At 37.5% G+C, this 144,179-nt stretch overlaps 1 pseudogene; it reads left to right on the forward strand.

The window, feature by feature from the left end:
• Nucleotides 1-36,785: 36,785 nt before the first annotated feature.
• LOC117707347 (pancreatic progenitor cell differentiation and proliferation factor pseudogene) lies at nucleotides 36,786-89,532 on the forward strand (annotated as a pseudogene).
• Nucleotides 89,533-144,179: the final 54,647 nt, after the last annotated feature.

Here is a 144,179-nt window from a genome sequence, read left to right on the forward strand (position 1 = left end):
GCAGTTCCCTGAGCCCTGATGGGAGGGAGTGTGATAGACACACAACCCATTTAGGACTGAGTATTCTAAGGTCTCATACTTTCCACCTTGTCAAGTCGTTGGTCTTTATATTTGTTTCCATCTACTGCAGGAGGAAGCTTCTCTGATAATGGCTGAAAAAGGCACTGATATTGTCATTTTATTCTTGCTTTAGGAGAACAGTATTAATTGGTTTTTCCCTAGATCGATGGCATACCTAGTCTCAGATTCTTAACCAGGTAAACAGGGTCAAGTAGAGGTTTATGTCACAGAGTAGGTCTTAAATCTAATAGATAGTGCTTTGCTACCCCTACAACTTTTTTTTTTTTTTTTTTTTTTTTGCCACTATTGCAACAGTGTATCATGCAGGCAGGTCACCTTTGTAAATTGAAGTGCTTGTAGCTAAATGGGTTGGTATTATCTTTCTCCTCTGGTAATGAGAAGAATATCTTCCAGTATGAAACCTAGTCAGTAGTGGTGAAGGCTCTACATAGATTCCAGCTCAATTTCTCTATGTTCAATGAATTATGTAGGTTGCCTTCAGAAGAAGGCCCTTATTAGCAGTTAGCAGAAAGCAAAGGCAGCTGCGACCATAGTGTGGATGGTTTTGGGGTTTCCATGGGACTCTTTTGGAGAATAAAGGCCCTTATTAGCAGTTAGCAGAAAGCAAAGGCAGCTGTGACAATAGTGTGGATGGTTTTGGGGTTTCCATGGGACTCTTTTGGAGAATAACTTAATCATACTGGAGGTTTGACTTGGTAGTGGAAGATGTCTAACTGGTGTTTTCTCTCTCTCATTAATTGATCATTCCATTTAGATTTCTTTATATATGTATATATCTTAACAATTGTCTACAGAAGTAAGTTTCCTATGATCCCTCAGTGGTTCCTTAGTTTTAGCTGTCGCTCCCCAATTCCCTCCTTTACATCTTTCTTCCCTCCCCCTCCCTGTTTGAGCCTCTAACTCCAGTCGACATTCTTCATCCATTTATAGGTATTCTATTCCCCCTTCCTAGGGAGATTATAAAATGGTGTTGGATTTTGTCAAGGCCTCTCTGGCATCTAATGAAATGGCCATGCTATTTTTGTCTTTGCTATGGTTAGTGATCAATGTGGGAGGGCCCAGTCATCTATGGGTAGTGCCACAACCACAGTTCCCTTTGCTGTGTTTATATGGAGAATTATATTTATCAATTTACATGCACTGAAATATTCCTGCATCTCTGGAATGATGACTACTTGATGTAATCTTGTATTTGATTTACTAGTATTTTATTAAGAAATTTTGCATCTATGTTAATAAGGGAAATTGGACTGTAATTCTCTTTCTTTTTAAGTCTATCTAGTTCAGGAATCAAGGTAAACATGGTCTCATAAAAAGAGTTTGGCAAAGTTCCTTCCATTTCTATTTTGTGGAATAACTTTGAGGAGTATTGACACTAATATTTATTTGAAGGTATGGTAGAATTTTTTTGCTGAATCCACTTGGCATGGTGGCATGCAAGGAGACATGGTACTGAAGAGGGAGCTGAGAGTTCTACATGTGGATTCACAGGCAGCAGGAACATAGGGAAGGTACTACCTACAGTTGGCTTCACTAATTCCTTCATTCACTGACCACTAATTGAGAAAACGCCTTAAGGCTGGATCTTATGGAGGCATTTCTTCAACTGTGGCTGCTTTCTCTCTGACTAGCTTGTATCAGGTTGACACACACACACACACACACACACACACACACACACACAGCCAACAGAATGGATTTTTCTTTTGATGAGCAAGTAGAGGTTTTCCCTATCTCTTCTCATTAGTTTTGGTTTGAATTTTATATTTTGTTCTTGGATTTACCTGCTCTGAATATGTTTTTCTATTCTTTTACCCATTGGTGGTGTGTTTCTTTGATATGCAGAAAGACGGATCTTGTTCTCAAATTCAATCTGTTAGTCTGTTCCTTTAACTGGAGAATTGGGAGCAAGATGTTGAGAGGTATTTGTGAGCAGTATTTATTGATTCCTATTACTTTGTTGTTATGGTATGGGTTTTACTCTTTTGATTTGCTGGTCTGAGGTTATTTATTTCTTTTGTTTTCTTGAGTGTCATTTTAACTTCTTCAGATTGAAGTTTTCCTTTTAATGCCCTCTGTAAAGCTGGATTTGCAGAGACTGCTTACATTTATTTAGTTTCATCATAGAATGCCTTTTTTTTCTGTCTATTGTGATTGAAAGTTTGCTGGGGCTGAGTGAGGGGGGTCCATACCTTAAATCTTAGAACTCAGCTTGGTTTTGAGTGAGTTTCTGGACAGCTAGGGCTACACCCTGGAAAACACAAACGAACAAACAAACAGAACAGAACAAAGCAAAAGAAAAAAAATTACAAAACCCAAACCAGCCAAATAAAAAACTTTGCTGGGTTTAGCAGTCTGGACTGGCATCTGTGAGTTTGTAGAACATTTGTCCAGGCCCTTCTGGCTTTTAGAATCTCCATTGAGAAGTTGGGTGTTATTCTAACTGATCTATCTTTATATGTTACTTAGTCTTTTCCCTTGTAGTTTTTAATATTTTTCTTTGTTCTGTACATTTACTGTTTTAATTATTGTGTGTTATGAGAAATTTCTTTTATGGTCTAGTCTATTTGGTATTCCGTGTGCTTCTTGTACTTTGATAGGAATCTTTTTTTTTTTTTTTTTTTTTTTTTTGTAGTTAGAAAAACTTTCTTCTCTGATTTCATTGAAACTATTTTTTGTTTCTTTGATCTGGTTTCTTCTCTTTCCTTTACTGCTATTAATTCACACATTTTGTCTTTTCATTGTGTTCTAAATTTCCTGGATGTTTTGTGATTGGAATTTCTTTTTTACATTTAACATTCTTGGTATCCATTCCTTCTATCTTGTCTCAAATGCCTAAGATTCTCTTTCCTTGGCTTAGGGATTTATTGCTGTGACGAGACACCAAGATAAAGCAAACTTTTATAAAGGGACACATTTGATTGGGGCTTGCATAAGAATTCAGTGGTATAGGGCATTGTCCTCCTGGGGGGAGGTGGCATGCAGGCAGACATAGTACTGGAGAGGTAGCTGAGAGTTCTACTTCTGGGTCCACAGTTAGCAGGAAGAGAGAGTGACACTGGGTCTGGCTTGAGCATTTGAAACCCCAAAGCCCACCCCCAATGATACACTTCTTCCAACAAGGCTAGACTTCTTGATAGTGTCACTTTCTATCAGCCTATGGGAACTATTTTCATTCAATCCACCACACTCATCATTTACTTTGTTGGTAAGGCATACCTCTGAGGTTTTGGTTGACGTCCTAAATTTTTCATTTCCAATTTTCCTTTGGTTTGGGTTTTTTTTAGTGCTTCCATTTCTACTTTTATGTACTGAATTGTTTTCATCATTTCATTCTAATGGGTTCATGTTTTCATGTACTTTGTTATTGGACCTCTTAATATCTTCTTTAATGTCCTTGAACATTGTCTTAGGGTTACCATTGCTGTGATGAAACACCATGACCAAAGAAACTTGGGGAGGAAATCATTTATTGGGCTTACCCTTCCATACTGTAGCTCATCATTAAACGTAGCCAGGACAGGAACTCAAACAGGACAGAAACCTGAAGGCAGGAGCTGATGCAGAGGCCATGGAGGGGCACTGCTTATTTGCTTGTTCCCATGGCTTGTTCATTCTGTTTTCTTACAGAACCAGTGCAGAAATGGCACCATCCACAATGGACAAGACCATCCCCTATTGTTTGCTAGTTAAGAAAATGCCTTATAGGCTTACGCACTGCCCAGTCTTATGGAAGAATTTTTACTAAAATAGAGGTTACCTCCTCTCATCTGACTTTGGCTTGTGTCAAGTTGGCATAAAACTACCAAGCACAAGCTACTTTAAAGTCCTTGTTTTGAATTTCTGCTATATTGCATTTCTCAGGACCCATTATAGTAAAATGTCTGGGCTCTGGTGGAAGCATTTTTATGCAGATGTCTAGGCACTGGTATTTGAAATTATTATGACTGTAGGTGTTTATATCTGGTCTAGACTCTGTTGGGTACATTTTCTGTTCCTTGGTTTCTGTTGTACTCTCTGAATCTTGGGCCTTTGTCGTGGTTGTGGGTTGCTTGGAAGGGAGAGTATCTGAGTCCCTGCCTTGTATGTCCACTGGATGTCCAGGGTAGAATGTGTTTTTATGTTTTAGAACCTGATAAAGGGGAGCACGCTAGAAGGAGGGGCTGAAAGGGTCCACGGGACAAACCAAAGCTGGAAATAAGGGGTAGGAAGAGAGCGAAGATTGTCTTCTTGTGACAAAAATATTTTTGTTGTCTTTCCCCTAACTAAAAAGAAATGGGAAAATAATACATTAGTTTGCAAATCACTCCAAGGTGGGCAGCAGGTTGATTTGACCCATGCACCACATTGTAGAAATGATGCAGGTTTTGTTGCTGATGTACTATTTGGAAATTTGCCATCTTTATTTTCATTGTTTTTAGTCATGTGATTGCGTCTCACGTCATGTGAGAGCCACATACTCTGCAGAGGTTCCCTTCTTATACCTCACCCCCAACAATCTTTAAGTTGCTATAAATAAAGTAACCAAAAAGTGTCTCTTTGAGTACAAAGTCACCATCAATTTTTAAATCATGCACCCCTACACTAATGGATTCTTCACGAAATTTTACAGTGGTTCTTTGTTACTATTTTACAATTTCAATTTTTATTATGCAATTTTTAATCAGTGATACATCTCATCTCATTTTCTAGCTTATGTACTTTAGAAACCACTTCATATAAAAATTAAAAATAACAACTCATCAAATTTTCTCTCCATATGTAAAAGCGTCATTTGACTTCTTTGTCATTTCTCAGAGTATTGAGTTTTGAATTAGGTGAGGCCCTGACTGACTTGGCACCCTTGGATATATGGGAGTTTTAAAGAGAAATGAGGAGGTATACAAATCAATGAGCTAGACATGAGAAATCAACTCTTGTACTGAAATTTAAGGAAAAAATGGAGTTGCTTTGCCCTGGTATATAAAAAAACATAGATTATCATTAAAATATTTGAAAATTATTTTTCTACCTTTTGTGACCATTTCTAAGAGACAATATAAACAGCTCCTAACCGTGGAATTATGTATTAACAAATGGTTACATATAAGGATGAAACAAACTCATTGATGGAAAATAAAAAGTGAAACTTTCAAGACTTTATTGCTCAGGATAGATTATTGATGATGTTGTGAAGTATAATATTGTGAATAAAAGCTTCTGTGGACAGGATAGCAGTTATTAGTCAGGCTGTGCCTTTGTTCACCCACACAAGTGACTGTGGGAGGAGAATTCTCCTCCAAGCAGAATGAACATGGTTCAGATGGAATCTAAGCTTGATAAGGTTGCAAATGAAGAACTTCTTGTGATTTCTACAGATTTCCACATGCTGAGAAATCCATTTAAGCTTTTTGTCCCTGCATGAGGTTTTAAGCTGTAAAATGTTTGATGTATATACTATTTCAGATTATTTTAGTACAGCTATAGAAGTAGAAATTTAATCTTTCCTAGTTCTAAATAATTAAAACAGATAAAATACTTTTATGGATGGCCAGTATCAGGAAGCAATATTCTCCTTAATTAAGTGAACCAATGAAACCATATTATTCCATATTATTAAAACAACTTTAGACATGGTCAATTTTACACCAGAGAATATACTTATAGGACAAATCAATAAAACCATACTAGCTCAGCTAGATATGCTATAGACTGAATTGTGAACTCTACATTCTCCAAATTTACATGGTGAAGCCTGAGTATAATACAGTAGGTTTTGGAGATGAAGTCTTTGTGTTATAATTAGATTACATCATGAGGGTGGGGCCTCAAGAAAGGAGATACCAGAGCCTGTGCACACACCAGAACACACAAACACATCTCTAGTACTTCGCTTTAATGTGGTGAGTCAGTTCAAATGATTATTTTTCTACTATCGCTATAAAGTCATGTGCTCACTTGGATATTGGGACATATGATCCAGAATGAGTAATTAAGTTGGAATTACTATTTAGGTTTTATAACGTTAAAAGTTTTCTAGTTGAAAACAGTAGGTGTGAACTCAATTTTAAATTGAAACTGAAGACACAGAATCCAAGAAAGAAGTGAATGCTATGGCTTTAGAGCGATAAAGAAAGAAAAGAAAGAGCTGGAAGAGGCCATATTGAATTGTTTCATAGTGAGTTCACATTTGCAATCTATTGTGGTAGAGAAAAAATTGAAAAGATCTTTGCTATGTCAAAGTAACATTTCAAAAGAATTAAGTGGACAATGTTTTTACAGGTAAACAGTGACTTTGCTAATATATTTATTTCAACAGTCAAAAATCACTGCAATCAGTTAATAGGAACCATCACAAAATGTTTTACAAAATATTTTTTTAAAAAATTAATGAGTTTGAGCATGGTGGCTTATGTTTCTAATCTTAGCATCTGGGAAGGAAAGGCAGAAAAATCTCAGAGTTTGAAGCCAGCCTGGTCTGCATAGTAAGCTCCAGGACAAGCAGAACTTTATAGTGAGATCCTGTCTCAAAAAGATTTTTTTTTTTTTTTTAAATTGAGCTTAACTCTGGTTTACTTCAAAACGGCCTATGCAATTACATACAAAGTATCTTTTATGCAGAGAGGTGAATCTGTTAGAAAACTATGTAGAAAAACTAAAAGTATTTTTTATAAACTCATATACTTTTTAATTCTCAAAAACTTGTATTTAGAACACACATTTGGCACCAAATACCCATTTATTTCAAGATTCAGGTATTATATCTATATGAGTATATATTTATTTATGTCACGTTTTGTGGGTGTTGTGCTGGTGTTTATGTCTATGTACCACATGTGTGCAGTGCCTGAAGAAGCCAGAAGAGAGCCCTCTAGACCTGGAGTTACAGACAATAGTTACTGCATGGTTTCTTGGAACTGAACCTGAGTCTTCTGCAAGAAGAAGTGTCCTTGACAGTTGAATCATTTCTTCATATTTTTCATATACTTTTCAATTGGTTATATGATTTGATTAAATGGTTATATATATATATATTGGTTATTAAGAGAAAATGAATGCCCAGGACACATTTTATCTCTAAAAACATCCATGTTACTAAATTGGGACCTAAAATATTGTTTGGGCATGCATATTTTAATATCTTATGCATGGGTCAAACATGAACTTCAGAGGCTAAGGAGATGCTCTGTTGGTAAGGTGGTTGTTGTATGAGCGTTAGAACCTGACTTAGATCTCTAGCATTCATATAAGAAGCTGGGCTTGGAGGGGCACGCTGTAACCCTAGGAATGCGAAGGGCAGACAGGAGGATTCTAGGGCTTTCTGACCAGCCAGTTTAGACAAATGCAGCACTCCAGGTTCAGTGAGTTGCCACATGCAAAAAAAAAAAAAAAAAAAAAAAAGATAAGATGGCAGGTAATTGAAGAAGGCGCCTGCCATTGGCCTATGCCCTCTACAAATGGTCATCTGTGTGCTCACATCTGCACATGCTTGCACGCACGCAGCACACATCCCTGCATACACTCAGTTTAGAGCTGTTAAAATATTCACTGCGTATAGAATGGTTGAAGAAATAGAAGACATTAATATCACAACCTTACATTGTTCTTAACTGTTATTGGTTAAATCATAAAAGCATTTTATACAGGGTTACTTTATTATTAATCTAATCTGTGATTTTCCTAAATGAAAGGACTGTTTGACTAATGTTTTTGACTAAAAATCAAAGGCAAAATGAACATGAGCTTAATTAATTAATTAATTATTTTTAGCAACATACACTGCATACATATAAGTGATTTAAACTTCAAAAAAATAAAAAGAATTTTTGAAGTTTACCCGTAAAAATATGAAATTCCAGTTAAGAGAGAAACTTTCTGCAACACAATTCAATAATAAGCATGCTACGTAGATTCTGAGAATGAATCAGTATGCACAGTGGTTGCACAGGGAGGTTCTATTATGGAATTTAACAAGTACTCCAAAAAATCCTTGAAGGAAACCTTTTCCTCATAGTATTTTAGGGATTGATTGTTTTTCAATTCATGCAATTCTCCTTTGTTAATAATGCTAAGCTGACTCTGATTATTTAATTCACTTGAAAAGACTTGAATATATACATATGTTATTATATATGTATATTATATTACATAATATATATATATAATTTGAAGTGATGTGTTTTAACTTTGTTAAAACAAATTATTCTAAAGGATATGAGTCAATTTTGTTCATTCAGAGGCTAATTCTAAGGGAGAAATTACTTCTTTGTACTCCATTTAGCTATTTGGAAAAGACAAAACTATTAGGACAATCAGAAGTATAAAAATAAAATAAATTAAAAATAAAATAAATTAAATAAATAAAAGCATTAAAATGGTTTGTTATCTTTATATACATTTGGAATGCATTGGCAATCTGAATCAAGTTTTCAACTATGAAAATTGAGAAATTTAAAAATAGAAAATGAGTTTTCAGTTAAAATTTAGCACCCAAATTGAGAAGTGCTGTAATTGTAAAGTGAATATCACAGTTTTGTGATATTTGGGTAAATTGTAGGATGCAAAATGTCTCACTAATACTTTTTATTGAAGTGATAACAATCTATCTAGAAGTATTAATTTAGATAAAATGTTGTTAAAATTAACCTGTCCCATTTTTCCTTACATAATGTGTCTTTCTTGTAGGTGTAACATTACAGAGTAGTTTCTATAGATTTCTATATAGCAGAACTATTTTACAGTTAGCTACCATGCACAAATGTATTATGAAAAAAAAAAAAAAAACTAAGATTTTTGGGTCCCCAGAACAGAATCCTGTTCGTTTTCTCTTTCAGAAAAGGTTAAAAATTCTTCAAATCAAGATCTGTGTTTCCATTCTGTTTTCAGTTGCTAGCAAGTATTTTTAGGAAATTCAAAAATTTTAAATGAATGGAGTATATATTTACATATGGACATTCAGAGGTTTGAGAAGTATGAGTAAATAAGGCTTCAATTCTTTTCTTTCTATTGATATAAATATCTAGGGAAAATGTTTTGGCTGTGTTGTCCCTATGTCCCAGTTTGCTCAAGCCCTAATTGTTCACTGCACTCTTGAAAGAAGTCATATCTTTTGGCCTTATAGGTTTAGGGTATGTGTGCTGAATATGTAACAAGCAGCACTGGATAAATGATATGGATGGATGACTGCCAGTTACACAAACTGACTGCACACTGCACAGGGCATCAAGGTGCTGCATGTGGGGATAATGTGAACTACCAAGGGCACTGGACGAAGTTGTTGTTACCAGTGAAGACACACATGATCGGGTCATCTCGATACTTACTAAGGTTTCTAGGGAACTAAAACCCAGTGCTCAGTCATGAGCAGAAATGAGCCTGGTCTCATAAACAGGGCCTATATAGGTGACCAGAATGCAAAAGGAATTTCCAGTTAGGCCACTGTCTTCCAATGACACCAGGCATCCCAACAGCACATAATAGTAAATGTTAATTGAGGATAATGTACAACAATCCCTTCCCATAACAAATGTTCCAGTTGTGTATTGAAAAATCCCATGTTTGTGTCTAGGATTCCTAAACTCTGATGATTTCCTCTTGCTCAAAAATGGAGTCTTCACCCGTCTACACTTCTCTAATCTGTGAGGTGATCACACAGGTATGCACAGGTTTTGCAACATTAATACTCTTATAGTTAATAGACAAGAAATATAGCAAATTGAATATTCTTCTCTGACATCTTTGCCTTCTTATGATCATTCTTTCTTTTCCTAGCTCAAGCCAGTTCTCTTTTGTTAGACACTGAGCAGAAAAACAAAGGCACATATTCTCTATAACAACAATTCTGCTACTAAGACTCACTTGTACTCATAGTGCGTTGTGATTTAGAAGATCACCTGGATGCTCAACTCTCAGACTTCGAAACAGAGCTGTGGGTGACTCTCCAAAGATGAGAGACAGGTGTAATCAATACATTTCTTGGGGGAGGTATATTTGAGCAGACAAGATCCCATTCCAAACCTCCCATTAGGAAATCATGACAGGTTTAAAACCGGAGGAAACAAATATGGTATGATCTGCTGGGAATGTGTAAACAGATTCCTTTAGAAAGGTCTACAGTGGTAGCCATCAAGAAGTGAAAATCATGAGCTGCGGCTTCAGAAGGGAGTATAAAGTTTTGCAGTGAGGGAATAAGTCAGTCATGGTGGAGTAATGTTTAGTACATCCAGGCCCTGGGCTCATCACTGCTGTAAAGGAGGAAAGGAGGAAAAAAAGGTGGGAGGGAGGAAGGAAGAGAAGAAGGGAAGGAGAGTGGGAAGGAGGGATGGCTAGAAGTATTTTTGTAGGGGGGTCACTAAAACATACAGCATATTTTTATTTAATTGTTAACTGTCAATTCTGAAAGGTGACGAGTTTAGTGACTATCATAATTATAAAGATTCTTAAAAAGATACAATTGTTTCCATATTAGTATGAAAGTAACGATAGAAATTCTTAGAATATTTTGCTATAAGGTTAATCAGTAGGATATTATGATGTTACATCTTTTAAAGTGGCATTTATGTAGAATTTATATTTGTGCATGTTGGCAAACACCTAGAAACAGAAAAGGGGTTAAATTTTTATTAACATTTTAACCAAAGAAAGGAATAAAACCTTGGTAATCTAGAACACTTGACACTTGACAAATTCTTACCTGTGGGTAAATACAATTCTCTAGGAAGCTACTCCTGCTTGCCTGAGCTATGAGCTAGATAATGGTGTGATGTAGTACCTTAGCGTGCTTATAAGAAAGTATGTGGGAAGGGCTAGGAGGCCTTTTCAATTTAAGAATAGAAGTCTTATTTGTGATAGCCAGAAGCTCGAAACAACCCAGATGTCTCACGACAGAAGAATAGATACAGAAAATGCGGTTCATTTACGCAATGGAATACTACTCAGCTATTAAGAACAAAGACATCCTGAGTTTTGCAGGCAAATGGATGGAACTAGAAAATATTATCCTGAGTGAGGTAACTTAGACCCAAAAGGACATGCACGGTATGTACTCACTAATAAGTGGATATTACCCCCCCCCCCAAAAAGTACAAAATACCCAAGATACAGTCCACAGAACTCAAAAATGTCAACAAGCTGAAGGTCCCAAGTGAGGATGTTTCAATCCCACTTGGGAGAGAGAAGAAAGCAACCACAAGGAGGGAGAGAGGGAGGGATCTGGAAGGGAACGCGAACGGGAACGGGGTGGGGGTAAGGGGGAACAGGATCTCTATTGGGTGGGAGAAAAAGGACTGAAGCCCCGAGGGCCAGCAGAAAGAATGGAAACAGGCAACTTTAGGAGGTAGGAGGTAGGAGGGACCCTCCAGAATGTACCAGAGACCTGGGAGGTGAAATACTCTTAGGACTCAAAGGGAAGGACCCTAGATGAAATGCCCTACAGTGGGGAGAGGGAACTCCTAGAGCCCACCTCCAGCACAAAGACAGGGCATCAAGTGGGAGATGGAGTTCCTATCCCACAGTCAAAACTCTGACCCATAATTGTTCCTGTCTGAAAGAACTGCAGGGATGGAAATGGAGAAGAGCCCAAGGAAAAGAAGGTCCAGTGACAGGCCCAAATTGGGACCCAGCTCAAGGGGAGGACCCTCAAGGCCTGACACTATTAATGAGGCTATGGAGCACTCACAAAAAGAAACCTATCATGTCTGCCCTCCGAAAGACCCAACAAACAGCTGAAAGAGTCAGATGCAGATATTTGCACCCAAACAATGGACAGAAGCTGCTGACTCCTGAGGCTGAATTAGGGAAAAGCTGGAAGAAGCTGAGGAGAAGGGTGACCCTGTAGGAGGACCAGCAGTCTCAATGTGGACACCCGAGATCTCTCAGACATTGGACCACCAACCAGGCAGCATACACCAGCTGATATGAGGCCTTCAACACATATACAGCAGAGGATTGATGGGTCTGGGTTCAGTCAGACAAGATCTACCTAACCCTGAAGAAACTGGAGGCCCCAGGGAGTTTAAGGGTCTGGTGAGGTGGGGACATCCTCATAGAGACAGGGTTCAGGAAGGAGGTATGGGGTGTGGAACAGTCGGAGGGTAGACTAGGAGGGGAATAAAATCTGGAGTGTAAAAAAAAAAAAGAAAGAAAGAAATAGCTTACTTGTTTAAAGAATATGTGGTCTGGGAAGAAAAAGTTCATTTTAGAAAAGTAAAGAAAAGGACCACTCAGTCCTACAATGGAGAGATGGAACTGGAAGAGACCACCTCCAATAGATAGACATGGCCCCCAGTCATGGCAGGGGGCCACCCACCCATCTTCAAATTGTTTAACCCAGAATTGTTCCTGTCTAAAGGAAATGCAGGGACAAACATGGAGCAATAACGGAAAGAATGACCCAACTTGGGATCCATCCCATGCACACACAGCAAACCCTGATCCGTGCAGATAGGTGCCTGGCATGGCTGTCCTGTAAGAGGCTCTACCAGCAACTGACAGACAAATGCAGATACTTACAGCCAACCTTTGGATTGAGGTCGAGGACCATATGGAAGAGTTAGGGAAATGACTGAAGGAGTTTAGGGGGATTGCAACCCCATAGGAAGAACAACAGTCTCAACTAACCCAGACCCCTCAGAGCTCTTGGAGACTAAGTCAAAAACAAAGGAGCATACATGGGGCTAGTTTGCGGCCCAGGAACATATGTAGCAGAGGACTGCCTTGGATGGTCTCAGTACGAGAGGATATGCTTAACCCTGTGGAAACTTGATGCCCCAGGGAAGAGGGATGATGGTGGGGGTGAGTAGGTGAATGGGGGAGTACCCTCTCAGAGGCTGGGGTGGGATGGGGTGAAGAACCAGGGTAGAGGGAACAGGGAAGGGGGCAACTTTTGGAATATAAATAAATAAAATAATTTTGTAAAATAAAATAAAAAGGAGCACTGAAATAAGTTTGGAGAGAAAACCAAGATTTCCTTTGAAACATTTAGTTAATTATTTTTAAATAGGAGAATACCATTAGGAATACTGAATGTATTCACTTATTTTGTTCTATGGTACAAGTAGCATTATTTTCTGTATTCTCCAGGCAAAGACCTATAGTTAAGATGAGGCTGAGAAGCAGACTCACAACACTCTGGGGATTCATGTGATTATGGGGTGGGGGCAAGTTTTCTACATAAGTGAGAGAAGATTAATTTCCTCATTTAAGCACATCTAAAAGTAACTTGTACTTCAGACACCATACTGGATTGCATTATTAGAAATTTCTCTTTGAAGTAGATGTATCAACTGTTATTATTAACAAGTATGTATAAGAGTTATTCATCTTATTTATCTTTTAAATTAATTTTTTAAAATATTCATGCAAAATATTTCTATGTTCCCATTTCCAACTTCTCCCATATCTGATACACTTCTCTACCCACCTAATCTCATGCTCTTTCTCTTTCTTAAACAGACAGACAGACAGACAGACAGACAGACAGACAAAACAAAAGGAATCTATTAAAGCACATGGAGTCTGATTTGTATTGGCCAACTACTACCGAGCATGTGGCTAGCCCTGGAGTATGGTTGGTATACCCAGTGACACTCACAAATGAAGATTCTCACAGATTCTGTTTTATTAATTAAAGTCTCTCCACTCAAGTCATTAACTGTGAAGTTCAGCAGAACAGCAAGCTGCATGCTTATTTAGCAAATTAACTTATAAATATGTGGCAGAGGGTACTTCAGTTTCTAGACTGAAGCCAATAACTGCATATCAGTTATATTTTAAAAATTCTAATTCAGTTATTTACTTATTTTAGTTCAAGCTTTACTTAACTCTGAGATTAGAATGCATGGAATTTTCTTATTTTTCTTGTGCTTTCAATTCAAAGCACAATTTTTTTTTTTTTTTTGAGCTGAGGACGGAACCCAGGGCTTTGTGCTTGCTAGGCAAGTGCTCTAGCACTGAGCTAAATCCCCAACCCCACAACTTGCTTTTCTTAAGAATAGACTTACATAGTTTTCTCGATGTGGATACCTTTGGTTCATCTTGATGATGATGAGATTAGTCCAAATTGTCATAGTATGGTTACCTTGGCCAGCTGTCAGCCACATCATTGTATTAATAGAAATTAGTTGTTCAATAATTAAAAAGACGAATACAAGACTTTTGCTGAAAACAGGTAACCAAATTATAGGAAAAAATAGAGGAAGATACTGTTTAAGAAGCTAGAGGAATGAGTGGGCAGCTGGGAAAGGGGGAAGGCCCTAGATTATTGTCTTCCTGCTAGTCAAATAGAGACTTTAGTTTTTTATGAAACTTTGTCCTGAAAAGATAGTTTCTGTAATTCCACCTGACCTCAAGAGTCCATTTCAAGAATGGCACAGAGGCACTGAGATAATGACATGAGAAAAATTGAGCCAGTATTTCTGGTTTTTCAACACATTTACAATCCCTGGAAATTTCTTCTGCATCCCACTGTGCCTTCAAAGCAGGGGTTGAAGACTGTTTGATTTATAGTTAAGTTTCTGACTTCTCAGAGCCTTTAGACAAAGAATGAACTATTAGTTGAATTGAGAAGATTGTGTCAACCTCCATAATGACAGAACTTAGTGTGTGCTTTTCTTGCATTTTCCCATCTGTGCACGTTCACAAAGAGCTTTGAAAGGCTGTGCAAAATAATATTATTTTATGACCCCTCAGATGGGAACTTATTGGAAAACTCATAAGAAGATTTTCAAAACACTTTGCACTCTACATGTGAGAGTCAGTTGGTGTCTCTGAGGGTAGCAAATAAATCAACCGGATGCAGGAAATGTGAATGAAATTAAGTTCACTTGGTATTCTTTGATCTTCTCAGAATGATTTATCATTGCTTTGCGTTTTAATGTAGAGATTTGGAGAGAACACGGACAGGGAATGAGATTTTTTAAAAATCTCATTTAGGACCAACATATCTGAATCAATCATATGTGATAAAATACAACTTTATATTGATGGGATTTCTTCTTACTGACTGGCTGCTACAGTGTCGTCAGACATAGTCCCAATGAAATGCACATGGACGAGGAGACATTTTAGACACCTCTCTAACCAACTCGTTTGTTGGTTGTCAATAAAGGAAAGGAAAAAATGTAGGCCTCTTAAATTTTTTCATTTCAGCATCAGATTGTATGATCTTTCCTTGAGTAAATATTTTTTTCATAGTTCCTCTTATTATTTTCTCAGAAATATATCTTTTCAGGCATTTAAGACAGAAATATGAATCCGACAACCTTTAAACTTAGAGGGAGACAATTCACTGGCAAGATTATATTGTTTGTCTTTTTTACACAAATTAAATAAATTAATTGACTTTAAAGTCATGATATAAAGAGAAAACACAGTTCTCAACAACACACTTCGTTCTATCTATCAAATGCAGGAAACTCACATTAAGAAAGCAGCAAGCATCCAGCTTTCCTGCCTCTCAAAGACCTCTTTAAACAAATACTTCTGTCTTTATTTCTATGGTGGTCATCTAGACCTGATTTCCAGAATTTACTCACCTCGCACATTCTCTTTCACCTCCTCAGCTACTCTGACCTCCTGAGTCTTCTTTCTATTGTTGCCCTTATTGCCTGGGACACCTGCCCTAGTCTCATAGTGTGTGGAGTCTGCTCTGCTTACAGAGTTGTGTAGGTTCTTTCTCAGTTCCCTCTCAACAGACCCACAGGTAACTAGGTGCATTTCCTTAAGTCGTGGAAAAATCAAGTTGTCTTGCTCTCCTCTTGCAGCTACAGCCTTTGAATATAAACCCCTGAAGCTTCCTCTCTAGTGTGCATCTGAGCTGTCAGGTGTTTATTGAGTCGTCACTTCACACTAAATTCCCTGGTTTCGTTAAGTGAAGAAACACTTCCAAGTTGTGAATCTAAAGCTGAGCCTCAACAAAAGAAAGAATAAAAATATCAACCCTTAGAAATACAGAAAACTAGTTACAGCAGCAAAGTTCATTAAAACCCAACAGAGAGCCATGGGCAGGATACACTGGAAAAAAAGCACCATGGCTCTCTACTTGAGTGTGCAGATTGGGACAAGGACAAAATAGGAAGAAGAATGGCAAGCAGAAATTTTTACCTTGTACTTGGTTGTATTTTCTATATATGCAATCATGAAAACTATTGGATATCTAAAGACAGATTAAATAAAGCATAGGTTGCCTGGCAAGTCATCACCTGGCCTTTCTTTGCATTATTGCTTGTATCCAGTGCTATCCACTGTGTGCTACTCAATGGTGACAGTGGGGATGCTACAAGATATAGCAATGGCCCAATCAGAAAGACATGCTGCCCCGCTATTTGTAGCTGCTGTCCTGTATGAAGCAGCTTTAGGTTACAGTGGGATGTGAAGGTAATACATTTATGACCGTGACCACTGGAGTGAGAAGAGTGAACCAAAAAACCTTCAGCCCTTCCCTCCTCTACACAGATGATTCAAAGGTTCTAGACTGTTGAAGATTTAAACTCTTGATCCATTTACCCAGCCAGCCTCAGCAAGGCACTGACATTTGTTTCTCTAATGCAAAACTGTGTCAAAGCACCAAATGTGGCCTGCCATCTAGTTTTTACCACATCCTTGCAACACAGGCCATTTGATTGTTTATAGTTTATCTATTCCTTCTTTTTAAATGGAAGAATTGAATAGTTGCAGCTGAATCTGAATAGACCACAAAGAAAAAAAGTTCTCTCACCCTTTTCTTGAATAAAGGTTTGTCTCCATAGTGTGGCATCACTGGTCAGTTGATATTATTAATCTGTGGAACTTAGACCTTTCTTAGACTCCCACTATTTACAATTTGCATATGTAGTACATTTATGAAAAAGGAAATAAAGCAACAAAGAAGATAGGGCGGGAGGAAAGACAGAAGAGGACCTCAGTAAAAGTGGATGATCCAGGGAAGGGATCTGAGTGGGTTTCCGTGAAGGGTTTATTGAGAAAGACCCTTGGCAATTCTAGGGAGCAGAGAGAGATAGTCAGAGGCCTTAATGAATGGCAATTTAGGGTTTAGTTTCCACTGCTATGGCTACTGCATGATGTGATAAATTTAAAGTGGCATCATTGAGATTGTTGTGACAGGGAAGGTATTGTCACTGGGCTTAGTCTTGCTAACTCCTTCCAGTGTTGGCTGTGCTCTTGTAATAACATATGATCTTCACACTTCACATCCACTTGATGAGGGTCATCCTCATGCATTCTTTGTATGTTGTCATTTTTATAGTATTTCTCCTGTCAAGAACCCATTTGACTAGCCAAGCATTCTTGAGGCAACATTTTTTCATCCACATCTGTGCATCCTGCACAGCTGTACCGAGCTGTGCTGGTCAACCTTCATTGCTGATTTGATTGGGTTTAAACTTAGCATGGAAACAAACCTATAGTTACTTCAGAGAGGCCTAGCTGAAGGAGGACCACCCTAAATGTAGACAGCACCATTGATATGTTGGTGCATAAAGGAAGAAAAAGAGAAATTGAGCAAAGAACAAGTACTTATCTGTCTTTGTTTCCAGTATGCAGACAAAGGTGACCACGAGCCTCGCATGCCTGTTGCTATGGCTCTCTCCCTTGGTGGGCTGGATCTTCAAACTGTGAACCAAAGTGTCCTTCCTACCTTTTGCCACTGTCTTATTTAGGGTTTTATTGCTAGGAAGAGACACCATGACCATGCAACTTTTATAAAGGACAACATTTAATTAGGGCTGGCTTACAGTTCAGAGGCTTAGTCCATTATGGCAGAAAGCATGGTGGGTATGTGGGCAGACATTGCCCTGGAGAGGTACCTGAAAGTTCTACATCTGGATCCACAGGCAGCAGGAAGAGAAAGCAACAGTGAGTCTGACTTGGGCTTTTGAAACCCAAAAGCCCACTCCAGTGACACACTTTCCAACAAGGCCACACCTCCCAAATAGCACCACTCCTTATCCTATTCTTAGTCTATGGAGGGTCATGTTCATTTGAAATACCACAGTCACTTGCCCCCCCCCCCCCCTTATAAACAATAAAAGTAACTGACAGGATAAATGAAAAAAGTTCTGTGTTTGAGAAATGTTTTGTTTGTTTGTTTGTTTTTTGTTTTGTTTGTTTGTTTGTTTGTTTTTGTACTGCTGTTACTCAGGGTTATGGGATAGGCAGGAGACCAAGAAGCATCCACAGCCCAGTTTTGACTTGTCTTCAAATACCAAGGGAATCAGCCTTTAATCAAGCTCATGCATTTGGGTTCATTGTAGAGATTACTCTCCAGTATGACCAAACTGTGAGCTGATGGCGAGAGAGGCATGGGTGGCTGATGAAAGGTACCTGTACTATCTTATCTGCTCATTTTGCTGTTTTTTTTTTGGGGGGGGGTTTCATACTTTTGTATCCTGGTCCAGGTTTAAAACTCGAATTTGATGAATTGTGTGTGCTCTTCATACTTTATTGGTTTGGCAGAGCTAAGCACTTAGGAGAGAGTTCTGCTGCTCACTCTTTTGACATATTAAGGTCACATTTTTCATTTTCACCAAGATCTAGAGTTAGGCCAAGAGTTATCCTTTCAAGATGATGTAACATTCTCTGCTGTAGATGGCTTTCTCTTGCTAGCGAATCCTGGAATGTCTACATATAATGATCATCTCTTCAAGAATTTCCTGTAATCTCACTGGGTGACTTCCCACTGTAGATAGCTGAAATACTATCTTCTGTCAGGTACTCTGGCTAAGTAGCAAAGCAGCTTCCATTATATTCTAGTGAGGCTACAGAGCTATTTTCTTCTCTGAGCATACTTGAAAGCAGTAGACCCTATAATTAATATCCCTTGAGCCTGTTTTTCTCATAACATTTTAATTTTAATTTTGGTTGGGTATAACAGTCTGGATTGGCAGTTGTAATCTTTCAGTAGAGGATTTTTGGGCCATAAAAGTTTTCATCCACAAGGCTAAATGTCTCAGAGTCTGGATCTGATGCTGGAGATCTGGAAGATTTTTGTGGAGCTGTGGCTGTTTAATCTATACTGAAATCCCAACAAAGTAACTTCTAATACAGGCAAAAAGACTATGAAACAAGATAGATGAACGTGTTCCCCTCATAGAACCTCCAAAAACTGTGATTTTGCTAGCTCTAGGTAACTGGCTAGGTATTCAATATTACACATTGAGTGTGTTTTGAGTATAATTAGAGAGTTATTGATTACTGCCAAGGCATAACTACCACGGCTGTACTCTTAGGGTTATCATGCCATGCTAGAGAATATTACAGAATCACAACCAATAAAAATGAAGATTAAAAAAAAGTTTCCATTCAACTGTGACTCAGATCAGTCTATTTTTGTTATAAAGCAATAGGCCTGCCTGTCTATGATGGCTTCACATATAGTGAGCTAGACCTGCCTGAACCAAATAGCAATGAAGAAAATTCCCTCTTAGACATGACCAAAGGTCAATCTGATAGGAGCATCTTTACTTGATGTTCTTCCCATATTTTAAGTTGACAACAAAGATTAATCATCACATGGGTCTTTTGGTGTGAGTTCTTAGCAAAACAAGTTAAATTCCAAGGTGAAATATTGATTTGAGTATCTTTGGGATGTCTCAAGAGAATGGAGGAGACCAGGCTGGTGGGCAGGTGCTATGGTAGAGTGTCTTAAAATATCCAGTCTAATCTAGGCCAAGACCAACTATGTGGAGTGGTTGTGTTCTATGGTTCCAGATGGAGGGATATCATGGAATGATATACCATAGTGATGGGTAGACTGGAGTTAGAGAGAAATGACATCAGAGGAACTATGTGGAGTGGAATAAAAAACTATGTGGGGTAGTCTGAGAATTTACCAAGGATGAGAAAACTCACTGTACCCAGAAGCACTGCATGGAGTGATGTTTCATAGAATGAGAGACAAGTGGAACAGAACAAGGTCTCAGCACTCCACCCACCCCCAAAGTAAAGGTTGGGTGTGTAGTGACTTATCCCTTATTCTGTACTAGGTGTCTGGGCTCTCGGTCTCAGAACACTTGACACCTTCTATTTCACCGAGAAGGTGAGTCATTCTGAGGCAGGATAAAAGTGTGGAGTTGTGAGAAGGGAGAAGATTTCCTCATCCAGAAATCCAGGTGAAGCCTCTTGCCAACAGAAAAACAATCTCAGCACAAACAACAGATACTGAAGACCTTTCTTCCTTCCCAGATAAAAACTTGCAATATTCTAAGACTCTCTCAACCATACAATAACATCCATTACTCAGAAGATGCATGGACTATAAACTGCTTGTAAACTAATGGCTTCTGGGTTTATCTTCATGTTTGTAACTAAAAAGAAAAGAAGAACCTGAGGCCAGATCTGCTTTAGCTCTTCTTTGAAGATGGTTTTTTTTTTTTTTTTTTTTTTTTTTTTTTTTTTTTTTTTTGTATCTAAAGATTAAGGATGACTTTAGACTGTACAAAGAGCACACAAACCCAGGTTCCTGCAGTCTTTAAGCTGAAGTAGAGCCCCGAGGAAGGGGCTTAGTCTGCCACAGCCCATGTATTGACTTCTCCTACATTTTGGTTGTCATTGGCTTGCTCCCTGTAACTCCTACCCCATCATGTAGGTGCTAGTGACTGATGAGGTCATCTAGAAGTGACTAGCAGTTTCCAGCACTTGTTGTACTTGTTCAACATGTGCTGAATGTGCCCAAGAAACTGACTGCCTATCTGCCTTTATAACATTATTCCAATGCACTGGGGTGATGTTGTTTTCTTCTTGGACTTTGACTCTAACTGAGCATGCTCAGAAGAATGTGCATTAAATCCTGCGTAGGAATATCTCCCACATAGAAATGTAGATAGGCTTCCCTAGTAAATTCCGTACCCTTTATTTGGCTTTGGAAATGATGCCCTTGCTCTCTTTTCCTGTTGCAGGTAATAAATATTTCTCTACTATTTTATGTCTTAGCTGAGTTTATTTTTTGCTTTGTACTTATCAAGATATGAGATCACTGTGGAGCTTATTTGGATATACCATGAAATTATAATTCCATCCAAGACATCTCTTGGTCCACCCTATAATCTTACTTACTGAAAGACAGAGGAAAAAAAAAAAACAGGAAAACAAAAGACTCTGTAGCAATATTTTGAATCAGTCATCACTTGAAAGCCACTGAAATGACATATGGATAACGTTAAGACAGTTAGTTACAACCCCTTCTTCAGGAGCTCATGCTCACACTTGAATATGTCTTGCTTGCCCTCACTCTGCGTTGGGAAGCACAAGCCCACACTTGGGTTTGTTGTTTCTTCCCTTGGTTTACATTAAGAAACATATGCCCACACTATTGGAGTATCCTTAATAAAACTCCAACCATGCTTTAAACAGGTTATGTCCTAAATTTTTCTCTGCAATGAAAACACAAACACAGGTTAGGAATGAGTCTAAAAGAGTAAGTGAACTCATTTTTCTTCTGAGGATGGCAGTGTAGAACTCTGCCTGTGTCCTCTGTTGGAAGATATATCCAACATTGTTTGTGTTGTACTTCCTGGCTGCCAGAGTGCTCATCTTACCATTGCTTTTAGTTTTAGCTGTTTCTGCTAAAGGTGGGGACACCAACCCACCTTCAAAATTTTTGGCCCAGAATTGTTCCTGTCTAAAAGAAATGCAGAGACAAAACTGGAGCAGACACTGAATGGCTGACCAGTGACTGGCCCAACTTGAGATCCATCCCACCCACGTTCAGGCACCAAACCCTGACACTATTACTGATGCTGTGTTGTGATTATAGACAACAGCCTAGCATGGCTGTCATCTGAGAGGCTATACCAGCAACCAACTGAGACAGATTCAGATACTTACAGCCAAGCATTGGACCGAAGTCAGGGACCAGTATGGAATAGTTAGGGGAAGAACTGAAGGGGAAAACAAAGGGATGACAGCCCCATAGGAAGACCAACAGTATCAATTAATCAGGAGCCCTTGGAACTCCTAGAGACTAAGCTGCTACCCAAAGAGCAGGAACTAATCTGAGGCCCCTGGCACATGTGTTAGAAGACTGACCTGTGTGGCCTCAGTGGGAGATGATGCACCTACTCCTGTTGGGACTTGATGCGCCAGGTAGTGGGGATGCCTGGGATAGAGAGGCACCCTCTCAGAAGCAAAGAGGAGGGAGGAACTCTGAGAGGGGGGACCAGGAAGGCACAACATTTGGAATATAAATAAGTAAAATAATAACTAATAAACAACAACAAAACAAAAGAATGAACCAAGGTAACTGTGTTGGTAGTCCCATGGATTTAATCATCTTCCAACCCCCCCAGACCATGTTTCAGCCTTGGAGTTTGGAAGAGTTTCTCCCCAAAGACTCTAAAGCATACTTCCTGAGCCTTTATTGACTTTTACTCCTTCAAATTTGTGTTAACTTTGTCTATGAGAAGATCAGGTACTTTCTTTCTTTAATACGGAGTTGTTCTAGTCAGGAAAAAAATCTTAGGAATAGTATGATACAGCATCTTCTTTATAGCATAACATGATCATTGAATTACCTTGTTGGAGAGATAATTACCTTTGGCAGGTAGCCATGGAAACTAACTAGAGAAACCCAACATAGAGATAGCATGGTTTTAATGATGTTAAAATGAAAGATACAGGGAGCTTCACAATGACATGACCAGAGAGGTCCCAGCCATCACCTACTTCCTAAATCTAAGTATGATATGCATATTTTAGAATATGTATATAGTACATAGGAAGTGGAAGATTAATTGAAAATGGGGCTCCATGATACAGTGTCTATGAGGTTAAGACATATGAGGACAAGGCTTTGGGGGTGATGTAGCTATTTCATAATTGTGCATGCTTCTGTAAGAAACCCATTACTTATAATCTGTAAGTAGTCCAATAAACTCATTGGTTCACCACATTGGACTTGGGTTACAACATTACTTTGATAAGCAGTCAGTGCCTTACCTGGGGTAAACAGATATTTGTTGGTTGTGAATTTCCAGGAAAAGCTAATACACTAAGGAGGTATTGTATTTTTGTGCAGTTAAAGGGAGATAAAATCCATCTGTAAACTCATTACAGCATTTGGGTCTGAGAAATTTCTCTTTTCTTGGCCTAGAGGCAAAACAGTATTCCGGACTTCTAAATATTGCCTGAGCATTCTTCTCTGTTTTCCCAAAGAAATCAAACTACTGTTCCAACCATGTCCCCATAATATAGTAATAGACAACATTAGAGCCAGTGTATGTGGATTGATAGAGATAATCTCATCAAAATTATATATAATGCATATGATATATGAATTACTTCATTCCAATTGTTTAGAGATATAAATATCAAAGTTTCATAATTATATGAATTACATAGAAATCTTTAGACATGGAAGACTACTCTTTGTGTTTCTTTGAATAGTTCCCTTGCAGAAGCACACATGAGAACATTAATAAATATATTTAAATGTTTATGGTAATGTTGATTGAGGAAGATGTGCTCCAGTACTCTTTGCAATATTTTCCAAAAGGTGTAATTATAGCAGACAAAAAACTCGATTTGAAAGACTGATGCATTCATTATAACTTGCCACAAAACTATGTAATTATTCTCACAGCTCTTTAAATATAAGGATTTGTTCCCTTGAAGCCTAAAAGCCCATCTGTGTTCAAGCCTTATTTCCCCGATGTTAAATGCCATAGCATTCAGTATTGGCATCTTTTAAACTGCAGAAGCTATATTGAAATTATTCTAGTTTCCATTAACTGTTAACTTAATACCACAGTTTATATTGCTGGTGTCTCACAGGCTGATTTCCTCCCAATTCTCACAGGTACATAAAACCAGCTCACCCTGTCTTTTTTTCTGGGACTGCTTGTCTCCAATTAGTTTCATTTCCTAAAATGTCACTTCTGAGAAGACCTGGGGACCAATGGGAAAGAACTATAAGTGGAAGATAAACAACATCAAAACTTGATGTGACAGCCATACTTTATTCAGTTTCTCCATGTCAGAACAATTTTTACTACTGGGGGAAAAAACCCAAACCAAATCAAATTGAACAACCCTCAAAGCAACCACAAAAACTGGTGTCCATGCCCACAGCCGGAGGATGCAGATTCAGGTTGTCCTGAGTGACATGTTCCACTGGAAAAGACACAAAACAGAAGGATGTCATAAGCCAGTGCATTAATCTAATGCATTGGTGATGACACCAAGTAGACAGATTATAGCAGGGTAGAGACATCTATTCTATCAGCTTTAAATCTTACAACACTCTTACCTTTAGGATTGGGGGAAGTTAGTTGTCTTCTAAGTTTAACAAAGCATTCCTAAAGCTTTACCTAGTGGCTTCAAATATTTTAGGTCATGTGGAGAGATGTAGTACATATCTATAAAGGGTGCTGATGATTTATCAGTAAGGTAGAGTGAAGGCCACTGGTAACAGTATGGCTATATGGTGGTTGTCAAGAGTGGGGCTTAATTTTTCTACTGCTGTGCTAAAATACCATGACCAAGACAATTTATAAAGGAAAGCATTTAATTAAAGCTTAGAATTTAAGGGTTAGAGCCCACAATCGCAGTGCAAAGTCATGGTATTAAGAACAGCTCATGTTTTGATTGTCAATTTGGAGGCATAAAGAGAGACTGGAAATAATGGGAGTTTTTTGAAACCTCAAAGATCTCCTCAAGTAATGGACTCCATCAATCTCCGCCTCCCAACATTTTCCAAACAGTTCTACCATCTTGGGGCAAAATATTCAAACATATCAGCATGTGAGTCCCATACTCATTCAAACAACCAAAATGTGTTAATGAAGGAAAGTGAGTTGGAATGATCATAAATCTGTCTTTAGTTTTCTTTATGCTATCTATCATCTATCTATATGTCTATCTATCTATCTATCTATCTATCTATCTATCTATCTATCTATCTATTATTTCTCATCTCTGTATTATCTATCTACCTATGTACTTTTATCATCATTATCATTTTTATAACAACAACCAACAAAAAGAGGCAGATTCACTGAGAAGGAAGCTAATGTTTTAGGGTTTTCATTGTTGTGAAGAAACACGATGACCAAGGCAACTTTTATAAAGGACAACATTTAGTTGGGGCTTGTTGAGGATTGGTTCTAATGCTTTGGATTAATCCAGCCCTCCAAAACGGGAATTTTTGTGTCCAAATGCTGAAAGTCCTTGTCCCCAATTGGTTTTTGATTTATCAATAAAGAGCCAATGGCTAATCGTTGGGCAGATAGACTGAGGCAGGACTTTTAGATTTGCTTGGGCTAGGAACTGGAAGAGAGGAAAAGAATTGCTACAATTTGGAGGTAGATGGATCAGATTTAGAGCTGCAGAAGAAAAATGATCTGAAATATAGGTGAGAAGAAATATGGCTCCCAGAAGGGCTGCCCAGAAGTGTCTTGGGCAGCAAAGACCAGGGAGCCACCTAGAAGGAGTCAGGGCAACAAAGATAAAGTATAGAATTAGAGGGCGTTAAGCCAGGAGTACTAGAGGAAAATGTGTGCTAGCTGTGTGGAGGATTAGAACTGCCCAGACTTTGAGCTAGTCAAGGTATATTTAAAATCCTCTCTCTCTCTCCTCTCTCTCCTCTCTCTCTCCTCTCTCTCCTCTCTCTCTCTTCTCTCTCTCCTCTCTCTCCTCTCTCTCCTCTCTCTCCTCTCTCTCTCTCTCCTCTTTCTCCTCTCTCCTCTCTCTCTCTCTCCTCTCTCTCCTCTCTCCTCTCTCTCCTCTCTCTCTTCTCTCTCCTCTCTCCTCTCTCTCTCTTCTCTCTCTCCTCTCTCTCCTCTCTCCTCTCTCTCCTCTCTCTCTCCTCTCTCTCCTCTCTCTCCTCTTTCCTCTCTCTCTCTCCTCTCTCTCCTCTCTCTCCCATCTCTCCTCTCTCTCTCTCTCTCTCTCTCTCTCTCTCTCTCTCTCTCTCTCTCTCTCTCTCTCTTTGTGTGTGTGTGTGTGTGTGTGTGAAGAGGTTTCAGAGGAGAAGAATTTTAATATATGGCCAAGAGACTGTTTTAGTGATTTTTCAGTGAAGAACGTAGCTGCTTTTGCCCTTGTCTGAAGAGTCTGCCTGAGGCTAAGGTGAAGAAAGTGCAGTTAATTGCATTGACAAAGGAGGTCTCAAAACAATCCAGTCCAGACTCTGTGCTGTGGCATAGTCTCATGAAGAATGTTTTGAGGTGCAGCAAGTTTAGAAAGAAAAATATACAAAATGTGTGGTTCAAGTAATAAAAGGACACCAGAAGTACAATGGCAATGAATACTATGTTTAAGGAGATAAACAGATGAAGAGTGGTGGGTTTGGGGCAAGATCCTTCTTAGCTAAGCTTATTGTTTATGTGTTTGCATTTGAACATAAGGTGGTTATATCATGTTAGGCATTATTACCTGGTTATTGTTTTCATTTGGACTTTTAACCTGGAATGAACTACAATCCAGAAATGGAGGGCACACTTGTGATTTAGTTCTTGAGGCTGGAAGACACAGGCTTTTGATCTGGATCTTGAGGAATAGTGGCCATGAGAAGCGTTGGCCCAGGCATGGTGGTACACACCTTTAATCCAAAGAGACAGAGGCAAGCAGTCTCTGAGTTCAAGGCCAGCCTGGGACAGAGCAAGTTCTAGGTGAAGAAAGGCTTAAGTACAGGTCTGGTGGTACACAATTTTGATACCAGTATTGAAGAGACAGAGCCATGCAGATCTCTGAGTTCAAGGTCAATTGAAAGAACAAGTTCCAGGACAGCCAAGCTGAGGTAGTGAAGGAGTTGGAAAACAGAAAGCTGATGATAAAGTAATAGAAATAGGGGATCATGTTCCAGCTCTAGCAAGCAGCAGAACTTGACAGCCTCAGCCACGTTGCTCTAGATTTAGAGTCAAAAATAGAAAGGACTACTGGGACCACTGATGCTTGGTTAGCTGGAGCTAAGAAATTAGCAGTGATTAAGAAGAAACCAGCATTACTGATGTGAAATCTGGGAAGTGTTTTCTGAGAGCATAAAGAAGCTGTGTTCCAGAGAAAGCCAATGTTGTACCTTGTGTTGCAGCTGGACTTGGTATTGTGCAATTATCACCCAGGTGGTCCTGGTTTTGAAAATATAAAGAGTTCATGGAGAGCAGCTGAGGCTTGACATTGTGAAATGCCATTGATGAAGGTACAGTGTCAGTTTCAGTGGACAGCCCAGGACTGAAGGAGTCATGCAAAGGATTTGAGGCTTAGCACCATGAAGAGAGCCTATGAGAGGCTATTGCTGAAGCCTTGTTATAGTGGAAGACTGCAACACATTGCAGATGCCAGTACCATGGTATGATCACCAAGAACAGCAGCAGCAATGGAGTGAATTCAACTAGACCCTAGAGAGTGTAGAGTTGTAGAAGTGGCACAAGCCCGTTGGAGGAGCCCAGGAGGTCATGTATGGATCCCAGATATTGGAACAAGAAGCTGTAAAGTTGAAGTTGCCTTAGAGACCCCATGATATTAGAGATGTCAGAGCTGTGAAATACTTGCCAAGGAAAGCTGCTAACAGGAAGTGGAATAGCCCTAATGAAGGGATTTTGTTGTACTCAACAAAGCTGAAAGGTTTTAAAGATCTGACGAATGCTTTGACCTCAGACATGGAGATGCACAGTTTGGAGTTTGCCCAGCTGGTTTTTGGTCTTGGTTTGGTCCAGTATTTCCTTACCATGATGTTTTGGAATGGTAACATATACCCTGCCTAATGTTGGAGCTATGTGATCTTTTTTTTTTTTTTTTTTTTTTTTTTTTTTGATTTTGATTTCTTAAAGGATTGCAGTTAAGAGATTGCATGCACCTTAGAAGAGACTTTGAACTTTTGACTTTTAACATTCTTGAGACTGTAATAGACTATGGGACTTCTGAATTTGGACTAAATGTATTTTGCATTCTGTTATGGCTAGGTATGGCCACCATAGACTCATGGGTTTGAACAAGCCTATGGGAACCAGGGAGTGGAATGTTGGTGGTTTGAATATACTTGGCCCAGGGAGTGGCATTATTAAGAGGTGTGTTCTTGTTGGAGTAGGTGTCGCTTTGTTGGAGGAAGTGTGGGGGTGGGCTTTGAGCTCCTCCCCCTGGAAGACAGTCTGCTCCTGGCTTCCTTCAGATGAAGATGTATTAGTCTCAGATCCTCCAGTGCCATGCCTGCCTGGATGCTGGCATACTTCTTTACTGGATGATAATGGACTCTGAACCTGTTAGTTAATCCTAATGAAATGCTGTTCTTTATAAGAGTTGCCTTGATTATGGTGTCTCTTCTCAACAGTAGAAGCCCTAATTGAGACAACCAATTACTCTCCAAAATGAGCTTTATTAGGAGAGAGAACTTCTTGACCATAGTGTGTAGGAGCATAGTGAAAGTGTGATTGGGCCATGGAGTCAGAGAAGAAGAGCGATAGTGCATCATACTTGTGGCAGCATGAGTTCTTAAAAGGAGGAAGGAAGAGAGGAGAAAGAGAGAGAGAGAGAGAGAGAGAGAGAGAGAGAGAGAGAGAGAGAAGAGAAGAGAGGAGAAAGAGAGAGAGAGAGAGAGAGAGAGAGAGAGAGAGAGAGAGAGAAGAGAAGAGAAGAGAGGAGAAAGAGAGAGAGAGAGAGAGAGAAGAGAAGAGAGGAGAAAGAGAGAGAGAGAGAGAGAGAGAGAGAAGAGAAGAGAGGAGAAAGAGAGAGAGAGAGAGAAGAGAAGAGAGGAGAAAGAGAGAGAGAGAGAGAGAGAGAGAGAGAAGACAAGAGAAGAGAGGAGAAAGAGAGAGAGAGAGAGAGAGAGAGAGAGAGAGAGAGAGAGAGAGAGAGAATTTTCTTTTCAAATCCTGGAAGCTAAAAGTGAAACAGGAGTGGAAAAGTAATATCATCTACAGAATTATGCAGGTGTGAAGAGCTATCTTAGACTCTTCAGCAAAATCCTTCAAACAAAGGGGATTTGGGACCTTTAGATTTTCAGGGGATAACATGAGGTTTTATATCAAGTGATTTCAAACATACTAGGAACATTAAGGAAGCAGGTACTGGGTAGAACCATAAATGTATTTTGAACTTACAGTGAGAGAGAAGCTGGCATGCTTTTTTCCAGATATGTGTGATCTAATTTTCACAGCAGAGGCTAATTAGCTCTGTGGTGTGTGGCTTGATTTCTAGAAGAGGGAAAGGAACTGAGAGGGTTTCTTATTTTAAAAAATAGATATAGTGATATTTGAAACTAAGGCAGCATGACTCCCACACACCTATACAACATGAATGCATATGTGTATGTATATATGTGTGTGTGATGTATGTGATTGATTTATGTGATCTATGTGTATTCGATATATGTGGTCTCTATTTTCTTAAATAGTTCTTTGTTAGTCTATGCTAGTTTTAGAATTTTCATTATACTATTTTTCCTTTATTCCAGAGATTTTATTCACAATTTTTGTTGTGTATTCTCAGAAGGTCCAGCTGTGTCCCTTTTAAATTTACTTGTTTTTTATTCACATATTGCGGGAGAAGATTGTGGAAAGATTTGAAATGAAATGAGTGCCTGCCCAACTTTTCCTTTTGAATTATATCTGCCTCTGTCTTTAATTAGGCTGCTTATAATTGCACTAGGATTGGTGCAAGTTTGTCAGAAGATGAGAGCAATGCAAATGATTTCTGTCCATAGAAATGCAAATTGAAGCTGATGCAATGCACCTGAGAATATTGTCCAATTCTGTCAGTTGTGTATTCTTTTATAAATATGTTTAGCATTCCTCTTCTCATTATAAATGTGTGTGGCTTGAATCTTCTTTTAAAGCATTGTAACTTGTTTGTCCTATTAAGTAATAAAGTAATAGCAATTATTTCAAAAAGACATTTGACACTTTTTTTTAATTTGTTAATGTGCTATGGTTTTGTTGCTTTTGCAAAAATACCCTTTTTCATGTTCTTTTATTCAAGATTTCAACCTGGTTTTCTAAAACTTGCTACCTCTTCAAGAAACTCTACCTCAGCAGAGCCATGGGTTTCTTTCAGTCTCAGTCACTTCTGTTGCCTCATAGCAGTTTTGATCAAGAATGGTATCTGAACCTTGAATTATTTCAAGGTCATTTCTTAGAATTCTTTCTTCTGAGAAGCTTTTAATGGACACTGCTAGGTCTCTGATTATTTGTGCTTCAAGATCAGATAATAACCCCCAAGGGAAGTGATCTTATAAATATCTTTAATTATTGACCAACTTTTATTTTTAAAAGGACATTGAATTAGTTATAGAATTAGGAAACCCATTCATAGGCTTGGTACTGAAAAGGGATCTGAAATAATAGCAACAGAATCAATGCCAAATTTATTTATAACCCTGAATAAAAATAGTAAGTCATCATTTGGATGTGGATTGTTTAGTCTCAGTTCTAATGGTCTTTGATATCTCTCTAACAAACTTTTCTAACATTTATATTTTCACACTTATACCTCTAGTTCCTACATTTGTGTGTGTATGTGTATATATATATTCTTTCTCTATATTTGTTCCCATATATGCATATGGGAAATATACATTATATCACATACACATATATTTATATACATACATATATACACACATACATGGGAATATATTTATTGTGCTAGAAAGCATACAATTTCATGTTAGTACTTTAAAAATATTTTTTGAGAATTTTATATACATATAAAATGCATTTGATTATAACCAACCTTTGTTTCCACCTGAACAACTTACATCACTACTCTTAAATCTGTGTATTTTCATCTTATCTTTCTATTATCTATCTATCTATCTATCTATCTATCTATCTATCTATCTATCTATCTATCATCTATGTATCTATCTTCTATTTATCTCTATTATCTATCCTCTATCTACTATCTACCTATCCTATCTATCTATCTATCTATCTATCTATCTATCTATCTATCATCTATCTAATACTCTGACTCTAATTTGTACTGTCCATATGAACATGGGTATAGGACCATTCACTGGACCGTGGATAACCTACTAAAGGTGAATCTCCTTTCCTGGCAACAGCCAACTACCAATAGTGTGTAAGCTACAGATCAGGCCTTGTGAGCCCTTCCCCTATTTTTGCTGTAATGTTAAGTCATTTGATATTGTTCAAGTCTTATGAAGGCAACCATTGAAAGTAAATTTTTTGTTTTGCTTTTATAGATTTTGTGATTATAGCTAAAATAGAGGCATGTTTTCCAGAAGATGCTATTTCAAAACAGTCTTTGTCCTCTCGCTCTTACATCCCCCTCTTGAATGATGATTTCCAAGTCTTGGCAGAGAGGGGATAACGTAGATGCCTTACTGAAGACTGAAGACTCTATAATCACATTTCTGACTATCTTTCAAAAAAACTATTAATGTTGTTTTCAATGAGGATTATAGTTGCCAAGTAAAATATCTAGATTATAGGCATGTAACAATTTAGAATATCTTTACTGAAAACAGAGTTAATAGTCTCCTTTGGGAGACTGTCAGCTGATATTTGGGAGAAAAGTGAGGGCATACCTAAGGTTATAAGCATCCGGGCATTAAGTCTTGTTTACTGATGCTTTACTTTTCTTATTTAAAATATTTATAATGAAGTATTGTCTCTATGTTGGTTCATAGCCATGTTTGTAATTGTGCTTGGATCTCAGATTCTCACTTGATGAGAAGCTATGATCCTAGAGAGGGCCTTTTTTTTTTTTTTTTTTTTTTTTTTTTGCATGTGTATATTTTGTCCCTGTTTCTAAGTCACCTCATACCCTTTAAACACCGACTCAGCAATCTTTTTTCTGTTCCCTGGCATCTACAACTGTACCTTGTATAACTATGGATTTGCCACTTTTGTGAACTTATTTAGTGGCATAGTAGAGCATATGTCTTTTTCTTTTCTTTCTTTTTTTTTTTTTACAAACTTGTTTTTACTTGATATAGTGTTGTGAAGTCTAGCCCATGTTGTTGCATGTGTCAGACATTCTTTTTAATTCTGAATAATATTCCACTGTGTATTTATATCACATTTTGCTCTTATCCATTGAGACATACACACTCTTTCAGTACTGAATAATGCTGCATGAAGGTGCAAGGATTGTTGACTCCTTGCTTTCAATTCCTTTGCATATCTATTGTGAACAGAATTACTGGAATATATAGTATTTTCTTTAAGGCATAGCTATATGGTTTGTTAGAAAGCACTGCTACTTTAAGAGAACACATGTGGTATCTCCAGCACTTTAGACTCAGCAGTCAAGAATAGATGCCTGCTGTGACTGCTGTAGGTACTCTGGCTAAGAAACATCTGGGGAAAGCCCATCCACTTTTGACAGGGTCTATGATGCTTAAAATTATGGCCCTTTCTTATTAGTGCTTTCTTGACTCTGAGAAAGAATGCATCCAAGTCATGTAGTATAGCTATTTATAAAATCCACATTTGATCTTAGAGCACCCATTGCTTATAGAAACCCATAGAAGTAAACCATTTTCTCTATTCAATGGAATGAGGATCAGAATCCAAGAATCAGATCTGAGCTTCTGTTGTATTAGTAGAAAACCTGTTGTAGTAGAGTCTCATACCATAGAAAAATCTGTTTCCAATTCTAACACAGCTTTCTACATTCTTTTAACCATTGCTCATACTCACCAACTGTACAAATTTTCCATATCCCTGCTGGCACTTGATATCCTGTATTTTATGTATGTGTTTATTTTTAAAAAAGAGTATAGCCCAGGTAAAACTCAAACTTGAGATTGTCCTGCCTCAGCCTCCTGAGTGCTGGAATTCTAGACTCTATTACGCTCAAGTGGGACTAGGGTTTTAGAAGCATATTTATAACTGAAGGTTCAACATTATGTTTGTGTGACCTGTCTCATGCAATCATAGACAACTCTTATAAAAGATTTTAAAGCTTTTCATCAACTGCATAGTCCACCCTACTAGTTACATGCCAGTGTTTCTTTGTCCCTTAGTTCATACTTCTTAATTATGCAGTTAAAATATAGCTCTTTCCTAGTAAGTGCTATAATACTTACTAGTACAGCTAGTAATATAGCCATTTGCTAGTAAGTGTGAGCAAAATTTAATACGTATTATGAATTTAAATATTTTACAATTTATTTAGTATAATTGATTTTATGAGAATATGCCTATGTGCATACATATATTTTAAAATATTATACCTTTCCTCATAATACATATGGCTCTTAACATCATGTTTCATATATGCATATAATATTGGCACACTTAATGAAGTGTGCATGATATAATCCATATTTTTAAAAGTTTCTGATGGAGTGATACATAGGAGAATAAGAAATTATGACAAGTACACTTCTCCTGAGAGTGTGTCTATACTTACTGGTTTTATAGCATTTGCAGCTCAGCACAGCTATGCAACTCTCTCCTTGCTGATACCCTGTAGGTGGGTTTATTAGAATGGCTTTCCGAAAAAATCTTGTTTCTATTATATTAAAATAGTGTTTTTCAAACTGTGAGTTGTGACCCCTTTGGCAAACCTCTGTCTCTAAAACTATTTACATTACGATTCATAACAGTAGCAAAATTACAGTTAGGAAGTAGCAACAAAACCAATTTGATGCATGGGGGTCATGAGGAAATGTATTAAAGGGTCACAGCATTAGGAAGGTTGAGAACCAGTAAATTAAAGGAAATATGCCTTTTGGTCTTGAACTTCTTTCTCCTTCTGTTTGAAATGCCTTGCTGTTCGTATGTGGGAAACCTCATGGCAATCTCAGGCCAAGATGATGCAGTAGAAGAAACAAGGTACTATTGTGACCTCTGATGATTTACTTAAGCAGCTGTGCTATTTTCATATCTAATATGAATGTCATTATATGTAAGGTAATATTAGCTGTCTTTGTCCAGGCCTTCATATTCTGGCTTTTTAATGTATGTAGTTAACTAAAATTCTAGTTAATAAGGGTAGATTTTCCCCCCAATTCTATATAGATATTTATTTTGCTTTGTTGCTTTAGAGGTTCATGCTGGGTTTGATGCTTCCTGCCTGTAATCTGTTTATTTCAAAGGCAGTATGAAAAAACATATCTAGCTGTTATAGCAAACATTTTGAGTTGTGATGAGGTGGTATTGGTGGTCCAAACCAAAGATGATTTTCCCTCCTTTCCTAGCTCTGAGAAGGAATTCCTGGATAGCAGGAATTAGCATTCCTAATTTCAATGAGGAATGTAGAGAATGGCTCCTTTCACTTTGGGTGATGCTCCTGTTCCCTATACACTCTGTCATTTGCCTCCAGAGGCAAAATGAAAGGTCACAGAGAAAGTCCCTGCTGTTTTCAAGTTCTGAAAGGGAAGCGACACCTATCACTTACATTCCTGTGGCCTAGGTTTAGGAATTTTCTTTTTTTTTCTTCTTTTTTTTTTTTTTGTGCTAATGCTTTTGTTTGTTGGTCCAAGTGTTTCTTTACTGAATCACTCCTCTTAGTTCCACAAAACAAGTTCTAAACGAGTAAATTCTTACAGTTTGGATAGAATTTTGAAATGCTGTGAAAGTTGCGAATTCCTAACCTCTTAATGCTTTATCAGTGTAACATAAATGTATATATGTATGTATACACATACATATAACACACACACACACACACACACACACACACACACCCCAACACACACTACTGAGTCCACTTAGTGTTGCTCCTTGTATGTGTTAGGGGTGATTACTTAGGATTGTATAACCTATTGAGATGTTTGACCCTGTGGAAAAGTCATTTTCCCTGTGTTACAGCCAAGAAAAGATCATGAATATGAGGGGGAGGTGAGGGAGGCGTTGGAGGCAGGAGAGGGAAGGGTGGGAATAATGTAATATAATATTCACATATGAAATTCTCAAAAATATAAACATTAAAAATTAGAATTGATATTAGGGACAATTAAATTCATTTACAAATGTTAAAATATAAATAAGGAGAATACATTTCCTCTCCTTGCTCTTCACCTTCCCTTAATGTGTCTGCAGTACATCCATTAATTCACTCTATTTTTTCATGCTCATTTTGCCAAAATATTTTTCTTTTGGATAATCAATATTTTCTCTTATTATTGTGCCAATCAATTGATTGCAAGAGTCCAAGAGGTAAATTCATTACTTGTCTTCAGGAAATAAAAAGTGATTCTGATTTTTAGCAGAGTTTTCAATTTTCTTTATTTATATGCTAGTCTTTCCATCCATCTCTAATAACAGAGGAAATCTTTCTGGCCAACAGTGCTGTTTTGTTGTTATACTAGAGTATGCTTATGTTGTGATTATTGCATGTTTGTCAAACAATAAGATGAAAAATATATGCAACTGAGATTTGGAATCAGTCAGCATTTGCAGCAGACTTACAGTACTGCTGCCTGAAAGGAGCTGAGCTTTGAACATAAATAAGAACAACAAAAGAATAATCTTCTAAATCTTTCATTGTCAGTGAAGACTGTGGAGAAATGAAAAACAACGCATAGGTTATAAGAATGCTTTGATGTCCTTGACGTTTGGCCAAATACCAGAGAACAAAACGTTGAACAAATGCTTCTCTGATTTTCAGCTTTACCAGTGTCACTGGGGCAGTGGTATAACTCAGAAGTTGGGAATGATGACAATTTTATTTATTTTTTATAAATTAATTCATTACCAGAATTTATCATAGAGAATCACAGCTTGAGACAAAATTTCTGTTTCTTTTATCATCAAATATTATTTTAGGTCTTTTTAGTTTCTCTCTCTCTCTCTCTCTCTCTCTCTCTCTCTCTCTCTCTCTCTCTCTCTCTGTCTGTCTCATACATACACACACACACACACAGACACACACACACACAGAGAGAGAGAGAGAGAGAGAGAGAGAGAGAGAGAGAGAGAGAGAGAGAGAAACACTTTGTTTTGTCAACTGCATAAAGAGAATTCATAGGCAAAAAGACCCATTTGAAATGCACAGTGACCATCAACTGGAGTCTTCTCCCCATAATAGGATACTGAATCTTCCAGAATGCTACATGGTACAAACTTAAAATATGATTAATCTATTGGAAATGAATTTCAAAGAAGGCTTTGTCAGGTATCAGGAGATGGAGAGAATGTCTATGCTCACACATCAATTAGGATTACTACAATGAAAATAACTACCCTACCAAAACAGTCCACAGAGTCAATATAATCCCCAGTAAAATTACAACACAGTTCTTCACAGAAATTAAAGATAATTTTCAGCCTCATATGAAAACACACACACACACACACACACACACACACACACACACACACACACACACATCCAGGATATCTTCACTAATGCTGAAGAATAAAAGAACTATTGGAGGCATCCCCATCTGTGATCTCAAACTACACTATAGAGTTATAGTAATAAAAAGAGCATGGTGTCTGAAAACTGATATGCTGATCAATGGACTTGAATTAAAGACTCAGACATAAGTCGACTCGCCTATGGACACCTGACTTCTGATAAAAAAAAAGAAGAAATAAATATACACTCAACAAACAAACAAAAAAACCAAACACAACTTAAAGAAATGGTGCTGGTTAGACTGGATGTCTGCATGTACAAGACTGCTAATAGATCCATATTTTTCGCACTAAACAAAACTCAACCTCAAATGGATCAAGTATCTCATTATAAGGCCATATACCTTGAATATGCTAGAAGAGAAAGTGTGCAATAGTCTTGAACTCATTGACAAAGGAAAACACTTTCTGAACAAGATACTAATAGCACAGACAGTACGAACGATGATTAATAAATGAGACCTCATGAAACTAAGAAGCTTCTCTGTGGAAAAGGACACCATCATGCAGCCAAAGCAACAGGCTCTAGAAAAGGAAAAAAAATTACCAATTGTTTGCCCAAAAACCAGGTAAGCTGCCTTCAGACTTTCTTTTGTCTCTGTTTCCCTAGACCCGACGCCCCCAGTCTTGTCCCTAGTGCTGCAACAGAGCACCAGCTTCAGCCTTTTCTCCCCAGTGCCCATATTCCACAGACCAGCTTTTCCTAACCACCTTACTCCCACTCCTTGCTGTACCCCAGACCCGAAGCCAGCAGATATTATCCAAGGGTCACTCTCCCCAGTGCAACAAGTCAGCTGAAAACAAACCCACACCCTTCCTATTGCTCCTGAGAACTAATCATCCCCCTGTTTCAGCCCAGCTCTGTAGCTGGGAAACCTCTTGTGGTCTCTTTCCTCCTTGATCCCATTCTCAATGGATCACAAAGACCTTCTTTTCCAACCTTCCTTCTCCCAACTCAACACAACTATCAAGTACCCAACACCAGCAGGCATTCCGTTTATGTAAACCAATTGAACAGAACAGGAACACAAGAAATTCACAACCATAACACTACAAGAAAATCCAGAGAAGAAATAGAAACTATAAACCCACTCAACAATGACAAACCCAGAAATAGGCACCTAGACCTTTAGTCATCACGAAGCCATACACCCAGATACCAGTGTAAAACCACAATAAATCCAGGGTAATATGTCTTCCCTAAAGCTCACCTATCTCATAACAGCATACCCTGAATTATTCAATATAGTTGAATCACAAGAAGATCTTTAAAATCCTTTATGAATATGATATAGGCGCTTAAAGAGTGAATTAGTAAATTCTTTAAAGAAATCCAGGGAAACACGAACAAAAAGTGTAAGGATATAAAGAAACCTATTTAAGATCTGAAATTGGAAATAGAATCAATAAAAAAAAAAAACCCACAAATTGAAACAATTCTGGAAATGAAAAAAAAACCCAGCAATTTAAATAGTATTTATAGTGACAAGCTGCAACAGAATACAAAAGATGGAAGAGAGACTCTCAGGTGTTAAAGATAAAATAGAAGAAGTAGATACATCAAAGAAAATGTTAGAAACATCTAGGAATTCTGGGACATGTGAAGATCAAACCAAAGAATAATTGGTATAGAGGAAGGAAAAAGAAACTCTGATCAAAGGCCTAGAAAATATTTTCAACAAAATTTTCTTAACCTAAAGAAGGAGATACCCATAATGGTACAGTAAGTGTACAGAACACCAAATAGATTGGACTGAAATACAAAGTTCTCTCACCACATAATAATTACAACATTAAACATAAGGAACAAAGAAAAGAGTACTAAAAGATTCAAGGGAAAAATACCAAATAATGCACAAGGGCAGCCCTATTAGAATTACACTTGACTTCTCAATGGAGATTCAGAAAAAGCCAGAGGGGCCTGGATAGATGTCTTTTAGACTCTGGGTCTACAGATGCCAGTCCAGACTACTATACTCAGAAAGAAACTTACAATCACTATAGATGAAGAAAATAAGATATTCCATTATAAACTCAAATTTAAACAATATCTATGTACAATTTTTCGAGGCTCCTGAATATTATAATGAGTAGGTCTCTGACATTTGTGGATGGAGGTACAAAAAAATTATCCAGTGTGAAGTAACTGAGGCCCCAACGATAAATATGGCATGCTATTCTTTATATGTTGATGTTAACTCCTTGATAGGCATGCTATAATCTGCATAATCATGGAGGTTAGGTATAGAAAAAAGGATTGGGGTGAGGGAGCAATCTACTAAGGAAGAAGAAATTGAATATGTAGTTGTGGAGAGACAGGGAACAGACTGGAACAAGAAAATTAAATATGGCTGGAGAAGGAAGATAGGGTTAAGGGAGAAAATAGAGGGGCAGATAATTAACACCAAGTGCCACTAATGGCCACTAAGGATCACATGGAAATCTACTTCTGTAAAAGTTTTTAAAATGTATACATATGTGAAAGAAATTGGTAAGCTGTGTCTAACATAGAAGAAATACACTATTTCTTCTTTCTTCCCAATATGTTCAAAACTATATAACATGATAACAAGTATAGTTATCAAAATCTCAAAATAAGTTCTCTTCATAAAAATATAAAAACATTGTCACTACATTTTCTTCTCTGAACTGCAATGAGAAGTTCAATTTTATAGAGTCCTTCCTTCATATCATGAGAGAAGGAATCACTCTGAGAGGCAAGTGAAGGGATGCTCGCCGTAGGCTGAATATCAGCAGCCATGATGTTGTGCTCCTACATTCCTCTGATCTTCTAAGTGCGTCACATACTAACTCATCCAGCAATCTCATCACAACTCTAAGGAAGTTATTTCCATCCTACCAATAGGTGAAGTGTTCAGGCATAGAAAGTTTAGGAGGTTGTTTCAGCTCACGGAATTCCTACCAAGCATACTTGATATCAGAATGATGTCAGTTTTTACCATTGAGGATATTTCTCTATTCTGTCTGTCTGTCTGTCTGTCTGTCCATCTGCCCGTCCATCCGTCTGTCTGTCTGTCTAATTGTGTGCATGTGCATGTGGTGTGTGTGTATGTGTGTGTGTGGGAGAGAGAGAGAGAGAGAGAGAGAGAGAGAGAGAGAGAGAGAGAGAGAGAGAGAGAGAGGTGCTTTAGGAAGGGGGTGAGCTCAAGCCATGGCATGTGTGTAGAGACTGGAGGAAGCTGTTAGAGTAACATCCTTATACTGTGAGTGTCTTCATCCATTGGACCATCTTGCTGGCTATTTGTACATTAATTCAGGACAACAATAACAACAACGTAAGACTGAGTTTCATCTGTGGCTGCTTCAACTGACTCACTGGAGGTAATCTCTATTCTGTAATCCAAACCAAGGGAACTCAATAATAATTTCTTTCCATTCTTATCATAGTTATGAGCATTGAAATGATGCTACCAAAAGAGAAAATTCTGGATATTTGTGGATGAATACTTTTTACTCTTTCTTTAGCTAAGTATGAATCTGTAGATACATAGGGTCCAAATTAACAATTACCATAGAACATTAATACATTTCCTAGAATTTACAAAAATACTATATTAAAATATAAGGTGAAGACCGACTGAGAAAGATGTTCAACATTAAGCTTTGTCTTCGGAATGTATGTTTACATATGTGTTAACGTACCACCTCCCCACCCATTTATACATCCCCCCACAGAAACATATACATTCACACAGATAAACAAATCTGCCACTCTGTATCATGAAATGTTCACAGTCACATATGCAATCCTCAAATTCCTGGATTATGGAAAAGGAAGAAAATGTGATCTATCCTAAGAAGAAATTATTTCCTCTGTGTACAGGAACAGAGACAGAAATGAAAGGTGATGCCTTTGGCAGACGAGAGCATGAGAGCTGACATCTGAAATATGCTCAATGTGCTCAGGTACGAGAGAGGCAAATAGAGAAGAAAGGAACAAAAAGATAAAAAGAACCTTAAAAAAAAAAAAACTAAAAACAAGAAACCAAACCAAACCAACCAACCCAATCCAACCAACCACCCACCCACCCACCCAACCAACCAAGCAAGCCAGGTTCTGAAATAAAGTATAACTGGGTTGGATTGACAGCTATTAGTAGAGAAAGAGAAAACAAATTTTGAATGTACAGTTTTTGAAATTGAAAATATTCAGGATAGGGCTAGAGAGGAACTCAGAGGAAAAGTATGTATGTACAAGGCTATGGGCTAAGTCTGATCCAACGCCTTCTCCCAGCTCTCAAATTAAAAGGAAAAAAAAAAAAAAAGAAAAAGGAAAAGAAAAGAAATGTAAAACTGAATGGTCAGAACTCCATCACCTTCTGGGGAGAAAAAAAATAACCCTTATAAAAATACACTTGGCACAGTTGATATATCTAGGTTGGGTATTGGGATACACTTCTGATTGAGCAATACCAAACTTATAAAACCTTTGATTAACATTTTAAAAAAATTGTATAAAAGCAAAAAGGAAAAGGGGGCATGGGATAGGGGTTTTCTAGGGAGGGGAAATGGTGAAAGGGGATGGCATCTGAAATGTAAATAAAATATCCAATAAAAAATACACTTGGCTTTTGAGAAGAAGTGGGAAAAGTTGTTTTAATAAACAATTTTTAAAGTTGACGAAATGTACTAATCTACTGATGTAAAGGCTCAGTGAGTTCTAAGCATAAGGTAAGAATATCAACATCAATTTCCTGACCAGTAATAAAGAAAAATCCTAAAAGCAGAGAGAGATAGAAGGAGAGAGAGAGAGCGACAGAGAGACACAGAGAGACAGAGAGAGAGAGCAGAGTTAAAATTATTATAGATGAGTACACATAAGTCTAAAAGAGGATTGTATGCAACAAGGCAGGCAAGCCAGAAAATAAGGATGACAACTCATTTTAATCATGGGAAAAATCTTTAGATATAAGCATGAAAAATATCTTCCATAAATTAAGAGGGAATAAGGAGAATTTTAAAAATTTGTTTTGAAAAAAAGTTGCAAGTATAATTTTTAAAGGATATTTCCATTATCTAGAAACATTGAAATGAATTTTTGTGTCATAAGGAATCTGATACCAGATGGAAACTTAGTTCCATAAAAAGTAAATATAGAACTCTAAAAGTTAAAATAAAGATGAACTTGAAAGTTATTTCACGGTTTCTTGTGCTTCCAAGGATAGAAGATGTTAAAGGCAAAAACAGTAGCTATGCATTTAGGGGTTACAGAATATGAAAAAGCAAAATTCATAACTATAAAGAGAATAGCAAATGCAAATTATAACCACATTTTAAGATTGTGACACTTTCACACCCACTGGAATGGCTAAAATTGAAAGTACTGTCTTAATCCAGCAGAGATAAAGGAACACATCAAGATAACTATACAGCCCTGTGTGACTTTGTTACGTAAGATGGTGGCACCCACAGACAGTAGAGATAGGGTTTGTTTCTCAGTTACTATGAGAATAACCTTGGGAAATTTGAACAATAATCATGAAATTTCTTATCAGTAGAATTTAGGGCAAAAAAAAAAAAAATGTTTGTGGATCTGGAGAGACGGCTCCGTGTTCAGGAGTACTTGTTGAGCAGTCATAAGAATCTGAGTTCAGATCCTAGTGCCCACATAACATGCTGGGTATGGTCACACATGCCTGTAATGCCAGTGTGGAGGAAAGCAGAAACAGGAAGTTACCTGGGAATTGATAGCCATCAGTCTAATTCCAGGTTCACTGAGAAGTTCTGTCTCAAGGAAGGAGGTCAAGAGTGACCCAGCAGGCCACCCGATGGAACCCTCTAGCTCTTTCAGATGTGCACACACACACATATATGAGCACACCATACGTACACACACATACACACTACACGCACATACATGTGTATATAAAGAACTTTCTAGATGGACACATGATATTCTTTAATTTGTTAATATTTATCATCAATGGAGGAAGTTTAATTACAACTTTCTGATAATATATTCATTTCTTTTTATAATTTTTCTGGCCCCAATGTCACTCTTACACCATCTTTACTGAGTCAGTAATATATTCTATTACAGGAACAGTAAAATTCATTTCTCTACGTTTGCTGACATCTTCCAAAACAATTATACATATATATGAAGCCTGTAGCATTTAAGATTCATAATATTCAATATACTATGAGAATTTGTTGGGAATTGGTTCTAATGCTTTGTCCTAATTCAGCTCCCAAAGGCTGTGTTTCCAGACCTGAGGGTCCCTGCTCTTAGCTGGCTTTGATTGGTAATAAAGAATTTTTGTATAGCCAATGGCTGGGCAGGGGCTTTTAGATTGCATGGACAAGGGACCGATGCAGGGGGAGAAAGAAATGAAGAGGGGACTTGCCATGCCAGCAAAGAAAAGCGAACAGACTAAAAGGCTTGCCACCATGTCAGAATCCAGGGAAATGACTCTAAGGGCCACATCCATGGTTTTATGGTGTAGCAGAGATAAAATACAGATTTTAAAAGATGTTAACACAGGAACACCAGAGGGGAGTGTGTGTCCCGGCCCACACTGCCCCATGTTTGGGGGCTAAGTGCTCCAGTCCATGCTGCTCCAAGCTGCCCCATGTTTGGGGGCCAAGTGACTTGGTCCGTTCTTGTCAGTCAACAGAGTCTAAGCAAGAGAGAGAGTGGCAATGGAAGGGCAAGAGATACAAAGAATGGCGACAAGACAGGGTGTGTGATCAAGTTCTGTTTACTCAAAGAAAATCATGGGTATATATACACTTTACCATGTGCCTTGCAGCTGTGGACAAGCAGGGGAACACAACTGAAGACACTTTACCACGTGCACCTTGCAGCTGGGGGCATTAAACAACAAAACAAGATATGTGAGCAAAACAAGATGTTTATCAGAGTGTGCTCAGTGGTTGTAGGCTGTTGAAAACAAGTCTCTTGTCAGGGTATGTGGCTTGAGATGGCTGCAAAGATGATAGCTGCTTACTGCTAGGTGTCAGCTTCCAACAAGTGTGTACTAGGTGTGGGGAGGTTTAGAAGTGCCTAGCCATTGAGCTAGTCAAGGCATATCAAAATTAGCTGGCATGTGTGTCTTTCATTTGCAAATCCAGAGGTCTTGGGTCAGTGCACTGGGAGCCTAAAACATATTAACTAAATCACTGCTACAAGAATTATAAACAGTATGTGGACTCATTCAACTTTTGGATTCTAGCATTATAGGCAATGGAGAATTACAATGCAGGATTGAGTTTTGTATTAAAATTTAATATTTAGTTTATACTTTTCTTTTTTCTTTTTTTTATATTCATTTTTTAAATTTTTTATTGGATATTACATTTACATTTCAGATTTTATCCCCTTACCCCATTCCCTTCACCACCCAGGAACCTCCTATCCCATCCCCCCTCCTCCTGCTTCTATGAGGATGTGCCCCCACCTACTATTTTTTACTTTTCAATTGAGAGTTGATAATCATTCAAAATCAAACACTGTATTGAGCCCCACTAAAATTAAATGGTGAATTTTGTGGAAGTTGATACACAAAGATCTGCATATAATTGTTAATGGCTTTATTTTGATGCCTGTGGACACCCAGATAGCTTCACTTTGTTTTAAATTTGGTCAAGCAGTATGTAATGTGATAATTTTTTAACTAGAGCTTGAAGAAGCAAGGTCAGACTGTACTGAGGTCTGGAGAAGCATACCTCTGAGATAAGGGGACAAGCTCTTTATTGATAACTTCTAGGTTTCATTGACAACTGCTGGTCCAATATGCCATTTGGAAAGACTGTGGGATCCTTCCACAGTAACAAGGGCCACATGCGGTTAAAGGCCTTTAGAATATATATTGAATTTCCAAATACTTTGCCAATACTTCCTCCTAACCACAACTTTGTGAACACTAACCTAATTACTGGTATAGACACTGGGATAGAATAGGATTCATTGCTTCTGCTATTTCAGCTCACTGCTCCCTGTCTCCTTCTCTGCCAGGTTTTATATTTTATGATTTCCAGGAACTGTGAAGAGTGTGCTCATCCCTGGACCAGAAACTTCCAGAGGAAGGTGGGAGACACATGGTGGCCTTGCAACTATTCACTGCAAATCTATATTGGGGGTTATAGGAGAAATGTTTGTGCTTCTAAACATGCATTTAGTGAGAAGAATGTTTTGAATCTTTTTATTTCTTTATATGAATTATGATTATCTAAAATAAATAAAATGAAAAAAAAAATGGAACTATTAAGGTATTACCAAAATCTGCAGGAATAAGTGTCCTGAATGGCAAAGGGCTAGAACTGGAGATGAGAATACACAGAAGACAAATAGCTGGGACCAGGAGGCCTTGCATACATTGATGGCATATGCAAACAAGTTTATTAAGCAGCACAGCTTCTTATATGCTATTTTCAGGGAGACAATGGCCATGGTCAGTAGAAAGCCACACCAGACAATGTTGGCAAAGAGAACACAGACTATCTAAGGCACAGCTGCATTAGCAATGGTAACTACAGCCACAAGGTGGATTGTGCTCGACAGTGCAGAAGGAAGAGAGATCAAAAGACAGAAACTTTGAACTCATTGAAATCCCCTCATCATTGCAGTTCCAAAATGTAAATGGTCTCTTTCTAAGAATCAAATGAGCAACCTACATTTCACTATCACATTTAATTGCCATACACATTCTGATTGTCAGGATTTGAGCACAGACTATTTGGGAATACTGCTTCTTGAGAGTCATCGTGGAGTATAAAGCAGTACACCTTAAGGTATTACCATGAGTCCTACACATTTATTCAAGTTGGCAACTGAAAAGTGGGGCTTGGTAGTTGCATGAGATCTTTCTTACTCTTAGTTTGAGCTCTCTAATCATCACTAAACTTCAGATTCTTACCACAAAATGGATTTTTTTTCAAAAGACTTCTAACTAAAGTTATTCTTCAGTTTTGCCTTTTAAAATCATCATCTTTTCTGCTGTCAGAATTTCTTTAAAACTTGGACATGTGATCAGGTTACTTTACTGCATTAATGTCTTCAGTGCACCCAAGACTTAAGGAATGAAACAATCCATTTTGAGAGTCATGAACCTATTGAGCCATGATTCTTGCCACTCTTATAACTCAAGATGAATGAGGATAATATATATTTTATATAATATATCTCAGAAGAATAGGCATACCTACATATGTTTATACAAATTGAATGAGTATATATGTGTGTATGTATACACATATATATATTCTATCCACAAAACACACACATATATGTATATATGTGTGGGAAAAAACCTTGCAGTGGGGAGGAGTCCAATGGTGGGTCCCACGTTGGTCCGACAGCGGGGTCATGGGCGGGCTTCCCACATCGCCAGTGGAGGGTCCCACATTCACGCGGGCCATCGGCAAGGTTCAGGGTTCCAAAGGCTGGGAATCTGGTGGCAGGTGCAGGAAGGCCCAGGCAACACGTGGAGTCTGGTTTTCCAAAGCTTTTATTGTTTATGGCATGGTGAGTTGGTGTAGATGGTGCACGCTCCCCCAAAAGCCAGGCTCCCCTGGCATTTTATAGGGAGGGGGAAAAGGGGTGGGAATAACTTAATTAGCTACGCCCCCAGGCCTTTAGATATTCATATTTTAATCTCTGAGGTGGAGACCTGCTAATCACACCCTCTACCTGTGTTACATGACTGATGGTGCAGGTTAAATGGAGTTACCTCATCCAAGGCCCGACATATATGTACATATATAGCTATACATATATATCTAGCACCTAAGTGTATATATGTATATATACATGTATATATGCATATATGTTTATTTATGTATAAATGTACAAAAATATGTATATATACACATATATGTATATACATAAAATATATGCTATTCTTATTCAATTTGTATAAACATAGGCATGCCTATTCCTTTGGTGTATAAATATATAAATATATATACATATACACGTGCATACATATATGTATATATGTATATATATGCATACATATAACAAATCTTCATTCAATATACATTGTACACACATATAGGTACATGTATATTTGTACATATATATATCTATATATATACACATATAGATATATATCAGAATAAGTATATCTGTATGTTTATAAAAGTTAATATACATTATACTATATACTCTAAAGCATATAGTATATATGTGTGAATTATGTATAGTTATTTGTATACATATTATGTACATATATACAGATATACATATATGTGTATTTATACATCCACACATGCATGCATGTGTACACACACACATACAAATATGGAGATATGAGTATACACCAACAAACAGTATTGTTTTACAAGACCAGATAGTGACCTCTGCTATTACTGCAGGTGCTGCATCTAAAGCACACTAAGAAAAGAATAGAAGGGGGTACTGGAAAGATGCTTCTGCAGTTAAGAGCACTAGCATCTTTTGCAGAGGACCTGTAATTGATTTCCAGTCTTAACATGGTGGCTCACAATTGTTTACAACTACAAAATAATTGAATGTACTTCTGACTTCTGCAGGCATGAGGCAAACACATTGTGCACATACATACAAGCAAGCAAAACACTTACAGGCATCAACTATAATAAATAATTCTAAACACTAAATAAAAACAAAAAACAGGGGTGTACAGCTATGTTGAATAAAAGTGGGTAGAGCTAAGCAAGCAACATGCTGTCTTCTACAAGGAAGGCAGTGTCAAAGAGCAAACAACTTCCTCTTGTGGAATGAACGCTGACCTTAAAACAACAGCAAACAAGACAAAATTATGAAGTAAAACTTCATCCTTACCAGCTCCAGATCAATAGTAAAGAGCTGAGAAGAGAAAGTGGTAAAGTGCTTGCCACACAAACCTGAAGACCTGAGCTCATTCTCCAGCATAAACATGAAATCTATGTGTAGCAGCCATACCTGTAACCAGTGCTGGCAAGTCAGACACAGGCAGGACCCTGAGGTTTACTGGCTAGCTAGTCTAGCAGAACTAACAAGCTCCAGGTATGGTGAGAGACCCTCTTTTCAAATAAGGTGGATATTAATAGCAGAAGATACCTAGTGCTGACTTATGTGTAGTTCATGAATGCACACATGTTCACCTGTACCTACTCACACTTCCCTATAAGACCTTCCCAAAAGAAGAAAGGCAAAAGTGGCTTGGGCATAGTTGAACATAGATACAAACATTTGATGTAAGGGAGGACAACTAGATTGTTATCAAGAAGAACAATATCAATAATGGTAATATACACACAATGTGCCACTGTTTCAAGCAAGTATTAATTCATATGATGTTAGCAATAACTCCCTGCAAAGGTACTATTCATTTTTATAAAAATAAATTTATTTTTTTGAGAATTTCTTGTGTGCATATTGCATTTACACCATTTCACCCTTCATCCCTCTAACTCCTCCATGTCTTTTACTCTTTCTCAAATTTATTCTTTTTTTATTAATTATTGGTTTTTTTATATATATATATTTATAATTATCACTTGATGAATTCACTTAGTATATATATATATATATATATAAGCCCCTTGGGTTTGGATAGTCTCTCAGGGGCTCATTCATGGAGAAGACTGATTTTCTTTCAGTAGCCATTAATTGTCCATGGTTCTTCATCTAGGAATAGGGCCTCAAGATAGTTCTTATTTCTTTTTGGCATGTCAAATGGTGATATCATTTTTTCAGGTATTTTTAGACAACTATAATATTGAGATTTCATGGGTGCAGGTTTCTTGAAAGACACTATCTCACAGTAGATTTTCTGGCCTTCTGGTTCTTACAGTCTTTCTCCCAAGGCTTGCCCAGAGCCTCAGCCCAAACCACCTCTCCTAAGATATTCCTTTACCTATAGGTATGGGTAGGGGTTGTGTGAATATTAACTGGGGCCAAGCACCCCACAGTCACATGTTCTCTGCATTTGACTAGTGGTGGCTTTGTCAGAAATAGGATCAAGTACTGGAATGTAATCAAGACTAATGATAGCTTATGTTGTTGGAGGAACTCCTGAACTGCCCTGACCAACTGTTGGATATTTTCAGTTCTTATAAGTGCAGAGAGAAGGTAATGTGAAGAATAAAACAAGAAGATTTATCCTTCTAAAGGATCCCTCTGGCCACTCTGATTTGTATTTGTTTTTGCCACTTGAAAAAAACTCAAACAACAAACAACCAAAAAAAGACAAATAAATGTGAGGAGAAAGATTAAAGGACAAATGCATTATTCAGACAAGGATGGTCATTATTTAAACTAAGTGGTAGCTGATGAATTGTATTTGTTAAATTTAAATATATCTGTACTTTGGGATGAGATAACACCTACATATCAAATTAAAAAGACATTGTAATGATTGTTGGATGCAGGACTTGGTGGAATCAAGCAGGAATTGACCTAGAAGCCTTCTCCATAATGACTAGGTCTCAAAGGACCTGAAGGTGTTGTTCAACTTGCCAAAGGATTTCTCCTTCAAAAAGTTGCTACAAAACCAGCCTTTACATCTTTTGTAATCATTCATTAGTTTAAAGTATAGACATCATATGCTATATATATATTTTATAACTTTCTAAAAGGTTACTTTTTAAACTTGTATTCAATAAGTACCAACATCTAGTGTGTTGGGGACCCTGGGTATCAGTCTCAAAAGAACCTGGGACACAGGGGATGCAGAGCAAAGGTAGAAGCAGCTGCATACTGCCACAAATATTATTAAACCTTATATAGATAAAAACCATGCATTCCCTCAGGTTTTCTTTGGCACGCTAAAAGTCATAAAATCTTTATTCTCATAATACCAGGAATATAGGCAAGACTAAACAAATGCTTCTTCTCAAAACATTTAATTAACAAATCACCTCAGTACTTATCATAACACAGAGACCTTGAGAGACGCTTTCAGAAAAACCGATCAAAACAAAACAGCTCAGGCCAAGTGAGAAAAACATTTTCTTCTGAAGGGCAGCATTCTAGCCCCTTTTTGCACCTTTCACCAGTTCTTACTTGATCCTGCCTGGGAGCTGCATCTCCCATGTCTCCACAAATAAGTAAATAAATAAAAGTGAAACCATTGTCTTTAAAATTCTATTGATGTAAAAATCTAGCAACTTTGTCAATGGACATCTCTGATAATGAAGAACATTCAGTGTATTTACCCAGAGATCCAGGGAAACAACAGCCTTCCTTACAACTCCTTTCCCCGAGCATCTTTGTGTGTGTGTGTGTGTGTGTGTGTGTGTGTGTGTGTGTGTGTGTGTGTGTGTACTGAAATCCCCCAGAGTGTGGTTACTTATTAAGGCACCAATAAAAGACTCACAATGAATAAGCAAATTTAGCAAAGTCCACACAAGGAAACTGATATCCAAGGGAATTACAAACACATGTGAGATGACACGTCTTTCATTTAGTATTTTACTTGGCTTTGTGAGGATATGTGTTCTAGTTTGCTTTCTCTTGCTGTAATAAACATTATGACCAAGAGAAACTTGGGGTGGGGACATTATTTAAGCTTACAGTTTACTGCCCATCATTGAGGGAAGCCAGGGCAGGAGCTCAAGACAGGAACTGAAGCAGAGATCATGGAGGACCACTGCTTGTTTCCAGGCTCATGCTCAGTCACTTTTGTTTTACAGCTTCTGCCAAGCTGTTGCAGGTGTGCACGGTGAGCTGTGCCCTCCTGCATCATTTAACAATAAAATGTCTCAAAGGTGTGCATGCAGGCCAATCTGATAGAAGAAATTTCACAATTTCTTTCAAGGCATACCAAGTTGACAACTGAAACAATGACACTCCACCCCTTGTCAACTTTGACACACAAATATCTCACTTTAAAGAATAACATTTCCTTTCTTCCTTGTCCCCAAGATATTATGTTGATACAATAATGTAGCATATAGCATGAATTTAAAAATTCAATAGTCTTTCAAACTTCCAGTACTTTGAAAGTGTAATGTATCTTTAGATTAATAGAATCCCTTAAATGTGGGCTCCTGTAAAATCAAAACATACCAAGTCATATACTTTGTCATTCTAAAAGAATAAGGATGCTGTTACAGTTCTATCAAAACAAAATCAATATCCAAAAGTATAAACAGCTTAGTACCCTACAAGTGGGACTCATGATATTCTGGGCTTCAAAAGGGCTTTGTTAGGTCCATTTGTGCAGCTCAGATGTCTGAAGCACACACACAGCTTGTCTGGTAGGCTCATCACCTGCTGTGGTCCTTGGAGATCATCTCAAAGTCTTGGTATCTTCAAACTACTGGGGTATTCACTGAAACTGGGGTGCATCAATGACTTCCTGGCCTTTCTTCAAGGGCTCTGATTCTGCCAAAATGATGAGAAGCCTCAGCTTCTTTTCTTGACCCCGCTTCAATGCTGTGGCTTTCATGTTGCTCAAACCAGTACTACATAGGGGAGTCTTATACACTATTTTCCATGTTCTGCTGCAAGCACACTGTGTAGCTTTGGTCACTTTTAAATTTCATTTTCTGAGTGCTGACTCTAATACAACATTTTCAAACAGTGTTAAGCTCTTTTTAAATCACAGCTGAGTATTCACCTCCAGGTAATGAGCATCCATTGTCCCAGTAAAGCAAGGGTTTCATGTCTACATACAAATGGACCAGTAGAGCCTTGAGGGGTTTATGTATAGAATACAGCTCATCATCCAGGGATGCAAGGACAAGAGCTTCAGATAAGTAGCTGGAAGCAGGAACGGAAGCAGAGACTACAGAGAAATGCTGCTTACTGGCTTGCTGGAAGGTTCATGTTAATCTACTTTTTTTTTAAAGTCTAATACTCTTCCAAGCGAGAATTTTCAGAGTTCCAACTATATTTCTTATATTTCTCAGTTCCAACTGCCAAGAGTGGCACTCCTTATGGTTCCTTCTTTCACCAATTAGAAATCAAGAAAATGACTACAGATGTGTCCACAGGTCAGTCCAGTGGGGGCAATTCCTCAACTGAGATTTTTATTTTCCCAAGCATGTCATGCTAACAATTGAAGCTAACAATGACAACGAGAAAAGTTTTTACATAAAGCATGTGAGCATCAAGAGATGTCTCCTCATAGAAAGAGGTGACATGATCAGCCTTTCTAACTTCTACAGTCCTTCATGGATTTAAAGCAAATGCATTAGCCTCTTGTTAGATGTAAGCATGCTTGTCACATGGGACAGTGACGAGGGCTAGGCAGGTAATCCTGCTACATATTAATGTTCGTTCTTTGTCTCTTGGAATCTGACCTCCCACACCACTGTCTCGGGGGTCTGTGACTTCTTGGCTCTCATGTAACTGGATATGTGCTATAAGTAAATTATGCTCATGGTATTTGGGTTATTGCCACTCCTGGCAACAATTAGAAGTTTAAAGACAAAGTTAAAAATAAGAGCAAATAACAAAAGTGGAACATGAAAACCCATGGTATTTTAGATGTGAAAGCAAAAGGATTTTAAGAAAGAAGAAATTAACCAATGTGCTATGTCATGGTATACTCAAAAATGACCAAAATTTAAACCATCAATAAGATTACAGTAGGAAAAATCATAATTAAGTGATTATTAGGCAAGTGAATATTAGGTACAGGAACAAGTGGTCATGATAGGGTCTTGGGGAGGGGGTGTGAAACTGAACAGAATATTTTAGCGTCTTTATTAGACCATATTCAACATTTACCTACAGAACATATTTGAACTAAATATTTTAAAGTTTTATCTTGATTTGGGAGTGCTGGTGAGATAGTTTGCTTGCCATAAAAGCATGAAGATCTAAGTTGGATCTCCAGAACCCACATAAATTCAAGGCATTCACAAGCCATTGTGGCTGAACAGGGGTGGTGGTGGTGTCTGTCTTATGCTGAAATGGGAAAGGTTATTAGATTAAAGGATATGAGAGTAGAAATAAAGTTTTATGTGGGGCATATTAAGTTTGGAATGCCTATTTGGCATACAAAGGGAAAGATTAAATAGGTATTTGGATTAATGAATATCAGGTGTCTGGCCTGATCTGTGTTGCTCAATTTGGATTTCCAAGCAAGTTCTTGTTTCAGATAAGAGCAGAAGCTATGGTTTCATTCTTATTTTTCGTGTGTGTGTGTGTGTGTGTGTGTGTGTGTGTGTGTGTGTTTTAAAAGAATCTCTCTTTGTGGCTGTGGTTGGCCAGAAACTCAGTATGTAGACCAATATAGCCTCAACTCAGAAATCTATCATCTCTGTCTTCCAAGTCCTGGGATTAAAGGCATATGACACCACATCTGACTATTATCTCTATAAGTTGTTTTTTTGCAGCATTATAAGGAAATATTTTCTCCAGAGACATACAGAACATTTCAAGTACTCTTAACATCAAATTTTTAAATGTATTTTCAACCGTTAAATTTCAATCATTTTCAAAGATGTTTCACAACCTCAGGAAATTTGGAAGGATTTAATGGAAAACATGTATGTAACTGCCTAACTTTGACGATTCATTCAGTTATACACATTAACATTTAATTTTGAAAATTGCACCTCTAGGACAATCTGTTCTTTGTGTTATAAGAGGTTGAATCACTTGTATGTGTATGAACTGAGGGAGTTATGGAAGCTTCTGCAACCCTAGTAGAAGTCTTGTATTTGACAAGAAGCAGCAGCTCATAAAGACTATGTAAGAACATAGGGGTGTGAGGTGAAGTTTGAGGCCAGCCTCTAAAGGTGCTAGTTTCAGTTTGAGGTTAGCATCTATGGGTGCTAGATGCAGCCTGAGGTCAGCCTCTGTGGGTACTATGTGCAGTCCAGTTACTATTAGCTCACTTCTCTTTCAACTTCCTGTGGGTCACCCAAGCTGTTTGTAGACTTGCTGACTTCTCTCTCTTTGGACATGTTTTTTTGGTACTATAATCTTGAAGTTATATACCTTAAACTAAAGAATGCTAATGTTAAACCAAGGAAGAAAAGGACTTAAAAAGGTCTTTGCCTATAGAGGAAGTTACATTGATTAAATTCTTTCTGCCACAAAGTCGTGGTTTTTGTTTTAGTAGTGGTGTAGGTCTTAACTTCCATGGAGACTTAATTGTATCCCTATTGACCTGTGGGCTCCCAATAAACTTCTAGTAAAATTTCTTTTGCATAAATCACCTAGTATAGTATCCTCTGTTTGCAAAGAGTTCTCTGGGACAGATGTTATTATAAACATTCTCTTAAGGTCAAAATCCTTCTGAGATCTATGGCTTTACTGAATGCAGGTAGAAATTGGTGTTCATAAAAAGTTGGAACAGAATTTTTGAAAGCTGCCAGAATTCAAGGTGTTGAGAGAGTAAATCTATGCTGAAAAGCCAACATACCACAGCAAGTTTATCAACTTGAAATTTGTGGCAGAAGATGGCAACAATAGAAGTATGATAAATAGAAACCGAGTTTAAGGATAACTCAGCTAAGTCTATGGAAGGGAAGGAGCTGAAACAGAAATCTGTGATGTTAGAGTTTCTTTGTTTAGCTTCCTTCCTATGACTTATCCTCTGTCCAGGAACGCAATGCAACCAGAATAGCCAAAAAAGCACTGGCTAGCAAAGAAAGGGCACCCTTTCTCCCTCGATCTTTGCAATTGTAGCTTTATCCCCACACCTTTAAAAACTCATAGCATCTTCTCTTCAGGACACGTTGGGGCTATTTCTCTTTCCAATGGAAACTCAATTCTGCTCAAGGTATACATTTTGACTTTTCATGCATAGTGAATTTAATCGGTGCTATGCTGCATGTTTCATACTGTAACCCTAGTTATTCATGTAACTGTGTCATGTGTATTAATTACTTCCACCTGTATCACAATGCTTTCTATAAAATAGTCTTTTTCTTTTAAAGTATTATATAAAATTATACTAGTTTTATAAGATCAGTAGACTCTATCACCAAACAGGAATATATGCTCAGTTCTAGAACTGCCTATCCAGCCCTACCTCCATTTATTTATAAGACTGGACACTTAGCACATCCTCTCTATGGTAACAAGTGAAACAAAATTTTTTGGCCTTGGGATTTTGTTTAGTATCAAAGTACTTTCTTAGCATATAAGAAGTACTGGGTTCAGTTCCCAGACCTTAAAAAATAGCAGCAAAAATTAGTTATTTGCTTTTTAGAGGTGCATTGCAGAATAAATATTGATTTTCTGTGAACGTCTACATATATTGCTAATAATATACTTGATGTTTCTTCTAGCAATGCATGCCTTTTAAACTTAACAAATGGTGCCAGGTCCCTTGTCCCTCATTCTTAGCAAGGGCATTTTTTTTTTTCATCAGCTCCTGCTCAAAATCATTGTCAGAAAATGAAACAGAATGTTAGTTACAATAACCCATTTCCAGACACGTGACTGAACTACAAATGCATATGTTTGGCATAAAGTTATCCCTGTTAGTAAAACTGAATAAAACAAAGTCCCATATTTAATATAATTATATGCATGAGTTTTTGAATACTATTTTTTTCACACAAGGAATATATAAATAAAAATTGGAGCAAGGATCGTTCAAACCCATGTTAGCTTCGGCACTTCCACAAAGTGCTTTCCTCAAGCTGTGCAATATTGATTTGGTGCAATACCACAAGTAAATGTAAGCTATTTCGAGCCTGTTGTGATTGTATCAGAAGGCATATTCCGAGTGTTGGCGCTTAGGAAAGAGGCAGAATGTGAATAGTATTTAGAAAGAAAAGCTCGATAGAGATCTTTTGCCTTGCCACATAGAATTGTTTCAGAGAAATATTATCCTATGCTTGCTTTGAAGCTTTGTCAGACTCGAATCTAAAAACACATCGATTTGTTGTCAGTAGGTTGCCCATGCTGAATGGATCTGTTTTAGCTCCATTGTATGAAACTGATTATAGTCTCCTGGCTCCAGGCAGATACTACTTGAAAAGCAGCTTAGATTTATCTCTGCATCATCCTTGACACTTAATTCCTTCATGCATCTTGTATATGCTGCATACATAAGGGATCGGAGGAATCTGTTTTAGGAAACTAGATGTGTATGGTTTTGTCGTGACATACTTTGGAAGCTTCCTTTCTTTTCCCCCATTGCTAATGCTGATGGTTAGGATGTGGTCTGTGGTGTCTCTTAGACAAATGTGATGCTAGCCATGTTGGCTTCGTGCTGGTTTTCCCTTTCCTACTCTGTATTGGGTTATCCAAGAACCCAGAATAGAAGCTAACATATGGCATCTCTGCAGTACTGGATGCACATCTGCAGCACAGGCAGGCAGGATTTCAAGTTTATTAAGTAGACTGCCTCTGTAAGTAAAATAATGCTTTATAGTTACCCCATTAGTTTGAAATGAATCTTCATGCTCTTGTAGTCTAGGCAGCGTGTTCAGGTTTACAAGAAACAAGAGAACTAATGAGCCAAAAAGTGTATCTAAATTTTTTTCAAATAATATTTTTATCCACTGAAAAATTCACACATTTCTGTATTGTATTTTCATCATAAATGTACCACCACAGCTTTCTTCCAACTCTCCCTTATCCCTCACCCCATCTTTCTTCCAACTTCATGTCTTCCTTTTTAATTGTTATTAACAACTCTATGAATCCAATTAGTATAGCTCATATGTGCATTGGAGTGGCAGCATTTCTCTTGGGCACAGGTAAGGTAACGGGGCAAATGCTTAAAGGAGCCATGTTACCACTGAGGTAAGGGTGTTGAAATAGAGAGGGAACAGGGTGACAGGTCTAAGGAGCTGTGATGCTGGGATTTGAAAGCTTGTACCCACAAAGGCAACTATATTCTCTGTCCTTCCTCCCCCACCCCTTTTTAAAATTTTTCTTAAATTGGATTTTACTATGACTCAGCACCAATGCATAAGTAAGTCTGTTCACTTCAAGAGTGCCGACTTGCATGACTAATGGGAACACTTTGTCAGCAGCTGTATGACTTCCCTCTTTACCTCATTGTAAGATTTTCCAGGGAAGCTGGGTCTACACTTCTAGAATTCCCCTTTGTAAAGGGCAAACTCCTGAGTTTGCCAATAACAGTGTGCATTTTTTCATTTTGCATGAACTTCTAAAACTTCTTCTCATCAATTTTTCTCCATGACGTTCTCTAATGGATGCCATGAGTGCTGGCAGGGTGCATGTCCAAATAAAGCTCCAAACTATTATGCTCATGGTTGGGTATCTTTAGTTTTCCAAATATGTAAAAGTGATGGTGGCATTATCCAAACTCTTCTGTGTCATACAATCTAGAAATATTTGCATCATGTATATGCTTATTCCCTTGTAGAGAGAAAGGTAGACATTTTTTTTTTGTCACATTTCTCTAAAATTTGTTAGTGCTTTTCTTTTGATCTCAAAAACTTCTTTGGCAATTATTTTTTACCCACTTTCAGTGTTGACAAGGACAGCACTTACTGCCAATTGATAAAAGCACAAGCGCTTCTAATGATGCTTAGAACAGATGAGAAAGCCAGGGCAGTTTCTGGGGTTTGATGGGGTTGGATAGCTAACGGCGCATTGTTTGCTGAGGTATTATCTGAGCAAACACCTGCTGGATACAAAAGAGTGGGTGCAAACAAAACAAAACAAAACAAAAAACAACACTACACAACACAACACAATGAAACAAAACTCCAGACTAAAGCAATCACTCAGGATGTAGAGATAGCATATGATCCCCAGATAAGGAACAAGTATGTATGGGGTACATAAAAACAGGAGATAGGGTGGCTTATACAAGGCAAAAGACATGGTGGTAAGGAGGAAGATATATGAATCACAGGCCAGATCAGATGTTGCTTGAAGGCCCTGCCACTTCATTTAAGGAGTTTTCTGTGATTCTGGGTTTACTGGGACACTACTGGCTGGTTTAAGCCAGGGCCCAATATGTTTAGATTTAATTCATACCTGAACTCTCTATTCTGTCTGAATAAATGATATTAATTAGATTTATTTTATTCCCCTAGATTTTATCAGACAGATCCTGTGTAGGGTAAACAGAAGATGAGCTTTCTTTTTTTTTTCTTCCTTCTTTCCTTTCTTTCTTCTTTCTTTCCCTCTCTCTCTTTCTTTTTTCTTTCTTTCACTACTCCTTTCTCCCTCCCTCCCTTTCATCCCTTCCTCAAACCCTTCCTCCCTCTCTCCCTCCCTTCCTTCTTTCCTTCCTTCTTTTGTTTTCTGTACCTCACACTTCCTACTTCTGTGGGTCTTTGACTTTGGACTCAAGGACCTCTGACACTGTCTTAGGTTTCAGGAATGTCGCTTAGAAGAAAAGCTCTGGAAATGTGTGTCTTGGGAACATCTATAGCAAGGAGCTAAGTTCCCCAGGGCATTCATTTCCAAGGTGAAAGGGTTCAAATGGTCGATGTATCATAAAGGGGTGGGTTCTCACTTCAGAGTGCACAGAATGAGGCTGGCAGCATGAGATAGACAGATCTCAAGATTTTAAACTTTTGAAGGCAGGGTTAGTTTCGATTTTTGTCTGAGTAAGAAAGATGGAAAGAGAAAGCAAGAATCAAATATAATTACTAGACTTGGATGGAAAACCTTGGTGGATGGTGCCAATACCTAGTGTGGGGTTTGGGTACATGTTTAGCCAGAAAATTAATACTTTTTTTCTTTTGCTTAGTTTGTATTTGAGGATAGTATTAAGAATTTAATACATATTTTAAGTTCTATCAGTTGTAAAATCTTAGGGCAAAGTATTGAGATATCAACGTTGACTCAAACAAACTAGGCCCTGCTGAGAAGATAGTTTATTCACTGTAACAATTTGCTGCTTGAAACTTTTGCTTTAATAGTGTCAATTTTCTTTTTAATAACTTAAAGTAGCTGTATGAAATATCATACTCATTCTAAGGCAAAACATTACCTATTTGGTTTTCACGGCACCCTGTGGTATGATTGCTTGCCATATTCATAGTCTTTCATTTTCCAGTATGCAGATCACCACTCTGCAGTTGAAGACAGCCCCCCCCCCCCCGGGTATCCCATAAACTTCAGGAATTCCTCACTCTAATATGCCTTGCTCTTGTTATGTTCTCAGGCTGGAAACATTAGAGCAGAAAGTTGGAGAGAAGTTAGGTGGATGACAGTGCAGAAGGGCCTCGTGGGCTCTGCTGGTTATTGGCTGGTGACCTGGGGATTCATTAAGCCTCTCTAGTCATTGTATAAAAATAAAGCTAATAATACCTGTTCCATGGGGATGTGGTGAGATTAAAAGAGGGAATGCTTGTATGAGCTTGACACGCATTGCAGGTACTCCATAGACAATAACTTTAAGTGTTACTGTGGGACATTACTGTACCTTTCCAAATGCAGAAACATAAGTGCCAACTCACCAAGCTCCTTACAGACTCTTAGGCTAATGAAGGCTATAATTGAAACCAGCAGTAACATCTTCAAGGACCATAGAAAGAATGAAAAAAGAAATGTAAATATCTACAGAGTGCAGTCGTCCCTCTGGTGCTGAGGCGGAAAGCCAAACTCATGTGTAGCCTTTGCCTTGCTATAGATTCTTTTTTTTTTTTTTTTTTTCTTACTATAGATTCTGATGTCTGTCTCCCTGATTCTGTCTGAGTGTCTGTACTCTCTTTCTAAGTTCTCAGTTTGTCTGCTCATGACAGACTTTACAATTGTATACACTCATGGTTTTCTTTGATTTGGTCTATTCTAGCTCCATATGAATTTTAGGTGATATGAACTATGACCCGTGACTAAAATTTTTATGACATTACTTTAAATTTGCTTAGCCTGTTTGTAATTTTTCTCTGGTTGAATCCTTACTAGAGCCTTGGTGAGAAAAGAGATAATATAGTCTTGGACTTATACCTTCACGGAAGATTTAGGCAGGAGAGAAGAAAATAAAAGGGATTTTGCATACAGCAAACAAAGTAATTTGTTGGCAGGGTAATGTTTTAAATAGAGAATAAAAGGCCAATAAAAGTGTCTGAGATACTAACTAAGGATAGGCGGGAGACATAAAAACCTAGAGCATGAAATAACCATTCTCCACAGAGAGTCAGGAAACCCAGAAAACTGTGTCTGTCTTTATCAATGTGATTTCCTTCCTGGTACACTAGGTCCATTTGCTTATTGAATATTTCTAATTGTCTACTTTTTGAATATTACCAATTGTATTTTCAGTGACGGCAATACATTGAACTAGGTTTTTTCCTGTACAGCCATTGGACCAGAGATCTGTAAGTTGTTCTCACTGTGATTAATCTCCAGTAATTTTGTAAATTGTGAAATGTTAAGGGTCAGGATTCTGTCTTTGCTCCCCACCCCCTACCTTTATTTCCTCAATGACCTCATCTACTCTGACAGCTATAAATTCCATGCAAATGATGATAACTTCCAATTTGCATTTCTAGCTAAGTCGCCACCCTGAACTCCAGACCCCCATAGCCAGCTGCCCACTTGACCTATTGGCTTTGATTTGTAAGGAGCAGCTAAAATGTGATGTTCCCCATGCATTGCTCCTATTTCAAACCTTCTCTGAGTAGTCTGTATTATAACAAGGGAAATCATAACAAGCTACTTCTTTGTTATGATTTCTTAACCCTGTCCCATACCTAATTTGCAGTCCATGGTCAGTCCTGATTGCTCTTTTGCTCTAGCAATACGTGGTCTGGCTACTTCTCAGCTTCCTAGTCACCTCAAGACAATGAACCTGCTGAGTTGGGTTGCTTCTCTTCAGTAGTTAGCTTTCTTGGTTCATCTCTGGATGCTAGTGTTCTCTTTTCTCAATGGATATTTAGATCTTCACCAAATCATCTATATTCTCTGTACAAAACTCTCCTTTGCAGACATGCTCCATGAGGAAATCTGTGTTCTTTCAATCTCAAGTAAAGCCTACAAGATCCATTCCTCCCCCTTTAATTGGGATTTTATATATTGCTACTCACCTTGGCTCCTCGTGTTTCATGGATTTCTTTGTCCTTTCATGTACTAGTCAAGCCCAAGTCCCAGGGTTACCTGGACTTACCTTTTCTTCTGCCTGAAGATCCTTTTTATGTTTCCATCCTCCTGATCTGCATTTGCTTGAATATTATTGTGCAAGGCTTTCTCTTGCCAAGATTTTAATGTCTTGTGTCTTTATCTTGTACTCTCTCATCCCTACTCTACCCACAGCACTTAACCATGTGGTTAGATAGCCCATATCTTCTCTTGTATAAGGATGCAAGCCTCTAAGTCAAAGATTTCTGGTAACTGCATTTACTAGTCTGACTTCAGGACCTGAAAAGGTGCCTGAAATTTTGTGGAACTCAATAATAAAGAACACATAGTGAATTAGTGAGTGTATTAATGAATGGATGGATACAGAGATACAATTTTACCCCGTTTTTATTTCCTTCCTCTATAGGGTATTCATGGACCATGATTCCGCCGACTTCAAAAGTGTACCTTCAGTTATTGGATCTAAGATTCCAAGTAATTTGTGCCAAAGAGCAGCACACCCACATATATTTTGATATCTACACTGTAGGAGATAAACTGCATTGGTTTAAACTACTTTATTCCCTGTTGATCCCAGACAAACCATCAATTACAAATATGATATTAACTGGCTGTAGAGATGTCAGCACAACAAAAGTACTTACAGAAGTCCCCATTCTGAGCTGGGTGCATGGTGAATTTTTGGATCACACACTCAGACTTTGCAAAATCCACTGACACTGACCAACTACCTCATCCTATCCTTTTGTGTTTGTGCATTTAAAAAGCAGGGCATTCCTTTAATATTGATTTGACAATATTCTGAGAGCACATTGAGCTAAATATACATACATTATATCCATATTTAACTCTGGTTCAGTAATGAGTATTCAATCTACTGCTCTCTTACGTATCAGTGTGGTTACTGAACACTCAATTTAGTAGTCTGCCTGGAACCTGAGTATGCTTAGGGGATAGTGGGCCTCTCATTCTTTCAGAGCTGTATGCTCAGCTGATGAGATCTAACCAGAGTGATGCTTGACAAACATCTGTGACTGCTCAAATCTCTCCTAATTTCCTTCATCTATAGTCCCCAAATTTAACTTAAGATGGTATGTACTTTTATATACTTGACATTTAAACTTTGTGATTTGTCTTCAGACAAACAAGATTCTGTTTTTCAGAGGCCAAGTTCTATTTTATAGCTTTTAATCCATTTCATTTTTCATCTGAAGCACTCATGGGTCAACACAACATAGCAATTTTGTGTTCATTTCTCTCAAATTCCTTCTAGTGACATCAACTTATATATCTCTTTTATCTTGATTCACTCATTGTTTATATCAGAAGTTGCAACATTTTACAACACAATTTGACTATATGATGCAAAAGTATTATGATATGATATGATATATGATAACATATGATAGCAGTAAGATGATGTTAAATTCACTGGAAACCAGTTTGAGTGGTGTTGTACATTCCACCAGCAAGGCATGCATCCCTGTCTGGGGGATGTGATTTTCTTCCTCATTGCTAGAAAATGATATTTTTTATTGTACATTAACAAAACATTTCGATTTCACTCTAGTTGCATATTAAGAATTGCGTTCTAAAACAAGTAACGAGAATAGGTTTCTCTCTATCGTTTACTGCACTGCAAGGATTCTGTGAAGATGTCGTTTCATAATCACTCTCCCTTAGCACCGTTGCCATCAAGTTAAGAAATATACAAATATTTACTTAGAAATCTCCATGAACATAAAGTGTTTACGACTGAAATATATTTAATCTTTTCTCCCAGGGCCTTCTAAGAGAAACAGTGATTCTGAAGTGGAAGGAAATTATGTCAAGATTTCAGAATCCATCTAAAGTTCTTAATAATAGAAGCTGCAGAGGGCTCAGAAAAGATAGAACATAAAGTGTGCAGTGGCCTTAACAGAAGGCAGGAGGACTCTAAACATCAGAGGTGAAGTTGTGGCCTCTGGGGTAGACATGCTCCTTGCTAATCTGTCAAGTACTAATTAGAATACGACTCCTTTTTATATGGTCATTCACTCTTTGTCACAAATGTATTATATGCAGATGGATCAGGTGTCTTACCACTGTACATAAATCAACAAAGGTGTTCCTTTTTAATTTTTAAAGATTTATTGTGTCTCTATGTATGTGTATTTGTGTAGAGGGAAGTATTTGAAAAGATTTATGTCTGGCAGGTTCCCGGCCTAGCCGCAGTGTTCCCTCACTAATGCTGGCTACAGGTGGGCCGCCTGGCCCCATCCAGGTGTCCTGATTTTGTCAGGCTCTCCTGTGGGGCGGGAGCTCCAGAGTTCCCTTCGCAGCCACTCCAGCCCCACGCACGACGGTCCACCCCTCGATCAGCCACCATATTACCTACCACCTGGCAAAATCAAAACTCTTAATGCTATAGTTAAACAATGGATTCAATATATCACTAAACTCTCAGTACTCAAGATGCCCACACAATTAGACACGTTATTCCAATTATCCTAACCTTTTGATATGCATAACTACCTGAGACTACAAAAGCCACGTGGGTTCACTCCTTTGCCATTTTCTGCTGCCTTTCTCTCATCCCCTGCATCTCTCTCTGCTGTCTCTTCTCTGACACCCTTAGCTCCACCTCTCTTATTCCTGTCCAATCACAGGCCTCTTGCTGCAAATAGATAGGACTGGGAAATTTCTGCCACATATTTGTAAGTGTGTATATCTTTCTGTGTGTAAATGTATATGTGGATACCTCTAGAGTACCAAGGAAGTCGTTGATTCTCTGGTGTTGGGTTGCCAGGTGGTTAGGAGCCACTTGATATGGATGTTGGAATATAACCTCAGCCCTCTGCAATGACTGCTCTTAACTGTGGAGCCTTTTCCTCAAGTCAAAGCAAAAAATAACTTGTCAGAGAACATCTCAGGATAACAAAGCAAAGATGCTCGTAGAAACTGGAAGGACAATGAGATGGAAGAAAGGGGAGAAGTGAGGGAGGGGAATGATGGGGGAGCTCACTCCCATTGCAGGGTTCCTTCTTGTAAGCACTGATATACTGGTAAGTAGGCAGATTACTAATGTCATCTGCATGCATTTAGCCTGCAGTGTGAAAAGTTTGCCAACCAAGGACAGGGATCATGTAGCAAGTCAAAGAGGAAAGTATTGCTTCTACTTTGAGTTCTTGTTCTTTATTAGTTTTGTGAATGTTCAACCAAGATAGTAAGCACAGCTATGGGGGTGGCATTTAAAAATTGCAATATTTTCCATGTCAGATAAATATGGTAAAATTGAAGTGGGAATGTTTAATATTTTGAGATTACTATATAACTGGTAAGGGAGATAGGTATATGGTAATAATGTCTAGCTCAATTACCTTTATAAATGCACATATACTGAATAGGATTGTAGCAGCTTAACAGTTTTTTAATTTTATTGCTGTGTCAATGATTCTTGATTTTTCTTTTGCATACATATGAACACATATATGTTTGTGTTGTTCATGCATTGAGCATATGTGTGCTCAAATGTATGTGCACATGTATGGAGAGGACCATGATTTACATCAGGTGTTTTCCTTAGCCACTCTCTTGTGGGAAGCCATGGCAAGGCCTTACTCTTGGCAAACACTCACCCTTGGCTCTCCTATCTACTATTCTTCTTTCTGCTTACCTTCCATGATTCACTTGTCAGTTGTCAGAACTTCAAACAAGGCCTCCTAGCAACCCACCTTAGTAACTCTGATCTTTAGATTTAGCCAACATCCTCCTAGATAGATGTTTTTAGAACCCCTGATAACATCAAGGGTTTGTAAGAATAACTTAGTTAGACCCCACAGCTGCAGCTAGCTTCCTCCACCTGCAAAGCCCTCTTTCCTTTCCTACTCCTCACCATATCCTGTTTTCAGAGTAAATAACCTGTGTGAACAATAAAATCTTTGCCAGCTTGATCAGACATGTTGACTTGCTATACCCTTTTATTTTCTCACGCATCTCAGTCCTCTCCACAGGGTCTAAGGGTCCCACAGGATTGTCCAGCTGGCCTAGACACTCTCTATTTTACGTATTAAGTCAGGATCACTCACTGAACCCAGAGCTGGCTATTTTGGTTAGTCTGACTAGCCAGCTTGCTTTGGGCATTCCTTGTCTCTGCTTCCTTAGCACTGGGATTATACATGGGCTGCCATACCATCTCTGCCTGATGAAGATACATAGTATTGGAGTTAGAAATCTTTGCTACTGCTAACATGTGTAGTCCTATCTTATAATACAGAAATAGTTGTTCTTAGATACCCTACAGAGTTCACAAACAAGATTTCAGTGTCCTCCCTGTATCAGATTGGTGGCTTTGTATAGAGCACAGAAGATAGACTGCCAAAGGTGCTATGTGAGCCCAGAATGTCTTGATAAAACAAGTGTTCATCTATTTGGAGCAAGTACAAATGAAGAAACACAAATCCTCACTGTTCTACAGAAAAGTTAATAACAGGAAGTGAAATGGTAATATTACTAGTATTTTTAGTTCCTGTCTTAAAAGTATAGAGCTAAGATTTCCTCAACATTATTTTTACTTATTGTATCAAGATGGAGCCTTTCACAAACTTGCAAGTGTCAGTGGAGACTCTCAGGCTAATGGATTATGCTTCATTTTTCAAACAAGTACTCTGTAGAGACATTGGAAACCCAGATTCACTAAGAGAAGTTTGTTTTGTGGCAAGGGTACTTATTTAATAAATATCCCAGCTTGGAAAGGAGGATAGGGTTAGTTTCTCCTTTTAGGTGTTAAGATTTGCTTAGGAGTGGTCATTGTGAAGAAGCCTCTCAAGGCTTTCCTCAGACCCACCATAAGAGCTGCGTTAGATGTGTGACACAGGCTTGTAGAAAAAAGCTTCCTGGGGGAACCTATGGAAAAGCTTGATATTGATCTGGCATCAGAGGGAGCTTATGTAGTGCTTGAGGTGATGGTCTGTGAAGGATAAATTGGTAGAATTATTTAGAAAGAATTAGGGTCCATTTTCTGTGGTGACTAAGCCAGAAATGCTCTTGGAAGGAATAGCTTATTCTTCCGGCATCTCTTGAGGCAGTTGGCAACATTCTGAATGTGTTAGAGGTAGGGGTCTGGCTAGGTATTGAGATATTAACAAGCTCTTTTAGTGGCTTAGCTACACAGTAGAAGGGAAACCTGTTAGTCAGAATTAGTCCTGTAGCATCAACAGAGACATCTGGGAAGGAGTAGTCCTGTGTGTGTTATTTTGGGTGGCCCTCAGTTATCTTAGCCAAGATCAAATGAAAGATGGGAACAAACTTAGGCAGAAAAAAAAATCCATCAGTTTTATGGCAGTTCTCTGCTGAAGCCAAAGTCACACTGTGACAGGCTTCAAGTTCTCATGCTTTCTTTATATATATGTTCTGGCTTTATGAGCCCTGCCTACACAGATGCGAATCGAACAATTAGGCAGTCTCTTTATCTGGGTTACCTCCCAATGAGCCACAGCAGTGACTCTGAGAACCTAAGCTGAAGCAGCAGGGGACAATGAAGACTGAGAAGGCACTGTGTATTTTTCCATTTCAACAGCCTCCCACACTCCCAACTCAATATCTCACAGACTATGGTGACAAGGAAAGTTATCTGAAGAATTCAGCCTGATAGTCACATATAATCTGTCAAGGTAATAACTCCCATAGGACTTTAAGGAGAAGAGTATTTCTAGCCTGACATTTAAGAACACTACTGATTGTAGCCTGTGTCCTACCCCTGATTGCAGAGACTGTTATCCAAATGCTATACCATATGTCAGCAAACTACAAGTGTACAATGGCATAAGGATACAGCTATCATGCTCTGAGCACCCAGGTAGGACAGAGGGCACCAGTTTTTGTTAAGTAAAACATTCTTGTTGACACAGCTTGACTGTCATTGCAAGAATGTATCAGAATGATGGAACTTACTGTGACAATCAAGAGGTTATTTGTCCCCTCAGAAGATCGATCATGACTTGTTTTTTGGACCTTTTAAGTAATTCTAAGGTTTAAATGGCTCTGAACGAATGCTGTCTGGTAATGTAATCATCAGAATTGTTTTCCTAAAAGAGAAAAAGAATCCCTGAAAGAAGCAATTATAAAAATTCCTATATTAAGATGATGGTATAGATTAAAATTTTATGTTTCCAAGCATTCTTCCTCAATTCCAGTGCTTCTCAAACTGCCTAGCCCCTTGGGAAAAATTCTTTCACCAAAAATATTTACACTACAGTCTTTAGCAGTAGCAAAATTACAATCATGAAGTAGCAACAATAATAATTTTATGGCTAATTTTACTGGGGTCACCACAACATTAGAAACTGTGTTAAAGGTTTGCTGCATTGGGCATTGGGAAGGTTGAGACCCACTGCTCTATCCTTTCTCAGATGTGAGCCATGATTCTTCTGTGTGCTTGCATCATCGTGAAAGGAGAGGCCTGAAGTTCAGACTCATTCAGTGGTTGCCTTGACTCTTCTCCCTTTGCCCAGTGTCTAGTGTTCCATTTCCCAAAATTCACTGCTGCATCCTGTGCACAGATGTCTCCAGCATCTACTATGAAGTTCTGTAGCTGTTTCTGTGTGCTTTTTATTTTCATATACTTGGTTTCCTATATCTTGGTTCAGTTCTCTATTAACATCCCTTTAAAGAATTGTGCCTTTGCAATTTTGTTTTTATTGGAGCCCAGGGACATGCAATCACTGTCAGTAAAATATTATAGGAAGAGCTTATGGAACATGCTTACAGTAAGTAAGTAAAGGTATCAAGGTATCAAGAGTATCAAGTAGCTCACATAGCAATACTTCTTGGCTTTTTCCTGCTCACTGCATTCTATGCTGCACCCTCTTCGGCTACTCTGCCTCTCCAAACACTGTTTGTTAATGGAAGAGTTCACAACTTTTAGTAGTAGCTCCTAACAAGTAAAGGTCAGAACAACGCTTTCAATTGGAAAACATGTCTTTGTGCAGCAAACAGCATATTTTATGAAGACACTAGTTTTTTGTTGTTGTTGTTTTTTTTTTAGTTTCAGGGTGATTGTGGTGCAATTACGTTACTGTCTCGAGGTTATTAATTGCCAATGAAGAATGTGAAAGCATTGGGGATTGGTGAGATCAGTGAAATGATCTGACCACCAGTGTGAAATATGAATTGCTAGAGGCACAATCAAAGAAGGCTGAAACATAAAGAAGAAGCACCTGTGTCAAGGGAACAGAGGGATCCAGCAGGAAGGATGGATATCCACTTATAGGATGAGGAGAGTCACTAAAGGGGATGAGAAGAAAGCTTAGAAGGAGGACACTCACTTTAAAGGATAAGAGCCAATCAGAGGGAGTGCACTCACTTAAAAGGATAACTGGTGGCCATCAAGGCAGACACTGACCTGAGAGGCTGAGAGAGAGAGCCACCAGGAAGGATAGTCACTTAAGGAGATGAGAGGGAGCCACCAGGGAGGATACTCATTTAAGAGGAAAAGAAGGAGCCACTAGAAAAGATACTTAAAGCAAAGATAGGGACCCACTGTAAACTATGCTCATGGGAGTCAGAGGTAACCAGGGCTGAGGTCACTCAAATTAAAGGGATGAGGAAGAGGCTATGCTAAAGCTGAAGAATGAAGTGTGTGTGTGTGTGTGTGTGTGTGTGTGTGTGTGTGTGAGAGAGAGAGAGAGAGAGAGAGAGAGAAAGAGAGAGAGAGAGAGAGATTGGATCTATAATGGTCTCCCAACGTTGATGTTAAAGGCTTAGTCACTAGTTTGTGACATTGTCAGACGGTGGCATCTTTTAAGAGATGAGACTTCAAGGGTGGAGGTTAGGCAGCTAGGAAGCTTATTTTTGAAGGGAATTGTAAGACTCCAGATCTTTTATTGCTTCTTTCTCTGTCCTTGTTGTAAGGCAATGGTATTTCTTCAACCACTTGTCTTTCCATGAGCAGCTTCCTTCCCAAGGGACCCACAAGTTACAGGAATTATGAAACCACAGGGGACTTATTCCTCTAAAAACAAACAATGTAGGGCACTTGGTTTTTTAAACCTCATGTTCTCAGTTTTTTTTTTTTTAATGAAAAAATTGATTAATGAGGATACTCACAGACCATCAAGTTAAAGAAGGTAGTGAGGTACCGAGGAGGCAATAAATGGCTGTTTGGGGGCTGAAGATGGCCTAAATAATCCTATTCTTGACTTGCAATAGTGCAATCATCTTCAACTACACTGAGGTTCTATTCAGTTCATTGGTTCATAAAAAGCTCAATGTGGAATCCCTGTATTTCTGACTCTATGCTTGGAAAAGTTTACTATGTGTGAAACTACTCAAATCAAGTATTAACATTATAACTGGCAAGGAAAAGTCAAAGTTAGTAGTTTCTCTCTATTGCATGATTTTGCCCATATTTTTGATTTTTAAATTTTTTTATTCTTCCCAAATATTCACAGACAACACAAGTAAAATACGTAGTATTCATTTGATAAAAATAGATAACTCTATTCAATGAAAACAATATTGATGCTTATTTTCTAACTTTAGTTTATTTTCAAGCTTACTGTCTGTGTTTTTGTTTTCATAATTTATGGCTTAAATTTTATATCCATAGCTATAAATTTTTTTTACCACTTGATATGCTGAAGTAAATCTCTAAATATCTCATTATGTCTACAGAATAAAAGGATAGTTGGATTCCTTCTGTGATTTGTCTCCTTTCTCCCAGTTTCACTTGGGATTCTGGTTATGGTTGGGGCAGGCCATTCCATAAGTGATTCAGGACACATCCTGCTGAGTATCTCAATGTCTCATCTCAGGGATGCATCCCTCATTCCCTTTCTCTGAACCACACAAGACGTTTGCTTCTAGTAACATGGAAAAGCAGACATCCCAGGGGACATTCCTAGAAAAAGGAGCCCAGAATTAACATGCCTCCTTGGGATCCCAAAAGTGCATTCTGTAATCACTGTGAGGGCTTTGCTACAGATAGTCTCTAGGTCCTATACCACAAGTAGTCTTCTCAATAATACAATCTTGCCAGGGCCTTGCCTGTGTTTCTCCTGCCCACAGGAATTCCTCCTGAATAAACTACTTGGGTATCGATCTGTTTCTTAGGCTTGGCTTTTGAGATCATACCTTTCTCCTTTAGTGATAAATTATTTTTTGGATGAGTTTGTGGACCAATTACTTGGGGAAACTAAAATAATCCTCAAGGAGGAATGCCCTTTTAAGAAGCTAGTATAGATATGAGCAAGATTATGAGTCGTCTTCAGCATCCTAGCTGGGATGTAGCCAATATGGTAATAATGGCATGTCACTTTCCAGTTCTCCGCCATATACACATTGTTTATAAATACCATTTGAAGGAAAATCTCTGCACTTCCTTCTATGATTTTTATTTCCATAAAGTTCCAAACCAGCCCAAACCATGTTCTGGCACTGGTAGTTGGGTCAGTAATGACTATTGATGAACAAAAGGTAGAATAGTGGTGGAAGACAGGTACAAACCCCATCTCAGTATATGTCTACTGTATGAATGGTGTACTTGGCAAGTGTTCCACTACTGAGCTACATTCATAGCCTTAGAAAAGTACAATACCTTATTTTCAAGCTCTCATATTAAGTTATGAACTGGAACTTTTCAAATATCTTACTTGTGTCTGATAAAACTGAAATTCATGACTGGGCATAGTTATTTATCTCCACAAGGTCATACTCTAAATATATGAGGCTGAAGCCGAGATCCATAGTCAAAAGAAAAAAAAAAAAAAAAGGAATGGGCATCCCCTGCCTAGTTTCTTTTTCAAAACCCAACGTAAGTCAATCAGTTTGTCTCTGGAGAGGATATGAAGAGGCAGTAAAGACTTAGTAGGATCTGTGCTCTGGAGGCAGGGAACAAGTTATCCTTAAACAATGTCATCAATCATTATTCATTTATCAATGGCAGCTGTGGAGTCACCACAGGCTTTCTTGTACATAGGAGTTAGTGATTAGCAAGGCAGGATGCTTTCTGCCTCTCCCTGCTGTCTGAAATCTGAATCACTAAATCATTTCCTCTACAAAATCACATATTTTTTAATCTTAACATCTTTGCAGAATATGGTAAAGTGTGAATCATCTAAAATGAATGAATTCCAAACTCCAGGCTATGTCCTCCATGAAGACACACAGGTACAGCTTTTTTGACTGTATCATGCTGTTAGAAGAGATAATATATTGTCTGACTCTGAGTGACTCTTCTGCCTGCAGAAAAGCATTTACCATCTGCTTCAAATCTTTGCATCAGTGCTCTTACTCCACAGCAGAACAGATGTCTTACTTATGAAACCAGAATCCTATTCTCTCAGTCACAGCATTGTTTCTCTTCTTTCCTCCCAAATGCACATCATTAAATTGCTCCTCCCTCTCTTCTATCTTTCTGTTCTATCTATCAATCTATCATTCTATCTATCTATCTATCTATCTACTACCTATCATCTATCAATGTTATTTATGTATCTATGTATCTATCATCTATCTGTCTATGTATGTATGTATGTATGTATGTATGTATGTATGTATGTATCTATCTATCTATCTATCTATCTATGTATCTATGTATCTATCTATCTATCTATCTATCTATCTATCTATCTATCTATCTATCTTTACCCATCATCTATCTATCTATCTATCTATCTATCTATCTATCTATCATCTATCAATGTCATCTATGTATCTATGTATCTATCATCTATGTATCTATCATCTATCTATCATTCTATCATCTATCTATCTATCTATCTATCTATCTACTACCTATCATCTATCAATGTCATCTATGTATCTATGTATTTATCATCTATGTATCTATCATCTATCTATCATTCTATCTATCTATCTATCTATCTATCTATCTATCTATCTATCTATATCTTTACCTATTATCTATCTATCTACTACCTATCATCTATCAATGTAATTTATCTATGTATCTATGTATCTATCATCTATCTATCTATCTATCTAGTCTATACTATTACCTATCTATCATCTATCTATCTACTTATTTATTTATCACCTATCTTCTTCCTCATCTATCTTCTAACAATCTATCTTTTACATAACCCCTTTCTCATTTCCACAGAAGATTCTTTAATGTAAGTATAAGAGCCTATATTTCCATTTCATTACCCAGTGGTTTGTGGCATATTATTCTTTTTTTCAGCATGTTTCCTCAGCCTCAAGCATATGATCTAGCTTCCCAAGGTTTCCTCACAATGTGCCCAAGTGGTTGCACCTGGAGGTTTGATTTCCCAAAATGCATTTGTCCTTCTTTCTTTGGGGCACCCTTACCTTTCCTACCTTTTAAAGAAGACATGGTCTAAACTTCACTTCCAGGTGCTGAGGGATTTGATCAAGTTGTTAAGAGCACTTGTTCTTCCAGAGAAATGGGCTTTCGTTTTTTTACAGGTGACTCACAAACACGTATAAACACAGTTCCTGGGGATCTGATGTCCTCTTCTGACCTTCACAAACACCATGTACATATGTGTTGCACATACATTGATGCCAGGAAAACAGGCAAACACATAAGAAACAAGTAATAATAATTTGAAAATTAAAAAACTCACAGGTTTGCTATTTCTTGTTATCTAGAAAACTAACTCCTCCAGGTATTTCCATAGAACTCTCTGGATTTCCCTGTGTGATGAGCCTCATTGCAGGGATAGGGCTTTTTTTCCCTCTTTATTTCCTCAGGATATGCAGTCTTCAACAGCATGGACTAGTGTCATCTGTTTCTATGTTCTATGAAAATACCTGGAGGAGATAGTTTTCTAGATAACAGGAAATAGCAAACCTGTGAGTTTTTTAATTTTCAAATTATTATTACTTGTTTCTTATGTGTTTCTTATGTGAAGAGCCCAAAGTCCTGCTCAGAGCCTTCTTATCAGAGGCTAAATAAATATTGATGACAGGAAGGATAGCCAGAGTATATTCTAAAACTGTTGCATGTGATTTTCAATCATGTATCATATACAGAAGAGTTTTTGTAGGAAAATACATTATTTAAAAATTGTATCTGTTTACATACGATGACAAGCACAAGCACACCTTGCAATGAAGTAATGAGGGGAGAAGAAATGATTTTTGTTGTTGTTGTTCTTGTTTTTTAATGAAGAGGCAGGGACTCTGATGAATACATGGTGCATCTTGTGTGTTTCCACTGCTAAGAATTGAAAGGAGAAGAGAGAAAAAGAAGAAGCAAAGGAATAGAGAAGAAAAGTAAAAAAGACAAAAGGTTAACCCACAAAGAAAGTGATGAGACAAAGATGGGGATAAAGTAAGTGAATTGGGGATGGTACAAAGCTTGGAGAAACCTGTTAAGTTTTCTTAATCAAAATACATCAGTTTCATCAAAATACAATTTAGGACATAAAGATGGTTGTGGATCAAAGAAGAATAATTCCTCAGATCCACCAAATAATGAAGCTTCTATTTAATACTGTGATTGTCCTGAGGCAACTCAGAAAAAATTAGTGCAGAATTATTAAAACAACCAAGTGTATTAGGTGAATTGTGCTTTTCATAACAGAACAATTTTCTTCCTAAAACACCTTAAACATTTTAGGAGGTGTTTTGCTCCAGGGAGCTGAGCAGGATGCTTTTTAGTGAGACCTGTGCACACATCTCAGCTCTGTTACTTAGTAATTTGCATATCACTTTCATTACTTTGGTAGGTTATTTTTTTCTCCTCCGTATACTTGTTATCTTTGCCATTGGAATAGACTTACCTTGAAAACTGATTTCTACTTGTATAAATATATAATGTACACTAGTGCAAAATATAATAAACATTCAGTGCCAATCTTGACACAATAATATTTCTTCCTCCCTGTGGTCTAGTTCCATATTCTTAACCTGCTAATAATTATATGATCTTTTTTTATTTAATAACAAAGCATTCTTTGAAGGAAACTTCAGCTCTTTTTTGAAAAAAAATTAAAGTTAAGTTAGACATATTTCATCAGTGAACTATGAATCTATGTGAATGTAAACCTCAAGTCCTCAGCGAAGTCAGAAGATAGAAGTTCTGTGAACAGTTACTAATGAAGGGGCAAGCTGGGTTGGAAAAGAGTCTGCAGAATTTTGTCCTTGCAGAAGGCAGGAGAGTCAGAACCTATTGTGACATCTGTGTTGGCAAGGTACCCAGGAACTGGCCTGGGAAAAGCACTAGCTAACAGAGTAAGTCACACTACTACTTAAGCAAATTACTATTTGCAGTGTTCTTTATTTAAGAATGTCTTAATATCACCTATTAAGTGTTTTGAACATTAATAGGGAAGGGACAATTGCTAGCCTTCTGCTAAACATCTTGTTTGCCCCAGTTCACTGTTCAGGGTCTCCAGGGAAACATGAATAGCATGGTGACGATAGGTTTCTAATTGAAAAGGGAATTTTTATATCACATTTAGAAGATATTTACTGCCCTTATTTTTACCTTGCCATGCTTTATCAGGTCAATCACTATCCTTTTGGAAACTACTTATTAAAAATTTACTTGCATAGATCTGGAGCCAAAGTAAGAGGAAAGAAGTTTTTTTCTCAACAACACAAGCTTTTCAACAACACAGAGTGGAATGAACATTTTGTGAAATTGAAACACTTACATAATTTTTGCCCACGAGACTGAACCGAGATGAGCTCATGATTCATCTGCAACATATAAACGAGGAGGAGGACTGGTTTCAGCTCAGGAGGCTGAAGACTTCTGATGAGAAAAGCCTTAAGTCCCTGAAATGAAATACTTTGCAATTCTAATTAGGGTCAAATCACTGCAGATCTGTTAGTTGCAATTCTTATATTTGCATTTATATCTTAGACTTCTATTCAGAATAACTCCTCAGGAACTTCACCATTTTCAGATAAGGCTTTCAAATCTGCAGAAACGACCCTAAGCTTTTAGACAATTAACTAATTGTAGGAGTTGTTACACTATCATGATAAGGTCATTGTTGAGAAAAGACATATTTTCCTTTGGTTAAGTTCAAGCTTATATTGTCAGTTACTGACTAAAACTTGTACTCCTCTTTGGAAAAACTTTGGATAGTGTAATTTTGTATTTTAAGTTATAGTTGATATTTAGTATTAACATAAGCAAATAAAAGTCTTCTATAATAGGATTTGTGCATAAGAAAGCAGTCAAGAGTTCTTCCTGGGTAGATCACTTTGTTGAGATATTGGGTAAACTATCACTTCATGCCTGGGGATTCTTTTCTGTTGAATAGTAACTACAATTTTCCCTAATTAAAATAAATATTATGAGAATTTGATGTGTGTATGCAATAAAAATGTTTTGCAACTTTTGTATCTAATGCTCAGGGAAAATCTTGGAAAAGGGGTGGAAAGATTGTTAAGAGCCAGAATATCAGAATATATGCTGTAAGACAGTGTCTTCTATATAGGACACAGAAGCTGTGTCCATGAACTCTTAACAAGATGACTGTCTGGACAGGACTGAGGAGAAGGGAAATTCAGCATCTCCCTGCCCATAGATGAAGAACTAAAGTTAGTCAATGCCTGCTGCGAGAGAGACACAGTCTCCTCTAGGGAAGAGCTACCACTTAGGTTGTCCAATCCCAAGTGGTCAGCTCTGGACACATGTATAGATGAGCAAATCCAAATGGATTCAATAAAATGAAATATGTATATATAATATGTATATATTATAAAATATAACAAATAAATATATATATAATGTGTGTGCAAATATATGCACATATATTACATCTATATACATGCAATAATAATAATTGAAGAAGAGAACATAAATTTGGGAAAGGGGACATAGGAGGAATTAGAGGTGAGAGGGAGAAAGAGAGAAAATGGTGTAGATCCAATGCTCATATATGAAGTTTTAAGGAAAAATAAAATTATTAAAGAAATAAACAAAAATACCCCAAATTTTAAAATGACATTTATCATGGAGCAAGCATTTTATAAATTTTGACTGTCATCATCAAGATCATCTCATGCATTAAATAAAACTGATAACTCCTCTACGGTTTCAAAGATATTTTATATTGCAATCTTAAGCAAATATTACACATGGTTGCTATAGAAATGACACTTTGAATCCCTTGCCTTCAGTGAACAGAATTTGAAACACAATCCCTATCTATTATTATTCATTGTGCAGTAGTTAAAAATAAATCAGGGAAGGAACAGAGGGCATGAGCTCTTCCCAGGGCTCCTAAATTGGTACCTATTGTCTCTAGCAGCTGCGGTTTCTGTAAGCTCCCAGGAAAATGCACTGGCAATCATGTATTTTATGTAGCTGACAACCTTTCCATCTCTCCAGTGTTGGTCTTCTTTGGGGGGGCAATTGCTCAAGTTCCCATTGCCATAACAACAGGCTGCTCTCCTTAAAACAAGATATGCTCCCAGTCAAAGTAGACTTGTTTCCATGGTAACTGTTACATATTTAAGTGCAAGAGCCTGCTTTTTAATCAGTCAAATTGTCCTTTGTCAAGAAATAACCACATACTGTTCTTACTACAGTTCCATATATGTTTTTTTAGAGAATGGCAAATGGATAAAATAGGATAAATTTTATAAAAATGCAAACAAAAATTGACTGATTCTTTTTCATAGCTATAATGTCTTATTCATAAAATGAAGACCTCCATAATACACATATGGGTGGGTCACAGCACAGCTCTAAAGTAGACAAAATTTGATACATATTTGACCACATGTAAACAAAGTACCATCATTAAAAGTAAAAATGTCTGTGGCTCAAATCTGTTTAATACTTTCATTTTCAGAAAAAGTAATATAGCATACTGTTAAATGTGATTTCATTTTCATATTACCTTCTCATGGTTGTTTTTAATGATCTCACAATCAAATAAAATGAAGACATCCACTCTCTTCCAAAAATGAATGTATATCCTGAGTTGACCTGATTGCTCCCTGCTATCCGATCCACTTGTTCTAGCTGTTTCTGTGGGGAAAGAAAGAAGAGACTGATGTTCTGGAAACTAGAATTTGAGGGTGGATCTCATTTCTGTTATCAGTCTAGGAGGAGTGTTAAGATCTAGTTTCAGGGCTGTCCCAGTGAGCAGACTTCTGGCTTACCATTGTGGATAAGGGCACTTCTCTGTGTTTACACACAACTGTGTTAAATTTTTGCATTTTTCTAGCTACATGTCTTTGGGCTTAAATTTATATATGCAAATTAGAGTTAAATTTGCATAAACCACAGATTATTGGGAGACTGGATGATACAATATATGTGGAATGCAATGCAGGCATTACATTCTTGGTTCAGAGTACATACAGTGCTATTAGTACAGTAGACTCCAGTGCAGAGGGCAGACACTGATAACAGTGACCATTATTATTGCTATTGTCATGTTCAGAAATCTGAATTCAATAACAGTAGCACCAGGTAACTGGTACAAGAACACAGATAACTCTGCAACATTTGTCATTTGAAAATAGTAATCGAAAATACAAATAAAAATGGTATTGACTGTATGACATCAACTAACATTAATAAAAAAGCTCGCCAGTGCTGTGAGACAAAAGTTAATTTAAATACTTGGTGCAATTTAAAGTTCTGTTTATCACTCAAGTTTTTGAAAATATAAGAAAAGTATGCTTGGCTTTTTGCCTTTCTCTCTTAGTTTCCATGGCACCCAGCAGTTCACACAGCTTTCTATGTCATATTTTTTAGGACAAGCTTAAATTCAAATGCTATTTCATTGTTCCCACATATAAACTTTAGCTGTTAGGTACTGCTTCCTGGTTTTTGTGTAAAAATTACTGTTATTATAAACAAGGGAGTGACTTGTATTGCCCCTAACTGTAGAATATTCTGGCTCCTCTAGTGAAGGCTCTAGGCCCTGTGGTGCTGATGGTGTCCGATCTGTGCCTCTGTGCTACCCTAAAACACACTGACAAACCCTCACAATGCCCTGACAGCAGGCAACTCCGGCTCATTTTAAAATATGATTTCATGAAAAGCCAAAGGGTTCAGTTTGTCCATAATTCTGATAATCAGCTGTCCACTCTTTCCAGTATTTAATCTGGCACCGACAATCACTTCAGTCGTTGAGCTACAAAACAGCAGGAAGGCCAGGCAGTGGTGGCACAAGCCTTTAATCCCAGCACTTGGGAGGCAGAGGCAGGCTGATTTCGAGTTCGAGGCCAGTCTGGTCTACAGAGTGAGTTCCAGTACATCCAGGAGTACACAGAGAAACCTTGTCTGAAAAAAAAAAAAACCAAAACAAAAAACAACAAACAAACAAACAAACATCAGGAAGGAGGGCCATTGGTCTAGGTGCTGAACATCCTAAGAGGATTCAGAACTGCCACTCCACTGGTTCAAACCCTCCCTTTCTCAGCATTGAAAAGAGACTTTCTAGAGCTGGCTGAATTCCTGTCATCATTCTGCTGACCTCCTGACCTTTCAGTTCAGAAGAATTTTTAGCTTCACACCCATCTCCCACCTCTTTTGATCATGAAAATTTATTTGAGATTTTGCAGAAATAAATCCAGAGGTCAAATATCTTTAAGAGGTTTGCAAGAAGTTAAGACAAAATCAGACAAGACAAGGGCTGGAGAAAGACAAGTGCAGAGAAAGACTTGGACAGGAAGTCAAACAAAAGGGCCTAGACTACTCTACTGAAATGGAAACCATCATACACAAAATTTATGCATAACAGGTTTATTGCTCACAATTCTAGAAAGTGGGAACTCCAAAAATGTGAAGCTAGCAGGCTTGGGGCCCAGTGAAGACCTATTTCTCATAGATCATATGGCATACAATTCCCAATAGCTGCAATAAAGTGACTGAAGCTAGCTCCCTCTAGCACCCTCATAAAGCATAGTCCTTACCCCCTAAGTGCTTCTCCAGAGGACTCACCTCTTAGTTCAATGGGGCTTACCTTTCACCAGGATATTTGGAGGGCATACATGCAAAATGTTTTGAATACTTTGACATGGAAGGAAAGTTATGGTTTTTGGCTAAGTCTGAGAGAGAATAGGCTGGACTCAGAGAATATATAGAATGAGCATCCCAGGAAATATAGTCAATCCTGTTATATGAGTTTTCTAGGATTGCCAGAACAAATTGACAAGTCACAAAAGCTTAAAACAATGGAAACTTATCACTGCATGAATCAGGAAGTTGAGAGTAAGTGTAGGCAGGGTAATCTCTTTCTAAATGTTTTGTGGGTGGACCGTCTACCTGCCTCTTGAGAGCTTCTGGGCTGAAGCAAGCTTTGGTCTTTCTAAGCTTAGAGTAGCTATGCATTGGTCTCTATCTCTGTCTTATGTCTTTACTCTGTGCCTTAGCCTCTGTATCTTCTCTCTCAGTGTTTAGAACAATAGTTTTGTTGGATGAGGGCTTCAGAAATCTTGCATAACATATTTTTAAATTCCTTACATCTACAGAAATGATATTTTCAAATAAAGTCACATCCTGAACATTCAGAAACCATGAGCTCCAGGAAGATACAGGAGAGAAGATACAGTGCACTGCATTTAATTTCCCTTACCTCCCTACTTTATCCTTAATGTGGTGAAACATTCAGAAGTCCTGGAAACATGCACACACAACAAATGAAGGTCAAGGATTACATCAGAGCTGGGAGCGGTGATATATGCCTATAATCTCACCACCAAGAAGGGTGAGACAAGAAGATTGTGAGTTCTAGTGTAGACTCCATAATACAGTAAGACTGTCTCAAACAAACAAATAAAAAAGCCAAACAAAATAGGACCAAACAAAACAGGAAACAAAACACAATGGTATCATATAATGACGTGGAGGTTCACTTTTAATCCTATCTATGAAAATCTAAAACAATGATTTAACGTGGTTGACAGACTAAAGGATGAGGAATGATCAAATGATGGCTATTGTCACAGTCTTGATTGCATTCCATAAGACATGTCACAATGAAAGATCTTAGGCTTGATGGAATAGAGTGAAACTTGGTTCAGAATCCAGTTTGGCAATTGTTCCTGTAAGAATTATACATAGGTAAATAGGTGTTAACTTTGACTCATGTAATTATCATATGTGTTAAGTGGAGTAGCATTTACAAAAGGCACCTAGCCCAGCAAACCCATCATAGTCTGTCTCCTTCCCTTCCTAGAGCCACTTACTGAAGACTCGGTGTCCTCCAGAGTAATTTCTCCCTCTAGAAAACACAGGTTCACATCCATTCAGCTCAAGCCAATCATCAACAGACTTGCTTTTTCCATGAGTGTAGTAAGGCCAAGGTGGAGGATGTCCTGTGTCTTTACTTTCATTCTCTCTCTTTTTTTTCTAGCATACACACTTCCATAATATAGACACTTGTGACCAGTTTAAGCTGGTAGTCTCCTATATATCTGCTTTGAAGAGCAGGTGTTTATAACAGATCATCTGCTCTGAGTCTCAACATTTAGCTGCTTTAGGATCCAGCTTCTTCGCATCTCTCTTGAGTCCTATTCTTCAACATGTTCTAGAAGCCCTGGATCTATTTTGCACAGAACTTCTCAGCCACTGACAAGCTAGGGAGTGGGAGGCTGGAGCAGGCCATGTAAATAAATCTGGTAAGCAGTGCTTAAAATTAGAGAGTGACAACTGTGACTTTTTCTTTTTTATGGCTTCCCCTGGGCATTAATTAAATGCAGCATTTTCAACCATTTTTCTCTTGCAGAGTTATTTCCTCCTATGTATTAAAATATTCAGGCTATGAATGCAGTAGCCAGGAATATTAAATTCTAACGACTGTTTCTGAAATAGCAGGGATTTGCTCATATCTAGTCTGTAATAGACATGGGTAAAATTAAAATATTTTTCCATTAGCATGCAGATGAGTCAGGTTTGAGATTGCTTTGTTTGTGGGAGAGGCTCTTTTTTTTTTCCCCTAATGGAAAGTTAAAATTAGGGTGTGCTGCTAATACCTTTGGAAGATGTCTTTTTTTCTCCCAGTCTACTACCTGCCTTTCTATTATTTATCTGTGAATCTGTCATTTGTTATCTCTCACTTCCCTCTCCTTTCCTCTCCTCTCCATCTGCCTTTTCCTTACTTCCTTCCTTCTTCACTCCCCTCATTCCTCCTGCCTTCCTTCTTCTCCGTCCATCTTGCCTGTAAAACATTATTTTATATGATTTTGTAATTTATCTTTCTAGTATGTATGAAAATATTAACAACATCTAAAAATAATCTAAGTTAGATTTACATCAGATGCAAAAACCCAGCATTTATTACTCTAATATTATCTTCATAAAAGACATTGTTGTAGGTAATGTCATTTAGTTATTTCTGTGAATTGACAGTAAAGCCAGTTTTAAGCATGTTATTTAACATGTATCCCACAACTATATTTTATGCAAACAAATTTTATGTTTTAAAGCTAACATCTTCATAAATATTATTTTGAAGTTTTTATTTATTCTTTAAAGCACAGAGAGGTAAATAACGACAATAGCAGCAGCCACAACAGCAACAAGAAAAACAACAGCAACAACGGCAACAGCAAGAGCCCCTGCACTTTATGAATATTTAAATATCCCTTTAAAAACACCTCACATAATATAGGAATAATTCCCCTTTGTTTTTATCTGTCATATTGCAAACACACATCAACAAATCGACTTTTTTACTATCTTCCATGGGCAGAGTCTCCAGCTTGCTTGAGGAGTGTTTGCAGAAAACTACCAAAGTATCATTTTCTCTTCTCACAGATTTTATGTGTGGAATTTGTGTCCATGATCAGAACATTTAAACTGTTAAGAAGTTTAAAAGAACTTCTAGTGAAGTTAGAAGTTTAAAAGAAGGTCTAGCGCATAGGTATGTGGCACAAACAGTAGTAGACAGTTTGGGTAATAAGATTGAACAGGTGCATTTTGGGTTTGGATCTTTGATTTTGAGCTGTGAATATGGACCACCCAATCATACAGAAGGATCTGAGAGACTTCATCTCTATATTGCTGGATGAACTAAGTTTTGGTCAGTGCTGACCATACTTTTTATATTATACTGGGACAAATCTCAGCTTTGTAAACCCACTGTGATAGAATAAAGTAACACTGCTATTATGAAAACAATAATGGAGGTACCTCAGAAAATCAAAACTAGATTTTAGCCATCTGACTGTTGGGGATTTATTTAAATTAAATGAAATCAGGAAGTCAAAGATTTTGTCTACGTTTCATTCTTCTCTGCAGTGCTGTTTACAATAGCCATGAGATCAACTAATAAAAAGGGTAGTAAAGTGTGCTCTATATGTAAAATGGAATTTTACTCAGCTATTAAAAAATTATACTCACTTATGCAGATGAAAATGGTTCATCGTTATGTTATGTGAACTAATATAGATAGACATAGTAATACAAGTGCCACATGATTTCACTCATATGCAGGACCTAAAATTGTTGGTCTCATAGAAGAGGAGGCTGGTGGCTTTCACAAGTAGGACAGGATAGAGAAAAGTGATCAATATGTTTTAGGAGTTAGATAAAATTAAGAAGATCCGATGTGCTATTCTATAACACTATGAGTGCAAAGAGCTGTGTTTTTATATGAAAGGTCAGGATATGTTGTGAGTTTCATAGTTTATAATCCATATGTCTACCATTTTGACTACCAGAGCTTCAAATAAAGACCATTTTAATAGGTCAATGCAACAGTTAAACCTTAATTTTATTAAATGTGGCATATACTTGACTATTTGGAAAGTGTTTTAGTCAGGATTCTCTAGAGTAACAACTTATAAAATGAATATCTATCTATCTATCTATCTATCTATCTATCTATCTATCTATCTACATATCTATCTATCATCTATATTACAAGATTTATTAGAATAGCTTACAGGTTATGTTCCAGCTAATCCAGCAGTGGCTGTCTACTAATGGAAATTTCCAAGAGTCAAGTAGTTGATCAGTCAATGAGGCTGCTTATCTCAAGTGATTTTCAGTATACACAATAATCTCAAAGAAGTCAGCTTAGATGCCACTGAAAGAATGGACTTGATAGAGAGAAAGCGAAAGTAAGAACAACAGAGGGAGAATGGAAAAAAAGAGCAAGCTTCCTTCTTCCATGTTCTTTCTTTATATAGGCTGCCAGCAGATGGTGTGGCCTGGAATAAAGTGGATCATATCACATCAAAAGATCTGGACTACAGAGCATTTACCCATATCTTCAGCCAGACTATGGGTAGACTTGCTTGAGATGCCAGGAAGAAACTCTGTACACAAGACATCAACACATGGGTGTCAGTTCACAGTGGGTGCAGGAAACAATGGGAAAAGCAGAAATGAAAAAGGAAATGTATTGTGTTTCCCAGAACTAACAAGGTCAGTTGGCTAGGTTGGAACAAAGGAAATACAGGATGGAACTAAGTCAAGGACAGCACGAGGACATCATGGTAAAAGAAAGCCATAGCTTAGCAAGTTTTGCAGATATAATATTAAGATTAAGCAAAGAAAAATAAGCATGGATAGATATTGCCTATACTCCTCATGAATAATTTAACAGACACTATGGAATATAGGATTAATAATACTTTAATATGTTTTATTTCATATTTCACTGTTTGCATTCCTAGCCTCATATAGCTCAAATCAAATATTTCTTTAAATATTCTTTTTAAAATTTCCTTTCCTAATAGTCTTCAAGTTATTTTTACACAGTCAGAATTTCTGTTGGCTTTTGAAAGTGTATCCAAAAAAACTTTAACAAAAAGCCAAATAAATATAATGACACAGTGAGCAGGGAAGAAATAAATTGAAGCCACTTTCTCACAACCAGTCATCCACTGGAAGATGAATTATAGGTACAAAAAGCAAAAGAAATATGTGTCACGCCAATGGGTATGAAACAGAAGTGTGAAGGGAACGAAACAATAGATCTTGGGACTATTTCTTAATGGCTACTTTTTCTCTACCAATTTCTCATTTTTCTGAAGCCTTGTCAATCTTTCTGGGTTTGTACATTATAGCTCAAATGAATAGGAAACCAAAGGGGCTTGATTGATACCAAAAATTGAAGTAAAGCACAATGTTTGATTATCTTCTGACTGGTCATACTCTTTTCATTATATCACTGGTAAATTGCATTCTCTTTAATTAATTTTAAGTTAGCATTTTTCCATTGTACTCACTGTTGTTTAGCACCAACTGTAGAGGGTCCAGCTGAGCCTTGTTTTGCTTGAACACAAGGAGTGTCAGAATGAAGAGGTGCAAATGAAGCAAAAGCAGGGCACCATGCAGCTATAGCAGCCACAGGGATTAGTGTTACCAACAATCCGTAGCTCCCAGGAAAGGAACACAGTGGTTTTTAAACTTACTGCATTTATTGTCAGACAGCCTCAAACCTGGGGGAGCTATCTGCTTGGAAATGATACATGGGAACACAATGTGAAGAACACCTGTTGGAAATTTGTTATATTGGTTCTTTTTTCTAAGATAATAATTCCCCAGAGAATCTTTTAAACTAATTAATTAAATTTTTACTTATTCACTTTAAATCCCACTCACTGCTGCCTCCCCATCAACCCTTCCCTCAATCCTTTCCCCACTGCCCCCTACTTTTCTCCTATAAGTGAGTGGGAGTATCCTAAGTACTCCCCAACCCTGGTCTATCAAGTCTTTGCAGGGTTAGGCAATCCTCCCACACTGAGGCCAGACAAGGCTGTCCAGCTAGAAGAACATATCCCAGGGATAGGCAACAGTTTGGGGATAGCGCTGGTTCCAGTTATTCAAAATCAACCAAGTTGTACATTTGTGACACAGTCCTAGGTCCAGCCTGTGCATGTTTCTTGGTTGGTGATTCAGACTCTGAGAGCCCCAGGGGTCTAGGCTAGTTGCCTCTGCTCGTCTTCCAGAGTTCCTATTCCCTTTGGAACATGCAATCCTTCTTCTTATTCTTTCGTAAGTGTCCCCAGGCTCCATCCACTGTTTGGCTGTGGGTGTCTGCTTCTGTCTGAGTTGGCTGCTGAGTGGAGCCTCTCAGAGGACAGCCATGCTAGACTCGAGACTGCAAGCATAACAGAGTATCATTAATAGTGTCCAGGATTGGTGCTTGTTCATGGGATGATTTTCAAGTTGGGCTGGTTATTGGTTGGCCATTCCCTCAATCTCTGCTCCATCTCTAGTTTCTGCATTTTTTTTGTAGACAGGATTCATTTTGGATTAAAAGTTTTGTCCTGCCTTCTGGTTTTCATCAGCACCCTGGAGTAGACCCTGTGCCGAAGCTCTCCATACCTAAATCCTGTCTGGGGAAAGCTGGTTTCCTAAGAGTGCTGACACACCTGTGAACACAGGTAAGACCACCACTTCTGCTCCTATGAACCCGCCTGAAGACCTTAGGACACAGGAACCAAGGAGCAGCCTGGAACAGGATCCTTGTTTTCTATCTGCGCCTGTAGCTGACCCTGTGCCACAGCTCCCCATACCCAAATACCACCTGGAGAGAGCTGGTCTCCCAAGAGTGCTGACACAGGTGAGACCACTACTTCAGCTTAAATTTTTGCCCAGAGCCGACAGGACACAGGAACCAAGGAACAGTCAGGAACAGTATATTTCTGGTTTCCCTCTGCACCCCTGAGCTGACACTGTGCCACAGCGCTCCATACCCAAATTCCTCCTGGAGAGAACTGGTCTCCCAGGAGTGCTGACACACAGGCATATAGGAGGGACAAGCCATAGTCAAAGACACCAGAGATAACTACATGGCAAGAGGCAAGTGCAAGAACATAAGCAACAGAAACCAAGGCTACTTGGCATCATCAGAACCCAGTTCTCCCACCATAGCAAGTTCTAGACAACTCAACATACTGGAAAAGCAAGACTTTGACTTAAAATCACATTTAATTATGATGATAGAGAACTTTAAGAAGGACATAAATAACTCTCTTAAAGAAATACAGAACAAAGGTAAACAGGTAGAGGCCCATAAAGAATAAACACAAAATCTCCTTAAAGAAGTACAAAAAATCACAACCAAACAGGTGCGGGAATTGAACAAAAACATCTAGGATTTAATATAAATAATAAAGAAATCGAAAAGGGAGACAACCATTGAGATAGAAAACCTAGGAAAGAGATCAGAAGACATACATGCAAGCATCATCAACAGAATATAAGAGATAGAAGAGAGAATCTCAGGTGCAGAAGATACCATAGGAAACATTGACATAACTGTCAAAGAAAATGTGAAATTCAAAAAACTCCTAACCCAAAACATCCAGGAAAACCAGGACACAATGATAGGACCAAACCTAAAGATCATAGGTATAGAAGAGAGCAAAAATTCCCAACTTAAAGGGCTAGTAAATATCTTTAACAAAATTATAGAAGAAAACTTCCCTAACTTAAAGAAAGAGATGCCCATAAACATGCAAGAAGTCTTCAGAAATCCAAATACATTGGACCAGAAAAAAATTCCTCCCATCACATAATACTTAAAACACCAAATGTACAAAACAAGAAAAAATATTAAAAGCAGTAAGGGAATATGGTCAAGTAACATATAAAGTAGACCTATCAGATTTACACCAGACTTCTCAACAGAGACTATTAAAGTTAGAAGATCCTGGATGTCATACAGACACTAAGTGAACACAAATGCTGTCCCAGGCTACTGTACCCAGTAAAACTCTCAATTATCATAGATGGAGAAACCAAGATATTCCATAACAAAATCTAATTTACACAATATCGTTCCACAAATCAAGCCCTACAAAGGATAACAGATGAAAAACTCCAATACAAAGAAGGAAACTACACCCTAGAAAAATCAAGAAGTTAATCTCCTTACAACAAACCCAAAAGAAAAGAGCCTTAGAAACATAATTTTACTTTTAACAACAAAAAGTACAGGAAGCAACAGTCACTGTTCCATAATATCTCTTAACATCAATGGACTCAATTTCCCAATAAAAAGACAAAGACTAACAGACTGGGTAAGTAAAAAGGACCCAGTGTTCTCCTGCATACAGGAAATATACCTCAGTGTCAATGACAGACACTACCTCAGAGTAAAAGCCTGGAAATATTTTTTCCAAATAAATGGTCCCAAGAAACATGTTGGAGTAGCCATTCTAATATTGAATAAAATCGACTTTCAACCAAAAGTTATCAAAAAAGATAAGGAAGGACACTTCATGCACATCAAAGGAAAAATCTACCAAGATGAACTCTCAATTCTGAAGATTTTATGCCCCAAATGAAAAGGCACTCATATTTGTTTAAAAAAAAAAAAAGTGTTACTAAAGCTCAAAGCACACATATTGAACCTCACACAAGAATAGTTGGGGACTTCAACACCCCACTCTCATCAATGGACAGATCATGGAAACAAACTAAACAGAGACACAGTAAAACTAACAGTTATGAACTAATTGGCTTTAATAGTTATCTATAGAACATTTTATTCTAAAACAAAAAAATATAGCTTCTGCTCAGCAACTCATGGTATCTTCTTCAAAACTGACCATATAACTGGACACAAAACAAGACTCAACAGATACAAGAAGATTGGAATAATCCTATGCATCCTATTAGATCACAGACTAAGGCTGGTCTTCAATAACAATAAAAACAACAGGAAGCCCACTTATACATGGAAGCTGAAGGATTCTCTACTCAATGATAACTTGGTCAAGGGAGAAATAAAGAAAGAAATTAAAAACTTATTAGAATTTAATGAAAATGAAGGCACAACATATCCAAACTTATGGGACACAATGAAAGTAGTACTAAGAGGAAAACTCATAGCTCTGAGTGTCTACAAAAAGAAACTGGAGAGAGTATACACTAGCAGTTAATAGCATGTCTGAAAGCTCTAGAACAAAAAAGAAGCAAATATACCCAAAAGGAGTAGACAGCAAGAAATAATCAAACACAGGGCTGAAAATAACCAAGTAGAAACAAAGAGAACTACATAAAGAGTCAACCAAACCGGGAGCTTGTTCTTTGAGAAAATAAACAAGATAGATAAACCCTTAAGGAGACTAACCAGAGGGCACAGAGACAGTATCCCAATTTACAAAATCAGAAATGAAAAAAGGAGACATAACAGCAGAAACTGAGGAAATTTTTAAAAAAAAATCATCAGATCCTACAACAAAAGCCTATACTCAAGAAAATTGGAAAATCTGGATGAAATGGATGATTTTCTAGACAGATACTAGGTATCAAAGTTAAATGACAATCAGATATACCATCTAAACAGTCACATTCCCTCCTCCCCCAAAATAGAAGCAGTCATTAAAAGTTTCCCAAACAAAAAAACCCAGGACCAGATGGTTTTAGTGCAGAATTCTATCAGACCTTCAAAGAAGACAACAGTCTTCAAACTATTCCACAAAATAAAAGCAGAAGGAATACTACCTAATTCATTCTATGAAGCCACAGTTACTGATACCAAAACCACACAGAGACCCAACAAAGATAGAGAACTTCAGACCGATTTCCCTTATGAATATCGATGCAAAAATACTCAATAAAATTCAAGCAAACTGAATTCAAGAACACATCAAACCCATCATTTTCCCAAAGGAAATACCTATTGCTGAACTAGCAGTCATAGCTCCACCAAGAAAGGAACAATAAAAAGAAGCCAAAATAAGAAAAGATATTACACAACATGCTGGCATGGTCTAGAAGACCATGCGTTTGTCTAGTCGATTTAACTAACCTGTTTTATTTAGTCAGTTATTAAACTCCTAGTGATAACCTATAATGATATGACATAATAAATAATGGAATAATAGTATAGAGCATATAAAAAGCCAATATGATCCTGAAACCAGAATCCATAGGTACTACAAAATATATACATGACATCAAATTTTCTCTATTTTTAATTAGATTTGTGATTTTGTTGGGGGAAATACAATTACAACCATGTGATATGTCCTAGAAAAATCATGCATGTGTAAGCCTGATGTATTCTTTCTGAACAGATTTTTAAACATTGAAGAAAAGAAAAAAATATCCAGCTATATTATTTCCTCAGACTATTCACATTGACTGTGCAACAAAAATATATATCTTTTTAAGCCCAGGTAGAGCTATTCTAAAATATAATATATGATATATAGTTTTGTGTACTCATGTTTGGGTCTGAAAGTAACAGGAAGAGAAAGGATTAGTAAAATAGAGAAGTCGCATATCACAAATGTCTGGAGACGCGCCATCCCAGGTTCATTCATTACTTGAGAACCCACATGGTTTTAATTGGACTGCCTTCCTTCATGGGTACAATTTTCAATGTCATATCATCATCAAGAACAACTCACAAAGAATAGATGATGGGCGTGAGAAGAAAGAGAAGTCCCCATCTACAGCTCTCATTCAGGGGCACATGCATAAATCAAGCCCTTGTTTATGCAACTTACATAGCAGAAGAACAAAACGGCTCACCTATAAACCTATCATTTGAAAATTCAACGTAGAGCAGTCTAATGGACTTATAGAAGTCACGGTTGACTGTTTGGGATGGACCACAATATCATCCCATGAAACCAGGCTGAAGGGAAATGACCACTGAAACCCCCAAAGCCTTTCACAGTCATGACCATCCTACAAGGAAACAATGCCCACTTACAGATTATAACATTTAACAAGGGCCTCTGCATATTAAAATTAAACACTAGTAATATAATTTCTTTATCCCTCTGTCATGTTGAAACATTTCTAAGTGTTCTCTAATGCATGTGCATCTTCTTGATTAAATTTACTCCTATGAAATACAAACTATGAACTCCTGTAATACTTCTTCATGTAAAACCTGTTTTGTCTGATTTTAAATATGTATTTTGTAGGTTCCAATGTGAAGAGAACTAGAGAGTCACAGTGCTGATTGAAATGCACCAGGTACTAAAATGTCAGTATTCGATAGCATGCGTGGGTCCTAAAGTAGTGTTTCGTGTGTTATCCTTGCAAATGGGATCCATGGCCTAGTGCCCCAGGCTTTGCCACCTGTGAACCGAAGCCTGCAAGGAGGGGTCTCGCCAAGCGCCTCGGCCCTGAAGCATGGCAGCCTTCCAGCGGCTCGCTAGTGGCTACCCATGACTACTATCGGAGTCTACCCAAAGCTGACACGGGCCACTGGTGGGCCAGCTTCTTTTTTGGGAAATCCACCCTCCCATTCATGGCCACAGTGTAGTCTCCTGAGATATCGGCAGAATCCCCCCCAGGCCTCCAGAAGCCCGATCGCCTGTGGCCTGGCTCCTGAAAACATGAAGAAGCAGCCAGTAATCCATCCTGGCCAGACCAACACCAAGGCCCAGTCCTGACCTGTCAGAATGAGCAGCCTGCCCAAGCTGAAGTGGTGCTAGCAACCCTCTCAACTCACCCTGTAAACTAGGAAGGCTGAACAACAGACACCTGCAGGAGCTGGAGAGAGCCCCCTCTTGGTTCACAGCATTGAACTTTCCTGACCCCATAATTGTGTCTTGCACAAAGCAGAAAATAAACTCACAGCAGTCCTCCTCCTCCTCCTCCTCCTCCTCCTCCTCCTCAAAAAAAAAAAAAAAAAAAAAAAAAAAAAGGTCAGTATTTGTGATCTTGCTCACCTGTGTAATACAAAACAATTGAACGTAGAAAATGGCTGAAGTTGGCGTTGGCGGCAGGGAGTAGGGGGTGGGGTGATGGAGGGGGGCTGGGTTGGGCAGAGCAGGCTGTGCTATTGTACAGTGGGTAATCCTAGAGCTCAATAACCTCCCACACATTTCAAAAAGCTACGGGAAAGGACTCTATGGTTTCATACCAAAAACATGACAAATTTTGAGGAGACGGATACAGATAGAATCCAGACATCAACATTTCACAATGTAGACATGTATAAAACGTGATGTGGTATCTCATTTATACATACAATTTATACCTCAGTTAAAAATAAAAAGTCATTTTCTTTCAGCCTGAACAGGTGCACCCCGCTGCCTTCTGACTCGCACAAAGACAAATCAATCTTTGTTTTCCTGGGGAAATAATCTTGTTTTCCTCCTACAAGCCACAAGATTTCTTGGTATGTTAATTTTTTTTAGCAGTTTCTGATGTAGGAGGGTAAGTTTTTCTTTTTCTGCCTCTTAATCCTACTTTGGAATATTGAAGACATTTCTCACAAATTTGGAAACATTTTGTCAATAATATATTCATAATTTTTGTTTCTTGTTCTCTCATTTCTGACTCAGACTTCCGTCTCTTGGTGAGAGAACACTTCCGATTGTGATGCACATGATTCGTGGGCGTTTCTGATTTTCTGTCTCCCGTATTTGATTTTGAACTCTTTCTACTTGTCAGGCTTTAAGGTTCTGAATCTTTCCTTCTGCCAGAGAAAGCCTACCTAGTGGTTTTGCTCTTGTTTTCATTTATATATTGTTGCTGATTTGTAGTTTAAAAATTTTCATTTCTCTCTCTCTCTCTCTCTCTCTCTCTCTCTCTCTCTCTCTCTCTCTCTCTCTCTCTCTCTCTCTCCCTCTCTCTCTCTGTCCTGGTGAGACTCTCCCCATTTTCCAGAAATGTATACTTTCCTTTAAATTATTGAAATATTTATCTCAGCTACTTAGCACTTTCGCCATCTCAGCATTCGTTCCTGCCCACTGTATACACTGCACATTCCTCCTAGCCATGCTTTATACTCATGGATACTTAAGAACCCAACAACGTTACATGGAGCATGATATGGAAGTTAGATTTGCAGGCTTTACCATGTTGGCAAAGGTTTTATTTTTATTTATAAGAATATTGAGATTTGTTCTGTGAATAAATTTACAAATGCGTTTTCACTGATGTTTATATCAGATTGTAAAAACAATTCTCCTGTGTCTTATTCAAGTGCACCCACAAGTTGTGGTTGAAGGATGAGTTCATAAAAATGTAAGGTAGATGAAATTCTTGTATAATAAACCAATTCTGTCTTGATGTTTACATGTAAATTATTTTAATCCATTATAAATAAGTGCTGTGGCTTTTTAAAATAGTGAGATTATGTAATAACACAATTCATATTTATTACTGAAGTGTAAAGCTAATTGTGATTTTACTTGTTTGTCATGTATTTAAGTTGGGGGACAGGACATAGCTTGGTGGTTACAAAGCATAACTAACATGAACATTCAATTAAGTTTAAAAGAATATTACCTATAGCTATGGAAACACCATTCTTTCTGTGTGATTTTATTTTGGAGTCTCATTTGACTACTTAAAGTGTTCCTTCCAAGATCCTTCCTCTCTGATGAGCCATAACAGAGTAGGTCATGTCATTTTTGGCTGGAAAGATCTGTGTTCGTAGAGCAATCACTGACTTAATTTTCTCTTTTGTCAGATCTTGTGAAGCCTTCTCTGACTCACATGTATCTTCATATGTGGCCAAAGCTTCAGGTAAACAGTTTTACAGATATCTGGGTCTTTTTCTGATGGCGCATCATCTTCAGGCCTTGCCCCACACTTCTGAGCTTTGCTTTTCGCTCCTTAAATCCTGCTGCCTGGGAGCCACAATTCAGGTGACTGGGGAGTTTTGTATTTTTCTTCTTTCAAGGATCATAGCCTCAGCTTGTCAGTTTCCCCACACCTAAAAGGAGTTCTGTAAATCTAAGCAACTTTTATAGTTGCTTACTGTGAAAGGGCAAGCCTGGTATCCTTTCTTGGTAATTGCCAGTCCAGACTTGTCCAATGAACTTCTAAGCAACACAACCTCTTTGTTGCACACGTAGCAGTTTGCCTCAGACCTGTCACCTTAAGTCTGTTCCCCATTTTGTTTTACTACTAAGCGAAAGAAAAATTTACTCTCCACTGTACATTATTCACTAATCTCTAATTTATGGTTTTTTAGAAAATATAAACTTAACAATAAATATTTACAGAGCCCATACTTAAGATTTCCTGGGAACTGTGAAGCTTAGCATGGGTATTTTATGGCTAATATCCACTTATAAGTAAGTGCATACCATGCACATCCTTTTGGGACTGGTTTACCTCACTCAGGATGATATTTTCAAGATCATTTGCCTGCAAAATTTATGATGTCTTTGATTTAACAGTTGAATAGTATTCTATTGTGTTGATGAGGAAGGAAGGCACAAGTAAGTGTGCTTGAATCTCACAGAGAAGGGAAAATAAAATAGATGTTAAGGAGATAGATGGAGGGAGGGAACTGGGTGGGAGAGGAAATGGGGGGTTCAGACTCAGGTGTGGTGAGGGACAGGAGAGATGGCCAGATACCCATGAATAGAATGAATGAATAGCAATCTGCAGCTGACAGGGATGTGGAGGTGGGGGTCATCTCCAGGATAAGACAGAGACCTGAGATAAGGGAGGCACCTGAGAACCAATGGGGGTGATATTAGCTGTTACTCACAACACTAGGAATAGGGAAACTGAAGAGACCTCCTCCTGTAGCCAGTCAGTAACTCCAATGGAGCAATAGGGACAAATTTTTTTTTGTTAACATTGATCCCTAGTGGTTTTTAAATTTTCATAACTATTTTATTACATAAGTAATACATATTCATTGCAGGGATCATAAAACCATAAATGAACAAAAACATAACAAAAGCTTTCCATATCCTGTCACCTGTGGCATATAGGCTTTTTCAATGTGTATATGCTATTCATGTTTTGTAGCTTCTGTTATTCTGAGCATCAAGGAAAGACTGAGAACAAGAAATTGTATTTCATTGCCATTTTGTCCCAAGGATGTTTGATGTTCCAGGATACATTCAATATATACTTTGCCAAACATGACATTGGATAAACTTAGGGATGCTATTTATGCAACGTTCTCTCTTTATTAAGTTCCCTTAAGTACTGTGGTAGACTGGACACAAAGATGGACTTTGGAAGCAGAAGGCAGGATTTAAAACTGTATTTTCTTCATTTTGTGGTTCTGTCACTGTTATACATTACGTAGCAAGATTATTTGAGATAGCCAATGTCTTATCTCTTTAAACTTTCAATTTCATGTGGTTTAGTATAGTTCCTAAATCTTTTGAACATAGCTTTCTTTTTTTAAAAAAATTGGATATTTTATTTATTTACAGTTCAAATATTATCCCCTTTCCCAGTTTCCCCTCTGCAAACCCCTATCCCATTCCCCCTTACCCTGCTTCTATGAGGGTGCTCCCCCACCCACCTACACACTCCTGTCTCACTTCCCTAGAATTACTCTATACTGATCATCAAGCCTTCACAGGACCAAGGGCCTTCCCACCCACTGATGCCAAATAAGGCTCCTTCAGCTCCTTCAGTTTTTCCCATAACTCCTCCATTGGGGTCTCTGTGCTCAGTCCAATGGTTGGCTGCAAGCAATTGCATCTGTATTGATCAGGATCTGGCAAAGCCTCTCAGGAGACAGCTGTATCAGGCTCCTGTTAGCAAGCATTTCTTGGCATCAGCAATAGTGTCTGGGTTTGGCGTCTGCCTGTGGGATGGATTCCCAGGTAGAGCAGTCTCTGGATGGCCTTTCCTCTGGTCTCTGTTCTGCTCTTTGTCCCTATAATTCTTTTAGACAAGAGCAATTCTGGGTTAAAATTTTGAGATGGGTGGGTGGCCTCATCCCTCAATTGGGGAGCCATGCCTAACCTCTGGATATGGTCTTGACAGGTTCTCACTTCCCTTTGTGGGATATTTCAGCTAATGTCATCTCCGTGGGGTCCTGGGAGGCTTTTGCTTTTCTGGCATTTGGAACTTTCTGGTTGCTACCCCCCAGTTCCCCATCCCCCATTGCTACACACCTCTATTCAATTTCTATTCAATTTCCTGACCCTCTGTACATCTCCTGTGTCTACTGTGTCCCGGGCAGGTCACACTTGGGCCAAATATTGTGACAATAATAGTGGTCATGTCTGTGAGCTTGGATGTGCCAACATTCCTGGGGGACAAGTCAGCCATTCTAATTCAACTGACCTAGTCAAAGAGCTGAGGAGTGTTACAATGCATAGCTGTTTCTAACAAAAGGATCTCCCTTTTCATTATTTTTATAGATGACACTGGAACACTTCAGTGTACTGGGTAAGAAGAGGAATGTGGAACCCTATGGAATCCCAGGATTTATAAGGACTAGAGTCAATGCAGTTCATGTGTGAACTTAGTGATGAAAAAAAGGAAAAAATGGGCAGTGACTGGAATGACACGGGGGAGCAAAGAAAGGCTGACTATTGTAAATTAAGAATGGAAAAGGGGCATTTTTTGGGTAATAAAGGGAAATAGAGCTTCTGTATAGAGTAAATCACCTCAGAGAAAAAGAAAGAATGATTGACGCAGAGAAGTTCTTGTTAATTAGTTATGGAGGCAGGAGATTCATTTGACATATGGATGCTTTAATAGACTGTTAAAAAGTTCATTTTTAGGTTATATCACAATTAAGTTGAAAGAATGAGCACTGCCGATCCCCTGTCTGTATTCTTACAAACAATCAGCATATAATAGCTGGATATGGTGGTACTGTCTTGCAATGTCAACACTTTGCAGACTGAGGCAAAGAGAATCAGAAGTTTGGAGTTAGCCTGGGCTATATAGTGAGGCCTTGTCTTAGACAGATAAACAAACAAATGACATAATAATGATTCATTATTATTCAGAGGACATCATTTACCTTATGTTTTTTTCTGCTGTTGAATATTTTATGGGGATTGGCAAATTTAAAATGGGATTCTGGGGAAATCACCATCCTTGACCTCAAGTTGTACTACAGAGTAATAGTGATATAAACTGCATGGTACGGGTACAGAAATAGACAAGTTGATCATGGAATAGAATTGAAGACCAAGAAATAAAACCATGCACTTATGCACACTTTGATAAAAAAGCCAAAACTATATGTTGGAAAAAAGAGCATCTTCAACAAATAGTGTCCGTCTAACTGGTGTTCTGTACATAGAAGAATGGAGACTGATAAATATTTACAAACTTGCACAAAGCTGAAGTCCAAGTGGGTCAGGGGCCTCATCATAAAAGTAGATATACAGAATCTAATAGCAAAGAAAATTTTGAACACATTGGCACAGGGGAAAATTTCCTGAACAGAACATCAATGGCTCAGGCTCTAAGATCAACAATTGACAAATGGGACCTCATGAAACTGAAAAGCTACTGTAAGGCAAAGGACACTGTCAACAGGACAAATGGTAACCTACATATTGAGAAAAGATCTTCACTTACCCTATGTTTGATAGAGGGCTAGGATTCAAAATATATAAAGAACTCAAGATGTTAGACTCCAAAAAAACAAATAAGCCGATTAAGAATAGAATGCAGAACTAAACAGAGGAATCTTAAATGGCTGAGAAGCACTTAAAGAAATATTCAACAATCTTAGTTATCAGGGAAATACAAATCAAAACAATCCTTAGATTCCACCTTAAACCAACCAGAATGGTTAAGATAAAAGACTCAAGTGACAGCATCTGCTGGCGAGGATATGAAGAAAAGGGAGTACTCTCTCATTCCTGGTGGGAGTGCAAACTGGTACCAGCACTCTTGAAATCAATCTGGCAGTTCCTCGGAAAATTGAAATGAGTTGTACCTGAAGACTCAACAATACTGCTCCTGGGCATATATTCAAAAGGTGCTCTATCATATCACAAGGACATGTACTCCACTATATTCATAGCAGCCTTATTTGTAATAGTCAAAAACTAGAAGCAACCCAGATGTCCCTCAACCAAAGAAAGGATACAGAAAATGTGGTTCATTTACATAATGGAATACTGTTCAGCTACCAAAAACAAAGACATCATGAAATTCAAGGTCAAATGTATGGAATTTGAAAACGTCATCCTGACTGAAGTAACACAGACATACATGGTATGTACTCACTGATAAGTAGATACTAGCCAAACTCAACCCACAGACTGTAAGCAGTTTAATAAGAAGGAAGGCCCAAGTGAGGATGCTTCAGTTCATCTTAGAAAGGAGAAGAAAATAATCGTGGGAGGCAGAGGGAGAGAGGGACCTAGGTGGGAGTGGGAAGCAGGAGTTGAAAAGAAGGACAGGATCATGCATTAGGGGAAACATGAGAGAAGCCCAGAAGGCCAGGAGAATGAATGAAAATATGCAGCTTCTGGGAGTAGAGGTGGGAGTAATGTCTAGAAAGTCCAAAAGACCTGAGATGAGGGGCTCCCAGGACTCGATTTAGGGTGATTTTAGCCAAAATGCCCAACAGTGAGGAGATGGAACCTGAAGAGACCACCTCCAGTAGGTACTCAGGGCCCCCAGGGCATCCCCTGGGGTCACCAACCCACCTTCAAAAATTTCGACCCAGAATTGTTCCTGTCTAAAAGAAATGCAGGGACAAAAATGGAGCAGAAACTGAAGGAAAGGCCATCTAGTGACTGGCTCAACTTGGGATCCATCCCATGGGTAGGTACCAAACCCTGACACTATGCTTACTATGCTTACTGATGCTGCGATGCGCTTGCCCACAGGAATCTGTCATGGCTGTCCTCTGATAGACTCTACCAGCAGCTGACTGAGGCAGATGCAGATACTTACAGCCAATCATTGGACTGAGGTCAGAGACCCCTATAAAAGAGTTAAGGGATGGATCGAAGGAGCTAATGGGGATGGCAAATAGCCTGGACCCCTGAGAGCTTCCAGAGACTAAGTCACCAACCAAAGAGCATAATGAGCTGGCCTCAGACACATATGTAGCAGAGAACTGCTTTACCTGGTTTCACTGGGAGAGGATGCACTTAATCCTGTAGAGACTTGATGCCTGAGAGAAGGGAGATAAGGCAGGGAACACCCTCTTAGAGGCAAAGGGGTGGGAGATAAGGTGAAGAACTCTATACCGGGATGGGGGCAACATTTGGGATTTAAATAAAATAATTAATTAGTAAATTGGATGTACCTTCTATTACAGAATATCTTCACTCCCTGAATATTTTCTGTTGAATATTCCTTCTTCCCTCTCTTTAACCTTTGACAACAACTGATCTTTTTTTCCCACTATTTTCTTAGTACTGCTTTCCCTAGAAAGCTATCTGTCTTTTCTATATATTTTTCTATTATATAACATACATTCAGTTTATTACATGTCTTTTTGTGGTATAAAACCTACTTTAAAATGATATATGGTGTCTTTATGTACCTAAGTTTATTCCTCCAATGTACCTGATAAATGCCATTTTTATTGCTTCAAGTTCTTAAAATTACAACTAAATAATCTATAAATATGCTTGCCCAGGGCTGGTGAAATGGCTCACCTGGTGAGACGGCTGGCACCTACCAGGTAAGCCTGATGTTTGAGTTTTCCCAGGATCCAAGCATAAAGAGAGAATTTCTTCTTACAAGGTTTCCTTAACATAGGCATCACTATATCTGTTGATTTTATTTTAACATATAGGTGTCTCGTTCAGGCATCTTTTCTTAGGATGACTGTCATTTCTTTTTCCATTCTTTGCTTTTTTTATGGTCAATTATCAATTGATTGCATTTAAGAATATCTATCTGGAGGCTCTTTGCTTCATGACATCTACCCATTTGAATACCTAGCACATTCTTCGGGCACACTGCTTTGATTGCTGTAGTTTGGCTTAGCCTTGGTCCTCCTAGCTCTTTATGGTGGATATTTCAAGGGCTGACTTTTAATTTAAAACTCTATGCTGTGCCAACGAATACAGATATTATAGAAGTTCTGTGAGGATTTTATTACAGTTAATAATGTGCAATGAATGTTTAAAATCCCACAATTGCTCACATTCAAGCAGCTGATAATGGAATAGTCAGGGTGACACTTGGCTCTGCTTCCATTATCCTGTCTTTGCTTTATAACGTCTGAGCAGTGTTTCAATTAGATGAGAGACAGTAATGCTCATCTGAAGGAAGTCGTCCTTCTTTAGAGACTCCAAGGGAAAAGGAATAATACATATGAATGAGGAGGTACACATGTTAATGCATTGAGTTAGAGAGGTAAAACAAGAATTTTAAAACTTGAAACATTCAATAGCCATTGAAATTAACGGACAAGAAACTTGACCAAACTTAAGGGAAAAAAATAATTTATGTGGATGGTTTATCAGAGCCACATCTCTAGATATAAACCATGAACTGTGAATTTCCCTGTGTTAAAGATTCTAGAATCCTGACTGATTGAAAATTCAGACTCTGAAGAGTTGTAATTATTCAAAATTATTTAGGGTTGTCTTTTAAGAAAAAATATTATTTATTTACTTACATTATTTACATCTTGATTGCAGCTTTCTTCCCTCCTCTTCTCCTAGTCCTCCCTTTCCTCTCATCATCTATCTGTCCATCTGCCGTTCTCCTCAGAAGAGGGAGGTCTCCCATGGATCTCACCCAGCCTTGGCATATCAAAGTGCAGTAAGACTAGGTGCATCTTCTTCTATTGAGGCTAGACAAGGCAGCCCAGTTAGGGGAAAGGGATCCAAATGCAGGCAATGTAATTGGGGTTGTCTTTCTTTCTCTTAATAATCATCCACTGTATATCTTTGTGTTGGGTGTAATGTCTTTTTGGCCTTTGTCTTTTGAATCTATTTTCACCAGACCATTAGTTTCCAGGAGCTGAAAGCCAATAATGTCTACAGACAGTGTCTGAATCCTAAAATAGAGGCTTCCTGCTTTCTGGTCACCTGTATACCTGCTGCCCTCAGAAAATTGATTTACGAGTTTCTTTTATTTTATAGATATAAAAAGTTCACACAAACAGTTCTACCTGGGGAACCATGACATGTTATGTGGCTATCATCACCTATATCAGGCTCAGAATAAACTATGTTTCATTCAACTCCTTTGAAGGGAAGGTACGTTTTGCTTTGGTGATAAAACTTAAGTTTGCTATCATTTTCAAGTGCTTCTGTACTTAAAAGTGATTCAGTTTCCTTAAAATAATTATTAATCAGGAATCTGTACTTATTTATTTCTATAACTTATATATAGCAAGCCCCAAATCACAAACATAATTTTCAAAAATTATCTTGTCTTATATGACTAAAAATTAAGTTTAAACCAAATCATATACTACATATGTTAAGAAATCATACACAAAATATATGTAGTTATATTTATTGATAATCACTTTGTAAAGAAAGAAATCACATACCCAAAACAATAAGTATAGCACACTGTTACTAATATAGTTTCTTTTATATTTTTAGTTGTCTAGATATATGATACAGAGTATTATCTAAAATAAACAAAATTCTAACTACAAGGTATTTTTAATATTTATATTGATTATGTAAAATTTTATATTTTAGTATATATAAATGAAAGCAATAATATAAACCTACATGTATGTGTGCATTTGACTATTATAAAGATGAAATCTTTGGTAGAAAATGATGGTGCACCGCAATTTTAGATATAATTTACATTCACTTCACATGAAAGCTGTAAAAATCCATTCCATTTGAAAATTCATGAGTGCTGTCCCTAGTGCTGTCTTTGACAAGGTAAGAAACAGTTGGATTCATTCTAATTTGTTCCAAGCCACGGTAATTAGAGAGGGCGTGAAAAATACCTCTCCACTCAATTCTCTCTAATTATTATAATACACACAAAAACACTCTTAGGAAAACAAATACATCGGGTCCACTCTCTCCAGTCTCTGGAAATGCAATGCAGCATGTTTTCTCCCAAGTCAATGTACAGGGAAATATGTGGCAGAGAACTACAGATACCCATGGGAATCATTCTTGAAGGTTTTGTAAAGGTGCAAATATGGAGTCACTAAAGTTCTCAGAAAAGAACCACAAGTGTTGCATCCGAGTCTTACTCCTCCCATCTGTGTTATTTGAGTGGTATGATACGTTTAAGGTAATGTTAAGTCTCAAGGAATTTAGTTCATTCCAAATTCATTCATCTGACTGAAGTATGCTTGAATCTGGATTATTCTAGCATTTGTACACCTTATTTTAAATCATCTGAAATGAAGAGGAGGCCACCTTTTTCAGGAGCCTGAAGGGAAATTCTAGTCTCTACAACACACTGTGGAGACTTCCCTTGTCTGTGCTAATATCTTTGAATTAGGTTGCACCATGGCCTTCAGTTTCACCAAACATTTACTTCTTTACTGAGTTAGTTACAGTTCTTTGGTAAAGGAGCCAGCTGTTTACATAACTAAAAGATTGTCATTTACAAATCCCTAGAGTTAGCAGAATTCTACAGATAAGAACTAATACAAGGGGACAGTTGAGAAAGAGATAGATCGAATACTGGGGCTTAGGCACACAATACTTGTGACCTAATCAACACTAAGAGTTTGGAAAGAATATTATATTTTGTTCCGTATTCAAGTGATTGTGATTTGCAAATCAATGGTCCTTGTGAACACATAAGTAGTAATTTCTGGTATCTTTGAAAATACTTTAATTAGCAAATGAATTTTGAGGATATAATATGTTTGTGGATCATAGAAACACTAATCCAGGATTACTGGGGTATATTTTAATTGAATCCTATGAGCCCTTAAAAACAGAGGATCATCTCTTAGAGGAAGAAGAAAGCTCACAAAGATGCAACAGATGGGAATCAGAGATTCTAGACATCAAAAACCCTTGATATACAGGTGCTGGCCGAAAAAATACAAGGTCATTTAAAAGGAAGACCAAGTGTGGATGCCTCAGTCCTACTTAGAAGGAGTAACAAAATAGTCAAGGGAGTAAACATGGAGACAAAGTGTGGGACAGAAACTGAAGGAGGGGCCATCTGGAGACCATTCCACCTGGGTATCCATCCCATGTGCAGTCACCAAAGGGAGACACTGATGTAGATGTCAGGAAGTGCATGCTGTCAAGAGCCTGATATAGCTGTCTCCTTAGAGGTCTCTCAGAGTCTGACACATTCAGAGGCAGATGCTCACAGCTAAACACTGATTTGATCAAGGGTTTCACAATGGAGAAGTTAAAGAGAAAACTGAAGAAGCTGAAAGGGTTGGTGGCCCCATGAGGAGAGCAACAATACCAACCAACCAGAGCTCCCCAGTGTCTAAACCACCAGCCTGGGAGCACATAGGGAGGGACCCATGACTCCATCTGTACATGTAGGGGAGGATGACCTTGTCTTGTCGGGCATAGGTGGGAGAGAAGATCCTTGGTCCCATGAAGGATGAACACCAAGTGGGGGTGGAATTTGAGGGTGGGGAGGTGGGAGGGGGTAGGTGGGGGCACATCCTCATAGAAACATGAGGAGGGGGGATGGGATAGGAGGCTCCTGAGTGGTGGGGTGAATGGGGTAAGGGGATAAAATCTGAAATGTAAATATAATATCCAATTCAAAAAAGAATGAGAGAAAAGGTTTTTTTTTTGTTTGTTTTGTTTTTTTGTTTTGTTTTTATTTTTTTCTGAGAGCTAGGGACAATCTGTAGCTGAAAGTACATGTTAGCTTGCTATTGCTGTGACAATGCCATAACAGCTCTTTTAGGAGAAAGGGTTTACTGTGGCTGATAGATTCAGAAGTTTAATCCGTGGTCATTAGAACCATTGCTTTTGGCTCTTTCTGGAGGTAGAAAGACCTGGTGGTGGCATATAGTGATGGAAACCTCTCACTTCTTGTCTCTAGAAAACAAAACTCTAAACCCACGATTTTCTTTGTGCACATTACCTCAGTGTCAGTAACCTAACTTGCTTCTACCAGGATTCATCCTTTAAAGACTCTACTACCTTTCACTACTACCACAGACTGGTGATCATGTCTTTGAACATATGGGCTTTTGGGATGATTCTCATATAAACTGTCTCTCTCTCCCATTTCATCCTTGCTCTCCCCCCACCCCACCCCCACCCCCCACACACAGAGGAGAGAAGGGAGAGGGAGGGAGAGAGACATACATGCACACAAAACAAACAAAACAACATTATTTTGCCAATAAATAGTAAGGCAGGTAATAGACTGTCTCAAGAATTCTCTGAAGCAGAACAAGCAAGCACAGATACAACTGCTACCTGGAGAAGTCACACAGAGAAACTCTATGGTCTAGGTCATGCTCCTGACATACAGAACTTGAGGCAATAAGTATTGTTTAAAACTGCTAAGGATGTCAAATTTGAATCACAACAAAAGGCACCAAATACAACAATTAATGTAAATTTTAAAACTTTAATGGATTGATATTTTAGGAAAACAAAATAAAGCACAGATTTCTTAGAATACAAATATTTACTTATCAAAATGTACAGTGTATGATTACTAATTATTCTTTACTTATAGTCAATATTTGACTTGGCCAATATTCACTAGTGATCAATTTACAGAAAAGTCTTTGTATTCATAAATTGCTCTAGAAATTGAGGCAAGAGAATAAAATTCATTGGTTAACTATGAACAGAACGAATACCACATTGCAGTTAAGTACCCTTTATGCAATACCAGAATATCTAGCTTCTTTTCTGATTTTGACTACATCAACTGACATTCTTGGATGGCTTCAGCCTCTCCAGCTATGGGTTTTATCCAGAACAATGATGTGAACGATCTCTGCTCATTCTGAACGTCTGTGGTTCTGGCAACTGTCAACACGGAGGATGACAGTGGGAAACAGAAAATGGGGGCATCCTGTGTCACCTTTCCTGAAGGATTGTGAGGATAGCAGTAATGACAAAAGTGACTTTGCCTTTCTTCCTGCAATGACTTTCCAGCTGGGACTGGGTTATAACTCATGTTCAGTCACCAGGTGCACACTCATTACCCTATTGTCTATGCTGGGCTACTGGGGCTTCCATATGCGGCTATTCTTCTTTCTGACTTGAAAAACAAAAAACCTGCCATTGACTCTAACTAGCAAAATAAATATGTTTGATGCCACATTCCTGTCATCCCTCCACTTACCTCTAACATCACTTGGAAATTAGTAAAAAATATACCCTTGAATTTTCTATAAAAGTTTACTTTTTAAAATGTTTCATTTTGTTACATTTAAATTTTTTTTATGGTTGTTTGCTTGTTTCTTTCTTTCTATTTCTTTCTGGTTCTGATAATAAGCTCAGTGGGTCAGCCATACTTGTAGATCATATTCTTGAACAGACATTGTGTTTGTTGGTAGATGAATAACCAAAGTAGATAACTTAAAAGGCAGAAAGTGTTTATTTTGGCTCATGGTTTTGAAGGTGTCAATATGTCACTGTTTGCATTGTTCTACAGCCTGTGATGAGGCAAGACATGGCATTCAGAGCTTGTAGTAGAACAAGGATGCTCACCAGAGTACCCCTTTAAGGAAACACATATAAATCAACAAACGTTCTTTTATTAAGCTTTATGTCTTAATGGTTCTCCCTTCTTCTAATAGTTCTATAGGCTGGACCAATTTTACACATACAGACCTTTGACGAACATTTAAAATCAAATCTTGTCAGATGGGCATTTACCGTCTGTTTAAACAAACACATGCCCTTACTTTATGTTATCAAAATGATGATCACTATGTTAGGTAAAATATATGTAAACAAAAGAACATATTTCAAATGCATAAATCACCTTAAAGTATGAAAAACTAAAATATGAAAGAACATTTTCTATTAAATTATATCTATTGTATAATACGGTAATTGGTAGGAAAATTTTTCTAGACTAATTTTTATTAAGCAGCTGCTTAATGCTTAATCTATCACACTGCATGGGAGATGAATTATATTTTTTTAAGTCTGGATTGTGTATTCCATATCCTTAATGTGCTATTTTTCTCAGGATAATTTTTGCATAAATGCACATATGCTAACTCTGTATATGTTTTTGGTATATGTTCCCTAGAGATGATTTTTATTGTACTATAGCCATAACAAATTGAAGAGGGTCCCAGGATTCAGAAGTAATAGTCTGTGGCTATGAGTACCACCTTATTGCTCATTCTTGTTAGGCTGAGCTTTTATTTATGAGCTGTCATTAACTTGTGGTGTCAGTGACATGACTTCACAAACTCTAAACTGTGGGTGGAGATGTCTCACTTAGCAAATCCCCTGCCGCAGATTTGTTACCTAGGCTTCTCCCACTTCACAGCCTCAGTTCTACCAATTATCCATCCTTTAGCCGTGTTTTTCTTTTCTACTCTTCATCTGAGTGCTTCAAAGGCATTTCAAGAATTTTCTTTCATTTCAACTATATCCTATGTCTCTCCTCAAACTCTAATCTCCCATGTTCAATCCTGAGTTCACCATTTCACCATTGGGAATATTTTTTTGGATTCATTTTAACTGATTTCTCAGGGGGCAAGGAATAACCTTGAACATTCATTTCTTACTGGTTGGCCGAGGGCAAACTTTCAGCTACAAAGGGAACCTGATTTACAAAACAGTGAGTATTGTGTGCAGCATTTTATGATTACCTGAAGTTCACTAAAAATGTAGATTTTTAACTGTTCATACCTCAAAATAAAATAAATAAAAACCCGTCTAAGTAATGGGGTAACTGTGCTTATTGACTTGATAATCACCATAAAATATATGAATGTGAAATTATGTTGTGTGTCTCTAACTTAGACAATTAGTCAGTTTTACTCTGATAAAGCTGAGAGGAAAACAAAATCTTTCTCTAGCATCTTACCCCAGCTTCCTATGTCATTTAGGTTTTCTTAGTTTTAAGCCACTGGCCTCCCACAGTGGCTGCCTCTCTTACAATCAAAAATCAGGATTTATCAAGGTTCATGTATTTCTTTCTGTCCTCCATACTGACACCGCATGAGATACAGTGGCAAAAAGAGCATCTCCACAGATATATGTTCAAGGTACACTGATTCGGTATGTTACCATACAGCCTCCATCTTCCCTCTCATATCTGTATTTCCTCCCATCTCACAGTTTCGGTCAAACCCTCTGTGAAATCTTATCCATCCTCCAACCATGTACTCTGATAATATATTACTAAATGTTACATAAGACTTAACAGTTACATAGCAAAACAAAAGAGAAAAGGCTATATAGAGAGAACATTTAAAAGGCAGGCAATAATGAAGAAAAACAGTAATTTTTGGATGTCGATGATGTCTTAAGTAAGACACAAATAGAATAAGGTATTGTAGTTATGTTATACAAAAGGCCCAGGAATAGCTGTGAGGTAGACCATCTATACAGGAGCATGTCATGTATATTTCATAGTTGGTACCAGGAGATGGTAACATTCTCAAACCTGAACTCCAGTTTTGATTCTCTGGATGATTCTATTGTGATGGTGGTGGTAGGAACTGTGACTGGTGGACTCCAGGATAGATAACAGCTATATTATAGTTCTATGCTAGACTTCCTTTCTTTTTTAAAAGTGTGTGTATTTGTGTTTATGTGTCTCTGTGTATACATGTATGGGGGGGAGGAAGAGAGACATAGAAAGAGAGAGAGAGGAGAGAGAGATAGAGAGAGAATATATTTATTTAGAGGTCAGTATGCTTACTGGTGAGAGGTGAGTCATTTCCTGCCACCATATATAGACAGACACACATCAAATTACTTGACATTCTCAACCTTGAAATACCTTACTCTTTCAAGAATATATGGAGTCAGAAGGGAAGCTCACACACTAATCCTTTGTATGATCTACTGGTTTGGGATAAAGGATGATTGGCCTAGGAAGCAGGCAGTCAGATGATTGAAGGATTAATGTATAGACATATAGGTGAAGACAGACAGACATATAGTGACTTTGTATTTTTATTTTTCCACTGTCTATAGACTATGGTCTGTTATTGATATTACAAGCTGTTACTCAGTTCACTTTTCAGTTTTTGAAGAAAAGACTAAGCATAATGTAGAGAGGGGATTGAGTCTTGTGTAGGTGGTCTGTTGATGAAGGTAGGCTATGATTGGATGGTGTGATATGAAAGGAGGGCTGTGATTGGCTGAGACTTAGCTACTCATGAGACTATATTTTTGTGCTAGAGACAGTTTAGTTAGTAAAAGATTGATATTGAAAGCTTAAAAATCTGAATTCCAACATGGGAGAAAACATACAAAATCAGTTGTGGCAATGTATGCTTGCAATTCAGTGCTGAGAAAGCCAAGACGTATCCAGTTCACTGGCCAGCTAGTCTAGCCTTGTTGGTGAGCTCCTGGCTAACAAGTGCCCCTATCTCAAAAACCAAGGTAGATAGTGCATGAAAAGTGACACCTAAATTTGCCCTCTGGCCTCAACACTACATATACACATGTGAATACACTATTACATACTCCCCCCTCACACATCAATTCTATATTTGGTTGCAATTTACTTACATACTCTCTTAGGTTGCAGTTTGTAACATAGAAACTCAAAAAGTATGGAGTCAGCTTCAGGCCAAATTTAACTTAATTTAATGCCACCCTACCGCTTCTTGGAAATCTTTTCCTCATAGATCTCACCACATTCTTGTGTATTTCAGGGGGGGAAATGCAGTGTCTTATACATGTTAGGAGACTCTATCAGCTCTTGTTCATCAGGACTGTCTTTTCCGACTACTTCATGGGTAGCCTAGGCAATCCTACCTGAGCTGTTAGTAAAGTGCCAACCACTGGCTTTCTTGCCTGCCACGTTTTTTTGTATGCTCAGGCCCCACCTGCTTGGACTGTGTCTGTTCTCAACATTAATGCGCCTTTCTAATATCCTCATTACCTCTCTCTCTCTCCTCTAGGAACAAACAAACAAAATGAAACAGCATTAGGATCTGCTGATGTGGCTTATCCGGACTCTCCTGGGTTTCCACGTTGGGATGATAGTCTTCTGTGGGGTGATAATTTTCCATTTGCACTTCTCTTTTTGTCTCCTTTCCCAAATGAGAGAATCTGCATGGCTTAAGCTTTGTTCCTTCCAAAAATCTGGATGCACTCATTAGTACAGAGATGTCTGATACATTAATGAAACACAATAAATGTCTCTTATTGCCACGGTCTACACTGAAGCAAGTAATTTGGTTTATTGATTTTAAATGTTCATAAAAATAGAATAGATTGTTTTGTTTGTTGTTGATGTTCTTTGTTAAACTTCCAGGGAATAAGCAACAATATTGTCAACTGTGTCAATCAACAATAGCAATACAATCTCTACCTAGCAGTGTAGAGATCAAGAATATTTGTTATTATTATGGAACATTTGCTTACATTTAGGGGAAAATGTTTGCTATAACACATATTTTATATAATTATTATTGTAATTCATAATTTTATGTGTAATTGTAGTTTCTATTATTTTTCTTGAAATTTTTGATGTATTAAAGCCTATACATCCCACTCCAAGAGGCTCTGCATAGTTTTCATAAGGTGCAATTTCCCTTTAATTAACACGAAGAGCTACCTGCACTTTAGAATTGATTCATGATTAATCAGTCATATTTTCTAAAAGACATCCATTTTGATTAGATGGTATGAAAATTAACTTGGGATAATTCTTATTCCACTAGATGTACTCTCTCCTTGTGTTACTGAAGCACACTATTTTGGATCCTTAAAACGATTCCCACTTCAGTTCACATTACTTTTCTTTAATGAAAATTAATACTTTTCCCCCCACTGCCTACTGCTGAGCTAATTTTATTGCAGATGATGTTTGTCGGGTTTCATTCTATTTTTATCCCACTGGAGAGTGACTCATTGTCTTTCATTTAAAAGTGCAGTGTTTTGATTATCTTCCAGAGAAGCCTATGCAGATGGGTGAAAAGCACCATTTGAAATCCACATCCTGATGCCAAAAGGTGGCTAACATTTTACAGGCTTTCAACACCAAATTCTTTTTCTTGTTGGATAGGAAGTCTATACTATGTATTCTAATGCTAAATAATTGCACACATATTAAATTGTATTTAGGAGTTGGCATCATTGGGGTTGAAGTTTCATTGGTTCTGTCTCTATGATCTGTGGTGTGTGGTGCTTCTGTGCTGAGCTTTAGTTAGCATCATTAAATACAAATCTAATTATAATATAAGCTATCTGATTGCCATAATGGAGACTGGGCGTAATTTACTTTGTAAACTGCTAAGCTTTAGAAGACAGTCAGCCAAAGAGATATGCAGGAACATACCTGAGAACATGCTGAGATGTTTCCTTTAAATTTCATCTTTTTTTTTTTTTTTTCAAAATTGCTTGGGATTCAGATTATGTTTATGTTCAATGTTCTTTTCTATAAAAATCTTTTTAATATTCTTTTAAATTCCTAAAAATAACTTTGCTGAGGTTTTGATACAAATTCTTATAAAATTTTGTACCATTGTGTGAGGATTTTCATCTGTGATCATTAAACTGTTATATTAACTTGCTTAGGTGGCTTTACTGTCTGGTATAGTTTATTCTAGGTCTTGTGGTGAAGGCATTTGCTGAGGTGATAATCATTTAATTTTAAATAAAATGTTATCATCAATGCGTGTGTGTGTGTGTATTCACGCAACCTCTCTGTCTCTCTGTGTGTCTCTGTGTGTCTGTCTGTGTGTCTGTCTGTCTGTCACACACACACGCACATGCACACACACATGCACACGCACCACACACACACACACACACACACACACACACACACACACACACACACACCTCATTTGATTAATTGAAGATCTTACGCTAAAGAGTAGAGCCTCCCAGAGAAGAAAAATTTTTGCTTCAGGCCTGGCATACAGAAATAATCTCTGCATTATTATTTGCATGTTTGGTGCACGGGCATCTAGTTCAAGATTGCAGTTCTTATCCACCTGTCCATCTTGCTGGAGTTCCTGCCCTCACTTCCATAGGGGCCAATTTCTTACACTGAGGAGGTTTAAAGAAGTTCTTTTAACATAAATAATCTACCACATTTGTCCATACTCCTATCTTATCTTTTAGTAGCTTTGACTCCATCTGGGGCCTGGAGCCCTCTGCTTATGAGGCCATTGTTGGAGGTAGGTTGTGTAGCAAGTGTTGAGCCAATCCTCTCACTATGGGTACATTCTGTAGACACTCTGTATTTTAGCTTGACTAAGAATCTGTAGCTCGTAGGTGGCTTGGAATTAGAACTGAGTCATTCTGCAGATTCTGGGTGTGGGATCTGTTTTGCTGCTGAAAGCATAATGGTGCCTTTGTCCTGGAACAGGCAGGTATAGTGTTGGATTTCTAATTCACAAAGGGGCATTTTATTTTGATCCGTGCCTTCAGATCAGGGCAGAGGCTATGTGGCTGTGAAGTCAATAAGGTTTTAATTCTGTAAGTGTCATATGTAGTTTCTTCCTTGGCAGCAGAATTTGACCTTGTAAGTGACTCTTGATAACTCATTTCAGAGTCTGTAGCTGTACCTCTTTTATAGAATGTACAGATAACTGTATATCACTTCTGTAGATGAACTAGAGTGAACTAGTGTCCCATTTGGTAAAATCCTGATCAATGTAAGTCAGTGTTAGATGATACTTGCAATATATATATATATATATATATATATATATATATATATATATATATATTCTACATACTTTGGGGAATATTTCTCCAAATAAGTGCAAAGTGAATGTGAAAAAAGGAGAATTTCTTTTTGTTTCCTTATTTTTTTAAAAAAACATGGGCAAAAATGATATAAATTCAATGTACTGTTTTAATTACTTTATATGCTAACATATCGATATGACATTTTGTCAAAGGAGGTAAAAAGAAAGCCACATGGGTAGAGCTAAATGATCACACTAAGTTATAAGCACATAAGTGCAAATCTTTACATGTATGTGTGTAAGCATAACAATAACAGTTAAAGAGACCAGGAATTTGGGAACTGGGCATAGGAGAAGCCAGAGGGAAAGAGGGAGGGTCAGGAGTCATCTAGATGCAGAGAGCATGTGTGAAGCTTTTAAAAAAATAAAATTATTAAATTCGAAAACTATCATAAGTGAAAAATTTTCACTTGTTTTAATTGATAAAATGACTTTGAAACTGGGTACAGCAGTTTCCTATGTGCCTAAGAGATTTGGGTAAGTAGTTTAGTCCGGAAACAAATGCAGACCCCAAACAGAGGAAACATTAAAAGTTAAGTGCTTCAGTCTCAGGTGGACCATGAACCTGTAGCCCAGGCTTCTGGGCATGCTCGCAAGGATCAAACAACTCTCTCCAACAGCTTCAGAGTGAACACAAGAAAGATACTGCGGCTGGTTGCCTTGATGATTTCAGGCATTCTTCTACATGCTGACCTCCAGTTGAACCAGTACCATTTGTTGAAAATGCTGTCCTTTTTCCATTGGATGGTTTTAGCTCCTTTTTCAAAGATCAAGTGAACATAAGTGTGTGGTTTCATTTCTGGATCTTCAATTCTATTCCATTGATCTTTCTGCCTGTCTCTGTACCAATACCATGCAGTTTTTAGTTTTTATCACTATTGCTCTGTAGTACAGTTTGAGGTCAGGGATGGTGATTCTCCCAGAAATTTTTTTATTGTTGAGAATGGTTCTCACTATCCTGGGTTTTGGGGTTTTGGGTTTTTTTTTTTTTTTTTTTTTTTTTTTTTTTATACCACATGAATTTTCAAATTGCTCTTTCTATCTCTATGAAGAATTGATTTGAAATTTTGATGGGGATTGCATAGAACCTGTAGATTGCTTTTGGCAAGATGGCCATTTTTACTAAATTAATCCTGCCAACCCAGGAGCATGGGAGATCTTTCCATCTTCTGAGATCTTCTTCGATTTCTTTCTTCAGGGACTTGAAGTTCTTGTCATACAAATCTTTTACTTGCTTGGTTAGATTCACTCTAAGATATTTTATATTATTTGTGACTATTGTGAAGGGTGTCATTTCCCTGATTTCTTTCTCAGCCTGTTTTTCCTTTGAGTAGAGGAAGGCTACTGATTTTTTTTGAGTTAACTTTATATCCAGCCACTTTGCTGAAATTGTTTATTAGGTTTAGGAGTTCTCTGGTGGAGGTTTTGGGGTTACTTGAATATGCTATCATATCATCTGTAAATAGTGATATTTTGTTTTCTTTCTTTTCTATTTGTATCCATTTGATCTCCCTTTGTTGTCTAATTGCTCTGGCTAGGACTTTCAGTACTCTATTGAATAGGTAGGTAGAGGGTGGGCAGCCTTGTCTAGTCCCTGATTTTAATGAGATTGCTTCAAGTTTCTCTCCATTTAGTTTGATGTTGGATACTGGTTTGTTGTATACTGCTTTTACTATGTTTGGGTATGGGCCTTGAATCCCTAATCTTTCTTAGACTTTTACCATAAAAGGATATTGAATTTTGTCAAATGCTTTCTCAGCATCTAGTGAGATGTTCATGTGTTTTTTTTTCTTTGAATTTGTTTATATAGTGGATTAAGTTGATGGATTTCCTATATTGAATCATCCCTGCATTCCTGAGAAAAAGCCTACTTGATCATGATGGATGATTATTCTGAAGTGTTCTTGGATTAGGTTTGCAGAAATTTTATTGAGTATTTTTGTATTGATATTCATAAAGGAGATTGGTCTGAAGTTCTCTTTCTTTTTTGTGCTTTAGGTATAAGCATAATTTTGGCTGTATAGAATGACTTGTTTCTGTTTCTATTTCGTGGAATAGTTTTACAAGAATTGGTATTAGGTCATCTTTGAAGGTCTAATAGAATGGTGCAATAAAACCATCTGGTACTGGGCTCTTTTTGGTGGGGAGACTTTTAATGCCTGCTTCTATTTCTTTTGGGGTTATGTGACTGTTTAGATGGTATAGCTGATTGTGATTTAACTTTGGTACATAGTATCTGTCTAAAAAGTTGTTCATTTCATCCAGATTTTCCAGTTTTATTGAGAATAAGCTTCTGTAGTAAGATCTAATGTTTTATTGAATTTTCTCAATTTCTGTTGTTATATCTCCCTTTTCCTTTCTGATTTTATTAATTTGGATACTGTTTCTGTGGCCTCTGGGTAGTCTTGCTAAGGGTTTATCTACTTTGTTGATTTTCTCAAAGAACTAGCTGCTGGTTTTGTTGATTCTTTGTATAGTCCTTTTTTCTTCTACTTGCTAGATTTTAGCCCCGAGTTTGATTATTTTCTGCCATCTACTCCTCTTGGGTGTATTTGTGTCTTTTTGTTTTAGAGCTTTCAGGTGTATTGTCAAGCTGCTAGTGTATGCTCTCTCCAGCTTCTTTTTGTAGAGCTATGAGTTTTTCTCTTAGGACTGCTTTCATTGGGTCCCATAAATTTTGGTATGATGTGCCTTCATCTTTATTACATTTTTTAAAAGCCTTTAATTTCTTTCTTTATTTCTTCCTTAATCAAGTTATCATTGAGCAGAGTGTTGTTCAGTTTCTAACTCTATGTGGGCTTTCCATTTTTTTATTGTTATTGAAGAACAGCCTTAGTCTGTGGTGATCTGATAGGGTGCATCAGAGTATTTTAATTTTCTTGTATCTGTTGAGGCCTGATTTGTGACAAGTTATATGGTCAGTTTTGGAGAAGGTACCATGAGGTGCTGAGATGAAGATATATTTTTTTGTTTATAGATATCTGTTAAATCCATTTGGTTCATAACTTCTCTTAGTTTCAATGTGTCTCTGTTTAGTTTCTGTTTCCATGATCTGTTCATTGATGAGAGTGGGGTGTTGAAGTCTCCCACTAATACTGTGTGAGGTTCAATATGTGCTTTGAGCTTTAGTAATGTTTCTCTTATGAATGTGGGTGCCCTTGCATTTGGAGCATAGATGTTCAGAATTGAGAGTTCATCTTGGTAGATTTTTCCTTTGATGTGTACGAAGTGACCTTCCTTATCTTTTTTGATAACTTTTGGTTGAGAGTTGATTTTATTTGATATTAGAATGTCTACTCCAGCTTGTTTCTTCAGATCATTTGTTTGGAAATTTGTTTTCCAGCCTTTCACTCTGAGGTAGTGTCTGTCTTTGTCACTGAGGTGCATTTCCTGTATGCTGAAGAATGCTGGGTCCTGTTTACCTATCCAGTCTGTTAGTCTTTTCATTTTTATTGGGAAATTGAGTCCATTGATGTTAAGAGATATTAAGAAACTGTGATTGTTGCTTCCTGTTACTTTTGTTGTTAGAGGTGGAATTATGTTTTTGTAGCTATCTTTTTTGGGGGATTGTTTGAAGAAGATTACTTTCTTGCCTTTTCTAGGGCATAATTTTCCTCCTTGTGTTGGAATTTTCCATTATCCTTTGTAGTGTTGGATTTGTGGAAAGATATTGTATAAATTTGGTTTTGTTATGGAATATTTCGGTTTCTCCATCCATGGTAATTGAGAGTTTTGCTGTGTATAGTATCCTTGGCTGGCATTTGTGTTCTCTTAGGTTCTTCTGGATTTTGTAGTCTTTGTTAACAGGTTTATTGTAATTCTGATAGGTCTGCCTTTATAAGTTACTTGACCTTTTTCCCTTACTGCTTTTAATATTCTTTCTTTGTTATATGTATTTGGTGTTTTGATTATTATGTGATGGGAGGAATTTCTTTTTTGGTCTAGTCTATTTGGAGTTCTGTTGGTGTCTTGTATGTTCATTTGCATCTCTTTCTTTAGCTTATTTTTTCTGCTATAATACTTTGAAGATGTTTACTGACCCTTTGGGAATCTTTACTTTCTTCTATACCTATTATCCTTATGTTTGGTTTTCTCATTGTGTCCTGGATTTCCTAGATATTTTGCATTTTGCATTTTCTTTGACACCTGTGCCAATGCTTTCTATGATACCTTCTGCACCTGAGATTCTCTCTTCTATCTCTTGTATTTTTTTGGTGATCCTTGTATCTATGACTCCTGATCTCTTTCCTAGGCTTTCTATTTCTAGTGTAGTCTCCCTTTGTGATTTCTTTATTATTTTTACTTCCATTTTTAGATCCTGGATGGTTTTGTTTAATTCCTTCACCTGTTTGGTTGTGTTTTCTTGTAATTCTTTAAGGGACTTTTGTGTTTCCTTTTTAAGGGCTTCTACCTGTTTACCTGTATTATTCTGTGTTTCTTTAAGGGAGTTATTTATGTCCTTCTTAAAGTTCTCTATCATCATCATGAGAAGTGTTTTTAAATCATAATCTTTCTTTTCTGTGTGATGGGATATTCAGGATCTGCTATGGTGAGAGAACTGGGTTTTGATGATGCCATGCAACCTTGATTTCTGTTGCTTATGTTCTTGTGCTTACCTTTTGCTATCTAGTTATATCTAGTGATACCTGTACTCACTGTCTCTGACTGGGACCTGTCTCTCCTGTTATCTTGGTTGTTTCAGAACTCCTAAGAGTCTAGCTGTTTCTGTGATCCTATGATCCTGAGATCCTGGTGTGACCAAGCTCCTGAGTTCCTGTCATCCTGTTTATCTATGTTCCTGGGTGTGTAAAAGCTCCTGAGAGTCTAGTTTCCTCTGGGTCTTGTGGGACTGGGTGCAGAGCTATGATCCTGGGCATGTTAGATCTCCTGGAGACCAACTTCCTCTGTGTGTTGTATGATTGGGTACAGAGTTGGTGTCCAAGGTCTGCTCAGGGCACCAGCGCAGACAGGAAGGAACCTGTACCACTGGCTAAGAAGGGGTTTCTGGGTCCCAGGTGTGGTCTCAGTTACTGCCTGTTTGAAGTGGGTGTCAAGGCTTCCTCACCTACGATCCTGGGCATGTTAGAGCTTCTGGGAGTCCAACCTCCTCTGGGTGTTGTCAGATTGGGTGCAGAGCTGATTGGTGCCCAACGTCTGCTTTGGGCACCAGAGCAGACAGGAAGAAATTTATGCCACTGGCCATGCAGAAGTTCCTGGTTACCCAGGGGTCCCAATTACTCCCTGTTTGGGACAGGTGTCCTGGTCTCTTCACCTAAGATCTTGGGCGTGTTAGAGCTCTTGGGAGTCCAGCCTCCTCCTCCAGGAACTGGCACAGACCTTAACTAAACTTTTATTTTTGGGATATGATCTAAATATCCTGTTAGGATAGTGTTCTGACTGGATGTCTTTAGAATTTCTAGTCTTATATTTAATAGGCAAGATTACATGTAGTTTTAACATTTAGGTTATTGGTAATTTTTATTCTTAAGCATTTTTGGTACCATAGAAAAGGCTTATAAATATTTTATTTAATAATTATTACTATAGGTATTGCTTTTGAATTATAAAATTTTCAAATATTTAGACTCCTTGTTTCTAATTTTGTTCATATTATTTCTGTGTTTTCCCATTATTTTTTATGTTCACCTCTTACTGTATAACCTTTGTCTTCTATTCTATTTCTGAATTTTATTTTAATATGTATGTAGGCTATTGATATATTAAATGCATACTCATCAACATATGGTTAGGTTATCACTTTTATTCTTATTGTTGCACATACATACAGGGGCCCTTATAATAATCAATGTATGTATGCAGTGCAAAACATATCACAGACATTACTATTTAGCTTCTAAGTATTTAAAAATAATATACCATAATGTGTATAGTTCTAAAGTACTATATGTTCCTTGTACTGATCAAATCTCCTTATTACTTTATATTTGAATTATTAGATTCCTTTCTTCTACTTATCCATAAAATTTAGCTGAGTGCTGACATCACCTAACTGGGCTGCAGAATCTTGTTTTTCTCTGGAGTTTAGATCTTCTGCATTGGGTTAATGCATAGTTAAATAATGTGATGTTTTACCAGAAAAACATAGGTGATAGATGAGTGGAATCATGAAATCCTTTGTTAATAATACTTAATAGTACTCAAAAGAATGTAATAAAAATAAAATGCCCTACATGACCCTATTGGTGATGCTCTTTGATTGGAGTAGTGAGAGTTAAACTTCATTTCTGTATCTGAAAAAATTTAAATGGAAGTTAATCCATTTTACATCCTGTTGACACATCATGTGACATCATCTGGTTTCTCTAGTCCCTTTCATTCCTTCCCTTTTTAAAGACAATATGTGACAATTCTTATGGGGTTAGCCATTAAATCCATCTCATTGCTGCATTTAGTGCTTTAAACTATTAGCTGTAATTCCTTATGCCATAGCTGAGGCCATATCTTACCAGAAAAAGATCCTAGCACACACACACTGATATTTTACATTAAAACTATTAAGATGAATATTATAGCCATTCAAAGACTACTAGAGACATTAAAAAAAAGATTTTCAATTATTAGAGGTATGAGGATGGTAGTTCAGGAAAGGGAATATTTTCTATGGATTTTTCCAGGCATATGAATTTTTCTCATATGTTTAGTAAGATATTTAAGTGGCTTTTTAGAATGCTTGGATCCTATTTCTGTATCAGCTCTCCTATTATATATCTCACATGAGAAGAAAATCACATAGCTTCAAAGGAATCTGCCTGGGGATGGAGTGCAGTAAGATCCAATTACTGATGAAGGCATAAATGAGTTGTATACCTGAGCCCATGAGCTATAATAAAAAATTAGTATGGTGCAGTGGAGCCCTGGGTCTGCATTTAGTTCATTTCCCTAGGTCATTCCACACACAGCAAGATTTCATCCTTATTGCCTTGAAACAGCAAATCACATTATTGTTTTCTAACCATATGCAAAGTAGGGCTCTGGAGTTTTGCTCTAATTTAAAGCATTCAACAGAGTCCTAAAATGTTTGGGTTTTCCATCACTGTGCTCTAGTTAGAAGCTATAGAGCCTCTTCATAGCCTTCCAGTTGACTGAGTGTTTGAACAGAAGTAGCATTTGGAAGTGGGGTCAGAGAAGTCCATCTTTTGGTGTTGTGTGGCAAAGTATGAAAGGCTTTATATTCACGTTCAGAGTTGTCCTCAGCAATGATACTGACTGGGGGGTCTATCTGGGCCAGCTCTCAGGCTAGCAGCTGAGACTGATGCTCCTACCCACTTCCCCACCCTCATCCTACACTTAGGAATGTGCTTTGTTCTCTTCTGAGTGGAGTTTAGCAGAATTACTATCTCTGGACTATTCTCTGACACTTTTACTTTCTTTAAGTGTTTTGAGACAGGGTGACTTAAGCCTAACAGTGCAGCAGGCCTTGAACATTTGCTTTCCTGTCTCACCTTCTAAAATACCCGGGATTACATGTGTACACCACCTTTCTGGTTCCTACTCTTCTCCAGCTTTGCAATTCTGCTCAAAACTCACTTTTGAAAAGGAACCATGTGTGTTATTTGAGCACGTGAAGCCTCTATTCAATCTTGTATTCTTACTGCATGAACAAGGGTGGTAGATGACCTGGTTCAAGCCAGTGGCTCCTTAGTTCACTGTCTTACTCTCTGAAGAAAAAGAAAAAAAGAGAAAGAAATGGTTGTGAAGAGAAAGCAAAGCCAAAACACACCCATTAAGGAAAAGTGAGAAAACTCCTAGGTGGGAGAGGATATCTGAGTGAAGGATACAGCTGTGCATCTTAGTTTAGGGATGCTAATGAGACTTACAATTCAGCCTTCAGACTGAACATTTGCTGAGTGCATTAGAGGCAGAATCAGTGAATTGCATTTGCATACCCTTTGCATACTCTTTGCATACCCTTTGGATACCCCTTGTATGCTTTCTAGGTCCAACTGGAGAGGTGATCACGAGTTTCTTGTCTAATCAGGAAATGGTCATTCATGATGGTCACATTTGTCCACTCTTTCCCTTTATTCATCTTATTTTTTCCAGGCTATTGATCTAGTCATTTCTCTTTTCTTTGGGAATACACAATTAAGATATAATTTGTCATGGGCTTTTGCACCTACTTCCTACAGGACTCTGATTCTTATTGCAAAAGATAAGTGGAAATACTAAAACAGAATTGTGCTGGAGATGGAAAGAGAGGACGTGAAGAGTTTTCCAAAGGAAAACAAAGGCAAAACAATAAAGGGACATGGGTAAAGTGTAGTGTTGTAGGTAACCAGACATCTATTTCTAAGCCTGTGTACCTAGTAACTCAAGGAATCATCAAGAGATGAGTGGAAAGCCTAACACACTCTTCCCAGTGTGTTAGGGCTCCAGAAGAGTCAGGGCAGGCAGAAGGGTCAGCTAAAGGGAGAAAAGGAGAGTATCAAACTCGGAGGGCAGCAACTGTGTACTTCCTGCCATGAGTTTCCTCATTGCTTTACATTGCTTGGTAGGAAACATCTGCAGCCATGTTTCCAGTGAGTCTTTTATAAGCACAAATGATTGTTTTATATTTGTGGTCTAAAATTTAATCCTATGAGACAAATGGTGAAACCTAATGGTTTTTGTTGTTAGAGAAAATGACCCATAACCTTCAGTATAGAAGAACACAACACTAGTTAACTCTGGCTTCTAACACACTTGCAAAATGTGCCTCTTCAATCACTTTTCTAATTAGTGAGCAGACATCTTGAAGCACTATGATCATTCAGATTTTAATTGTCAGACAGTGCTGTCTACAGTCGCTCCATATGTTCCTAAAAAATATGAACAGTCACGCCAAGATAGCAACTAGAGTTTTGATGATCATGGCTAATTGGGGAGCTAGGCATGATTCAGTCTATTGCTTATCCAGTTGGAACATAATTATGATTCCATTCTCCACTATCCTGTGAGTATATATCTCTTCTCTCCAAAAACTGAACTGTGTGATATAAATAAGTAAATAAGGTTTCTCTCTCTGGGGGAAGAGCATATTGCCATTTAATTCACTTAAACAATATTCAGAAATTACAATGTACTATGTGAAGACATACACACAAAATAATATTCACTGAGTGTCATGCTACTAACAGTGGATTTAGGTTGAGCTTGTGTGTTCAGACTTCTTGTTAAAATTTTAAATGTTCTGAGACTTCCAACCCTCACATCTGTCTTACGAATAATTTTGGGGAGGGAAGGGTGCAGTGAATGACTTTTTCAAATTTAACACAATGATTTACACAAAACTCCTGGTCTCAAACTATGCTCGTTAGCCTTTAGGCAATATTGTCCTTGGTAGTGAGAGCAGTCCCCAGGTCTGACTTTGGTTAACTGGACATTGACTCAAAATTTAGTGCTGATTGTGACTATGACTTCTTGAATTTCAATCCCTCAAGAATTTTCCAAATTGTTTATTTAGTAAATGAATGAGAGTTATAAAACCAGTTCACAGTAAAACCTACTGAAAAGGGTTATGGTGCTACTTCAAGACACATGACACTTGTGAAAGCATTTGGAAAACTGATGGTGGCAGAGTCAACTTTTGGCTATCTAATATATTTCTCTCTTTGTTTTGAGAAACACATTTTCTTGTTTTTCCCTGGTTTTCATGATGAGAGTGATTCTCTTCTCTCTGCTTCAGATCTCCAAATGGATGAGACTTTTGGCCTTCCGTATGCATAAGTATGCTATTTCCTCCTGGTCTAAAAGCCTCATGTATTACTCCCCTTGTTCACCTTGTCTCTGGCCATGTTGGTTTCTCCTTTGGACTGGTGTTTCTATTGTAATATGTAAAAGGAAGTGTCATACTTGCCTAGAATAGTAGAATATGTGCTTTTTAATGTTCTGTCTCATTGTATGTAATTATCTGCTCCTTATTAAATGAGTTGGGATTATTCACCCCTACCATTCATCCTTCTCTTCCTCTGTTACCTTTTTTTTCTCTTTGTATATTTCTTCTTCCTTCTTTCCCCCTTGATCTACTTAACTTTCTTGTGTATTTTTTACATATTGACTTATATTATTAGTATTATATTTAAATGATGATAAATTCTTAATTATGAAATATTTCTTCCAAATATAATAATTTTAAAATATACATGAAAATTTCCAATCACATCTTTTAATTCCATAAATAAAATCATTGACAGATACCCTTTCTGTTATATTTTTTTTTCAGTTTTGTTTTATAGGAAGTCATTTGTGGAAGTAAAAATAATTTCCACAGTCAAGATTTATAGCACTTTTGTAAAATAATCTCAAAGTATTCAATGATACTAAAGTGGTATTTGAATAGTAAACACCTCTTACATATTTGAGGACTTGGTACCTGACAGATAATGCTGTTTTCAGGGAAGTTATTGGAACGTTTAGGAATCTACATTCTTTCTCGGGGAAGAATATCACTGCCAGATGGGCTTGAAGAGTTCACAGCCTCTAGCCACTTCCAGTTTGCCTTTTCAGCTTCTTTATGGTGGACACTGTAACTCCTCAGCTTCCCACTCAGGCTTCCTGCTGCACTATATCTCAGTCATTCATGAACTCTCTCTGGAAATGTAGAACAAAATAACCTCTTCCCTAGTTGCTTTTGGTCATGGTCTTTTACCACAGGAACAAAAGAGGAACTAAATACCTACAGTCACATTACTGTATTCTAAGTAATTACCAAGCATGGGGCTTATGCTAATTTTTAATACTTCAATGGGAACTATGTATTCAAAGTATCAACAGGCGACAATATGATTTTACTAAGAAAGACTACTTAGAGTACTTAAATGTCAAACATTAATAAAGGCTGGGTTATAAAGGGTCTGCTTTGACATAAAGTAGTATACCAAATACTTCCTGATCATATCTAATCAGGTATGCTGGCTAGTTTTATGTCAACGTCACACAAGGTAGAGTCATTTTGGAAGAAGGGATTTCGATTAAGAGAGTGCCCCCACTAGACTGGCTTTTGAGCAAGTGCATTTTATTGATTGGTGATAGATGAGCAGGCATGGCTAACTGTGAGCAGTGCTCCCCTGGGCTGGTGGTCCTGCCTAGGTTCTATAAGAAAGCATGCTGGGGAAGCCTCAAGGAGCAAACCAGGAATGAACACTCCTTCATGGCATCTGCATCAACTCATGATTCCAGGTGCCTGCCCTGTTTGAGTTCCTGTCCTGATTTCCCTCAGCAATGGTGGCTAACCTGAGTATTGTAAGCTGAAATAAACTCTTTCTTCCCCAGGTTATTTATGGTCATGGAGTTTTATCACATCAATAACAGAGACATGAGGTATTTAAGGCTTGAAGAGTTTAAAAATAGTAACACCTTAAAAGGCATGTAGATTCATTGCAGTTTCCTGTGGGGGGCCTAAGTCATGTGACCTTATTTTAGTGTCATTTTACACTTCTGCATCTTTGATCCCTTTAATCTTATTTTGTGATACCCAGTAGCATATTAGTATAACAGAGATATTGTCTATCTGTGAATAGGAATAAGTTGCTAGCCCAGTTTGTGATATGATGAGTTGCTTTGCAGAGAACATTACATCTTAATATCATCATGCTTGTCTCTGTGCAAATTAAAATTATTTTTCTTCTGTATTCCACGAACACATTTCATTTTTCCAGAAAGTAAGATCACCTTCTTTGTAGTCTAGCAGACTAGATTTTATGTTATGAGGATTTGCTCTTCCAGAACACCCATGCTTCATTCTTTTGTTCATGCATTTTTCTTTCTAGTCCTACAAAAAGCTTCGGTGTAAATATATTCAGCCCTTCATGCAATGTAAGAGAAAACTGATATGCAAATATCAAGGGACATCCTTGAAACCTTATAGCTAAGAAATAAGAGTTCAGTGTTATACAGCCAAAGCAATTTGTTGTCAGAATTTGTTCCCTTAAAAGCATCCATCTGTAGCTTTCTCAGGTGTCTTCATTCACAGGCTATTGGCCTAAAAACCTATGTGCTTCATTACATATATCAGTCTTAGTAAACTTGCATTTATTCACAAGTGTGTTGTATTTTAATCTACAGAAATTAGAGGTACCTTTTGGACCTGGACCAGTCAGTAGAGAATGGATATCTTTTGTTCTTCATCAAGTAATCTTTAGGTACCCATTTTGTCCACATATTAACTCAGTATTTACCTTTGAGCTTGGACCCTACCCCTAAGCCCACCTTCTAAGAGTTCAAATGCTATCAAAAGGAACTCCTTAAAAAGTTTCAAACGTCAAACATTGCCAGAAGGGGGAGAATGTCCTTTTTCTAGTGAAGAAAAACATATTTGCTACACTGGAAATGACTTATCATGGGCCCAGACAAGTTCATCTTCTTACAGGAGAAGTTACAAACCATGAAGTCTACCAAATAGAAGCTTGCTTACATGAGGGAATGCAAAATAAAGGGTCAAGGACTTTCTATTTCTATCTCATAATACTAGTCTTCTGTTGCTGCAGGATCAGGTGACTGTAACTTTACTAGCTTAATGCAACATAAATTTATTATTTTATGATCCAAGTGCAAAACTCTCCCTGTGCTAAAATTAAAGCGTTGATGGGACTGCACCTTCCAAAATGCTGCTAGGGAAAACCTGATTGTTTTTCTTCCAGTTTCTTTTAGCTATTTGGACTCAAGACTTCTCTGCTTAAGAGTCATTTTCATTCTGATTTGAGCTTATTCTGCTTCTCTTGCAGAGACTTCTGTGAGCACAGGTCCATGGATATCCTACCACAATCTCCATATTAAGATGACTAACTTGATAACATCATTAAATCCCCCCTTTTTTTCTGTGAGGTTTTGAGAATTTTAACAAAGATCTTGTGAAGAAGCCATTGTATGCTTATGATATTGTGTTAAAAATCACCTTGCATTTTTGTATGCCACAAAGTTATTGATATTTGAAATGTAACTTTCCAGAAAATGTGTATTTATCATAAAGGATGTTTCTATTTCCTGAAGTAAATTATGTTTTTAGCTTCCTTTCCTCCATTGTCTGCAAAGGGAAGGGGAACATGGATGCATTCTCAATTGTCATGGAATAGAATTCTTGCACAGCATATCTAGACAAAACACCTACTTTAACAGCTTTACTTTTTATCCCCCTCCTCATCTTCTCCCTCCTGTCTTTCTGCTCATCCTATCTCTATTACACACACACAGAGAGAGAGAGAGAGAGAGAGAGAGAGAGAGAGAGAGAGAGAGAGAGAGAGAAGAAGGAGGAGGAGGAGGAGGAGGAGGAGGAGGAGGAGGAGGAGGAGGAGGAGGAGGAGGAGGAGGACAAGGAGGAGGAGGAAGAGAAGAAGAAGAAGAAGAAGAAGAAGAAGAAGAAGAAGAAGAAGAAGAAGAAGAAGAAGAAGAAGAAGAAGAAGAAGAAGAAGGTGCTAAGCTAAATCTTGAATACTTATTACTAACAGCAAATATACAATGATGAAAACATCTGGCAAAGGAGATGTATATTTTTGCTTTGTTTTAAATAGAAAATGCTCATACAAGGAGAAAATCATTCAAAATTTCCAGGAGATTGCTTGAGGGATGTGAAACATTTCTCCCAGGAGAAATAATCTCATGTCTTAAACTGAATTTCTGACAGGAGGGTGATGGGTTGCCTTTAGGGCACAGTGTAATGTGCTGGACTTGGCAGATGAGTCAGAAGGCAAGAGTTCACAGGGTGCTTTCTTCTAAAGGCAAGGGAAAAATAATCACCAAAACCCTCTTAATGGGTGCTTTGGAAAAGTTCCCTGAGCTGTAACCTTGGTGGATGTTGGCTTCAGGATCATTAAACACCCAAGATAAATACAGTCCATAGGAAGCAGTGTTCTTTTCGGTGTGAGTTGCAAATGAGACTAGTTATTTACAATAAACACAGCTAAATGCAAAGATAGTGATGTGTCAACTATGTTGGCCTCTTTTTGTAAAATTCCATAAGGAAAAAAAAAAACCTCTGTCAATTTCAAATATTGACAAGTATATAGAAATACATATTTTTAGAATACAGAAAACTGCAGGTATACAGAGAAAAAAAAACTGGAATTAGTTTCTTAATCTTCTTCTTAATAGATGGGTTACCCTGCACAGATGACTTAATCTTACAGTAGTTAGATTTATTTTTTACTCTTTAAAGTGATAATAAAAACATTTGCCTAGGACTCCTTTAAACATTTTATGAGGATTATAATCACCTTGAAATAGGCTTGGAAATCCTTTGGTACAGTATTAAGTAATAAAATTCTCTATCAACATTTGAAAATATTTATAATTATAAAGGCCTTCTTATTATGTGTGCAATAGAGTTTATTAATTATTACCAAGTATTAGTATGAAGTATGAAATATGCACTAACAAAGAATATTGATTATTTTCAATCTGTCAGTAGTATAACAATCAATATTCATTTTCAGAAAATAGTTTGCTGACTTTGAAAAGAAGTGTACACTCATAAAATGGCCCTGTAAATCAAGATAAATAACATTTCAGTATTTTCTGTCAGTAGTTACATTCTCAATTAGTTCAAACATTAGATGCATTATATTAACAGAGTATGTACTCTTGTGTCTAGCTCTTTCACCTGGTGTAGTCCTATTTTTTTTTTTCTATTTAGAGTGATACATAGACAACTTTTTTTTCTGTAGCTGAGAAAAAATTCATGGTATTGTGTATTACACGATTCTTGCTCATTGCTCTGCTTGTGAGTACTTGCATGGCTTTCAGTTCATGGCTAAATAAATAAGACTTTTAGTGGAAGTCTTTTTTATTTGCATTTATAGAAAAGTTTTATAATCAGATTTCCAAACTACAAAAATGCTACTGAAATGGGTTACTTGTTTTGAGTTGAACTCATATATCACCTTTGGGTATGTCATGTCTTAACAATATGCATAATAATTAGTTATGACTATAACTTGTCTTGAAATTGGATGAGATGTTCTTTTCTTTCTTTTAGTCAAGTTTCATGGATTTGCACTAGCTTTGTAAAATATATGCTTTCAACATTTTGGATGCAACTTTAAGATGTAATCTATTCATTCCACTCAGAGTTTCACTTTGCTGTCATATAAAAAATATACCCATTTTGTACTTCTGTTGCCTTGTTAGACTCAGTATTATTTTGAGTACTGCTTTCATAGGTTTCTTCTGATTTTTCATGCAACAATACAGTAGCATTTTGAAACAGAGAAATAGTCCACTTCTTTCTTCTCTTCTAAGCATTTACTTAACCAATTTTGCTTGTCTTACTGAATTGCCTAGCTTTTATAGTACAATGGTGAGCATTCTTAACCATAAATTTCCAAGTCAGGAAAAAGGAAGGGAGCCTTTCCAGCAATGACAAATAAAGCAAGCAAGCAGAATATACAGCATGTAAAATTACCATTTACAAAAAGCTTATATGTACCTTTCCCAGGGTATCTGATTGACCTCCACTACAATCCTTTAGGCACTCCACAATCTATTTGAATGGCTTGTTATTGTATTGGTATTTTAGGTTATTGTTTAGAAAACATAAACTCCTAGTTCCTTTGTAGAGAGGATTCACCTTCTGGTCCATAGTATTAGGCTCCATCACCTGATTTTCTTTGACAGTGTGATGTGGCAAAGGTGGTGAACCTGCACTGTGAAGACCTTATGGTACTGGGCTTTGTGGTTTGTTCTTTTGTATGCCTCTAAGTTCTGTTTTGGCAAAGAGTAGGACTTAGGTGGATGCTGCTTATGTAAGCCTGGCCTACAGAGTGAGACAGAAAGAAACATGATTTTGAGATCTATCCTAAAGCAGGACTGCTCTAGACAACAAACTGTACAGAGACTGTACATCAACAGTTAGCATCTACTGATATACACCATTGCGATCTTCTGTGTGTTTTCTTTCTCTTTCTTGCATTCAGGAAAAAGGAATAAAACATTTACTGATACTTAAGTAAGATTAAGCTAGAAATGGAGTACCTCCTCATGAGTATATGTGAGCAGCTCTTTACAGACAAACCTTCCTATAGATGACTATCGTAAACTACTGGCTGAGTAATAGAAACTATGCATAAATAGGAAGAAATAAGGGACTGTAAAAGCACACACTGAATGAAGTAATGCAGCATAATGAGTAATGAGTTTTCTGGGTTGATTATTTTTATCAAAAATAATTTTTAAAACAACATATCTTTTTCTTTCCTTTGCTGAGTAGAGGCTTTTATTGTTTATTTATTATTAAAAATATTTTTTATACAGTGTATTCTGATAAATGTTTCCCCTCCCTCTTCTCCTCAAGATCCTCTCCACATCTTTAATTATCCAAATTTCTTCTTCTCCTCCTCCTCTTCCTCTTCCTCCTCCTCCTTCTTCTCTTTCTTCCTCTCTTCCTTTCTCTCTCTCTCTCTCTCTCATAAAACAAACAAGCAAATAAAACAGAAAAAACAAGAATTAAGCAAAACAAACAAATAGAAAACAAAGACACAAGAACATACACACAAATACAGACACACACACATACACATACACACACATACACACACACACACACACACACACACACACACACACACACACACTTGACATGTAAAAACCCACCATCAGAATCCAAACTTTACTACATAAGCAAAAGATCAGTAATGTAAGATGTAGGTATAAATTGTTTTGCAACCTACTTTTAATAAGGATTCAACCTCTCCTCTAATCTACGACTCACAAGATGTAGTGGAAGAGAAAAGTAGTTAGGATAAGGGGGAAGTGGACCTGTTTAGCAATAGTTCTTTCGGGGTGGAATTGATCTTCTTTGTTAGCAGTTCTGTCTTATAGCAAATACCAAATATTAATCAGTAGCTTCAGTCCAGTCCTCTAACCAGGTGAACACCACACATGAACCAGCAGCTGTAGGTCAATCCTGAAGAAACCACCAACTGGTGTCACCAACTGGCCTGAGGCAAGGCCACTAAAGCAGCAACCTGCCACAGGAATCACATGAGCAGTCCTTGGGAGAGTTTCCCTCAATGGTAGTGTTACCACAAGTGGAGCTCAATAAAGTTATGTAAGGCAAATAAATACATGTGTGTTGTTAGGAAAGAATACTGAGGCAGAGCAAACCATACCTATGCTCTAGCAAAATATCATTTGACATAACTGACTTTCCAAACAAACCAAAAGTTTCCACTTCAGTAAGCATGGCCAACCACACTAGTATGAGACAAAAATATCTCCAGAAATACCAGTGAGTTCAACTAGTGTTGTCTATCTATTGCTGGGCTTGGGCCTGCCCTTACTGTGCTTTGGATACCCAGTGAAACTTCTTTGGAAAAAAAATTTTTTTCCCATTGCAAGAAGTTATCAGTTGGAGATAGCTTCTTAGGGATTAGAGCTTATGTCTACTTTCTCTGTCAGCTCACTGACCCTACCTGGCTTAGATATGTGCAGGTGCTATACATGATGTCACAGTCACTATGAGTTCATATGTGCATCTGGCTTGTTGTGTCTTATTGCTTTCCTGCTGCCTTAGACCCCATTAGCTCTTACAATCTTTCTGCCACCTCTTAAGTGTAGCTCCCTGAGTCCTAGGAGAAGAAATTTGCTCAAAATACCCTGTTTAGTACTGAGTGTCCTAACATCTCTCTCACTGAACCCTTTCTACTTATGGGTCTCTCTGTTTGTTCCCATCTACTGCAAGAGGAATTTTCTCTGAAAATGGCTGAATTGATAACTATAGGAGAATGTTGTTAGTTGTTAGGAATCATTTTATTGCTATGTCCCTATAGCAGAAAAGTAGTACTTGATTTTTCCTCCTAGGTCCATAGTCTATCTAGTTTCAGGTTCTTGGCCACCAAAGGAGTGTCAGATATGGGTTCCATCTCATGGAATGAACTTTAAATCCAACCATGAGTTGGTTAGTTACTCCTGTAACTTTTATCCCTCTATTGCACTAGTATGTCCTGTAGGTGGGTCACCATTTTAGATTGAAGAGTTTGTGGCTGGGTTGGTGTTTACTTCTCTCCTCTTGTAGTTTCAAGACACCTTCTAGTACTGTGAACACTAGTTAGTAGGGGTTAGGGCTCTAGGTAGGCACCAACTTGAATTCTCTATGTTCAATAAGTTTACATAGGTGTCATTTTCAGCAGTAGGAGCTTACTGTTAGTTTGTGGAGACCAACCAGTAGACTTGGCAATTGCCTGAGTTGTTTTGGAGGTTTTAAGATCCCCTTTGCCTATCAAAATTTTGCCTATGTAAAATTTCTGCCACTAGAGGTTTCATTGGGTGACAAGAGATATCTTGTTGGGACTTTGTTTCCCCTGTTACTTGGTGATTCCATTGAGTTTTCTTTCATATATTTATATATTTTAAGAATCTTCTACTGTAGGAAGTTTCCATATGACCACTCATATGGTCTTAGTATTAGCTGCCCCTCCCTGTGTTCCCTACCTTACCCTCTTTTCCTTCTGTCTCTTTGTTTAATCCTCACACACCAGCTCCTCCCGTCTCTCCATAAGTATATATTCTATTTTCCATTTCTTGAAAGAGCCTTCTCTCTATTGTGGCATGCCTTTCAAAAGCTTAAAGGCTCAAATCCACCTATAAGGAAATACCTACAATGATTGTCTTTTAGGGTCAACGTTTCTTCACTCATGATAAATTTTATTCTAGCTTTATCCATCTGCCTGAAAATTTTATAATTTAAAATTTTTGATAGTTAAGTATATTTATTTGTAAATGCATCCCATCTTCACTATTCATTTATCTGTTGATAGACAGATGGACTACTTAGATAGACATTTAAGCTGTTTCCAATTTTGGGATGTTCTAAGTAGAGCAACAATGGATAAATATGTGTTTTTGGATATATGCCAAGAAAGGTGTGCCTGAACATTGAGGTAGATATATTCCTAGTTTCCTGAGGAAACTCTATGCTGATATTCATATGTCTGTATGTGTTTGCACTTACACTAGCAATGGAGGAATATTTCTCTTGCTTCGTCTCTTTGCCAGGATGAGCTACCATTTTTTTTTTTTTATTGATCTTGGTTGGTCTGCCTATTGTAAGATGAAATCTCAAAATAGGTTTGATTGCATTTCTCTGATGACTAGAATGTTGACCACTTTTTAAGAGGTTGTTAGCCACTGTGTTTCACCTTTTGAGAACTCCCTGCTTAGATTTCTACCCCACATAATATTTGGTTATTTGTTGTTTTTTTTTTTTTAATGCCAGGCTTTACATTGGTTGTTTATATATTTTAAATATTAGCCCTCTATCAGATACGCAGTTGGTAAGGGTCTTTACTTTGCATTGTTTGAGGCTTTTGGTTCTGATATTATGAGTATCAAGTGTAGTGTCTAGAGCACAAACACAGAGAGTCATAGCATGGTAAACTGTGGCTAGCACATGTGAAAAGTAAGAAGGAACATATAATAAAGAGATATATAGAGGAAATGAGAATTCGATTTCTGTGTACAAACACCATCTGCATATATTCTCTGAATACAAAGAGCATTATATTAAGAGCTCACACACAGTAGAAAGATTGAACTGAGATTTCAAAGTTTGAAATTTGAGAGAGATAAGTTAAAAACTTACTTAAACAGAGACTTATAAAAAAAGTCACTGTTCTTCAGAAGAACACAAATTTTTCCAGAATGTGTAAAAATCTGTCATTTATAATGTCCTGGATATATTTAAAGGTTAAAACTCACTAAACAAAATAAACTGACAAATAGAACCAACACCACAAGAAACATAATCAATGAAGACTAATGATCTCATTCTGGACTCATCAGAATGGTGTTAAAATGAATGTTACAGCTAACTGTCCTCAAGGACTATAAGAAAACACATTTCTTATAAAAATGTTTTAAAAATCTAGCAAGAATACACAACACTTTAAAAATAACTAATGATAAATGTAGACCTTAAAATCTGTGTGATTCTACAAACATACAGAAGCTAAGCTAGTGAGTTTTAACTTTGAAATGACAATAGGGGGACAGCAAATTTTCCAGAGAAAAAGGAAGTGCACCAAAGAAACCATAAAAAGAACCTCAAGAACTTGAGGTCAGTGTCAAGTGCATGACCTCATGAACAAGTAAGAAAGTGGTGGCTGCTATATTCCCTAGACTCACTGCAGACATTGGGCAGATTTATTGCTCTTTAGGGACATTCAGTGTTTAAGGTACTGTATGTCTCTGGTAATTTTAATCAAGCAATCGATATGTCACCTTGTTTTGTGCTTGTCTCTGTTTTAAATGCCTCTGTTAACATATACTTGACATGAATAATGAATAGACTGTTTTTGAATTATTTAAAACCAGGCACTCTGAGGCTATTTTTCTTACATAAGTTCATTGAAAAGTCTTTGTTAAACAGGCAAATCTCTTTGGTGTTGAATTCTTGCTATTGCCTTCAACATGATTCTTTCTTACATGTAATGGGTAGCTAAGATTTTTGTTTTCAGTCTCTTGGCTTATAAAGTATATGTTTCTTCCAAGATTAATATTTTTTCAATATAGTTTGAAACATATGAGACGGAATTAGGAAAAATGATTCCTTCTTTTCATTTTCCTGAATATGCATAATAGAACTTGAAATTTCTGTAGCGCACGTGTACAACTTCAACTACACAGTGATGCTGCTGCATAAGCTTTTGTCACCTCAGCACATGGATATACACATTTCACTCTTTCCTCCTATTTCTCTTCTTTTTATTTCCTAAGGCAGAGTCTTGGTATGTATCCTACTCAAATTTCTTATTCTTGATACCCCTTCCTCAGACTTCCAATTGCTGAGATTGCAGTTGTGTGCCTCTGTGCTTGGCTTTACCACTTTTTCTTTTCTAATATTTATGTATTGATTTATTTACAGCTCTAATGATGATCCCCCTTTTCTGGTTCCCCCTCACAGTCTTTTTTCCCATACAGCCTCTCCTTCTCCTCCATGGCTGCCCTGTCTGGCTTCAGTGGGAGAGGATTCATCTAATCTGGCAGAGACTTGATATTCCAAAGTCAGGGGATACTCAGGGGAGGCTTTACCAGTTTTTCATTTCTTCACCATATACTAGAGACTACTTTCTGCTCTCTAGAGAGTCTGGACATATAACCTGACAATTTTTTTCATCTTCATGTTGCTGGTTGTGGTAGATTTCTAATTCATCAACAATAGATTCATGTTCCAAAGAAGCAGCACTCACATGCCAATAAAGCTTGTCTGAGACTTATTTTCCCTTTAAGGTATATCACAGACTTCTTGTTCTTGTGAACACTAGTCAGTATTTCTAGATGGAATGGTGTAAGATGACAAATGACCATAGGCTTTTATCTAAAACAGAAACATATTTGTTATAGTTCCCAAAACTGAAAATCAAAGTTTCTCTGTCCTTTGTTTTGATAAGGACTTTTCTTGTATTGCATGTGGTCAACTTCTCTCTGTGGATAGGAGACAAAAAAACGGAACAGAAAGAGAGAGAGAGAGAGAGAGAGAGAGAGAGAGAGAGAGAGAGAGAGAGAGAATATTATTGTATTATCAGACAGATGTGAGTACTGGCCTTTTGACTTCAATGAGTCTTAATCATATCCTGGCCAACTTTGTCTGCAAAAGTCATGTAGGCTTACATAAGGTATTATATTTTGAATTTTAGAAGAATAAAGCTTAGCTCATAGTATAATGCTATAGTATTTTATTTTGGGGATACTTTAGGTAATGAAATTGTTAAAAAAAGTATAAACTTAGCTGGGTGGCTTAGACAGGTTCCTATAATCCGAGCACTGAGGTAATTGGGTAGAAATTGCTGGTTGGGCTAGCTCAAGCTACATAATGAAAAAAGAAGAAGCATAAATGAAAAACTAATGTGCTGACAGATAGACCATTAAGAGAACTCATATTTTGAAGAGCTGAAACAAGAAGGCAGAATATCACCATGACCTTACTTGAGGATATCAGCCTATCTGTTTCACTTTTTTTTTTTCTGCTCTGCACATGTTTGCAAATAACTATGATTGTTCTGTGTACCAACTGGGAGTTATACATACATCTATATGTGTAGGCAAATTTATAATTACAGAATCCACAAATGATGAGGAAGGCCAGCCATATTTGTATATAATTCTGAGAGACAAGTCTCTTTGTTGTCAAATCTAGATTGGAGCAGGATTTAAAAAATTTAAATCAGTGAGGATAAACAGGGTGGGTTATTTAGATAAACTCATATTTTTGTGGTATTGCAAATATTTTATTTTTAAAGTGTCTTGGTTCAGTCTATACCTGGAGCTTTAGATGGAGAATAAACCTATGTCAATGATAGCTAACACTTGTTGAACATATGTGCCACAGGAGCCTCTATTCTCAGTGCTAGTACTAGCTTAAGAACTCTTGTGGGTAGATGTAATCTTACACTTACTTCACAGGTCTGCTAACATCTAGAATTATGCAACTACCATTGCATTTGAAAGATAGTAGTGGATTTCATTAGGGGAGGGGTACAGCTCTGGGATGAGCCAGAAACGTAGGACAAGAGAAACTCCCAGGAATCTAAGAGGGTGGCCCTATTTAAGACCCATAGCAATAAGGGTTACTGAACCTTAAATGGTCACCTCCTGTAACCAGGTAAGACTTCCAATGGAGGGGTGGGAATACCAACTTATCCACGAAAACTTCAACGCAAAATTTGTAGTGATTACAAGATGTGCAGGGATAAAGGTGAAGCAGAAATGAGCAGAATGACCAACCAATGACTGGCTTAACTTGAGACCCATCCTATGGAAGAGACCCCACCCATGACACTACTAATGACATTCTCCTATAGTTTCAGACAGGAGCCTAACATAACTGTCCTTTGAGAGGTCTCACCTAGCTCCTGATGGAAACACATGTAGAGATCCACAGAAAAAACATTAGGCAGAGCTTGTAGAATCTTGTTGAAGAGGGGGAAGAAGGATTGAAGTAGCCAGAGTAATCAAGGACATGGCAAGAAAACCTACAGAATCAAGTAACTGGGGCCATCGGGCCTTACAGAGAGTGAATCACTAGACAAAGAACATGCATGTGAAGGACCTAGGCCTCCTACATATATGTAGTAGATATGCAGCTTGGTCTTCATGTGGGTCCACTAACAACTGAAGCAAGGGCTGTCTCTGACTCTATTGCCTACCTATGGATCCCTTTCACCTAACTGTGCTGCTTTGTTTAGCTTCAATAGAAGGATATGTGCCTAGTCCTAATACAACATGATATTCCAAGGTGGATTGATATCCACCGAGGAACTAAACATTCTCTGAGGAGAAAGAGAAGGGGTTAGAGAGAAAGTGAATTGAGAGAGAAGGACTAGAAGGATAGGGTGGGAGGAGAAGCTGCAATAGAGATGTAAAGTAAATAAATAAATAAATAAATAAATAAATAAATAAATGGAAAAAGATAAAAATTGATATTTTTCTCTCAGTCATAACAAAGAGAGCATATCATAATGTTATTTTATTTGTAATTTTCAAATTAAAAGCAACTATCATCTTTTCAATATTGTTGTTATTATAAAATAAGAGAAAGGACTGTGCATGTATTATAGATATTCATGTATATAAATATGGATGTTAAGATTGGGTAAGGGAATAACATCTAAAATGTAAATATAATAGCCAATAAAAAAAGATTCCAGTGTGATTATTTGTTGATTCAGTTTTGAGATACTCCTTTTTGATTTTCCATAAGTTTTAACCAAATATGCTTGTGTGAAAGTGAATCTGGGAGAAGTTGGGGAAGCAGAGTGCACTGCACCCCTGAGTGAACATTGCTGAGGAGGTGATACAAGAGTAAAAGAAAAATAGATGGAAGAAGTGGGCACACTTGGGAAATGGAATTTAGATGTCATGCAATGAAGTGGACTTCTAATTCATGACAGGGATGGTCTTCCTTAGTGACCATCCTACTATATTGTGCATATAATTTTAAAATATTTTTGAGACTAGTGACATAGTCTTAACTGTGAAAAACATTGAACATGATGCTAATAATTTTAGAAGTATTTTAGATTAAAATAACTTATTCTAGTATTAATTAACTGGGGTTAGACTAGGTGCTTAAGAGTACTTGATCCTCTTAGAAAAGATATGGCTCTCAGGTATACATATCAGGCAGCTCATAAGTGCTTGTAACTCTACCTCTGTGAAGACCTGACCTCCGAGGTATCTGCACTTGTTTGTGAAACATACAAATCTATACTTAAATTAAAATAAATCTATAAATCTATTGATTATTAGGACAAAGAGGAGTTTTATTAATTTATGTATTTGAAAGCCATTTATGTAAAAGTCCTGAAGAAATTACTGTAGGATTTGATTTTTAAAATCTACTTTTAATAAGGGTTCTCAAACAATTTGACCCCCCCCCCCCTTTTAGTCCACTATCCAAAGGTAGGGGAGAAAAGATGTTAAACAGGAAAAGGGGATGTAGAGTCATTCTTTGAGTTGATTCTAATCTGTTTGTTATGATACCAACAGTCCATACTAGGATACCAAACATGGATCAGCAGCAGTGGCACAATCCAGCAGAAGCAGTCAGGCTTCAGACAAATCAACATGAGTCAGAAGGAGTGACTAGGACCACCAGGGATGCCAGGAAAAATTCTTTCCTCTGCCTCTCCCAACAAAGTGAAGATCAGCCAAGAAAAAGATACAAGACCAATGGAGCATTGCAAGCACACTATCACTGTTCCTTGAGTCCTATTTATATTCTCTCCAGACATCACATGCCTTCGCATGCATCTTGCCTCAGCAAAACATCACATGCCTCTGAATCACATGGTGTTTCCAGAAACTTTCACTTCAAAGTATACTTGTAAATACATAATAAAAAGGTCAGACTTAGATAAAGCTCCATAAACAAAAACTGCCAGGAGAATGCTGGTCTCCCAAGAGTGCTGGCACACCTGTGAGCACAGTTAACATCACTACTTCTATTCAAATTCCGGGCCCAAGAGGGACTAGCCTAAAGTCATCAGGACACAGGAACCAAGGAAGAGCCAGCGATAAGATCCTTCAGGTTTCTGTCTGCACCCCAGAGCTGACCCTGTGCCACAGCTCTCCATACCCAAATTCAGCCTGGAGAGAACTGGTCTTATAGGATGGACAAGCCAAGGTCAGAGGCAGAATGACCAACTAACACCAGAGATATCCAGATGGCAAGAGGCAAGGACAAGAACATAAGCAGCAGAAACCAAGGCTACTTGGTATCACCGGAAACCAGTTCTCCCACCACACTGAGCCTTATATACCCCAACACAACAAAAAAGCAAGAATTGATTGAAAGTCACATCTCATGATGATGATAGAGGACTTTAAGAAGGATATAAATAGCTTCCTTAAAGAAATACAGAAGAACAAAGACAAATAGTTAGAAGCCCTTAAAGAGGAAACATAAAAATCCCTTAAAAAATTACAGGAAGGCACAATCAAACAGGTGAAGGAATTAAACAAAAACAATCCAGGATCTAAAAATGTAAACAGAATCGATAAAGAAATCACAAAGGGAGACAACCCTGGAGACAGAAAACCTAGGAAAAAGATCAAAAGATGTAGAAACAAACATCACCAACAGAATACAAAAGATAGAAGAGAGAATCTCAGGTGCAGAAGATACCATAGAAAACATAGACACAACAGTCAAAGAAAATGCAAAATGCAAAAAGCTTCTAACCCAAGACATCCAAGAAATCCAGGACATAATGAGAAGACCAAACCTAAGGATAATAGGTATAGAAGAGAGCAAAGATTCCCAACTTATAGGGTCAGTAAATATCTTCAACAAAATTATAGAAGAAAACTTTCCTAACCTAAAGAATGAGATGCCCATAAACATACAAGAAGCCTACAGAACTTCAAATAGGTTGGACTGGAGAAAAATTTCCTCCTATCACATAATAGTCAAAACGCCAAATGCACAAAACAAAGAAAAATTATTAAAAGCAGTAAGGGGAAAAAGTCAAGTAACATATAAAGGCAGACCTATCAAAATTACACCAGACTTCTCACCAGAAGCTATAAAAGCCAGAAGATCCTGGGCAGATGTCATACAGACAATAAAAGAACACAAATGCCAGCCTAGGCTATTGTACCCAGTAAAAGACTCAATTATCATAGATGGAGAAACCAAGATATTCCATGACAAAATCAAATTCACAGAATATCTTTTCACAAATACAGCCCTACAAAGGATTATAGAGGGAAACCTCCAACACAAGGAGGGAAACTTTACCCTAGACAAAGCAAGAAAAGAATCTTTCAACAAACCTAAAAGAAGATAGCCACACAATATAATTCCACCTCTAACAACAAGAATAGCAAGAAGCAACAATTACTATTCCTTAATATCTCTTAACATTAATGGACTAAATTACCTAATTAAAAGACATAGACTAACAGACTGAATAAGTAAACAGGACTCAGTATTTTGCTGCATACAGGAAACACACCTTGGTGACAAAGACAAAGACTACCTCAGAGTAAAGGGCTGGAAAACAATTTTCCAAGTAAATGGTCCCAAGAAACAAGCCTGAGTAGCCATTCTAATATTGAATAAAATAGACTTTCAACCCAAAATTATCAAAAAAGATAAGAAAGGACACTTCATACTACTCAAAGGAAAAATCTACCAAGAAGAATTCTCAATTCTGAACATCTATGCTCCCAATGCAAGGGCAACCACATTCATAAAAGAAACTTCACTAAAGCTCAAAGCACACATTGTACCTCACACAATAAATAATCGTGGGAGACTTCAACACCCCACTCTCAGCAATGGACAGATCATGGAAACAGAAACTAAACAGAGACACAGTAAACCTAGCAGAAGTGATGGTCTAAATGGTTTTAACAGATTTCTATAGAAAATTTTATCCTAAAATGAAAAAATAAACCTTTTTCTCAGCACCTCATGGTACCGTCTTCAAAATTGTACATATTATCGATCACAAAACAGGCCTCAACTGATTTAAGTAGATTAAAATAATCTGATTCATCCTATCAGATTACCACTGACTAAGGCTGGTCTTCAATAACAACATAAACAACCGAAAGCCCACATACATATGGAAACTGAACAATGCCCTACTCAATGATAACTTGGTCAAAGAAGAAATAAAGAAAGAATTAAAGACATTTTAGAATTTAATGAAAATGAAGGCACAACATACCCAAACTTTTAGAACACAATGAAAGCAGTGCTAAGAGGAATAGCTCTGAGTGCATTCAAAATGAAACTGGAGAGAGCATACACTAGCAGCTTAACAGCACATCTACCAAGCAAATATACCAAAGAGGAGTAAATGGCAGGCAATAATCAAACTCAAGGCTGAAATCCACCAAGTAGAAACAAAAAGAACTATACAAAGAATCAACAAAACCAGGAGCTGGTTCTTGAGAAAATCTCTCTCTCTCTCTCTCTCTCTCTCTCTCTCTCTCTCTCTCTCTCTCTCCTTCCTTCCTTCCTTCCTTCCTTCCTTCCTTCCTTCCTTCCTTCCTTCCTTCCTTCCTTCCTTCCTTTTTTATTAAATATAATCTAACAAGAGTCAAACTGAAAAAGGAAACTTCAGTTGAGAAAATGTCTCCAGGAGATTGTCTAGTAGGCAAAAGATCATTGAGTATTTTCCTGACTGATGATTTACTATTGCAAGTGCCATCCCTGAACAGCTCAAATAAGAAATCAGTCTGCACAACATAATAATTCCATTCCTTCATGACCTCTTCCTCAGCACCTGCCTCCAAGTTCATGTTTGATTTCCTGTCATGACTACCATTTATAATGTATTGTAAGATATATGATGAAATAAACTCTTTCCTCTCAAAAGACAAAGAAAAATAAAGAGAAAGATGGAAATTAAGATGGCCTGTAAACAAGGGTATGGGTAGGAAAAAAATCATATAATTCTTAAAGAACCCATTTTCTCAGAAGATACTATGAACACAGAGAAACGTAATTTAAACCTCTAATAAGAATAAGCAAAGAGTTAGAAGTATGGCTCCCTGTTTGAGTACATTCATAGAATGCCCAAGTGGTAGTTTGCATATGCTTGGCCCAGAGAGTGCCATTATTAGATTATATGGCCTTGTTGGAGTGGGTGTGGCCTTGTTGGAGAGAATGTATCACTGTTAAGGGTGAGTTTTGAGACCTTCCCTCTACTCACATAGTCTGTTCCTGTCTTTCTTTGGATGAAGATGCAGAACTCTAATCTCCTTCAGTGCCATGCCTGTCTGGGCACTGCCATACTCCTACCTTGATGATTATGGACTGAACCTCTGAACCTGTAAGCCAGCCCCAACTAAATGTTATCCTTTATATAAAAAAAATAAAGTGTTTCATTTTTTTTAAAACGTCAAGCTTAAAGGAAATATTATGAATATTTTAGGCAAGTACAGCCATATAAGCTTTAATATATTTTATGTCATTTTATGTATTTAAGAGCCTACCTAGGATGCAGTTGAAATAGTCGTCTTCTCCTTTCTTCTTCTTCTCCTTCTTCTCCTTCCTTCTCCTTCTTTTCCTTCCTTCTCCTTCTCCTTCTCCTTCTCCTTCTCCTTCTCCTTCTCCTTCTCCTTCTCCTTCTCCTTCTCCTTCTCCTTCTCCTTCTCCTTCTCCTTCTCCTTCTCCTTCTCCTTCTCCTTCTCCTTCTCCTTCTCCTTCTCCTTCTCCTTCTCCTTTTCTTTCTCCTTTTCCTTCCTTCCTTCTTTCTTTCTTTTCTTTTTTTTTTTGGTTTTTCAAGACAGGGTTTCTCTGTGAAGCCCTAGCTGTCCTGGAACTCACTCTGTAGACCAGGCTGGCATTGAACTCAGAAATCCACCTGCCTTTGCCTCCCAAGTGCTGGGATTAAAGGCATGTACCACCACTGCCCAGCCATGCACCAGTACTTCTTAAACAGAATATATATCTTATGTATTTTGGGAAATTTTTAATAAATAATATCACCAGATTCCATCTTCAAAAGGTCCAGTGTGTGACTTTGTCATCAGCTAAAAGACTGCAAATATTGGGAACATTACTTATACTCTTTAGTAGTTTATAGCAAAATAACATAGAATTTGGTTGTCATCAATCTTAAACAATCTCTTCATCTCTGTTGTGTCATGTTTCTCAGAGCACTGACAAATTCGTCATTACAGTCTGTTGTAACTAAGATATGAAATCATCTTCTTTGTTGACATTTCAGATTCTGCTTACTTTATGCTATGTGTGGGTTAAGCATCCATAGAAATGCACACATGTTCCTGTACATCTAGCACGAGTTCTCCTCATTAAGCTATTCCTAATTGATCTCCTAGTCACAGAGGTATAAATGGTACACTGGCCATGTTAGGAGCTAAAATGAACATCTAAGATCTCTGAATCAGGAATTCACACTTGACTTGTCTTCTCTGCTACATTACATTTATGTGGTAAATGCAGAGAAAGTCCTTTCCATCTCAGAACAATGCTTTAAGTGTCCTTTATCCAAAAACCAATAGTTCCTTGTAACATTTTTAGGGTTTTAGATTTCAGTCTCTTTTTTTCCTGGAGCAGAGTTTGCAAGTGGCTCCTGGAATAAGCTTCATGTCAAGACCAGACAATTAAATGACATTCAAAGTGGAACTGTGCACTTTCAGTCGGTAGGTGTGACTTAGTTCTCAAGGGAAAAGTAAAGTACTGCAGTGAAAATGACATACATTTGGGATTCTTCATTCATTATTTACCCTCAGCCTTGTCACCAGGAGTCTAATTGGGTCTTGGTGTGGATGGAGTGGCTTATTTTTTCCTAGCCATAATTATTCTGAGTACATATAGAGTATGATTATGCTGTCTTCTCAAGTCTACCTCCTTCTGTATCTTTAGAACATCCTTCTTTTTTTACATTAATGGCTTACTACCTGTACTGTACAGGTAGTTATGCATTCTTGGCTATGATTTCACCAATAGTTAGGGGTTACTCTCAATTATCACTGTGCTATATTAGTGCAATTAATAATTCTTTCTAAAGTAAAATGACTCATACTGCTATATAATTTTCTATGTTTATTGGTCAGAGATTGCAATGGTCAAATAGAAAAAAATTTTATTTACTCCATACTCTGTGTGTGTGTTCCACAAGAGACTGAATTTTGTAACTATATTGTGTTCTCAGAAGTTTTTTTTAGGTGTACAAGGAGGTGGAGTTTACTTCAGCTCAAACTATGTACAGGAGAGAACCAGAATAATTATTGACTAAGTGTTTTGCAATTATATGATATCTAAGCATGTCCACGGTCCACAATAAAACTGAGAAATTCAGTATCCATCCTCAGGGCATGCTGTGTCATTGAGAAAGAAATCTCTAAATTTATAGCACATAAACAGAATAATTCATTAGGAGGATTTTCTCTACGGCAATAAATGACATGGTTTATTATGAAAAGGCTAGGTTCACACATCCATTTATCTTCTCTCAGCACCATGACCAAAGTGAGAACAAAGGGAATCATTAGATCCCAAATATTTGAAGACACTTTTCCACACACTGAAGTTCAGATTATATGTTAAGATTGGAAACTATTGAAGAAAGAAATCAGCAGATGTTTCTCTCATATAAATATTTAACATGTAAAAATTGTATATTTTTTGATAATTACCTCATGGACTTTCTAAAGTTATCATTTTATGTTTGAGAATATTTCTGTGTGTGCACTCCCTGTGTATTAGCAAATACCAATTAATTGTATATTAGCCAGCTCGGCGTTGCTGCAGCAATTTTATGGATAAACAAGATTTATTTCACTTAAAAATTTGGAAGTTCAGGAACAGAAAAGATTAGTGTCTACTCTAGTACCTCAGGTACTTCCTGAGGTTAGTAAATAGTGATGAAAGAAGTGTTTGTTAGAGCGTGCAAATGCTTGCGTCTCAAACCATAGCTAAGAGAGCTCTGTGGGGAGCCACATTTACTACAATAGCATATGCTCAGAGGTCCACTTTTACACATCTCCAAAGTTCTAGCTTCCCAATAGTGACACATTGGGGGATCATGCCTTCAGTTACTGACTTTTGTAAGTATCCAAAATGATTTCCAAACCACAGTAGGTAGCTACCATCAAAGTGAGCTGGGATGTACCCTGATGTCGAGGACCAGAGAAGTGCACACTTTAGTACTCGCAGCTGCCTTTCTGCTTTCAGAACAGCTAGTCAGATTTTTTTTTTTGTCACAGTTAATACGAAACATTGTGTTTCAAAGACAAGACAAAAAGAAAACATGGTCATTTAAATTTTATTTATTTTTTATTACTTCCAATTCCTTGTTCTTCCTTGTTCTTTAGAGTTCCTTTGCAGGCTATTTTTGTAATCTTCCATCTTGGAAAACATGTGATCTGTCTGCTGTCAAAATGTCTAACTCCTGGGGTTATAATTTCTGCAATATTCAGGAATTAATGCAACTTTCCTGACAAGTATGTTCTGAAATGATTCTTGAAAAATGATTGATCTTAAAACAAGAATTCATAGTGAATTATGAAAAAACCATTAAGAGATACCTCTCAGCTTCTCCTCAACAGAGTGAGAACATCAGAAATTTGTAAGGAGTGGAACTTTTAAAAACACATGTTCCAGAAACTTGGTGGATTTTATGTGTTAGATTCTAATATTTTTTAGAACAAGAACTCTACTTATTTGTTAATAATTACTTAACTAGATTACACTGAATTATATAACTAAGCTTGTTGAGTGCTATTTTACTTTAAAGATCCAGAATCCCAACTAATATGCAGTGTTTCCAATTTATCCAGTTGCTCAGCTTGTGAGTCAAAGTAGGAAGGATTTTTTTGCTTCATTTTTTGTTTGTTTAGTTTTGTTGTTTGTTTGTTTGTTCGTTTTTAAGCTGGCATTACTGTCAGTTTGCTCCCATATGCTTTAAGAATTCCATAACCACTGTTCCAGTAGAGCAAAGAAGCAGGGGAAAGGAAGATGCACTGTGCCTCTTTCTACAGTGAGACATTGTCTTGGTTTCTTAGGTATTCTTTTGAAAACTGGAACTAAAATAGAACTGCCTTGCAAGAGAATGATGACAACTTTAAAAAGTCCCATAGACACGAATGGACAAGAATAGTCACTCAATCCTATTAGCTTGAATGCAAATATCTTGCTGATTCACCTAATATAGCCCCTTAAACAAACAAAACATGCACATTCTAGACAACTTACGCTGGCAAAGCTCCTCCAAAATTAAACCATTCTTTCGTCAGCTAAAAATATTTGCATTATGTTTTCCTCCCACAAAAGTGGTATTACATCATCACAATTAAGAAACTAGTGGTACATTCCTTATTACCAGAAATGGTTAGATTTCCAATTAGCCATATCACTGCCTCTCATGAAACTAAGAGACAAACGACTAAGCACATCAAAGGGATGGGCCATACAAGCAGGGGTTGGCTGTAACTTTAGCAGATTCTGAAATTCTACACATTCAGATGGAGTATTTCCTGAGAATAAATATACACTGACAGTATTTAAAAAGGTATGATCCAAGTGAAACAGAGGGCCATAAGATTTGCCAAATTTAATATTTCTTTTGAGACATATTATCTTGAACAAACATTTTATTCTTAAGGACATAGGTGAAGATCTGGGAGGAGTTTATGCAGGGGAACAAACATGATCATAACAAGTTATGTGAATCTCTCAAAGAGTTAACCAAATATTTTTTTTTAGAACAAACTTTTGTGAAACTTGAGAGCTGAGTTTGTTTTTCATGATTTAATATCGGATAATAAAAGTTGCCAAATTATCTATCAAAGGCTACCACAGTATTAAATTCTTTAAATACACTGCACACTTAGTCCTCTGCACCGTTATGACATAGTGACTAGAACATAGCCTGTTACTGAGTACTCAGTGAAGGGCCATTAATGAATAGGTAAGCTGTTGAAGGAGGTACTTGAGTGCCCATCTTATAGATCAGCACAGGGAGGCTGACAATAATGGTACTGATGGCAACAAACAGAGGCAGGGTTGGAAGACACGACTACCTAATTGATTCCAAATGTATGTGTTTCCACTCTTCATAATGTGAACCTTTAATGTCCTTTCTACATAAAACAAAACCCTTCAGCAGTCTTTGAAGTTATATCAAATTCAGACTTGAAGGTATGTGTGGAAGCAGAGAGGAAGCACATCTTTTCCACCTTGAAAAAGCTGGCAATTGGCTGCAAGTATTGCTCGGTGTTAATAGTGAGCCATGGGTCTTTCTTTCTGCAGACCCATGTAATATCCTACATGATTTTTGAAATCTAAATAGCTCACTTTTTAAAACCTCACATGGATACAAAACATTCTCTGAATTAAACTGATTTGAGTGCAAATCTCATCCTGATCAGATCAATACCATCTCCAGTCTGTCTTTACCACCCTTGTGATTTGCTTTGCTGCTAAAACTGTAATGTGCTAGGCTGTGAGCTATTATATCTATAGTCTGGTAAAATGAAAGGGATAGATCATTAATAGATAATAAAATTTATGCACGATTTACTTTCCCAAACATCTAAACATGTTTAAGGTATAAAATATGTCTATTCAAAGACTTCAGAGAAATCACATTGGGCTTGCTCATGTTCTAATTACTGAAGCAAAATCATGAGAAGCAAACATAGCCCCCCCCACACACACACATAAACACACACAAATACACACACATATCGCATTGTATTTTAAGGGTACATATTTCAAGATACCAATGCATCTGTTATAAAATTAGACTTTCTTGTTTTTAAGAAGATACCCACCAGAGATTGTGGTATCTTGCTCCTTGCTGGGACAGTGTGTCCTTCACAGTGCAGCTAGACATTCTGGCAGAACAAACACAAAGCAGTCCATGAGAGTGACAAATTTATTTCAGCAAGTGATAGAACACAAGAAAGATAATCTTTCTCCCAACTATTCAGCACACACCTATCTCTTCATCACACACTTTTTTTTTTAACCCAATTGCTGTATGAGATTTAGCCATCATGGTACCCTGAGGTAATGTAAAAGAAGAAGGAAGATAAAGAACAACATTCATTTCTATTATACTTCCTCCCAAGTTTTAATGAGCTTAATTAAAATTATTCAGTCTAGTTTTCCTATCAGACAAGTAGATAGGATAATAAAAGGGTTGTCATGGTTCTGTTGAACAACTGGGAACAGACGAATGATGTTTGAGTTAAATGACTAGCCCTCATTATACAACCATTTAGTAACTGCTGAGGTATTAGACTCTGGAGTCTAGGTTCTTAGCTAGGTGAATTTCCCATTATACAAGATGAATTCGCAACTTAACTTTCGACATTTGACATGTGCTACATTTAGGATATTTCATTTTTAAAATAGATGTTATGTAAAACCTTTGCCCAGTCTTCCACAAACATTGCAGAAACAAATAATAGAAAAATTATATAAAATGAGAGTGCAGGCTGAGTCAGACTTCCTGCCTGCCTCCCAAATGGTTTTCCTAGACTATTTGAGACACAAGACAGCCTCTTAAATTGTTACTGTCCAAACCCTTGTTCCTTTCCCCTGAGAACATGGAGGAGGGCCAAACACTTATTTTGACACTGCTGGGACTACAGTCTTGCTTTATAAAATGGGTCATAGCATGCTTCTGAGGTGTCTTAAGGATGCTATAGGCT

The sequence above is a fragment of the Arvicanthis niloticus genome, chromosome 4 (assembly GCF_011762505.2).
Source record: "Arvicanthis niloticus isolate mArvNil1 chromosome 4, mArvNil1.pat.X, whole genome shotgun sequence".
Lineage (NCBI taxonomy): Eukaryota > Metazoa > Chordata > Mammalia > Rodentia > Muridae > Arvicanthis > Arvicanthis niloticus.